The sequence below is a fragment of the Solea senegalensis genome, linkage group LG5, assembly GCF_019176455.1.
Source record: "Solea senegalensis isolate Sse05_10M linkage group LG5, IFAPA_SoseM_1, whole genome shotgun sequence".
Taxonomy (NCBI): domain Eukaryota; kingdom Metazoa; phylum Chordata; class Actinopteri; order Pleuronectiformes; family Soleidae; genus Solea; species Solea senegalensis.
Genome location: NC_058025.1, coordinates 24,709,034 through 24,853,212, shown reverse-complemented (window position 1 = coordinate 24,853,212; position 144,179 = coordinate 24,709,034). Strand labels below are relative to the sequence as shown.

General features: G+C 42.1%; 5 protein-coding genes and 2 non-coding genes across 10 annotated transcripts in view; 5 read left to right on the top strand and 2 right to left on the bottom strand.

The window, feature by feature from the left end:
- Positions 1 to 38,654: 38,654 nt before the first annotated feature.
- LOC122770204 (leucine-rich repeat transmembrane neuronal protein 4) lies at positions 38,655 to 87,449 on the bottom strand. 2 transcript variants are annotated; one of them, XM_044027226.1, is made up of 3 exons: positions 87,073 to 87,449; positions 85,046 to 86,607; positions 38,655 to 39,123 (listed from the first exon to the last, which is right to left on the bottom strand). In XM_044027226.1, the coding sequence occupies exons 1-3, from the start codon at positions 87,101 to 87,103 to the stop codon at positions 38,914 to 38,916; spliced, it is 1,803 nt and encodes a 600-aa protein (XP_043883161.1). In that variant the 5' UTR covers positions 87,104 to 87,449; the 3' UTR covers positions 38,655 to 38,913. The 2 variants fall into 2 exon arrangements, with proteins under 2 accessions (XP_043883161.1, XP_043883162.1); XM_044027227.1 differs by having other exon boundaries at positions 39,067 to 39,123; positions 84,997 to 86,607.
- Positions 87,450 to 90,924: 3,475 nt separating this feature from the next.
- On the top strand, positions 90,925 to 90,996 carry trnaa-cgc. Its single transcript has one exon. It is a non-coding gene; the product is annotated as a tRNA-Ala (tRNA).
- Positions 90,997 to 93,515: 2,519 nt separating this feature from the next.
- Positions 93,516 to 93,587, top strand: trnaa-ugc. The gene has a single exon. It is a non-coding gene; the product is annotated as a tRNA-Ala (tRNA).
- A 1,898-nt stretch (positions 93,588 to 95,485) lies between these two features.
- lrrtm4l2 (leucine rich repeat transmembrane neuronal 4 like 2) lies at positions 95,486 to 98,650 on the top strand. The gene is made up of 2 exons (XM_044027225.1): positions 95,486 to 95,670; positions 96,010 to 98,650. The coding sequence occupies exons 1-2, from the start codon at positions 95,664 to 95,666 to the stop codon at positions 97,629 to 97,631; spliced, it is 1,629 nt and encodes a 542-aa protein (XP_043883160.1). The 5' UTR covers positions 95,486 to 95,663; the 3' UTR covers positions 97,632 to 98,650.
- Positions 98,651 to 119,543: 20,893 nt separating this feature from the next.
- Positions 119,544 to 124,919, top strand: vsig8b (V-set and immunoglobulin domain containing 8b). The gene is made up of 8 exons (XM_044025320.1): positions 119,544 to 119,704; positions 119,953 to 120,032; positions 121,397 to 121,566; positions 121,642 to 121,843; positions 122,057 to 122,209; positions 122,294 to 122,416; positions 122,511 to 122,649; positions 124,065 to 124,919. Exons 2-8 carry the CDS (start codon positions 119,960 to 119,962, stop codon positions 124,279 to 124,281), a joined length of 1,077 nt encoding a protein of 358 aa, XP_043881255.1. The 5' UTR covers positions 119,544 to 119,704; positions 119,953 to 119,959; the 3' UTR covers positions 124,282 to 124,919.
- Positions 124,920 to 127,540: 2,621 nt separating this feature from the next.
- LOC122769926 (taste receptor type 2 member 19) lies at positions 127,541 to 128,714 on the top strand. Its single transcript, XM_044026827.1, has one exon. It carries the CDS (start codon positions 127,541 to 127,543, stop codon positions 128,516 to 128,518), a length of 978 nt encoding a protein of 325 aa, XP_043882762.1. The 3' UTR covers positions 128,519 to 128,714.
- Positions 128,715 to 133,599: 4,885 nt separating this feature from the next.
- Positions 133,600 to 144,179, bottom strand: part of dock5 (dedicator of cytokinesis 5) — a 28,009-nt gene continuing 17,429 nt past the window's right edge. Inside the window, exons 24-51 of one of the 3 annotated variants that reach the window (XM_044026068.1) lie at positions 144,003 to 144,073; positions 143,735 to 143,841; positions 143,431 to 143,567; positions 141,869 to 141,964; positions 141,615 to 141,713; positions 141,171 to 141,341; positions 140,954 to 141,054; positions 140,805 to 140,863; positions 140,386 to 140,540; positions 140,203 to 140,288; positions 139,440 to 139,596; positions 139,301 to 139,341; positions 139,135 to 139,225; positions 138,931 to 139,050; positions 138,555 to 138,644; positions 137,816 to 137,920; positions 137,459 to 137,600; positions 137,218 to 137,299; positions 137,020 to 137,104; positions 136,810 to 136,896; positions 136,525 to 136,701; positions 136,165 to 136,248; positions 135,931 to 136,068; positions 135,606 to 135,778; positions 135,339 to 135,486; positions 134,961 to 135,120; positions 134,720 to 134,838; positions 133,600 to 134,602 (exon numbers count right to left, since the gene is read on the bottom strand). In XM_044026068.1, coding sequence (XP_043882003.1) covers positions 134,501 to 134,602; positions 134,720 to 134,838; positions 134,961 to 135,120; positions 135,339 to 135,486; positions 135,606 to 135,778; positions 135,931 to 136,068; positions 136,165 to 136,248; positions 136,525 to 136,701; positions 136,810 to 136,896; positions 137,020 to 137,104; positions 137,218 to 137,299; positions 137,459 to 137,600; positions 137,816 to 137,920; positions 138,555 to 138,644; positions 138,931 to 139,050; positions 139,135 to 139,225; positions 139,301 to 139,341; positions 139,440 to 139,596; positions 140,203 to 140,288; positions 140,386 to 140,540; positions 140,805 to 140,863; positions 140,954 to 141,054; positions 141,171 to 141,341; positions 141,615 to 141,713; positions 141,869 to 141,964; positions 143,431 to 143,567; positions 143,735 to 143,841; positions 144,003 to 144,073 — 3,183 coding nt within the window. In that variant the 3' untranslated portion in view covers positions 133,600 to 134,500. The remainder of the gene's footprint in view (positions 134,603 to 134,719; positions 134,839 to 134,960; positions 135,121 to 135,338; positions 135,487 to 135,605; positions 135,779 to 135,930; positions 136,069 to 136,164; positions 136,249 to 136,524; positions 136,702 to 136,809; positions 136,897 to 137,019; positions 137,105 to 137,217; positions 137,300 to 137,458; positions 137,601 to 137,815; positions 137,921 to 138,554; positions 138,645 to 138,930; positions 139,051 to 139,134; positions 139,226 to 139,300; positions 139,342 to 139,439; positions 139,597 to 140,202; positions 140,289 to 140,385; positions 140,541 to 140,804; positions 140,864 to 140,953; positions 141,055 to 141,170; positions 141,342 to 141,614; positions 141,714 to 141,868; positions 141,965 to 143,430; positions 143,568 to 143,734; positions 143,842 to 144,002; positions 144,074 to 144,179) is intronic. The other 2 variants (XM_044026070.1, XM_044026069.1) reach the window with 2 other exon arrangements.

Here is a 144,179-nt window from a genome sequence, read left to right as displayed (position 1 = left end):
GATCTAGGTGCATTTAAGTCGTCAAATGCTAGTTTTAAAGATGGATACGATGAAAAGAACTTACCACTAATGCTGCTTCTCATGTACATCTGTCAGACTTTCACTTGAGCTGAGATTTTCTTCATTCCAGAGAGGTCAGTTCTCTCAGCTGCCGCACTCTGACAAGGGGGAGACACATTGATGCATTTGATTAGTCTTATTTCATGTTTCCTACATCCTCTCCTCTTTGAGTAACCAGACATTAGGGTTTTTTAGGTTGCCATAGGTTGTCTCTCCCTATGGTAATAATAACACAACCATGTGCTTCTGAGTTATGTTCTTGACGTTTCCTTCTCCAACACTCATCCTTATGCATCAAGGTGTCCTCTCTACAGCTCTGGCAAATCTTGTGATAAAACACACCTGCTATACCAGGTTGCTATACAACTGAAATCCAGAAATTCATCTTGCGGAGTTCACACTGTGAAATTGTGCAAGAACCTAAATGAAATACGTATCCCTTTATGTAAAAGTTCAGTCCACCAGCTGTTACGACTTACTTCTTCATGTTTACCACAGAACTATGGTTTTAAAAAAAAAAGTTAATATCCAGACACAAGTATAAATATAAATAATCCACACCCAATCCTCTGTAAATACTTAAGCTCCTGTTTATGTCCAACAACGTTTTCCATAATACATGGTGGGGTAAAGAACAATGGTACATCTAATGCTGTCTCCTCTCGCTCACCAGGGCAATGTAAACATCGGGAAATGATTACTTGGAAATAAATAATCGTGTCAACAAATGCAGGAAAACGTAAAGCTCAGAGAGCACACTGCATTATGGGAACTTGGCAGGGGGTTCGCTATGGTATCAGCTTATTGTGTGTGGCTGTACAAACATGATAACAAACAGTAGGAATGTGGAAACTAAACAAAAAGAAGGCTCGTTTTATAACTCTGCTTTTTAACTAGGTGGATTTTGATAAAACATTATCAAAAACGAATAAAATGATCTCTTAACATGTAATTATCCAATACAGAATCCCAGCACTTCATAGCATTTGTATTTAAATAGAGAGAATAGAGAGCAATAGGCTGAAAACAATGACACTAATCTTGTGTGTCTTGTTAGCACTTGTACATTTTGTACTTGCTGCATTCCGACCACTTTTGCTGACAAGGAGGTGCTACTGCTGCTGCTGCTGCTACTGCTGCTGCTGCTGCTGTCACATGGATTGTGCTGCACTCCACCATACAGCAGCTATTAGCACACTGCCTTAGCCCTGCAGAAATGTTTCAGCTCTTATCAGGCAGTAATGAGCAGAGGGAGCTGGAGGTACACAGGGTCATATCTCTGCTGCTGGTCCACTTGCCATCAATAATACATACTCAAGAGATCTGTCTGACATTAAAAGCAGGCATATTTTCAGTTTTTCCTTACACATCACAAATGAATAGTCATGCTGTGTGTAAAGCTCTATTAAATATAGCTGGGTTTTCAGTATGGTGGTTATAAGTTATGTGCTCATTATGCAGCTTTAAAATAGGTGCATTTAAGCATAAACTATTAATGCATAAACTATTAATTACTGGTACTGGTTGCTGCACAGGTTCACTGCTGGCAATTTGAGGGGATTTTCTAATTTACTTTGCCACAGAAAAGAATTGTGCAGAAAGATAGGGCAACAAACACGACATGCAGGACGTGCATGACTTTACTTCTACGTACACGGCTTCCCAAGTCATAACCAAGATCTCACAAGTTCCATTTGAAGGCAGGAATAGCTGAGGACGAGTTCCCGTCAATGGGCGGGCCTCATCCTGCCGACCCAAGCAGTCAAACTACTGTACTTAAGAATTATTACGTACAGTACAGCAGTCAGCCGCCCCCTGTATTTCACACAAGATAAAGAAACGATGGACGAAAGCGCAACATTTCCAAAATATTTCCAACATAATGAGTAAAATGTTGTTTTCAATATCAATATCAACTCTAACCAACAGTGGAGGTGGTGTGCTGCATCAGAAACCGTCAGTGATTTCATTTTGCACTAATTAAAAATCTGATAACCAAGCTTGTGTGTTAACAGAAGGTGTAAACAGGGTGAGAGTTCATTATCAGTTGATTAGGTTTCAGACTAATGAAACCCACATTCTAGGTCTCTGATGTACTCAATAAATTACTTGAAGCTAATGAGTCAAATTTCAATTATAACCTAAACTACACATTTGTGTAAAGCGTAAATGTGCTTTAATAGAATGAGCATAGAGAGATATTTAGATGTGGGTTGTGTGAGTGCTTCTGCAGGTGGAGCAGGTCTTTGGTCATTCTGTCGTCGACTCCTCTATTCTGCATCCTGAAGTGTCCTTGAATGTCTAATTACCACTGCTGCATACATGTTCTGCCATGTGAATGTGACTTTGAGTGGTTATCATACAAATGCAGTCCAGACGCAGTTCTTCCAATCCATTTCTCACACGCATCCCAAGAACGAGGCAATTTGAAGAGTCGGGGGACGATACAAACAAAACTATCTACATGAAAACTAATTATCTCTTATCCTGCACTCACACATGCCCATCACTTCATAGTTCAGAAGGTGAGTGTAACTGACAGCGCTACAGTGACTGTCATGGCTATCTAAACATAGCAAAGCGCTGCTAAAGCTTATGCTAAAGGCTTATGTTACCCCTCGACTACTCCGTTCATCAAAGGATTGTCGTCTGGCGGTGCCAAGTCAATCAACTCTCTTTTCATGTGTCGTTCCACGCTGGTGGAATGACCTCCCGAGCGCTACCAGTACAGGGGCGTCCCTGTTTATCTTCAAGAAACTCTGAAGACCCAGCTCTTGCAAGAGCATCTTCTGTCCTAGCAATTACCATACCCCCTCCCCTGCACGATCTCCTTCTGCACACTTACTCTATCAGTCCACTGGTCCTATCTAGTGCAGTTCTTTCCAAGACTTCTATGTAGCTTATTCCTCTTTTGTAAGTCGCTTTGGATAAAAGCGTCTGCTCAATGCTTAAAGCAATGATAAAAGTTGCACAGCCAGCAGGAGATGATTCCAGTGCAGTCAAGAGGAGACAAGAAATGAGAAATGAGATGTTATGGCCCATACAACTCATAAATTCTCTTCTCCTTCTTCTTCTAATAAAACCCGACAGGCTGTACACTGAGGTTGTATGCCGCCCTCAAGTAGGACAAACACAGGTTTAACAAGGTAAAATAAACCTGGTTATGCTTCTTTTTCTCCTACAAATGTAAATTCTTCTGAATTAAACCCTGTTTACATTATATAAAGAATGATTTATTACATAGTAAGTTCATGTCATGAGTAAATGATCAAAAACAAACCTTAAAAGTTATCATATCATAATTATATCTTCTTTTTGTATTGTAAATATTTTAGATTTTATTTAGCTTTTTTTGCATCTGTGTTTGGTTTACAATTATCCAGGCTCTGCCAAGCCTAGTGTCGCGTTGTTGAAATAAAGGTTTACAAAAACAAATTGTTCTGCTGCTGGAAACAGAACAGAAACAGAAAGGAAATGATTGGGCCATCATTTCTGTTCTGTGAAAGATTCACTGATGCACAGCAGTGCATTAACAGCCATCTCATGTCAGTGGGTTTTTTTTTGCAAACCATTGCATTTTAATCCTTTTTATTTCTACCATTAGTCATGGAAAACTGCTCTAGTGCCCCTGCACTGGTCCTTTGATATGACTATGACTGCAGGATACATCCACTGTATAAATAGATTAATAGAACAATAGATGAAGGATAGAAGCCACAGGAAGTTTTCTTAGTTGGGGGGGAAATATGTTCATTTCCACCTGACTCTCGTCTCCTCATCTCAGTTTGCATTCAAACATCAACATCACATTTCTGCTGTGATTCAAGCAGTATATATGGACTATATGCATTTTTCTGATATTAGGGCTCTGTTGTATAGCCACACTGACACACTGTGTTGTTTACTTCCATATAAAATTTTGTGAAAGCACATTATAGGCTAAATTGCAAGCACATTTTCCAGCAGTAAATATGTGGATTAAGGATTTATTTTCCTCGGCACATGAAAAGTGACTAAAACATCACACGCAACCCTGAATGTATTAGGCTTATACGTGTGAAAAGAATAATAAAATATCTCCACCATTAAGGTATTGTTGTTATGTGTGGATTATGCAGATGCAACCGCACAGAGCATATAAATTAAACAAAACGCAGACCATCCATTTATCTGATCATTCTGGGAACAGACGGAAACTGAAAGTCGGTTTATCTTTGTGTTAACAACATATGGACCTGATATCTGCAGGTGTTTGCTCACATCAGTCTGTTTGTCTCATAGATACAAATTCTAGATCTGGCAAATCAACCACAGTCCGCTTATCATCCTGAGTCACGACGGTCTACCAAGACTTTCATGATTTATTATTATTCCTTTTACAAGATGGCTCACACAGCCACCACTTAACCTTTTTTGTGCATGTTGTAATGACACATTTTGGAGCCAAGACATTTTACACTACGCAGTGCCACGTGAACCACTATTAATGAGTGAACACGGCCAAAAATGAGCACATTGCACACATGTATATGCATACCAAGATAATGCACAAATAATTCATTTCAATAGTTGATACTGGATCATTAAAAAAAAGAACAGGAATGTGTTTTTTAACTTCTCTGTCTCTATGTCAGCTTTCTTCAATAAATTAGTCCTAGAGTTACTAGAAGTGGTAAGATGAGGACAACAGAACGGCAACACGATGGGTTAACTGGATTAAAGTGCAAAATAGAAGAGAAGTTCTGCAGTAAGTTTGCCCTGCAGGTGTGGCAGGCGGGTTTTTAGATCAATATAGTCAGCAGACATCCATAAGAACAACAAAGTTTATCTGCACCTGAGTAACCCGTGAAACACTGAAGGGAGAGTAAGTAAATAAGCTTTCTAAGTATAGTGAAGTAAGTATGGGGACAGAGAAGCTGCTGGTTCTACTGTTGCGACTATATACGGTATATCTGAACAAAGGATTTCAAATACCAAGGTCACGAGTTAACACATTAGAACTTGAGCAGCACTGGATCTAAACTCACGCTGCTTTTCTCTATGAACTTGTTGTAGAGAGAAAGGGATTGCCAAACTTTATTGTCCAGCCTTGTCCAACAGCAAGAAAAAGCAGAACATTTATTCTTATGACATCGTAGATTTAAGCAAATGCGTATTTTATGAGACAAGTGGGTTTTCATAATGTGTCAATATGACTGCTGTGATCACTTTCTGCAATGCGGTGCCACAACACCACTATAAGTTGAATAAACACATCCTTAACAAATTTTTGTAAAGTGATGGCTGATTTATCGGGCAGAAATATTATTATACACATTAGTAAAAGCTACTCTAATGTGTCATTGATGGCAGATGACAGCAGATTTCACAATAACTGCCAGAGCATGGTGCTAATCCCCATTTAATTTAAAATTTAAAGTGTTTGCTTGTATAATGTATTCTTTAGGGGTTGTGTATCTGGCAGAGTGTTTGTCAGCTGGGAATGATGTGTTGAAATTATCATGGAGTGTGTGGATGTGTTATTTACAGCTTTGTAATTTCCTGGCATGCATTTCCTGCCGAGATTGGGTTTCCATGCAAAAAAATGTGCCTGTGTGAACAGAACACTGCAGTCTTCAGGGCTAATATGCCGTTCTTCCTCCATACAACAACGCCCCCACCACACGCTACCCAAAACAACGCTCAACCCTGAGCTGCACTTATACAAATGTCTTCACACAAAAACAGCGAAAACAAGGCATGTAAATGGAAGAATAGAGAGGAAAGCTCAAGCAGCTTCAAAAAGAAATACCTGTGATGTGGACACATGGCCTTATGGCAAGCAGCTCCAGAAACATATACTGAAGGGCCTTGATGTAAGAGCTGATTAAACTATGATGGCCTGATCTGCATTTTAAGTGTCCTACATGCATTACTCCAAGGATTTTGAAGCCAAAATGATTTTATAGCATAACAAAGAAATAATCAAATAAATGTACATCCATTATACATGATTTAGGGGTCTAAAATAAACTACTTTAAAATTGCACTAAAAGATTACATTACTGTGTCATGTCATTATAATTGGTTTTGCCTGAAAATTACTGAAAATCAGAAAACATTCTTAATGTGTGACTGACGCTGCAGTTTTAAAGAGATAAAGCTAATTCGGTCCCAGGGCCTGATCCTGCCCACAGACTGGTTTCATCCAGCCTGCAACATCCTCAAGTAGAGTGTCTTATTAGGTTACTGCAAGTGCAGACTTAAAATGTAATTTTCCTACTGCTGTAAAGCGTGTCAAGTTACAACGCTGGACTTTCATTTTAAAGCAATCACGGTATACGCAATGAAATTACCAAAAAAACAAGTTTAAAAAAAAGTTTCTTAACTTTTGTTTTCAACCTTCATGTATGATCCAGGCTGCGTTGGATACGGAGAGCCTGCTTGGAGACGGAGAAGCGCACAGCGCTCGACATCCACGTAAAACGGAACATTAGCTTACTACTCTCTGGCCGCCTCGCAAGACAGCATGTGAAACAAACTGCAAAGTTTGCTAGGCCAAAAAGAACGCTAATCTCGCGATAAAAAATTGACGCGTTCAAGACGCGTTGACAGTACTAATATAATCAAAGCTTGGATTAAAAACGTGGATCGTTCTATTTTCTGTGTGTTCAGTTGATGTCTTTCCTGTTTGTTTGCGTCGATTACGTTTGCCGCGAAATGACAGATCGACAGTGACGTAGCGATCGCCTCCCGCGTAAAAGACAGAAAGGGGTTTGATGACGAAACTAAGCGTCTACAGCAGATGTAGTGGAACAGCACAGGGATGATCCAGAGACCCGAACAGGAACGGAGCTGTGAGAGAAACCGCGGGGCGGCTTTCTCAGCTCCATGAAACCGAGCTGAATCGAGTTTGTTTGAATCCACCGCAAATGTTTCTCACATAAAACAACTCAAGGACATCTTTATCCAGCTTCCACCCACAGATCTGCCTGCACCCTCCTTGTCTCACCACACTCTGCCTGTAATTTATTTAATACACTGCAAAAATCATTTATCATTTTAAAAGAGTGACAGCAGCAGCAGCAGTAAAGGCTACAAGATTCTTCACACTAATAAAATACACACACACACACACACACGTACATCTCCTGTTGTGCTATTTTAAAAAGCAGTGAGGGTTAAATAAACATCGGGGAGTTTCACTACGCTGCCATGGCAACTCCATCAAGGGCAATCTCTATCAGGAATGGTTTCAAAATGACTGAGGATGTGTCAAGCTCCTCACAGTTTGCCCGTGACAGCACCGCATTTGTTGGGTGTCGAACTTTGATACCGCCCCCACCCCGCGCGGTTCACATTTAGTGGAAGTTTCTTGTGTACAAATGTAACAAAAATCCATTTCTCTCTCTCTATCAACGCTCGTGCCGCTCCCATTGTCCTTATGTCAGGATGACACAGCGTCTCACCTGTGCAATTTCAAGTTGACCCATTGGATATCATTACGGGTGGCCCGACAACCGTGAAAGTGTCAGAGAATAATTGATGCCGTGGAGTGGGTGTTCCTGAAGCGATACATCACCCGATCGCGGGCTAACTTACATTTTTTATGATCGCGCATCACAGGATATCATAAAGCAGCGGCATTCAAATTAAGCCCAAGCCGGAGAGAGCCTTTCTTTTTTTAATAATTACAAAAAAGCAGGTGTATTGGATTTGAAAAGACAAGAAATCTTGACATGTTTATCTCCCAGACTCTTTTGTTTCAGCTTTTTTTCCCCCTCACACCAGTTTAATCACAACTTCTAAGTGGATGTTTATGGTTCTAAATGTCATCTCTTGTTGCAGTCCTCTGGTACAGGGTTTTTATTCTGCTGCGCCAGCGTTCCCAGGACTGCCATTAAATAGAGCTGAGCCGCTGGAAATTGTCTCCTCATTCTGCTGATGAACTAATTGTACTCGTATGCTGTAATAACATCATTAAAATGTAATACACTTGGGGTCATTACTTCACATTTGATATAGTTCTGTGTTGCAGGACAACGGAAAGAAAAAAGAAAGTGCTTCATCTCCGGCGGTGTTTACGCTTCTCGCGTAAGAAAATAAAGAGAATAAAGAGTACAAATAGACGTGTGTGTGTGTGTGTGTGTGTGTGGAGGACGTGTTCTGCACACGTGTCCACACCGAATATCCGCGCTGAGAAAAAAACTCCAGTAACAAGTTGTAGAAGTAGATAAGCATTAATCTCTAAATTGTGCAGTGGAATGGACACATCCAGCTGTTAGACGTGAGCGATACGGCGCTGTCATCTCAGGCTTTGATGAGGGATCTTTCATTTTGTTGGCCACTAATGGGAATTCTCCCAGTGTCACTAAAGGCCTCATTTCAATTCCTGCTTTTAATTCATCACATCATTTCTCCAGGGCCCGGGATAATGACAAGTTTGAGGGATTTGAAATTCTAATTCCATTCATCTATCGGAGTTTATCCTGCAAAGTGAAACTGGGAGGGTCGCGCGCACACACCTGCGCGTACGTTCACCGAATGACAACGTCCACAAAACTCGCAGAGTAGAGTTTTATTTTGCCACCGCAGACGCCCTGTCGTTAAGAAGCATCCACTGATGTACTGGGCCTTTAGGAAAAAGCAGCACAGCTGGAGCACGGCAATTGCGCTTGTAATAAAGTCTCCGCATTTTAACGCGGCGTAGCGTTAGCAACGGGAGCAGCTTTCAAAGCCTAACGGATTCAGACACGCAAAGACTTTGGTTCTTACTTTACATAATTAGGGGAGATGCAATAACACAATGACCTTGGAGGAGCCCACCTGGATAACGAGCGATCAAACAGCTCCATCCATTCGTACTCGGAGAGTCTCGGCTCCTGCAGCTCCCTGATGAAACTGAAACAGGCTGTTACCTTGAAGATGGAGCTCATTAACTCTTTCAGACAGTTACACTCCCTCTTTATAAGTGTGTGTGTGTGTGTGTGTGTGTGTTAACACTATTCTATCAAAGTGGCCACGCTTTGCATGATTCCAATGTTTGCCAAGTCCCTTTTTTTTTATTTAATGCCGGCTACAGCTACAGACCTGGCTAGATAACCAGTGGTCAGTGGTGCGCGCGTTTAATGTCGCCATAACTCTTTGACATCTATTTCCAGCCATATACTCTTTATCATGTGTCATTCTATTTCATCAATTCATCATCGCCTTTATCCTTTGAGGCCTCTGAGTTTTCCAACCAGCGCTTTTAATTAGTACTTGATGCTCTAGTTCAGGGGTGTCAAACTCATTTTTGTTCAGGGGCCACATACAGCACAATTTGATCTCAAGGGGGCCGGACCAGTAGAAATAGCAAAATAATAGAATAATAACCTATGAACAACAAGAACCCCTTTGTTTTTTCTCCTTTTGTTTTACATTTAATGAAGGATAATTTTACAAAACATGAAATTTCTTGAGAAATATAAGTGCAATTTCAACAATATCGTGCCTAAATTTACTATTTACACAGCACACTGGATCTATAAAGGCACAAACATTTAGTCACGGGTATCTGGAGCATTTGACATTATGTTTAGATTAGTGTGAAATTTTAACAAATTCATCCTGTGGGCCGGATTGGACCCTCTGGCGGGCCGGTTCTGGCCCCCGGGCCGCATGTTTGACACCCCTGCCCTAGTTTATCTATTTACGATACAATTTCACACACAGGTGTCAGCGGAGTCAGCAGGAAGCCAGTGTTTCACCTTTTCTGCATTTGCCCACACTCTCTCATGCGACCTGGCAGCTAAGTTGTTCAAGAAGTAGTACACGAGTGGAGCGACTCCGCAATCTTTCCACATAACCAGTGGCAGCTGTGGCGGGTTCCCGCCCCGAGGCACTGCAGCTCCTCAGGAATCACTGATTTAAACCTCAAGAGGGGCCTCATTCTGTCACTGTCTACAGTCGAGATCTGGGATCGTCTGTCCGTACTGGGAGAGTGATTCCTCCTCTGCGGGGCTCCTTTGTAATTCCTCCATATTTTCCCCCCCCCGGTTTAAAGTTGTTTTGCCCACAAAAGGCAAATAAAATGTATGTCACGGCAATAAAGAGACACTGTATTTACTGACGAGGGTAAAGACTATGCACATACCGAGCAATACTTCATGCGTTTCAGAGGGCGGAAACACGAAGACCCATTTAAATCAAATTCAGTTTTACCGCAATTCATTTAGAGGCCCTTATCAGTTGAATTATGCTGTTTTCCTGCTCTGGGAATCCAGGTGCAATCACTGAAGGGGGTGGAAGTGAATCTGTTTCTTAATTTATTTATGTAAACTTGGCCTCCCTCCAGTTTCAGCAGATGATTTCATTTGTCTAAGCAGAGTGCCTGATATAACAGGATTACAATCTGCCTGTTGGAAGATTGTCTGTGGACCTCTGTTGTTCTGAAGACTGGAGCAGGTCTATTAGCCCGTGATGCATTATGGCATTACTTTATGCCGATTTCTGCCATATTATTAAGCACACGTGATATCATGTATGCGGGCCTGAGCCTGATCAGTAAAGGAGCAGCAACTCTATACATGACGGTGCAGAAACAATACGGTAATCATTTAGCAATAGGTTTACGTTATATTATATTATTCTCAAAGTAATATAAGGGTTTACCAACACTGCCTTCACACTGCAAAAAAAAAAAAAATGAATACAAGATATGTTTTGCTCGTAAGTGAAAATTCTCTTGGTAAGATTTCTTGAAATAAGACATTATATTTAAGCCTTACAAGATAAGGGTGACTCATTTTTTTAGCTATATTTGACTAGTTTTGTGATGTTTTGTGTCTCATAATAAGCCTGTGATGCTCAAAAATAGTATTTTCCCCTCACAAGTAGCATCTTTTATCCGTCATCCTCTTTGTTTCAAGTGTATTTAACTCATTTTTAGTTCTATAGTTGTGACACTGGTTTAGATTTAAGTCCAACACCTACTTGAAATGAGATTAGAAACTAGAAAGTTGGCATTCCTGACTCAGATTTGTCATCTCAATTCAAGTTAAGTCTATTCAGATTTGTCATCTCAATTCAAGTTAAGTCTATTTCTTGAAGTCGAAAGGAGACAATTCGTCTTTTACAAATAACACGGCAGCTCAGAAACCTTCTGACGTGTCAAAAAAAAGCTAGTTTCATCTGAGATGTGACTCAAAACAAGACTGTTCCACTCCTTTATCTCACTTAAATCTTACTCTTTAATTAAGTTCGGTGAGATATTTTGACTAGGCATTAGAAAAATATACTAGTTTTTGCAGTGTAAAATATTTATTTCACGATAAATAACATGACATTCTTAACTTTCCTTTGTTATTACCAAGCGGTTACTTTGTGATTATGATAGAAATAACAAAAATAACAATTAGAAATGAATGCAAAGAGTAATGTTCAATCATTTGTCACTGGTAGAGAATATTCACTCAAAAAAGCCTCGGCCGTTTAAAGTTGAGTCAAAGTAATCACCAGCTGCTCACATTCATAACTGAAAGCAGGATTTTGCTTTTTAGAAATGATTCCTCATCCCAACCTGGCGTCTTGGGCTCCACCCACAAAAATCGCACCACCACTGTGCACAGCACCCGGCGTGTGCTGCACCGCGCCTCGCCATATTAACACCATCTGTCTCTTTTGCTCTCGCTACAGCCAGCACGGAAATAAGGTTCAGCAGAGACATCGCGGTCTCATCAGAGGCACAAACTCCAGTCACATGAAAGGTCCCCTGGAGACGCGCGGCCGCTTCAGGAATATCCTGGAGGCCGGATCATAAGGAAAACTTCCCCTCCCACCAGGGACACATCCACAGAGGGCACCGACGGCTGCAATATGAATATAAGATGAACCCTAATCTGTCATTTAATTAGTCGTCCTCAAGTGAGTTTAACTGCTTCAGCCCCTCGTTGCAGCGTTATTGGTGTCGTCGTAAAAATGAAATCCAAAAAATGAATAAATGCAAAGCTTATTTGCCTTTTTATTCTCACTATAAAAGAGCTGATTATCATACAACCCCCAGTGTGCCGTGCTTCTTCATTTTTTCTTTTAGCAACAGACCTGAGCGGTAGAACGAAGTTTGAAAATCATATGGATATTTTTTTTTAAATGCAGAGTCTTCGTCATGAGGTAGAGCAGTGTGTCGCTGCTCTACCTCAACCTCCTTATATTTGTCGCTGCTGCCTAATACACACACTGATAAGCACGTAATGTCCTCCTCTAATTGTTCAGATCGTAAGTAGTGCATTGATTCGGATCAGCTCCTCCCAAAGACTGTACATAAAACATTGATGGAGTCTTGAAGCCAACGCACAGTTAACAATATAGTGAAAAGCCACCAGGGGCTGACAAAAAGAACTCCCTTTGAATAGAAGTCTATGGGAAAATGAGCCGCTTCCCACTTGGTTTACAAAGTCAGTAAAGTATCATTAACCCTTTAAACATAGTATATAGAAATAAGGTGTCTTATTTTTGCTTATTTATATAGACAATCTGATGAAAAAATATAAATATATATAAACACACCTGAGCAAAAAATGGGAAATTTGGAAGTTGGCTTGTTTTTACGAACAAAAACAAAAGAAAAAAACTGTCTATTTTGTGCACAATTACTTGCCCTTCTAAAAAGGCCACATAAAATGACTCATAACTTTGACTCAACAACACATGAGACGCATTTTTTAAAGCCTGAATACGTGACCTACAAACACACAACCCCAGGATGTCCATATAAGGAGTTGTGTATTATTCCCACGGCAATTTATGTTTATAGTTTGTTAAACGCAGTTGCACCCGAGGGAATAATACGCAACTCCTTATATGGACATCCTGGGGGTGTGTCTTTATAGGTCACATATTCACATATTTAAAAAATGTGTTATGATTCCTTTTATATGACATTTTTATTAAAGGAGCAATAATTGTGCAGGAGTCACAGAATGAGACTGTTTTTCTTTTGCAAGTTTCACAAATTCAATCCAATTTTAAACATTTGTAGTCATTTTTGCTCAGTTGTGTTTATGTAGTTGGTGAAAATGTTTTTTTTTTTCATCAGATCGTGCATAAGACACTCTATATTGCACGTTTGTACAGTCCCTGACAAAAGTCTTGTCGCCTGGGTACAAGTTGACCTTAAGTGCCCCTTAAATATATGTCTAATCAATTTTTTTTTACAAGAAATGGCTAATTTTAATCCCAACAGTTTTTGAAGTAATGTTTTGGTGCCAAATGAAACTTCTGAAAAGCATTCTAACGTTCACAGCTTGGTAAAGCCCACTGAGTCAGTTTTTGCAAAGACAAAAGTCTTGTCGCCTTGTCATATGATGCACCCAATCCTAGATTACAGCCTCTCCTGTGATCAATAATTGATCAATCAATTAGCGGGTGTGTATAAAAAGAACCCCATCACACCAGACATTCACTTCAACTGCAACTTGACCTCTGACAACATGCCTAAGATTCACCCTGAGACCAAAGCGTTGATTATCAAGAGGCTGAAGACCAGATCCACTGCTGAGGTGGCTGACACCTTCAATGTGTCTCAGCGTCAAATACAAAGTGTAAGAAAAAGATTAGAAAAGACTGGAGATGTTTTTGACAAGCCCAGGTCCGGCAGACCCTGCAAGACAACTGCTCAAAAATCCAAGGCCAGCCCCTTTTCCACTGCAGCAGAGCTTCACCAGGCCTGGTCACCTCAAGTCCCCATGTCAACCAGAACAGTTCGTAGAATTCTGTCTCGAAATGGCCTCTGTGCCCAGAAACCAGCACTAAACAAAAGGCAATTAAAAAAACGTGTGGCATTTGCCAAGGCCCACAGCCTGCTAAAAGGATGGACGCTGGAAAAGTGGCAGAAGGTGGATTTCTCAGATGAATCTTCGGTTGAATTACATCACAGCCGCCGTAAATATTGCAGGAGACCTAGTAGAGCCCGCATAGATCCGAGATTCACCCAGAAAACAGTTAAGTTTGGTGGTGGAAAAATCATGGTCTGGGGTTACATCCAGTAAAGGGGTGTGTGAGAGATTTGCAGGGTGGAAGGCAATATCAATAGCCTAAAATTTCAAGAAGTATTAGCTCCCTCTTACATTCCCAAACATAAAAGGGGTCAAATTTTGCAGCAGGATGGTGCTCCATCGCATACTTCCACCTCTACGTCAAAGTTCCTCAAGGCGATGAAGATCAAGGTGCTCCAGGACTGGCCAGCCCAGTCACCAGACATGAACATCATTGAGCATGTCTGGGGTAGAATGAAAGAGGAAGCATGGAAGACAATACCAAAGAATCTTGATGAACTCTGGGAGGCATGTAAGACTGCTTTCTTTGCTATTCCTGATGACTTGTATGAATCATTATCGAACCGCATGGATGCAGTCCTTCAAGCTCATGGAAGTCATACAAGATATTAAATATGGATCTCACAGCACCACTGCTTAATTTGCTGATGTTATGCAGCATATTTTTGTATTTGAAGTAAATTATTTGTTACATTTTCACATTACTCTCTGTAGGCGACAAAACTTTTGTCTTGCCAAAATCTGACCTTTCTGTGTTCATTAAATGATCAATCTTTCTTCAGTGAAGCAAATTTATTTTAGTATATTGAACATGATTTGGGAGGGTTTTAGCTTTCATATGAGCCATTTCTAAAACCAATGGATTCATTTAAAGGTAGGTTATGAGCTGTTTTTTCTACAAAATGGATAAGTGACAAGACTTTTGTCAGGCACTGTATAGCCTGTGTATATACTGCATGTTTGAACATGGAAAAGAGCAGCTGAAATGCTCTGTTTTCTATTAATCGTTTGTTGTACGGTGATGCTGATTGACAGCTAAGATGTGTTGGATTTATTCGTTTGTTATTTCTCTCGAGTCTCGAGGAAGTGCGAGTATTTTCGTGTCACGCTTCAGCCTCGCCGAGACGGGGCGTGACAGGCGTTCGTCAAAAGAACGCGTCACATGTGTAAGTTATGTTCACAATCAGAAGAACGTGATAAAATATGGTACATATGGGTGGACATCAGCGTGATTGACAGCTGCTGGCATCATTGGACAGACGGTTCCGCTTTCCTGTATGTATTCTTTATTGTTCTTGAATCATCATCATTCTGAGAGTGCCGTTTGCACGTATGTCAGTAGAAAGCGTTGTGTTTATTCACTTGAACGGTTTTCAAACACTGAAACCTTTATTTTTTTTTTTTATCCCCAGCTATTTTTGACTTCAGCTCACACTCTGTAGCTGAGCGCCACCCAAACCCTTGAACAAATACACAGGTCAAAGAACATCTAGAAGGATCTGGCATATTCCTTTCTGTTAAAATTAAGCACTGCTGTCAGCGGCGACACGCCGCACAGAGCCGTGCGTGAGTGAGTGCGCGGGGAAGCAAAGGAGACGGGGAATCTGCATTTTATTCTCCAGGCTGCCTTTTTATGAAACACAAGCTCGGAAAGTGAAGCAGGACAAAACCCCGCAGTGCATCGAGGGGGAAAATATCTCGCAGACAAAACATGATAAATGCACTGTGAGCGGCAATGAGGTGTAAATAGAGGAAAACTGCTCATGAGTGCTCTTTTCTAAATAGACTACGGGGTCATTTGCTATTTTATGTTTCATCGCTGTCTGGACCCAGAACACATCATTGAAAGTTAGTTCTGTTTCGTCCCGGCGGACACAAATCCTGGACGACACGGCGGATCCATCCGTCGCTGATTAGCACCAGTGATGCAAAGAGATGACTATTTGTTCTCTGACTTTAAGGCCTGACAACCCACACACACCAGCCTGGCTCTACTCTCTCTCTCTCTGCTGTCTGATGTTTCTAAGAACCCACACTGACAGCTCCCCGAGCGCCGCGCCGCCGAGGAGGATGTCACATAACGCTGTCAGTTAATGTGATCATTTGGCGCGTGCGTGGCAGTGGCGGCTTTTCAATTAATACAGCCCAAATGGCAAAAATGATCAATTAGCGTTAATGTATTCCACTCTGTGATTAATGGCGTGTAAGTGGATGAGAGGGGAGTCATTCATCTGCCGCGTTTACCTATAATGACCTAAAGTTGCTGTGTACAGTCAGTCGTCTCAATGGGATGTTTTAGCAGGAGTTGGAAACTAAAATATACTAATCAGGTAATAGTTATGTTACTTTGGTGACTTTTTAACTTGGGTACAAGTTAAATTACAGGTCTGAAAAATCTACTCAAATAAAAGTAATTAGTCGCTCATTTAAAATGTACCCAGAGGAAAAGTAACTTAAAGGTCCAGTGTGTAAGATTTCATTGCAATGGAATAGAACCCCAATGTATGAGTTACTATTTTTATGACTTTTTTTACCTTAACTGCCGTGGGAATAATACACAACTCCTTATATGGACATCCTGGGGGTAAAATTAAACTGTATTTCTTTTGCTTTTGTCCATAAAAATGAGCCAAGTGAACGTTTAACGGTACTGTATTTCCAGATTTCACATTTGTAGTACTATTTTTATGACTATTTTAACTAAATAGACAACTCCTTATATGGACATCCTGTGGGCGTGTGTGTTTATAGGTCACATATTCAGGCTTTTCTTTTCCCGTCTTCTTGTGGAGTTGTTGAGTCAACGTTATGATTCCTTTTTGATCACATTTTTAGTCATAAAGTAGCAATCATTGTGCATAGTTGGTGAAAATGAATTTGTTTTTGTCAGATTGTCTAGATTGTGCTGAAAAAAAGGATATAAGACAATCTATGTTGCACATTTGTATAGCCTCTGTATATGCTGTATATATAGGGCTGCAACAAGTAGTCAATTATTAAAATAATTGGCAACTAATTTAATAATCGATTAGTTAGGGTCTACGTTATGACACGTACAGTTGCCACCCCCCAATGTGGGGCAGTAAGCGTCATTAGAGATGTCCGGTCAAACAAAAGAAGAGTTTAAAGTCTTACTCGAGGTCAGACGAGAGCGAGCCGGGCACAGGGAACAAGATGGGTCGAAGGAGTCATGACGCAGACGTGGAGGGGGGGGGACAAAGGGAGGAGGGCATATTTAAAGGAGCATGAAGTGGTGAACGCCAGGTGCAGACAATCAGGGAATCAACGGGACCAGACAAGACAGATGAAGTGCAGACAGGAAGACGGAAAAACCCTTCACCAAAATAAAACCAGGAGTTAATTTATCACGTATCCATCAACTAAAGGGTATTTCTGTACTTTTTAACATAGTAATGGTAGATGTTGCTGAATCTTATTCACTGAAACTTTCATTATTTTTAGATAAGAGAAGAGGGTGTATATATATATATATATATATATATATATATATATATATATATATATATACATATATATATATATATACATATATATACATATATATATCTATGTTTCGTTACTTTCTGGCTCTGGGTGTCAGTGATGCTCACTTCCCAACAGCTTCAGACATCACGGCATTTATAAGACAAGAGGTTATATTACTTCTTTTTTTTAGGGCAGACAATACAATACTCACTGTCAGAAAGGGGGTTGGACCAGATCTATTGATATTGATAGAAATAGAAGAATGGAAATCAAGTTGGATGCTGAACTTGAAACGTTTCTGCAAGATTGGACCCATGCCATCGACAAAGGTCCAGTTTTCTTTTTCTTATCTTTTTTATTGCATTATTGATCAATAATTCTATAATAAGCTTTCATCTTAAGGCAAACCCTGGTAACGTGAGCGTGAGAACAAATCCTCAGCACCTGCTCTGGTCTGTGATGAGCGGCTTTAACCGCTCATCCATCGGCCACTTCACAGAGAGAGGCATCCAAGTCCGTCTGGTGGAAAGATTGCTACTTCGGCGACAGTTGCCAAAGCTGCAAAGAAACTTCCAAATAAAAAAAGGGAAAAGAGAACGATTTTAAAACAGAGTTGGAAAAGACAGAACTGCCCCCCCACCCCCACACACACACATGCACACACAATCCCCAGCTGTTGCCAAACCATGGCAACCAGAGTGTGTGGTGTTTATAAGACTCAAGCTAGGTAATCCTCAAACTGTCTGCTTCTAAGACCAGTCTTCGAGTCTGCCAGTCTGAGTCAGATGAGACGGCGCTTAACAGGATTGCCTTGGAAACACAATATTAATTTTAGTCCTCAAAAACTGGACAGCTACACATCATGCAGCTTCGCTTCGGGGCGATGCACTGCTGCTGTCAAGCACGCTCTCCCTCCTCTCTGCTCTCCCTGTCTACCAAGTAGAGTTCTTCACAGAAGGAGAATAACTCAATAAAATAAGAGACTCTCCTTGAGCATTAGTTCCAGATGTTTGGTGTCAGATGTTTAAACGTGTGTGTTTGTGTGTGCGCGCGCGGGAGATTTATCCGCCAGCGCGCTTGAACGAAAGCCAGCAGCAGGTGCGAGATTAGGATTCCTTGGTTTTTTTGTGAGGCGAGCAGATGTGGCGCCGTTAATGCGTTACCAGATACACACACACAAGCTGCTGTTTTGTCGCTTTCTTATCATCGATCTAATCATGTCTCCCCCCGCCCCCCCAACGAGAAATCAGGCAGCAAGGAAGACGACGTCGTTGAGACGGAGCGACGGCAAAGACAACTCGTGAGTATTTCTATGAAAGGAAACGATATTACTGACATGGTGAACCTGTTGGTGCATCCGGCAAAAGTGAAGCAATATCAGCATTTATTTGGTTTCTCGTCGCCCGCTGAATTACAACAATTTATCGCTCTCTCTGTGCTGTTTTTTTTAAGCAATATTGTTGGTTCTTATCTAAACTGCTATACTCTATTTACGTCGTGCCAAAAATATTGCCAGTGTCGTCCGGTGCAGGGCAGGTACTTGCAGGACCAGTATATGCGAGACGGTGCAATAAAGTAAATCAAATAAAGCAATAAAAGCGCTAGGACGCTAAAATGCTACGTCGATTTGAGGGCAACCTCAGAAATAGGGGATAACTGGATTTGTCGGGGACGTATTGCTCATAAAAAATATTGATTGTGGCAACTTGGTAAAAATGTATATGCATATAATAAAAGCGTTAGCATGCTAAAATGCTATGTCGATTTGTGGATTTGTCTGGGACGATATTGCTCAGAAAAAATATTGATTGTGGCAACTTAGTAAAAATGTATATACATATATACATATATATATAATAAAAGCGTTAGCATGCTAAAATGCTACATAGATTTGTGAGCAACCTCAGAAATAGGGGATAACTGGATTTGTCGGGGACGGTATTGCTCATAAAAAATATTGATTGTGGCAACTTGGTAAAAATGTATATACATTTATATATAATAAAAGCGTTAGCATGCTAAAATGCTATGTCGATTTGTGGGCAACTTCAGAAATAGGGGATAACTGGATTTGTCGGGGACGGTATTGCTCATAAAAAATATTGATTGTGGCAACTTGGTAAAAATGTATATACATATATATATATATATATATATATATACATATATAGATAGATAATAAAAGCGTTAGCATGCTAAAATGCTACATAGATTTGTGAGCAACCTCAGAAATAGGGGATAACTGGATTTGTCGGGGACGGTATTGCTCATAAAAAATATTGATTGTGGCAACTTAGTAAAAATTAATATATGTATATACATATATAATTGTACCATTTGATGTCTGTGCTTGAACTTTTACGAAGCAGTGCTGGGATTTCAGAAGATTATTAGAGAAGCTTTCAGTAGCTTTATTTAATGAAACAGTACAAAGTGGAACAGTGAATCATTATTCTGGTTAGGGACCAGCTCTTCACTATCTGCTGCTTTAAGTGCCATTAAGTTGTTCATAATATTGCTAGAAAAAGGCTGATTGGTGCCTCCTCTCAGACAGATTCCCTCTCAGCTCGCAGAGGTCTAGGCTCAATGTTCTGGTCATTAGTTCAAGACCATTGACTTAATCATCTCACCTGGGAAGGACAGGTAATGGTTCCTGTCGGCGCAATTATGGCGACTCTCACAAACAGCTATTCGTTCTTGTGATGTACATACCTGCTGAATTCCTCTGACCTGTGGAGCTAAGTGCTGCGTGACATCTGGCACAGACCGGCAGCAAAGTCACCGAGCGCCGCCACATTACTTCCACTATTTTGTCAAGTCTAAGCAAACACACACGCGTCTTCAATCATTCCTTTGGAAGTCAACCACGTGGACAAACTCCAGTTGGTGTAATTCGCGTAATTCCTGTCAGTCTTTGCTTAAATGGACAGTGTCCATTTTGTCCATGTACTAAAATCTTTGTCTTTTCCATTTTAATAATCTGTTTTTGTGTGTGTTTTTAGTAATTGTAGGTTTGGTGTGTTTGAGTGCTCATTGATTGTTCCGACGCTGACATAATGGCATACAATAAATGTGGAAACTTTAACGACATGGGTGCAAATTATTGGTTGGTTGTCACCGGGATGCAGGAAAGACGCTTCCTCTGAACCTGCCGGTTCGGGTGCGGTGAGGTGAGACCTGGAGTGGGGTGAAGAGTCTGTGGTTGGGGGCACTGCGTTCGTCATCTTGTGTCACTCACAGTGCCGTGTGAGTGAGAGGGGGCGTGGCAAGAGTGGCGAAAAGTGATGTATTGAACGATATCTTTTGCATTACTTATCCGAGCAACGTCAAACTCGGCACTGCGCTTCCTCGTGCCCGTAGCAAGACACCTGTCAAGTTTGAAATCAATCGGACCGTCGGTTCAAGAGATATGCGAACAAAACACACACACACACAAAGACACACACACAGACAGACGTTCCTGGAATTTATAGACAGATGTGGTTTCGAGGGAGTCTGTGTGATATTGATTAGTGTCAAAGCTTCAAAGTACAATTTGAAGCTCTTAATTCTTCTCCTTAGTGTTCAGCAATCACGCTTACCAGAATGCAATCACATGATTGTTTTGTTAATTTGATTTGATTTCTTTTTTTATTTCGCTCTGCACCGTTTGTCCGTCACATGGCGGCAGCGCCCATCGAGACGACCTGCCGGAGTTCAGACTGAGCATGAGAAGGAGGAAGAAAGGCGATCTAAGTGTCTTTGAAAGCGTCGGACGCGGCAGCAGCTCTGGAGTTTACCGAGAAAATATCCAGCGAGCAGCAGAGTTCTCTGGGTAAATGTCGATGCCAGAGGTCAGAGCAGAACGACCAGACTGGCTCTAAATGGCAGAAAAGCAACAGTCGCACAGCTCCAGTGAAAGTGTGTAGAACAACATCTCACAATATCTCAAACCCTTAAGCAGATGGTTGACGGCAGCAGACGAGCTCACAGGGTGCAATCATTAGGCGTGTGTGTGGTCAGTGGGTGTGTGTCCGCATCTTCAAGTAGACAAAATGTGTGTTAATACGTGGTAAATGACTGTAGACACAGGTCGGAATTCAAATAATTAACAGTTATTGTAAATGACATCCCACGATAAGAAGAGCATCAGCAAATGCTGTCATCAAGCCGCACTGTTTGAAGACAAAGGGATGTGCAGGTTTATATAATAATAAAAGAAAATGACTATTCATAGCACATGAAAGGGACAAATATAGAACTCTCATGATGCAGTCGGGGTTGAAAGGAGGAATATGTTTTCCACATAATCTCTGTTAACTGTTCTTATTAATGTCATTGTGGATGATTGTTGGTCACACCTGCAATAAACAATTTATAGGCCCACAGCACTTCTTTTTTTTTTAACTCCCCCCTTCCCCCCGGCACGACAACACAATTACAAAGATATCCGGGAGAGTTTTGTGACATTTCACAGGTAAGTGTTGGTCTTTTTCTTCTGAAGCCATTCAAAGGTCACGCCTCGCGATAAAGACATTATTCTCGCTTGAAAGACATCAAAACAAAAGGTGAAGAAATCAGGAGATAAAGTCTGTCTTGTCGCTTGAATCCTTTGCCACTCTGAGTGGGCGGCGGACATGCGGCGCACTCCTAAAGCGGTGCACTCGCAACCCAGCCGCCGACGAGAGCCGCCTAAAATCTGCTCAGAAGTGGGATTTAAACTGGTTGCAGTGTAAGGATCGCGGGATAGTTTGTGCTTTCACCAACACGAGGAGTTCGAAGATCGACTCCCCCCCCAAATGGAATGCTTTGGATTTGATTGATTTCCAACTTGATCCAACTCTGCACCTGCACTCAACCACCTCCATCAAGTTGGCAGGAATGCAACGAGAGAGCTATTGATTTTTTGTAGCCCCCGAAATCACTTTAGACGAGGATATACACTCTGCTCTCACTGTACCAAAAATAATTTTATCTCTCCAAAATGGTTTCCTATATTCTCAATTTCGCAAAAACCCATTTAATTCGGGGGGGGAAACATTACTGTAGGAGGAAATTGAACATAGGAGTCAATGAAGCCCAAAGATATAGAGCCAACATTTACAGTGTGTGGAGCCACTGTGCAAACCCACTGTGCTCACGTGTAGCTGCTATAATAGGTTTCAGTGGACATTCATAAAGAACTAAAAATAAAGGATGAGTGGGTCACACCATATCAGCGCTGCTTTAATAGATATTAGATTAGATAATAGACGCTGGTCCACGCCGCAGTGTAAAGTGTGAAAAGTCTAGTCTAATAAAATGGAGCCTAAAAGGTCGTAGATTATCCTTCAAAATCTGAAAGATTACATCACACGATGTAAGTTTCAACGAGCTTCTTTCTGCAGTCCAACATACGACGCCGGGCATCCGCTCTTTATGTCAAAGTCACCTTTCGTGTCACTGCGTCGTGGAAAGCTGCCCCCGATGATGTGCTGCCAGGTATTAAGCATGTTTAATCTCACTTAATCTCCCCCGAGTTTCATCCAACCTTCCATTTTCCAAGGAGTTAAAACTTTGGGATTTTAAATTCACATTTGCGATTTTCATCTTTAATTCCTTCCTTGTCCCCCGGGGGGGGCAATATCAAGCAATTATTTTCTTTTAATGTTTATGGATTTACGGTACGATACGGGGGCAGATGAACTGGCCTGTACGCGGGAACATACTTTGCTTCAATTCTAAAAAATTTGCATCTCTTGCAAAAATTTGGAGGGGAAAAGATAACTGGATTAGCTGTTAAATGAGATTAGAATAATCCCAGTAATTTCCCCACGTTTTGTGTGGAGCCCCATGCCTGGCTACAGTGTCACCCCAAGACTCAACACCGGAGTCGGAGCGGATTGAATCTGACATAAGTCAACATTAGACTGCTGCTATCGCTGCGCTAAACGGTGCTGTGTGCACAAGCTTCAAACGCGACCGATTACATCAGACGATTCAATGATAATTTCCCTTTAAGGGTATATAAAATAAGTCTAAAAGAAATAACTTTCTTGCTGGCTTCAGCACAGAGTGAAGCCATTTCTACACAGTAACGCTGACCCAACATTTCCCTCTCAAGTCTCCTTCTTTTATCTGCCTCTACCTTTATCTTCACCCATAAGTGCTGTAACATGGGCCACAGCACAGTCTGAGAGGTAGGCACATAAGCCATGGGTGGAGAACGCTGTGAGTCTCGGTCTCGGATCCAATTGAAAAACTGGATGTGACTCTGGCGGAGGAGCACAGTTTGAAGTTGGTGGGGGGAGAGAAACCAAAAAACATAAAGGTTTGCGTAGTAACTCGATGCAGCCTCCAGGTATTTGGAATGTCCACGCTGGAAACTTCTCCATCATGTGATGCTGATGAATCTTAAGAGCGTCGCTGGCTCAATTAAGTGAAGGATTTCCATAATGTCACGGCGCGTCAATGGAAAGAAAGGAAACGGATTTTTGTGTGTGTTATTTGCATTGTGCTGTATAATGTGACGGAGAACTGGTGCAATGTTGTTCTGCTCTGAAGCTATTTGAATTCCTGCTGTGCATAATTATGATGGATGTGAATAGGTCTAGGTGGCAGTGGAGGCGGTGAATCTGTGTGTGTGTGTGTGTGTGTGTGTGTGTGTCCACAGAGCCTGGCGGTAGCTGATGAGCTGTTACTCGGGGCAGACAGACAAATGCAGAGATTGTGTGGGTGATCTATGGAGCTGACAGGTGTGAGAGGGTGTTGTGCGGCACGTTGTGCGAACGTTTTTAACAGATAATGGGTAATACAATGTAACAGCGCTCGGGAGCGGCCGCCAATTTAGATTTTCTGCCTCTGACGGAAAGTAATACATTTCTCATCATTCATATCTTGACCTACGTGGACAAAGACTTAATAAATGGGATGTTTTTCTACATTTTCTTTTGTGCGTTAAGAGGAGACGGTGCCAATTTCTTCTACTATTCTACACGCGTTGATTGTTCTTTAGTCAATATACTGTATGATAGTATTATTATGGATGAAGAATTCGAGGTAACACTTTAGATTAGGGAACACATTAATTAGTAGCTTAATAGCATGCAGATTAGTAACATATTGGCTCTTAATTAGCCATTATTAAGTACTTATTAATGCCTTATTCTGCATGGCCTTATTACACAACCAATAAGCCATTAACTAAGAGTTGTCCGTCAATAACTTCAGACTTATCTGATTATTATTATTAATAATCTCAATATGGTTTGCTTAGTATGGACTTTATAAGGAGGCAACTTTAGATTAGTTGGTTAATAAGTGTTGGTTAATCAAGATGTCACTTTAATATGTGGAACATAGTCTAAGTAACAAATTTAGACTTATTTGGACACTATTAACACTTAAGTAGTTTTGTGTTTTGTTATGTAAGAACAGACCATAATTACTACTATTCTTGTGATACTACCACCTTATAAAGTCCATCCTAAGCAAAGCATATACAACTTCCTCACGTACCACTAATAAGCAATAATTCTGAGGTTATTGAGGGAAAATGCTTAGTTAATGGCTTACTGGTTGTATAATTAGGCCATGTGGAATAAGGCACTAATAAATACTTAATAATGACTAATTAAGAGCCAATATGTTACTAATTTGCATGCTAATAAGCAACTAATTAACTGTTTCATCATCAAAAGTGTGACCTAGAAATTTTCATATGTAATAAAACATTTATTTAGTTAGTATTACTTGTACATCCATTTCAAAGCCCTAACACAGTGTTTACGTGAAATATCCGACCAGTAGTAAAGTAAAAAGACCTTAAAAGAGTAAAACAAACGCACTTAAAACAGAGTGCATTGTTTCCCCCTTTGAATTCTAATAAAGCAGAAGTGTAATCATATGTTAGGCTGTCACTTAAAGCTGTCCTGAGTCATTATCACCAACACACGCTCCCATGGGTGGAAATGAAGCTGACATCTGGTGGAGATCAATTTGCACCGTGAAACTAGGAAACATATCTGAGGCTACAATAACGACGTCTGACACCAAATATGAGAAGAAGAATCACCGTTCACTTCCAACTTGCATGTCCTTTCATCATTCACTTCTCCATTTCACTAAATGACAAGACTCGTGCGGCGTGTGTGTGTGTGTGTGTGTGTGTGAGGGTTCGTGCAGGAATCCCAGTGTCTATGTTCCCGTGTCACACACTGTGTGCGTATTCGAGGGCTGCTCTTGATGTAATTTGTCATTTTTGGGCACGGATGCACCAGTCAACAGTCTCCAGCGCCGCTCTAATATGGGGGGATATTTGTGGCTGCTGTGAGGCAAACAATTTAATAAATCAGTCCATTGCGGTGCTCGCGCTGCCCCTGGGCTTTACACACAAACAACATGCTCCAGCGGCGAAAGTCTCTGAAAGACAGATGAAAAAAACAACTATTAAAATCTCTTTAAGGGGCGTTTGTTTTCTATTCTACTGTACAATTGCAGCAGTTTTGCTCCAGGGATGATGCTGGAGAAATATCTGTTATATCATAGGGAATAAATATCAATAAAGCCACAGACGTTTGTCCTGAGATGATTGTAATTGATGAGTCTGGTCGACACAATCGAAAGAACAGGACGGAGATTGGCCGTTGATTCATTACATAAATAAATAAGTGTAAAACGAATGAGGTGAAAATTAGCTTCATATATCCTGAGAAGAAATAAAGATGAGATTGGGACTCAGCCCACACACAGTGTACGGTGTTTAACACATTCAGGCTAATGACACCTTATTAAAAGAATGATTGTAGTGTGTAAATACAGAAGAACATTTGGGGACTAAATACACTCAGAGTTGCTTTATTTCCAAATGTTTTCATGACGAACTTTGCTCTGCTCGCATTGCGTTCACACGCGACAGTGAAATGATATCGCAATTACCCGGAATGTGCACAAAGATATTTTTTTTAAAAAGGACAGAGGCACTACAGAGACCAGCTTAAAATGATAATGATCTCAGGAACATGAGTGGTGTGCAGGCCGCCCAGATCCCTCTAATGAATTCTCCTCCTGCCAGGTGTTGGTGTGTCAGCGAAAGATATAACTCATCAGTGAAACTCTTGTCAATTACAAAGAGGCTGTGGCACTGAAGGTCCTCTGCCCGACACTCATCAATTCAGACTCTAATAGCAGCAGAACCCCCTTCTTCTTTTCCCCGGGTTTAGTCTTTTAATTAATTTCTGGTCAAATACGTCTGATCAGAGGCGATCCTTCTATCGCCGTGTAACTCGAAGTTTTTGATTAGATCTGCCATGAAACAGGAGATTTCCAGTCAAGTGGAAAAGTAGGAGGGTTTGGGGGGGCGGGGGGAGGGGGTGTTGTGCTGGATTTCCACAAGCCACGAGCTGCCTTCTGCCAGGGAGATGTAAATCATTGTAGCAAGCTGAAATTGATGGAGCATCCTCTGGTTTTATTCTTGGCTCTCGAGATCACCCTGAATGCCTCATCCAGTACATACAGTCACTCGGAGATGGATTACAGGCAAAACTGAGAGGTGTGACGCTAAGAAATTCTACATCAAAGCTATCAATCATATTGATCCCACACCGATTTAGTGTCCTCTTATAGGGCCGATGCATGAACCGCACCCGTGGACGCCGCCAAACACGAGGCCCGTGTCCGCTTTGGATCCCCCGTCGAGTTAATTGAGCCCATGTCCCAGGATGCGTGATGAGAAGCGCTAACATTAGCCGCTTCCTGCATGCAGCTCATTGGGATGCAAGGGCAGTGCTGGCAGAGTAAACTGCGCCTTGGCAGAGACGCTGAGCAGTGGTGGTGCCGGTGCTGGTGCTGCTGCTGCTGCTGCTGCTGCTGCAGGGACATGACAGCTACAGTCTTCCCAGCCATAAATTCCCCCCACACTCTGCAGGGCACGCAGCCACACCTATGTATTAAATTCGGAGACGGCTAAATCCAGTCTGTCCCGTCGCGGCGTGTCAGTGGGTGAACTTGGACATTTGTGCTGTTTCATCAACGGCCTATTATTTATTCTGGGCGGTGTTCTTTTCCTTTTTTTTTTCAAACGCTTGGGAGAGATGAGAGCGGGTGAGAGTCACTCAGTCACCATAGAGTGTGAAACCAATTATGCCATCTCCTTCACTTGTCCCAGGGAAAATCAAAGCAGTGTGCTCCCAGCCACATACAGCGCTGTTCTAACCAGCGACAGATCAAGGGTAAGCATGTATCATGCTCGTGCATATTTATTTTATTTTTTTTTACCAACAAAAACAACATAATCAATCACGGACTAATTTCTGAAGTGTACTTAATTGTTCTTGTTTGCCTGTTGATATCAACCACTTGCTGCTGCGTAGGAGGACAGGAGGTAAATAGCTTTGTTCAGCAGCTTGCTCCTCGCATCGTGCTTCCCGGCTCAGTGTGGTATGACTTTGATTGCCTACTTGCAATTTACCCAGCAACTGCAAAGCTCTCTGTCTTTGCCACATCTCATACAGACCTCTTCTTGGAACTCAATGGATTGCCTAGCAACCTTTTTCCCCTCAGCACAAATGCCAGTCTATGTACTGAGCAGTACCTGGTGACCAGGATAATTATTCTGCAAGGTGGATGAACATGTGAATGCAGATTGTTATTGTATTCCCCGTCGACACAGACGGCGCAGAGGTTTTAGAAGCTGTAAAGCAGGGGTGTCAAACTCAGGGGCCACATACAGCACAATTTGACCTCAAGTGGGCCGAACAAGAACTCCTTGCTTTTTTTCTCCTTTGTTTTACATTTAATGAAGGATATTTTTACAAAAACGTGAAATTTCTTGAGAAATATAAGTGCAATTTCAACAATACCGTGCCTAAATGTACTATTTACACATCACACTGGATCTAAAAAGGCACAAACATTTAGTCACAGGTATATGGAAGAGATTTAGATTGTAATCATACTGTGAAATTTTAACAAATTCATCCTGTGGGCCGGATTGGACCCTCTGGCGGGCCGGTTCTGGCCCCCGGGCCGTATGTTTGACCCCCCTGCTGTAAAGTATGAAAGCTTCCACAGATTTAAATCCCAACTGTTTATTTTTATCATTTAAAAAAAACGGAAGAAAGATCTAAATTAAAATAGTATTTGATGTCACCACACGCACGCAGCAGGCGGATTATTCCAAACATCTTGGTGAACTCACCACAGATCTTAAATCCTTTCGTCTCTCTGTGTAATCACACAAACACTTGATGAGGTTGAGATCAGGTGTGGGGCCAAACCATCACTGTCTAAATCCACAACTGTGTTTGTATTTGGAAAAAGATGCAGAAGCCTCCACCGTGCTTCACTGTGCCCGCAGACAAGGCTTTTCTTTTGGCTTCCATGAAGACCACTTCTGTGCTGGCCGGACGTCTTCGAACAGCACGCAGATGTACCTGGCTCCCACAGGTTTCTGCCAGTTCTGAGCCGATGGCACCGCGAGACGTCTTCCTGTTTCGAAAAGGAAGTAAGCGCGGCGCGCCTTTCATCTGCCACGCTCACTTTCCTTGGCCGACCACAACGTCCACCGTCTCCGTGTTGCCAGTTTCTTTGTGCCACTTCAAAAGAGCTTGAGCTGCACATCTTGAAACCCCAGTCTGTTTTAAAATCTTTGCCTGGCAGAGACCGTGCTGATGTAGGATAACTACCCTGTGCCTTGTTGCTGTCTTCGGTCTTGCCACAGTGTATGCCCTGTGACATTAAAGTGTCCTCCACACCCTCACCTTGGCAGCAGTCGAACTCTTCCTTGCCCAGTTTTAAGCGTCCTATACAGTCGTTTCTATATGAGTTAACGTCTGTTTAAATCTACATATGGAAATGATGATCATTAGCACATGTTTGGTAGAACTTAATCCCACACCTGACTATAGTCCTACAAAATGTCAGACTTTGTGCAAGTGAGCCCAGAAGAATTGATGCTGGTTTGAAGGCAAAAGTTAGTCACACCAAATATTGATTTGATTTGGATTTTTCTTTCACACCTCCCTGAAGGTTTTTACAGCACTCTGTGTGTGTGTACTTGTGAACCAGTAGAACAGGGGACTTCGGTGCCGCACACACACTCACAAACAGGGGACTCCACGTTGAACAGGGGACATTTTTCAGGTCCCCTGTTAGTCATGCTTTAAATCAGGCTAAAATCATGTCTAAGATGCTCTGGTGAATTTTTTTTTTATATTAAGCAAGGCGGGGACTTGCAAGTGTGTGAGTGTTTTTATACTTGTGTACTTGTGAACCAGTTAAACAGGGGACTTTGGTGCCGTTACACACTCACAAACAGGGGACTCCACGTTGAACAGGGGACATTTTTCAGGGTCCCCTGTTAGACATGCTTTAAATCAGGCTAAAATCATGTCTAAGATGCTCTGGTGAATATTTTTTTTAATATTAAGTAAGGTGGGGACTTGCAAGTGTGTGAGTGTTTTTATACTTGTGTACTTGTGAACCAGTTAAACAGGGGACTTTGGTGCCGTTACACACTCGCAAACAGGGGACTCCACGTTGAACAGGGGACATTTTTCCGGTCCCCTGTTAGTCATGCTTTAAATCAGGCTAAAATCATGTCTAAGATGCTCTGGTGAATTTTTTTTTTTTATATTAAGCAAGGCGGGGACTTGCAAGTGTGTGAGTGTTAAAGCCCATAAAGTGAGTATGTGTGTGTACACTTGTACATACACTTTTTTGAGGACCCACATTGAGGAAAATTTGATAGGGCTGTTTATAGGTTAAGACTTGGTTTTAGGGCTAGTTTTAGAATTAGGTTAAGGTTACCCAAAGACAGAAGAACAACAGATATCAGGAGAAAAAAAGGACAATTGTTGACAAAAATGTTGCTGATTGTGGCTGCACTTACAAGCCTAATACTAACATTTTCTTCAAAGTCTCTAAGCAAAGCATCCATCATCTACTGCTTTATCCTCCATGTGAGGGTCACAAGGTTGCTGGTGCCAATCCCAAGGCTGGGTAAACCCTGGATAGAAAGACGAATAACCATTCCCTCACGCGCTTACACGTAAAGGTAATTTAGAGTGTCTAATTAACCTCTGCATGTTTTTGGACTGTGGGAGGAAACCAGAGAAACCAGAGAAGTCTGGACCAGCAAACATTTTTCCTGTGAGGCAACAGTTCCAGCCATGTGCTCCACTGTGTGGCCCTTTCTTAACAAAACATGTAAAATCTTAACAATATGGAAGTACTGAAAAACATCTGAGCCTCCACCAATGCTATGTGTAATATATCGCACATCGCTTATTTGCTCTGCCTGTCTCTAGGCTGTTTAGTAACAACATTAATTCAACTCATTTTCCAGCAATTCAGCAAAAAGAAGCATGTAGAGACAAACGATTAAGCAGGCATCACATATACGACAATGATTATAACAACAAACAGATACTGACAAGGTGGCTATAAAGTGAAACATTCTTCTCCCACCTCTGCTCCTACTACGTCATCATCTATGAGCATACGTGTTAACCCTGGTTCATTATGTTGAAGAAGACCAATCCACACAGCCAGTTCTCTGAGAACAGCGACTCAAATAATAAAAGAGATCTCTGCACAGATCCATGAAGTGCTCTGAATTTATTTTCTCTGCTTTCAAGTGCTTGGAAAATGCTGCATAGATCCAAGTCTGCATTTTAATTTTATTCCTATTTTATCGTTTTAGACCATGGTTCAGTGAAAGGGATAGCCTGTAAAACATAACAGTTTTTTTAAGTAATAAATCAGTCGGTGGTTATTCTTGGGCTTGTATAGATGCCACTGTTTAACTAATCTCAGTGAAAATCCCTTAAACCAGCCAACAAAAAACTGACATTTATGATATTTGGATTAACGGGGAATTTGCACCTCCTGCAACTGTAATCCTGAAGTGACCGTGTGTCTGATGAAGTGAGTGGCAGTCAGGCTTTAATACAAAGCACAAACAGGCACAGTACCAGCTTAACTATGGCTCTGTTTACCATAATTGATTTGTGTTTTCAACACTGGATGTGGCATTGAGGGAGATGGATTCCACAACAATTTAAATAGCAGCAATTGACTATGCATTATGTTGGCTTTCAGGTCTCAGCTGTGAGAGCAGCGACAGTGACTGGAACAGCTGTGGCTACAGCCTGAAAATTCTTAACTCAATTCCATTGTTTATTGAATTTTCTTTTAAAAGGAAGGCGTGCATTTCCTTTCACTGCTGCGACCAAGTGTGCTTTCACTCAAGCATCATCCTGCATTAACTCTGCTTCTGGTGTGTCAACATGCCGCCCAGATTTCCCCAGAAAAATCCACGGAAGCAAAGAAAAGTCTATTGTTGCATGTTGGATTTAGGTATTAAATCTTCATCTGGTCATGCTGACATGTCTAATGTGAACTGCATGGGATCACTGAACAAGTATTACAAAAGGATATAAGGATTTTATTTGACCAGATGAATAAGGGACTAAACAAAAATGATGAGGAGAAAGGAGGTCAGACAAGGGGTGCATCATTGTGATAGTTTGGTTAGACTAATGTTTTAGGCGCTAGACAATATTTTCTGTTGTTCTGGTGCCAAAATGAATTGTCCTTGCAATCATCCTCTGCAATTTAGTTAAAAGCTACATAAATAATCACATCTCAAAGACAAATCCAACATATTTTTACTTGTTTAGATGTCCACTGTCCAAGATTCGGCAATTACAAAGTCATAAATAAAATACATTCTTACAACAGACTACGCATAGATTCCCAGCCAATCACTAGGACAAGAATGTATGCGTCAACTTGTGTGCGCTGACATGAAAGCCACATGTTCTTGTTGCATTCAGGATGGCAGCCATTTATTTTAAGATGACCTGGTTGGCATTTGAGAGGTCTGAGTCTCTTTGAAACCACATCGTGGTATGTGTAGTTCTGTGTTTAAAAAGAAAGATGCAATTAAAGAGCGGTGTTTGAAATGCACACTGTCTGTTTACGTGTTCATTTAGTCATTGGAAGAAAAGCAAGCATCTCATCGCGATTCATCTCGATTAACAAATTTCAAAATGTGAGATTAATTAGTTCATTTTCTAGGGGTGTCAGAAAACCCAAGTAAAAAAAAAGCAATCATTTGCTATTATGGAAATGGCACACTACTCATCAGGCTGCTAAAGTGCTGCTGCTATTTCTCACCAGGATTAGTCTCTTTTCACTCTGTCGTGATCGTCACTTGAGGAAATGTCAAAAGGCCACAGGTGTTGCCACAGATTGGAGAACCTGATGGGGGATAATAGTGTGTTGTCACCCAGGTATCGTGGCTTTTATTTTGATATACGCGGTCCATATGGTGGTGCAGACCACACCGATCGTTTTAGCACAGACTTTAAATGCCACCACAGGGAATTAAAAAGTAACTCGGACGGTTTTGGAGGTTCAGTGTGCAACATTAAGGAGGGTTCAACAGCAGCATTTAATACACTCCCTATAAACATATTTAAAATGTACAATGTCAAAATCATTTGAAACCTTTGTATAGACAAGGCCCTTGCTTTACAGAGGCCACCATCGTACGCGTTACATTTCAACAGCTGCCCGAACAGACAAAGCAGCCAGACTGAGTTTTATTCATCACGTGCGTCGTTACACACATATAACCCACCGTGAAACATGCAAGACTATAATTCAATTCAATTTAATTTGTACAGTGCCAAATCACATAAATTGTCTCAAGGCACTGCACATAGACAAAAAAACAGCAACTCCCTTTTAACAGAAGAAGAAATCTCATCTGCCTAGACAGGTTGGGGTGGAAGGAAAAACTGGGGGACTGAAGAAAGTGACCAGGAGCAGATATAGAACAATTGCATCAAGTTATACGTTTAGACAGGACAGTTCTGAATCAGTGATGACATATTTATAGAACTACAGTCATTTATACAAGCAGCAGCAGAGACTGTTGATAAACATTATACTGATATCAACTTTAACTATACCATAATCACAATGGTGATGATATGATAATAATAATGATAGCCTCGAAACTGGATCTGGATCCTGCAGCCTGCAAGAGAGGACACACAGAGAGAGAGAGAGAGGAATATAAAGGAAATTATATTGAATACTCTAGTATGTATAGACTATAGTCTATACATACATATAATGAAAATCAAAGTCTAAACAACATAATAAATAACAAACAACAGCAAGTAGCAAAAAAACAAAAATGAAAGTGAGCTAAATTAACAAATTATGCACAGGGTGTTTATATCTTTTCTGGTCTGTGAAGGCCACCAGAGTTTTATGACACACAGGGGAATGGGAGGCAGGAGTGGACCTTTATTTATTAAATGACAGCAAATGTTGTTGAACACAGGGATAGGATTTTTCACCTCAGAAGAATCACTGATGGACGTAATGAGACATTGGGACAATTTCAAAAGTGGCCTCCACCTTTGACCCTGACAGGTGTCCGGACGGCATTCGATCGCCTTGTGATGTCAGAGACAGTTTAAAAATAAACCGCTTGCACCGGTGTCATGGTGGGCCTGTGAGATGGGAGAGGTAATCTTAAAGTGTCGAGCAGCAGTCTGACTCCTTAGGGAAATCAAGAGTTTTCACAGCTGCCCTACCCGCCAGCAGTTGCAACACAACTCTAAAAACGACAGGGCACCGTGCGAGAGGATGGAGAGGGACTGAAACTTGGACTCGAGGTCGAAAAACCGCGAATGCACCATGAACTCGTGGGCGAAAAAGGCGAATGGGCGACCACGCCAATGAAACATTGAAACTCACCTTTTAAGGGTTAAGTTAAATATTCCGATTCATTTTGTGTCATGTGAAAATAGAATACGCTTGTTTATTGAAATTTTCTTCATAACAAAATAGTGGAAAATGTATCGTTTTATGAAAAATAATCTATCTTCCAAGTACAGTGTGGTTGAGATGAGACGAGCGTTTATAATCTGTCATCACTGCACTAGTAAACATTAACTTTCTTGATGGAAAATTATGTGAGCCCCTGGATTAATAACTGCTTAAAAAGGCCATATGGAAGATATGCAACTAGAGGTCAAAAACAGGTACTGCAATTAAAATAAAAAATAGTGACTAGCTCCCCTCCTTCCTCCTCAGAGACTTAAAGTTGCCAGATAGTTTGGATCCAATCCCACATGAGCCAAAAGTCTAATCTACAAAGAGCTACATTTATATCCAGAATTTGCCGGCTGGAAATTAAATTTTTCAAAGTGTGGATATAGCGGCTCATCAGTGAAGCCAGTTTTTTTAATTGAACATGTTTCCTTAATCTCTAATCACATAATACGGTTATTTTACAACATAATAAAACACATCTCTCACATACAGCTCCTTTCAACCCCCAGTCGCTGTGGATCAGACCCTGCAGTCATGAGACATTTCGGAGCACAGTTTCTTCAGCTCTGGAGAAATGGTCCATGAAGTGTGTGTGGGATGTTTGTTGTGAACAACGCTCTCAAGGTCGTTCCACAGCATCCCTGTGTGATTACAGTCACCGCTCTGACTGGGGCGGCTCCAAAAATAATTCTTGTCTTTGTTTGAATTAATTCTCCACCGCTTTCCTTTGGAAGTTTATGGTCATTGTCCTCCTGACTCATCCAGAGCATCGCTGTCAGACAACCGCTCTGTCGTTACCGGGTAAAATATTCCTCTCAAATCTCAGCAGTGCTGATCCCTCCACCGTTCTCCACCTTTTGGATGATGTTTCCCTTTTTACAGTTTGTCACACACAGACACACACTGCGCTGCATTTCACCATTTTCACCTTGGTTTCATCAGTTTGCGAACATTTTATTCCGGCAACACTGTGTCAAGGTTCCCCCCGTGACGCACGTGACGAGGCGTTTGTTTGGACAGCAGCTTCTCGGCACCGCTCAGCCCTGGCTTACAAACAAACATCATGATTTGAGTACATTAGACTGAAATGATAGCCCCAGCGATTTTGGTTTAATGCTTTAATCCATTTATATAGATCGTGGACCGGTGAATCAACTCTTTGCAAGTCTTTCAAGGTTTATGCAGACGAACGTCTCGTCACTTCTTTCTAGCAGATGCATCTTGTGAATAATGAAGGACCTTTTAACACTGTCTCTTACAGCTCAAATCTACTTTAATTTATATTTCAATTAGCTAAGAGATTCATATACCGTACTTTTTCCAACCTTCACCTGTGAATGTTATACGATTTATTCAGTACAGGCAATTATTTTTGTGTTATTAGTTTAAAAGACAGCCAAAGGGTACATTTACACTTTCTCTTCTTCTGTGATCTTTTTTTTTTTTTTTTGCCTTTATGAGTTTCAGAAACGCACCGCGCTCTCCGAATCCCACAGAAAGAGAATCACTGGATGAAATCAATAGAACAGAATGAGGGGTGACAGGATTTTAAGCCCACATAATATAAAGTGTTACAATGTCTGGCTTTACTTTGACAGCCCTTAACGGGGAGAAAATAGCTCGGGTCTGCTTTCCAAGAAAGTGCCAACAGCTTGTCAGAGGGACCAATATGTTGTCCAAATAGATGGAATGCCAAGTGAATAACAAACCTAAATAACATCAACTGCCATTACCTTGACTCTCTTCATTTCTGGAAATCAAACTTAAATATGTCAGACCATCATCATCATCCTCTTTAATGTGCGTTGTTCCCACACGTCTCTCTACAAATGTTCCCATGTGTTTTATTTTTTATTAAAGGCATTTGGAATGGCACGGCCCCTCGACGACAAAATAATCTAGCGTCGTGTAAAAATTATCCATCGAACCCTCTGTTTAAGGCAAACTTCAGAAATAACACACTTTGCGATTCTCCTGTTTCTATGAGTCATAGCATTGATTGATTGATTGATTGATCGGAGCAAGTCGTCAGCCTGCTGCCTGCAAACTCGGAGCAGGTCCCCGGTCCGGATCCCGCAACGCGGCGGCGAGAACTGTGTCGTGTGTGCGGTAAATCCTCGGGGAGTGTAAATCTGTCATGTGTCAGAACAATGAGCAGATACAGTACAGTAATCTTTTACATCTGCTTATTTCTTTTCTCACCAGGCACAAAATGTGCGATGACGTTTCGGTGGAAATCTCTTTGTATTTACAATCAGCGCATGAATCCTTTACGATTATGAGGTCAAACACAATCCGCTCTTGGAAAAATTCACATTACACTTGATGTATTATGGATGAAGCTTTGACCATGAAATATTACAGAACATTGTACGTCCCTTGAGGGATATACAAGGAAAATAAATGATGTACTGTACATATATATATATATATATATATGTACAGTACATATATACAGTACAAAAAAAGCACACGTATAATAAATACAGTTTTCAAAGGATTTTAATTTGTCATGTTCAAAAACAGATTGTTCAACAAATAAATGTAAACGCAAAATAAGTAAAAGACACTCAGCAATGTGTTGGACCCGCGTATTTAATGTAGCAATAAAACCAATTATTTTTTTTATTTTATTTATTTTTTTAATTAAAATAAATAGGATTTTAAAGGCTGTACAGCTATCCTAATTGACACTGCGTCGTTCGAGCACAATAAAGGTCCAGTGTGTATAGGTTCTGGGGGTCTAGGAGAATAACATTATATTAATATAATAGTCATAATTCTTTTTTCTCTGATTTATTATCACGTTTTGTATTGTTTGGATTTTTGAACATGAGTATGTGTAATTTTTTGGGATTTGCTGCTGAATGTAAGTACAGTACTGTATCCTCTCTGCGGTCAAAGGTTTGGTGGGAGTTGCTGGAGTGTAGGACCTGTCTCTAAATCCAACAGCAGAACAGGGTCAGGCCAGAGCTGATATATTAGTATGCAGAACAGACTTCCATGCAGTGGGGGAAGTACCTTACAGTGAATGTACTGGAAGTGAAGAGGAGACTAATAAGCTTACAGAACATAACTCACCAATAAAATACTCCTTGGCCTTGGAGGTAAGACTTGGCTGCAGCTAACGCTGGGCATTGTTAACGTCGTATTTTACATTAGAGCAAATAAAAACACAGGCTGAATTAATTCCCAACATTTTTATTGCGTTCGCGGTTTTGAAAATACGGGCGAGGGGCGAAAAAACAACAAGCTACAAACTCTTTTTAATATCGCGTATCGCCCTCACATGTTTGTCAATCACCTGCTCTGATTGGACGATCGCTGCTCAGGGAGCTAGCGGCCAAAATCCCAGCAGTCAAATGATCCAAATTGATCCCATTTTTCGCCTCTCATGGCACACTGTATTGTGTGTGCGAAGAACATCGAGTTGCCGTCTATTCATATTCAGGACCTTGATTAGCTTCTTCTTTTTTCTTTTTCTTTTTTGTACACAAGTAGCTTTCCCGAGTATAAAAGCCCCGTGAGCTGAATATGTTTTACGTCAGATAACGGTCACACACAGTCACAGGAGGAGGAGGGGGAAAAAAAAAAGAAATAATGCAAATTCAAGTTACTGTCTTGATCACTATAAGGCAAAAACCAGACACATCTATATTATACAGTCTTGCCTTGAGTGCTGTGCTCTTCAGTCTCTTCAAGCGCCTCCACAGCCGTCTAAATACAGTAGTAGACGGTTGTTGGGGCTGAAACCACTGATTGTGATGAATGATGGCGTTACTGCTCATTTACCACAGTTTATTTTCCATATATTATAATGTAACATCTTGTAAAAAGCACACACGTGTAGGTATAGGAGTGCACAGTCAGATAGGCAGCTTGAATAACACACTTTCAAAAAAAAAGAAAAGAAAAAAGAAAAGAGAAATCCTTAGCTACAAGAGTAATTTAAATTAAATATCCGTACGTCCCAGTGCACCGAGATCTGCACTCGCTGTTCACTGCTCGGCTTGATAGAATTAATAAAAATGTGATCCACAATCACGAATCCTTAAAGAAATAAAAAGTCACCATGTTTTCATACGTACTGCCAGCGAGATGTATAGCCTGTACATTGTATTTGACAATTAGTGTCCACTTTTTTTCTGACTAATGTCTCTCGTCCTGGGTAATTTCACTTTAGTGGCTCGTTTCTCCAGATGAAAAACGCTATAGGAAGTCGAGTTAGGAGGAGAGGAGAGGTGGAAGGGGGGTGGACTTCCTCCTGACAACATGATCACACAAAAAAACAGCAAATCCTTCATTTGTTCTGCCACTCGTTTGCCGATCATGCTGCTTCCCCCGCTCCGTTTATAGCATTTTGCATTTGATTACTTCACCTGGCGCGACTGAGCGGTGCATGGATTAGGTCAAGTTGAGGGAATACGTTTAATAGGATTAACAAATCATTTAATTATTGTCCTTAATAGTCCTCGAGAGGCAGAGCAGAAGGGCGGCGGATGGGGAGTCATGCTTCTGTTCAGCCTCCGTCTTAATTGAGGACATTGAGGGTCAGGTAGGTCAGAGGCTCACTAATCAGTACCGATGTACCCCCTTTTATTTCCACTGACACGTGTTTTCGTTTTCATTACCCTGGTTTCCAGGATTAATTGTCTCCTTTGCTTCTGTTCCACTCCCAGTTCCCTTCCCACACAGCCGTGTGTTTCATTTTCAATAGGTCGTATAGACGTACAGTATTTTTGGACCCAGTGTGCACAGTTCACTGGTGGAGGGAGTTGGTCTGGGGGCAAGGCAGCACAGGCTCGGAGGGGAGGGCAGCTATTAGGCCTGGGCGGCACCCGGCCGGTGTGGGGCCTCCCAGTGCCTGAGTGTGAGGCTCCATGCCCACGTTGAGCTGCAGCGACAGGTTGTAATCCAGAACCGACCGCTCACACCTGTACAACGCCAGGGCACTCAGCTGCTGTGGAATCTAGACACAAGCACAAAGAAGGAGAAAGAGAAACCAGAAATGAGTCTCGCTAATCTGCCAACGCCTCAGTCTCACTATCAGCTCTCAGATTATTCGGAACGGGCTTGATTTAATTCATGCAGTCGCAGCACAGCTCTGTCATTGATGCAGCCTTGGCCAGTGACACGCCGCGCGCGCCCTGAGACTTGAAATCTGTGGCGGCTCTAACGCCGACTTTTCAACTGGAGTAATTTATATGCAAGTAGAAAGCCTTAAGCAAGAGTGCACACATATTTTCTGCCCTCTTCTAAATGGAGCCCTGACTCCATTTAGAAAGAGAGTGCTTATTACATTACAAGCACTTTGCTGATTCAAAGACCCCTCTTAGTTTTACGCGGTAGTGTGGTCAAAATAATGGCAATTAAACCGGCGTCAAGCTGCACCACAGCCCAACTGACGCAGGTACTGACATCCGTATGCAAATGTAGGAAACCACATGAAATAATAGAAACGTTCGTCACCGTCCATCATTTTTTGGCTGCTTTTTTAACATCACTATGTTTGAACATACCGTTTATACAGAGGCTATAGGAAAGTATAGCAATCTAGACTTTATTTCAGCACAACCTAGGCAAAAAATACAATTTTATAAACACACTGCAGCAAAAAGTACTAAAAATGTTTAAAATCCGATTGAATTTGTGAAATTTGGAAAATATATGCACAATTATTGCTACTTTATATATTTATATCCTCATATCTATAAACTATAAACCTGACCTATAAACACACAGCCCAGGATCTCCATATAAGGAGTTGTGTATTATTCCCATGCCAAATTACCATGGGTCAACAGGCTGTTGTAACAGGGGTTGTGTGCACATAATCTATTGTAAAACATGTCATCCTGGATTAATTTCTTGGATTATTTTTCATCTATATTTTGCTTAAAGCTAATTTGACTCTCATAAACCATTTGTTCTGCACTTGATTGAACTTCAGAATGTCCTAACAGCGAAATGAAGCGAGTAACGAGGTGGTCTGAATCCTGGACGTCTCTGTGCAGAGTTTCGGGGGGCCGAGGCCACAGTGTGGACTGCATGACCTCGGCCAATTATTGGAACAAAAATAAATATGTAAGTGGTGGAGTCAATAAAAAAAAGAAATAATTTGGTTGCTTGGCTGGTTGAAAATCTCTGACCTTTTCAGCACCAACACCTGGTCCTAATGAGGCAGAGCCTGCCAGCACTGGTAAAGAGTAGAGGTAAGATTTTAATTATGGGCTGCCCAGACCTGTGTGCATTCTTGTTTGTGTATCGTTGTGAGGACACTTTAGGTTCTGTCACCTCTTATGAAGTTAGGGTAAGAGTTAGGGTTAGTTGTGATGATTAAAGTTAGGTTAAGTCCTTTGCCTCCTCCGTTTAACTTCTCCACCGCCTGTTTATACAAATCCAAAAGTCATTACTCGTCACCTACGGCAGCTTAAATAAAATACTGTACACTCTCAGCCAACATGTTTATTCATATTGAGACACTTAAATAAACGATACTACAGAGTCGACTGCTTGCTTTTACTGGAGAGCAAGAAAATCAAGTCAGAAACACATATTTCTAGGTTGAGATCATCCCTCTGAAGCCAAATAACCCACTGGAGCTGAAATGGTCAGAACTTTCCTGAATGGTCTTTGCATATTAATATTTGGTCGTGACGATCACGGGGTGGAGAGCAAACCATTTGTTTAATCCGCATAGAAACGCATGAATAAAACATAGCCACGTGTAGGTATTTATTTACCCCCGGGATTACAATGTATTCTGTATTTGTTCCGTTGTTTGTTTTCTGTTCGAGCCTCAGCTCACCTCAGTCAAACACATTCCTGAGTTGATGTTTTCCCACACCGACTAAAAAGTTGGTCTAAGGTAGTGGTTCTCAAACTTTTCCTGTCGGGGCCTTTCCCGGGGCCCCCGTATGGAAGCACGTTTCCGCCAGAAAAAAAAAAAGAGAGATAAAACTTAAGAAAAAATAAATAAAAATCCTCTAAGTAAGTCGAAATAATGAGATAAAAAGTCTAAATGATGAGATAAAAAGTCTAAATGATGAGATAAAAAGTCATAATTATGAGATAAAAAGTCTAAATTATGAGATAAAAAGTCATAATTATGAGATAAAAAGTCATAATTATGAGATAAAAAGTCTAAATGATGAGATAAAAAGTCATAATTATGAGATAAAAAGTCGAAATTATGAGATAAAAAGTTATAATTATGAGATAAAAAGTCATAATTATGAGATAAAAAGTCGAAATTATAAGATAAAGTCGAAATTATGAGATAAAAAAGTCATAATTATGAGATAAAGTCGAAATTATGAGATAAAAGTCATAATTATGAGATTAAAAAGTCAAAATCATGAGATAAAAAATTGAAATTATGAGATAAAAATCTGTAATAATCTGTTATGCAAATAACATTTCTACTGCAGTAATACACATAACCCCAATATTGCTTTGTTAGAAAGCAATTTTCAAATAAAAATATGAAATGTGCAATTATAACTATAATAGTGTCCTTTTTTTAGACAATAAATTTGGATTTCATTTGGATAACAAAGAATACTTTACCAATATCAATAATTTGCTGTGCAAATAACATTTTTACTTTAGTAATACAAATAACCTCAATATTGCTTCATGAGAAAGCAATTTTCAAATAAAAATATGAAACGTGCAATTATAACTATAATAGAGTCATTTTTTTTAAACCAAAATCAATAATTTGCTGTGCAAATAACATTTTTTTTTGTTTTAGCAACACAAATGCTGTCCCCTGCCAATCTTTTGAGACACAAAAAATTGGTGGGGATTTTGGCCGTCGTGAATCCTTGATCCGTTCGGCTGACGTTGGCTTGTTGTTAGTTTTTCCAAAACATTGCACAGTTTTCTTTTTTGCCCCTATCAGAAACAGTAGACTTGGTTGTGGTACGTCACTAAAATTACCAAAAGCTGGTCTAAGGAGCAAAACTGTAATAAACAAATAATGAATTGTCTATTATTCAAATATATGAAGGCATATGTTTTTATTACACCTAATTGATGAAATGCTTTTATTTCTGTGAGCAGTGTTTTCCTCCACTCCAAATACAAAATACATCTGAGGCTTCAGGGCGAGAGCCACTGAAGGTCAATGAATGCGACTATTTTAACATAACATCCATGTTGTTCAGTTGGACAAGACAAACACTTCTAAAATGTCTCGGCGTCATTTGTGGAGGATATCGAGCAGCTGCTCTGGCTTAATGTTAATCACAGTATACAAAAACACCCACTAATGACCAAAATGACTCCGAAATAAAAGCTGTCAAAAGTGGTCGATCAGCTCAACATCTGTTAATAAGTGTGCTGAAATATCCGCGCTGCATTTCAGAGAGCGATTATATTGATTCATGTTCCAATGTGAAATCACAGGTCGATAAATCACGGCGTAGAAAATGAACCGCGTTCCTTTCACAGCGAGGAGCCTTATTTTTATTTTTTTTAACTGTAGCTATTTCTCACCTGCAAGGTAAAACTTAAAAAGCTGCATTTCCGAGGCAGTAAAAACTGGGTCTGTTTCATGTCTTGGCGTAGATTAAATGAAAAGAATAAAAATCTTTCTGGCGAACTAAGCAGAGTGTGCATTCAGGTTTAATCAGGAATATTGAGGAAATGCTGGCTGTTGTGCTCGCCGCTCTTAGAGATGTGAGTCATTGGCGGGTGTAGCTTGGACACCTGCCAACAGTGCTGCTCCAGGCCGAACGCCGCACACTGTCGGATTACGCCTGAGGCATGATCGCCATCTTTCCTCGACTTTAATGGCTCGGGAAGTCTTTTCCAATCTCGCTGTGCACTACACAACCGGACGGATGTGAAATGAATTCAAATCTCTTGATTACAATAGCTTTCTAAGAATAGCCTTGTTTTGTCTTGACAGGTCTAAGTTATTATTCAGTGAGTCAAGGGACACTGGCCAAGGTAGTAAAGTGAGTATCTGGCATCAACCCAGTCTTAACTGTTTAAACTGTACCTCAACCTATTTACCCCAAGGCGAAGAGAAGAGGAAAGACTCCGTGTTCCTGTTACCCATGGAAACAACACCACGATTCCATAATCTTCATTATACATTTATACTCATTTGTGCCTGAGGTTGCATCCACTTTCAATATTATAGTACGCTGCAGCTGCAAAACACAACGTTTCTCATCAAAAAACATGTGACGCAATTATCCTTTGACACAGAAAGTCGGGTTATCACTGATGAATGAATAAATAATTAAGTAAAAATCAAGTCAAAGCGCCCGGGGGTGTGCAAACCTCCACTAATACTGTCAATAAACCCGTCTATCTTGCAAAAATAAAGCTACAGTGTGTAATTATTGATGAAAACACCCACAAAGCTCTCATGTAAACATCTCAGAAGTGGATTTTATGGCTAATAATCAACCTGGAGATTGAACGGGACTTCTCACAAACTTGATTGTCCAATACTGAAAATGCATAGCTCCACCAAATCAAGCACAGAGCAAATCAAGCGTTCCCGAAACCACTGCTTGATTATGTGCCAATCACAGCTGCTGCTGTTTCCTTTATCACGCGGCTCCAAGTTTCCTGGACGCAGTCGAGACACAGCAGATACCGTAGTACTGCATCCACGACCGGTCTATAAATGTTAGCTCCTTGTTTATCCAAACCCACACACAAATAAACATAAAACATTTGAAAACATCATCTCCTTGGTGGGGCTAATGAGAGAAATATATAACACACCTAACAACCGCAGTGGGTAAAATCAATTAGAGTGAACTGGATGCTGAGACAGAAATGTGGTTTATATACACTTCTCTGCCCTCAGCAATACTTTTACTGAAAGCCTGGCCTCGGGTTATATAACAAATGATTGTCTACCATGGTGTTTAACACACACCAAGTCCTTTTGAGATGGTAACATATCACAGATCCACTTATTCCCCTCTCAGTGTGTGCAAACATTTGGATGTTTTTGAAACATCGTGCTTTAGATGAAATTTACCTGAGGGAACAAGCTCCCTCCAGTGCTAAGCTAAATGAATAAAATCAAAGTATTTCTTTAAAACAGAAACAGGACGGGACACCGGATGTAGCACACCAATATTTTCCAATATGTTAGAGGAACTCCACTTTTTTTTTTTTTTTATATATATAAAAGGCATAGTTGTTCAATAAAGCCCTCTTCTGACTCACTCTACAGCACTTAAGTGCACATGTTGAAGAGGACAATGATATAAACTCGCATGACAGAGCACACAGCGGTTAGCTATAGTTCCCGCGCTGTTAGCGTTGGATTGCACATAAAAACATTCACATAGGTGCCCCCCCCCTCCCCGAGTCACACGGCTCCAAATGTATGTCAAGTTGCGGTTAAATGATGCCCAACTAGGTGATAGGCAGCTGCAGCATGCCAGCATGCCTCAGACTGGCACAGGAGGCCCAGGCTCTCATTGGCATATCAACAACACTCTCCACCCCGCGCTGCTGCTCTCTGTCAGCTGGATAATTCACTCAGTGGTCAAACGCTGCAACGGGAGAGAGCACAGACAAGCCTCTATTATCATCATCGCTGTCTAAGCTGCATGGCAAGCGAGCGGCCCGCAAGACAGCCCGCGCCCCGGCGGCTGCTCGACGACACGCACGCTAAACTCGTAAGTGGTCGGCAAACGACATTAAGCGGCGCGCTCTGCTTTTTGTGAGTGCCATACGCGCTAAAAGTTCATATCTGTTTGTTGTTATTGTTGATGCAATAAATGTGCATGAAAAACTATGGTGGATTAATATTTAATAAAGCACACGATGGATAATGTTGACGGCCGACCGTCGCTCTCCTTACAGGGAGGCTCAAGATTTCATCAGCGAGCAAACTGAAAGTTCTCCATTGTCACGCGGCCTGTGCTAGAATTTCAGAAAGATCATCTTCCGCCGGCTTTAATATTCACCATGTAATTATATTTCTATTTGAAAAGCGGTTTGCATTCATCAAAATAACCATAATCCTTCAGATGTGGGGGATTTATCTTCTCCTAATGCTGTTCATCCCATTTTCTGCTCATCAGTGCTGGCAACGCATGCCGAGATTTACTGTTATTTACTGCGTGGACAATTTACAAGTTACTACACAGCCTCTTCCTGACGTATGTTGATATAAGAGGTAACCAAGGAATACAGATGCGTACGTTCATGCAACAGGATGCACATACTGTAAAAAAAAAAAAAAATACATAAATGTGCACTAAAAAGTTTGCTTCGTTCTGCCAGTGTATGGATTTTTTGCTCTAAACTCCCACACATTCATCAGTAATCGCACTCTCTCGCTCCATCTCACCCCGACATACTCATACACATCATGTACTTATACTACTTGTGATGGCATGATGTCACTCTCGGGGTCACGCTTGTTTATTTTGGTCTGTTGACTGCGTGGCAAACACGGCACAGCTTTTCATTTAAAGCTTCATCGGCAGTGAACGTGGCGCAGACGTGTGATGTGTGCCTTCGCACATCACAATAAGACTAAATATAAAATGGCTTTGATGTAATTCCACTAATCTTTCTAACCAGAAGAATGAATCTATATGGTATGGGCTTTTTTTTTTTTCATTCAGTCAGGGAACAAAAGTAATCCAGTTCAATACTGTGCCAGATGTTACACACGCATGTAATATGACATATACAGTGGGGGATTTTAGTATGGTCCATATGAGAGCTACAAGCCAATATTATCTGAAATATGTTTTAAATCTGGTTTACTGTGGAAAATGTAATAATGTCTGTCTGAGAAATCACTTTGCACATGATGTCGTAGTCTTCAAAAACAAGAATCCACAAGGACTGGATTTCCCCAGCTGGGACCTGATGTGTTGGTCCAGAGTCAGTGCCGACATTAATCAAAAGATGTATAACAAGTAAAAAATAAGTGATATATAATAGAAACTGATCCGGTGCTTCTGTTCAGCACTGGCATTCACTATATTCGCAAACACACAAGCGACTGAATCCATCCACGGTGGCTGTTCCCACTTTCCTCTGCAACAACTTTAAATAAACCACAACGGTTGGATTACGTAAAAAAGCAGAGATCTCAAGTGTTAATCTTCAAGTCTCAAGCAAGTCTGAAGTCAACTCGAGTCCCTGCTTTACATGAAGGAAGGTTTTATGAATATAGAAGATATTCATTCAGTCATTTTGACCGGCTCGAGTTTTATCTGCGACAGAAATACTGTATTACTCATACAATATGAGGACTGACTGAATTGTTCATAAAAACAAAAAAAGAGATATAAATAACGTCGATGAAAATAAAAATATATTCAACTACAGAACCTGAGGCCGACATTAAACCATGTGTCACTGTTTAAAGAGACAGGTTTCAGGTTAAGGGAGTTCAAATGTGATAAATCATCACAATTTCATATGTACAATTTATGATAATTGTGCACTTGATTTAAGTTGCGTTATGATGTCATAAACAAATAGCATTGTGGGATAGAGCATTGTGGTGAAAGTAGAGAAAACGCCCGAGGCGCACACGGTAACTGTTTCATTTTTTTTATGTAATTATTAATGAACCTTGAATGAGACAAGAGATTTACATTCGTTTTAAATGTTCTCCCATTGTGCTATGATAGTCAGAGAGTCAGAGATGTACACTTTGGCGATGGTGTCCAAAACGTGCGAAACATTCGATGAACATTGCTACGTCCCCGTACAGTCCAGGAGATGCGGGGAGCAACAATGTAAAAACAAAAACCACAGACAAACAGAACGTAACCGTAGAAAAACACCATTAACTTAAAGTTCCATTAACTGTGGAACGAGCGGAATGGGCGGACCCACAAAGCACACAGCGCACACGCCATGGCACGTAACACACATAAAGAAGACGTCACTGTTGAGTCAGTGTAGCTACACCATGGAAATGCATCTCAAATATTAGGCAAACACTTGTAAATATGTAACTATAGGAGCATAGCCTTTTATCAACGTAAGTCAAGCAAGTCTCAAGTCCTTCAATTTGCGACTTAAAGGAATACTTCACCGATTAGCATTTAGCTTTGTATTACGAGAATAGATGAAGTGTATTTGAAAAATTGTGCTTCCCAATCTCAGTTTCCTCTGAGTTGCCCGCCAGTGACACTTGGGGACGGGACCTCATTCCCGGGAATGTAAACAGTGTCCGCCATCTTTGCTAACAGTTACGCTAACAGGACCAAGTCACAACAAGTCATGTAACACGAGTCCCCCACCTCTAGTAAATAGTCAGTCGCTACAGTTCAACAAGAGTTAATAAAGTGTGTAAGTATTTGCTTCCTCCTGGATGTAATGGTAACGTTTGTCGTTTGCCGTAAGTTCACCTTAGTTTATAAGGGTTAGGGTTCTGGTCTGTTTTCGGACTGCACGCGTAAAGCCGGCGCACGCGGGAAGTGGGATCTCAGGTGCTCAGGTACAGAGTGGATGTGGCTGTCATTAAGCCTTCGTTCTTTTTCTGTAAGAAATCCTTTTCCCCCTCTTCTGAAACGACCCTGTCAAGGATGTTGGGCAGGGATCCATTCAAAGACTGACAGAGTGTGATGCTGGGATCATCTGTATGAAGTGAACTGCAGCGAGTTGAGAGCACAACGGTGTGTTGTGGAAGTCTCTCGACAGGTGGAGAGAACACAAATAAATGACCACTGATTTTACACAATTGCAATTTAGACATCCATACACTAATAGCATTTCCATAGTGAAAATGAGAATTACAGACATTCACTATTATGTTCTTTTGTTAGCACAAATGGTATTTCAATTAGTTTCTCATCACCTCTCTGAATCCCTACAAAGTATGCAATAAGTGGCTATTTTAGCATTTAATATCGAGGCCGCATGTGCAATGCATTTGTGGATATCAGCACTTGCATTGTTTACTGTCACATTTCTGAGGGGTATGATAAGTGAAATTGAATTTTTACTTGACACTAAATGACATGTGGATATTCATAATGACATTTTTACTGCTCACAATGCATTATGGGTATTGAAGGGGGAATCACGGATAATCTGGTGCGGCTTTTCATTATTGATATCCGGCATTTAAATTTTGACTAGCGCCGGCAAATGGGCTGTGGATATCTGAAATGAGAGTTTGGCCAGAGTTATATTGGATGTGGATTTAAAAGTTTAATAGACCCAAATAGCAAACGTCATTTCTTATTTGTTGTGTTATTTGGCAAGCGACATTGTGATTATCGGAAACATTCCTTTTGACTACGAAGAGCGGAATTACAGATACTCAGGCTACTGAATGTTATTATTTTTATTATTACATCTTGTACTTCTTGGGAATGTTTAATCTTTAGTTGTCATTGTTACAAATGGGAATACAGACGAAATGCTATTGTGGATATGTAATGGGTAAAGATAGGATGGCGTCAAACACTCTTGTAACTCATAAGTTTGTGGCCTAAGGAAGAAGGAGAGGAGTTTTACATCATGAAGATAATAACTTTTTATCTTTCTGTTTTTACATTAGTTGAAAAATGTCACTGCAGATTGAGAAAATGATGCAGTAATTATGCTTCCTTGGTCTCTTTAGCTTAAAGGAATACTTCACCGATTTAAATTAAGCTTTGTATTACTAGAATAAAGGTAGTATTTTTGAAGAATTCCCCTGATTTGATAATTATCTTCATTCTTTTCTTTGTTACGTTCCCACCAGTGACACTTAGTCCTGTTAGCCGAACTGTTAGCAAAGATGGCGGACACTGTTTACATTCAGGGGATGAGGTCCCGTTCCCGTGGGTCTAAAAAGTGCGGAATTAGCGTTGCAGTTTCAAGGCGGAAACTGTGGCTGGGAAGCATCATTTTTCAAAAACACTACCCCTATTCTAGTAATACAAAAGTAAATGTAAATCGGTAAAGTATTTCTTTTAATGTCAAAGGATACCAGTGAGGATACGGTGGCTACTTAAGGAGAAAGAGCCCAATTTTACAGCACGTACAGTGAAACTCAAACCCCACCTCCTTGCAGGCTGGGCACTTTCTGGACGTCAACTTCAACAAAGTTGACGTCCAATGAGTTTGTCAAACTTTGCGTGTTGGCTTGTGTTTATTTGCACTCTTTGTTTTTGACATGAACCAATGCCCTAACCCTTCAAAGTCTATAACACAACAGCCCCATGTTCACCACCTGCTCCCTGGGGAATATGCTTCTCCACTTCTCCACTGTTTTGCATTTTTTTGTATCATATGCATGCACCAGATTTTCTTTATATGCAGTGGTTTTGAGACTCACATAGCAGTTAACACCGTGGGTCCACTGCAGAGATCTATATTTGTGCCTGAACACCAGGAGAAATTGGGTGGGCAGTGAACAGTTTTAGAGGCTGTGACTGTGCACCCAATCAACAGTTACACAGAGTGCTGCTATTTCTATTTTTCCATTGGTAAACAATAACTTTTCTGTTTTTATCTACATACTACACCAACATATTGTTATGATTAGTATTGTTATTATTATTAATAACCGTTAGTGCTCAGATCGCTTTTTTATTAGTGATATAAAGTAGCAATAATTGTGCAGAAGTCACAAAATTGGACCGTTTTTCTTTTCTTTTTGTTCATAGAAAGTGAACTTTGAACTGTGCCGAATTCTAAATTTCACAAATTCAATCCGATTTTAAACATTTATGAGTACTTGCTGCTCAGGTGTGTTTATATACTGTAGTTGAAAATAAAAAAAAACATGTTTCATCAGGTTGCCTATAGGTTGTGCTGGAAAAAAAGGATATAAGACACTATATTGCCTCTGCATTTACTGTACTTTTTAACAGTAATGGAAGAAAATCAGCTGAAATGCTCTGTGTTGTAAGGGTTAATATTATAGAGCTTAGAGCAGGGGTTTCAGTGTGGGAATAAAAAAAACAACAGGTCAGAATGGGTGGGCTATATGAACTTCAAAATTATATCACAATGTACCATCATGATATGGCAATAATGACATTTATGGGATAGGGTCAAAATTATATATAGTTCACATAACAAAACATTTATCACGCAAAATTAATCTATAATTATTGAAAACAGAGAAAGTGGCAGGCCACATGAAATCGATTGACAGGCTGCATGTGGCCCACGAGCCGCAAGTTTGAGGAACAGCAGAATCTTGTGATCACCTGCAGAGGCATCACCGATAGTGATGCCTTTGTGCCAGAAGTATTACAGGAACAATGCAGAGCATTAGGCTTTCATAACCTACGAGTTTATTCCTCCTTCGGTTTGTGGCACTACTCGCACAGTATACTGGAAAAAAGCTGATTTACTGATGCTTAAAAGAACTCAGGTAATTCCTTTAATCCCGCCATGAAACCACCTCAGCACTCAGGACGGATGAGACAACATGAGAACCAGTTTGGCTACTGATGTATGACTGCTGAAGAATTACCGTGGTCACATTTTTGTGATAGAGAAGTGACCTCCTCTAACAGAGTCGGCTGAACTGCATTAATCCACCGGGTAAGAGATGGGAAGGAATCTATACATTCTGTATTTCAGGGGAGTTGACAGATCAGACACTGTGCTGAACCGTCTCTTTTATACATTTCACAGAGTAGGACCCAGGATGCTGTCGTGCCATTTCTCTATCCACCATGGTTCAGGCTTTTCACTCCTGTCCAGTTTCCATGGTGATAACTCCAAAGAATGGGCTGTATGTCTAACTCTTGACACTGTGGAAGATTGCACATGTGCGTGTGTGTGCGTGGGTGTGAGTGCGCCACGTGATGTTTTACGTGCTCCGTCATTATGTGTATACCCCTGCCCCTCCCCTTTAGTTTCTCCTCTGATATTAAATCTTTAAGGACACGCACACACACAAAAAATGAAAAATAAAAATACATCCAATCAGATTCATCTTCCCTCAAAAGGGGCCTGGAGGACAGACATCTGTTAAAGTGCTCAAGTCTCAAACAGCCGCCGAACTTGAACAGACTTGTCCAATATTGGTGTTGCTGAAAATGTGAGGTGACAAGAGGATGAACTGCGGCCAGCTGTCGGCCTCCTGTGATATTTCCGCCTGAAGAACGCGGTGCACTCGGAGGATCCAGCAGATATTACGGATCAAGGGCTTGGCAAAGCTTCATCAGCGGTGACGGCATGTGAATATTGTCCAAGGCTAATATACAAACGAAGCAAAATGGCACGTGCAGTGCCGTGATGTGGTAGTCGCTTCATGGAGCCAATGCGCTTTCTTGTCATTCTCTTCCCTGTCAAACAAAAAGGGGCTGATGTTGATGAAACTGTGTTGCCCCACTTTAGTTAGTCCCAAACTGTCATCTCCATGGAACTGAAGTGCAAGATTAATAGTCGGAGTTTTCGTTTGGTGTCACCGGCGGTGCTCGCGCTTCCCTGCAGACCCGGTGAACAGGGCGACACGTGAGGCTTTCTTACATGGGTGAATATGCTTCAGCGTTCACACTCGGGTTAAACCGTCTTCCCTCCCTTAACATGTGAGGTCACGCGACGGAGCAGAAAGACACAACCACAATCACTTATCAAATGTCGTATGCAAAGGGACATACATCTATATTTCTCATGTAGTAAAAACAAAATGTGTATGATCAACGTCTCAATTATCGTCATCATTTATCATACAGTACCAGTCGTGAATTGATGCCAGGTTATACAGTACGAAAGCTGCTTCAGCCTCCGGATCAATTAAGAGCCATGAATCACAACTTAGAGTTCAACCACAAATAGACATTTTATTTCTGTTAATGTCACCTGAACACTTAGCGCTGTCCCTCTTTGCGCCTTAAAAGCCTTTCACTTTCCACCTAAAAGCCTTTGTTGTGCAGCAGGCGGACGTCACTGCTTTAATTCTCGTTTCACAACTAACAGCTCAGACGTGGACACGTGTACGTGGTGCTTTAAAAAAAATAAAAACAAAACTGGGTATGAAGCTGCTGGTTGTACCTAAACGTCACTGTTTTAAGGAAACAGGACAAACATGACGTTAGAGAAGCATACACCAAATCCAGACATGCAGACAGGATCACTGCCACGAACCCTAGCGAACTACACACACTAAACAATTATGTACATTATCAGACGATCGTAATCAAGATCAAGATCATTTCAGAAGATTGACCCTCGTCCTATTACCTGTGACCCCTTTGTCCACTGCCATAAAAGACATGACCTTTTCAACGCTCACAGGTTAATTCAACATTTACAGTATTAATGACCTGAGCTTTTTGTCACAAACTTTTTTTAACCATGAATATAATGTTTATTATTACTATTACGTGTCTTCTCTCATATTGCTATTGTGTATGCGTATGTAATAAGCCCATTTTCCACTGTGGTGCCAGCTCGACTCGACTCGGCACGGCACGGCACAGCGCGGTTTAGGTTGGTTCTCTAGGGTGACCGTCAGGGGCAAACGCACCGCAACGACCCAAAACACATGCAGGAGGAGAAACGAGCTGCATATTCACAAACGCTGCGGATTCAAAAACACAAACGAAATCACACGCAGAAGCGAAAACGCAAAATATGCAGGACAGAAAACACACACAAACCCCAAAACACTAGCAAGTCCCAAAATACCTGCAAGTCCCAAAACATCGGCAAGTCCTGCTGGTGTTTTGAGACTTGCCGTTGTTTTGGGACTTGGTGGTGTTTTGGGACTTGCAGGTGTTTTGGGACTTGCCGGTGTTTTGGGACTTGCCGGCGTTTTGGGACTTGCCGGCGTTTTGGGACTTGCCATGTGAATATGCAGCTCATTTCTCCTCCTACATGTGTTTTGAGTCGTTGCAGTGCGTTTGCCCCTGTCGGCCACCGTAGTTTCCCACTACAAAATAGTTCCTCCTCAATGTGGGCGCAACGACCCAAAACACATGCAGGAGGAAAAACAAGCTGCATATTCACAAAGCTACGGATTCAAAAACACAAACGAAATCACACGCAGAAGCGAAAACGCACGCAAACCCCAAAATATGCAGGACAGAAAACACACACAAACCCCAAAACACCATCAAGTCCCACTACAAAATAGTTCCTCCTCAAAGTGGGCGGAGTCATCTCTGCACGGTAGACTTGTAGTCAAGACCGCCAAAACCGAGACCAAGACAATACCAAGACCAAGTTGAGAGCAGAAAAAAAAAACAGACTAGTGTTGAAGTTACACCATAACATGTATAAATTGAAGAACAGCAGCATACTGGGTTTCAGCCGCAGTTTACATTCAATACATATTAACTATGACAGCTGTTACTGCACTATTAGAGGCTTGAGATTCTGTTGAGGTCTGACATGACTGGTCCAAACTTACTTATGTATATATATATATAAATACTTCATTTGTAGATGAAATTGTAACATCAAATTGAAGATACACAACTATGAACTTGAAATTGCACCACGTCCCATTGTAGTAGCCAAATTCGCTTGCAACCTCACCAGAGCAGGTACTAAAAAAAGCACCAGGTACCAAGTACTATGCTAGTGGAAACACAAAATAACCGTGCTGTGCCGAGGCGAGGCAATTCGAGCCGATGGAAACACTCCATTATATATGCTCCCATGCCTGTGGTGGAATATAAAGTCAATATGGAAATTTGGAGAGAGACAAAAAAAACTAATTTGAAAAACCGAAAGAAAGGATGGAGGATTCAGGTTTTGAATACAAAGTCAGAATTTGCAAACAATGCCTCTTTGGGAAAGTTGCTGTATTGTTTTGAAAAGGCTGCAGGACAGAGGCGATCTTAAGAATGACCAATCACTGTGTGCTGCTGCCTTATCACTGTCAAGCCCTGTGGTCATTTTAGCATTTTTTAGAATATTATTCTCTTCGCCCGAGAGTGAAGCTGAGCACATCGTGCAAACAGGTCATGTTTTATTGACAGTTTGTTCTTCTGTGTACATACACACCGCCACATTTGAGCACCGAAGCACCGCCGCTGCATGTTGCGTCTTGTTATGCGTCGTGGTATTTGTTGCATCTCTGGATCCAGAGCCTGTTTCCATTAATGTGCCTTCTCTCTCTTGCATGTGCTCGGTTCAGGCGCACGTCTTCCACCTTATTGGCATTCAGGTGCTCACGTGTCAATCAAATAGCGACATCTTCTTTTTTTTTTTTTTCCGTGCACTGTTAACGTAGATGCTATGGTATCCTCTGTGGTTGCTGCTATTTTCAGCCTTTCTTCACTGCTGGTACTAACTGCAGAGTATTTATTACCAACAAACTGCTGGCAACATAAAATGCATCATTCCCTGTATGCCAGAAGATGTCTTATGGGAAAGACCTCACAGACAGTGGGTGTTTAAAACGGGGACATAACTGTCTTCCTGTCGTGACAACACTTTGAATCACTGCTGTGCAACAATATGTCAGCCAATAATTTGGAGTACAGCAAAACATGTTTTTTTATACAAAAAGTGTGACAGATATTTTTTTTTATTTTTTTACTTAAAAGAGTAATTGTGCTGCCGAGGATGTGGGAGTTATATTAAATGTGCAGTTCTGCGAAATGAGCTTTTCCATCAGGATGTTGCCAACAGGTAGACAAACACAGTTCCAATCACAGGGAACAGAAGCCGGGAGAACAGCGAGTGTGTTCACCGCTGAGAAATCTCTCCCCCCAGCCCCGTCTGCTTCACTTCTCTAGCCTCTCCGTCTCCCTCCATTTCTTTTCTTCCTCTGTCTAACTAGCACTTCTGCGGCCACATCAGCGTGATGGTCCACTTTATTAAGATGAATGGATCCCATCCGGCGTGACGTCTGCCTTCATTCCGCCGCCGGAACACTCCCCCATGTGTGCAGTAGACTTTAAGGTGCTCAGCTGTCTGACAACATCTCCCTGGAGGTCACCTTGGGGATGTAAGTTCACAGTCCCAGTGCAGACGTTCTGTTGTCCTGACAAAACTGCTGCAGCATGACTCAGTTATATGCTGTCTGTCTGCTGAACATGGTGCAATATACACCCAGCACAATGTTTCGGTAATAAATCACATAAGTATAATGGAAAAAAAGTAGAGAAGATGAAGGGAACGGGAGTGTGTGTGTTTTGGAGCGAGACCACAAACCCTTCTCCAAATCAAGCGAGGATTGAAGATAGTAATTGTAACTGATTACAAGATGTAATGGTTCGGCGTGATTATTTACTGATGATCACGGCGGGGAATAAACGGCGAAGCGGATTAAGGGGCCGACTATTAATCTGCAACGCTGGGCAATCACTTTAATTGGGGAACTTCCACTGCTGCTCAGGTTTGACTTTCAGCCGTGTTCTGCGGGGCGAGGGGAGGGCTGGCGGGATGTGTCCGTTAAATCGTCAAAGTCAACGCTGCGTTGATCATTTTGTCCGGATTAAAATCAGATCGGAGTCCAGAGAAGAATATCATATTATCACCCAGATGACGGATGAGCAAAAGTTGGCGGCTATAGTTGCATTTCGAACCTAACGAGAGAGAAAAAGAGACGTGTGACTTGGTTTCAGACCAAAATAGAATAACAGTACGTTTTATTGTACCGGAGCAACATTTAAACTCACTCCAAATGTTGCTAACCACAACATAATGAGGCACTAATATGTTTTTGTTGTGTTTACAGCTTGTTGTTCCATTCCCAAGTGGTCAAAAATATTCCATTTGTGCTGCGATATAAAAAAAAAACAATGTCCTTGAGTTAACTGTTCATTCACTTCCTCGATTGATGAAACATAATTGAGGCGCGGTGGGAATGTCCCACGCTCGCCCCTCCCCCTTCGCTCTGTTGTAATGATAACAGCGATTTGGACTCCTGTAACTTCTTTAAGACTTAAAGTCTGACATTGTTAACTTCTTTTTTTTTTTTTTAAACGCCGCATCTCCCTCGTGTGAGGATCTGAGAGGAGCAAAAATGTTTTCATTTTTCATCCACTGATATTGCTGCGCGGCGCGTAATGAGCATTAAAGTCTCACAGGGCTGCCAGTGTGGCTATAGACTTCAGGGCTTTTTAGCGTGATGAAAACTGGCACAACAGAGCACTTTCATTAGCCAGTGTCTAAATTCTATGTGCATTCTCTATTAATTACAGGATTGTTGTAAAGATCATGGAGTGGGGAGGAAGTGAAGAGCATAAGCAGCTCTTTATCGTATCTATGCATAACAATGAGGCGCTCTCTTTTAAACAGCAGTTAAAACTAAAATATTTGAAACAACAAACGAGAGCAGGCCAAATTATAATAAAAGGACGGGGATGGACGTCCATTTTTCCCACTTTCAAACTCAGGGCTCCTTCTCTTCCACTCTCGTTACCAACTGTCACACACAGCTGACATTAGTATTCTGATAAAGCCTCCTTCAAGCAGTGTTCGGTGCCAGCCACTTAATTTGTCGTTTATTGCTCCATGACAACTGAAGTAATTGAACCTCTTGCCCATGGATGAGATCTGCCAGCCTTGTGGCCATTTCCTCTCATTCCGGGAGAGATGGAGCAACAGGACCTTAGTGCAAATCAGGGCACAGATCTCCTTTTATTGGGCAATGAGATGGTGCAGCATGCAGGCCACAGGGGCCCGTGAGATGTTTATTACACGCCTCGGAGTCAGAACCCCCCCAACAAACGCGAACTGAACTCCAGATCAAAGAGGAAATGACAGAGTTTTAGCAGATATTAAAATGAAGGAGCAATAACTAATAAATGTTTTTGCTGGAGTAAATCATTCGAGGAAATCTTATAACAGACGATGGAGCCACCGACCGGTATGAGTTGAAGTGATAATCGAAAACATTATCCACCAGGATATGAATGGGATTGGGTTTTGGATTAAGATAAAGCGTAAAGGTTAATCCTTGATGCCGTTTACAGTGTGTTATATTAGTTATTGGTGACCAGCACACAAAAAAAACCTGGTGTAGAATAGGGATGCGGCGAAATGAAAATTGTTGGCCGAAAAGCCGAGAGAAATGATCATGCCAAATCTGTACCGTTGTTTTTCGGAATCAAATTTCAAAGAACGAATCAATGAATAAGAATCCATGAAAAATATTTAGGAGGATCTCATCGAGCATATCAGACAATGAGGGTGCAACGCAGCCCGGATCAGCTTTACCCCAACGTGCGTCATCACAACGACTTGTTTGCGGTGGCTGAATTTTGGGTGCATGTCTACTACCGGATAATGACAAATATTGACACAGCATGAATTAAGGAGCCTATTGATTTTTGGAACGGCTGACCTTTGTTGAGTCCCGGTCCGGGCCTTTCTATGTAGATTTGGCCTGCTCTCCCTGTGTGTGAGTGTTAATTGAACACTCTAAATTGCCTATAGATGTGAGTGTGTGAGTTCATCTCTATATGTTGGACTGACGGACTGATATTCCGTCGCCTTCTCGACACACTGCTGACAGATGCACACTCCCTCTCCCCTCTGAAGAGTTCACCGTTGTCTTCGTTTGTGTTGTCATGCGTCCTGAGCGCGCAAATTATCGCTGAAGAAGGGTTAACATCGAAGACAGCAGATGGAAAGCAAATGCATTAAGAGTGGATTTAAATCTAATTGACTAAATTACTTGCGGGAGGTGGTTTGAGACTCATTACAGACAGAATATTTCACTCTTCCACTCACCAGTTTAAGTTCATGTCAAATTAAAATTTCCATTTCATGCCAGTTATTGTCTTTGTTTTGTTTGACTACATGCAGTCGCGCACAGGCGGCGCATCAGACCTCGTCAATAAAAAAAAAAAAAACAGTGAATAGAAAACCTGAGATTACTGTGAACCAGATTCTGTCGTCGGCAGAATCACCACACAAATGATTCTCGATTTTTGAGTCTCATTTCCAGGTTGTATTAGAATCAAGGTTCTCTGTTCTGAAACACATTCTGTGCATTTCTCTCTTAGAGGATGATTTGGCAGTATCTGGATATAAAGTAATATAAGTTATGAACATGTTATATGTATATATAAACATGTGCTATGATGCAATTGAGGAAAATACTTTTTTATCATTAAATTCAAATCAATTGCATATGATTTTGATACATTCCCAAACATTACAGCTCTTTGTTTAATATATTCATTTACAAAATTAGAATTCAAGTCAAATCTACGGTGGTCAACGCACTGCAACGGCCCAACAAACAAGCAGGAGGAGAAACAAGGTGCATGTTCACAAACGCTGCGGATTCAAAAAACACACACAGAAGCAAAAACACACACAAACCCCAAAATACGCAGGACAGAAAACGCCAGCAAGTGCCAAAACATTTGCGTTTGCCCCTCTCGGCCAACAGAAACGACAATGGAAGTGTACTCAAAAACAGAAGTGCTCGGGTCTGTGGGTGCGCTTGTTTTCGTGCAGCTCTACGACCAGCTTTTACAATGGCGTTTTGGGACTTGCTGGCGTTTTGCCAGCATTTTGGGACGTGCCAGTGCTTTGGGACTTGCCAGCATTTTGGGACGTGCCAGTGTTTTGGGACTTGCCGACATATTGGGACTTGCCGACATATTGGGACTTGCCGGCATATTGGGACGGACTTGTCGGCGGTTTGGGGCGGGGCCGTTTGGGCGCGCTGGTGTTTTGGGCGGCCGGGCGTTTTGGGACTTTTGCGCTTTGGCGACCTGTGACTTGCTGGCGTTTTGGGACCTGCCGGTGTTTTGAGACTTGCCGGTGTTTTGAGACTTGCCAGTGTTTTGGGACTTGCCAGCATTTTGGGACGTGCCAGTGTTTTGGGACTTGCCGACATATTGGGACTTGCCGGCATATTGGGACTTGTCTGTGTTTTGGGACGTGCCGGTGTTTTGGGACTTGCCGGTGTTTTGGGACTTGCTGGTGTTTTGGGGTTTGTGTGTGTTTTCTGTCCTGCATATTTTGGGGTTTGCGTGCGTTTCCGCTTCTGCGTGTGATTTCGTTTCGTGAATATGCAGCTCGTTTCTCCTCCTGCATGTGTTGTGGGTCGTTGCAGTGCGTCGGCCACCGTACAAATCTGATGCTAAACTTCAACCAAATATTTCATAAAAGACCAGATAATCCTATCTTTTACTACGTTACACGCACATAACAACTTTTTGACACTGTGGATATAAATTCTGACTCACTGATAAATATGATAAAAACAGAAAAAATGCCTCAGCTCCTTTGCCCAACATTGCAAAAAACTTTGCAAAACCTCTCTAACTAACAACAACATTTATATTACAATTCCCCCAATGACACAGACTGCATCAGAGCCAAAGAAATAGCCAAACAAAAAAAATGCTATTGACACAGTTTTGTGTCAGCTCAGCGAGCAAGCTTTCCAGTTAATAGAATATCAAAATAAAACAGAATTTCATAGCATCCATCATCCACTTTCTGATTTTTGTAATGTCTTAAGTGCTTCAGCCAAGTGATTTGGAGTCGAGATAAAGATTAAACAAAAACGCTTTGTGGGAGAACGAAACAAGTCTAACAAGAGTTTGTTTTTACGAGTGTTTTAAAGGATGTCTGCAGCATCTGTTGCTGATGCTGAGACAGCGGCCTGTCCACCAAAGGGACACGTATTCACAGATGCTTAATAGTACAACCAAGTGTTGGCTGTACCGGGCTTGTGTTTCCATCCATACACCAAAATGCTGCATGAACGCCTGACTTTGGTTCATCTGTGCAGGAAAAGAGACACTTTACACATTAGGGCTATCACTTTTTCAAGTTTGAACAAATATTGCGCGTTATTCCTTTGACTGTATTCAGATATTCTATTATTATTATTCATTATACACTTAGAATTAGTCGCGCGAGGTTGTTCACTCATTGGGCTGCAGGAACGTGATGCGTCTTCTGCTGCTTCACTCGAGTGGAGCTAACAGCCGAAATAAGAGGTGAGTCAGAGTCAGTTTGTTCTTGACTCTCTCATCTGCGATGTAAAACCCACAATACTTCCACACTCCACTTATCAGGCGCTTTGGTGTGGTGATTGCTCAGGGGGATGGTTCAGTGCTCGCTTGTGTCCTTCATTTTCGCTGCAAAACTTTAGATTAAGAAGTTAACCCCTCCCATGGTTCTGAGCATCACAGAGCATTACATCACTATTTTATTTTTTCTCCTGTTGGATTCAAAGTTAATCTGAGTCAAGCTGCACTCATCCTCTGCCGTACCACACAGAAATTACCTCAGATGGTGTCATAGGCTTCTCGGTTATATGTTTTGAACTCCGTCCCCGTCCCCAGTCAGCCTTACTTTAAATGCTAACGCGCAGTGGGGAGAAGTTTAATTTCCCAAAGCAGATGTTTCGATCAGTGGCGCTATTAGCACATATGTGAGAGAACAAATCATGTATATCGCTTTAGGATGCATCATTAGAGATATCAGCAATGCGTTTTTCCCTTCAAGCCATCGAGTCATCAGATATCCATCAAGAGAGTAGATCCCTCCAAGACCCCATCATTTCCCCCAGTTAACCGTTACTTTCATTCGCCCTGTGTGCAAAACCAAAAGGTGGATGGTGGCATTAGAGGAAAGGTCATGAGAGTCACTAAAAAACAATATTTTGGACGATAAAAAAGTGTCTTTAGCAACAGCTTTTGAGTGCGAGACTGAAAAGGACAAAGCTCCCACTGCTGGAGGAATCGTGACATAAATCATTGAAGCTGTTTTGGGCAGAGACTATTGAATGTGTGGAGGCGGTCGTTAAAAAAATGATGCTCAACACATCACGCGGGGGAAAATTCTTCTGAATGCTTTGAATTATGGAGCAAAGTACGCACAGCGAATGACAGCACGAGAACTTATTATGAACAGCTGGAAAAATCCTACTCTTCCAGATGTAATGATAATAAAAAAATAACAAGAAGAGGAAGATGTTTGTAAGAAAGTGGGATGTGGTTGGCAGCAAATACGATTGAATAAACTGTGGGTATAGAAATACTACATAATAATAATAGTACATATTATTTGTAAGTGCCTTTCTAACACTCAAGGTCGCTTTACGTGTTAAATAATACATCAAACAAAAGATGAAATAGAAAGGACAAGATCAACACAGTTGATGGAGGTAAAACTAGGACGGCACGCAGTAACGATAGGGCCCTCACGTCCCCATGCAAGCAAGTTCACCCATTTACGTAGGATTCAAATCGCCAAACTGGACGCCAGGAGGGAGGGCACTTCCTGTTTCATGGCGACTGGTTGTAATTCGCCTGTTTTTTGAATCCGCAAAACCTTTCGACAACTTTTTTGCCGTTGATGTGTCTCGTACAAATTTCTGTGATTCAAAATGGCAGACTTCCTGTTGAGTTGAGGCCATGATTATGCTAAACTTTTTTGTTCGTCTTGGTCTATGACATCTTCTCACCAAGTTTCAGGAAATTCGGTTAAACGCAATGTATGCTGAAGTTAAGAGGGCACTTCCTGTTTTCGACAGCTTTTTTGCCTTTGATGTGTCTCGTTACAAGTTGCCGTGTTGTTTTAGTCGGTGCGACAAACGCGCTCGGACAAGTTCGCTCATTTATGTAGGGTGCAAAATCGCCAAAATGGACGCCAAAATTAAAAAAGGCTGACTTCCTGTTGAGTTGAGGCCACGGTTATGCTCAACTTTTTGTTCGTCTTGGTCTATGACATCTTCCCACCAAGTTTCGGGAAATTCGGTGAAACTCAACGTATGCCGAAGTTAAGAGGGCACTTCCTGTTTCGTGGCGAATGGTCGTAATTCGCCAAAACGCTGAGAGCTGCCGTGGCCACGCCGTGTTTTGAATCCGCAAAACCTTTCGACAACTTTTTTGCCTTTGATGTGTCTCGTTACAAGTTGCCGTGTTTTTAGTCGGTATGACTATGTGCTAATTTAAGTAGGGCGCAAAATCGCCAAAATGGAACGGCAAAATTCAAAATGGCCGACTTCCCGTTGAGTTGAGGCCACGGTTATGCTCAACTTTTTGTTCGTCTTGGTCTGTGACATCTTCCCACCAAGTTTCGGGAAATTCGGTGAAACTCAACGTATGCCGGTTAAGAGGGCGCTTCCTGTTTCGTGGCGAATGGTCGAAATTCGCCAAAACGCTGAGAGCTGCCGTGGCCACGCCGTGTTTTGAATCCGCAAAACCTTTCGACAACTATTTTGCCTTTGATGTGTCTCGTTACAAGTTGCCGTGTTTTTAGTCGGTATGACTTAAGACTAATTTAAGTAGGGCGCAAAATGGAACGGCAAAATTCAAAATGGCCGACTTCCCGTTGAGTTGAGGCCATGGTTTTGCTCGACTTTTTTGTTCATCTTGGTCTATGACATCTTCCCACCAAGTTTCAGGAAATTCTTGGAACTCAATTTTGCCTCTGTTTTCACCTTATGGGAGAGCTTTAGAGCCCTTGAGCAATGCACGGGTCTGGGAACTATGCACATTTTCACCAGATCTGACCTCCATGCAAAGTTTCAAGCGTTTTTATGCACATTAACTCCTTCAAAAATGACTTAAAAGCCATAGATCAGTTTTATATTGAGCTTCTATAGACCAGCCATGAATGCTAACAGGGAGGCAGTAATGTGGAGATATGATAGTGAAAAAATACACTGCAGCAGTGTTCCATTCACTAAAATCTAAACCTGAACACAGTGGTTATACAACTCGACTCCCTCCCACTGAAAAGATAAATAGCGATACATGTGAACAAGCTTCTTTGAAAAGAACAAAACGCTCAAACACAAACGGATTCCCCTTCTTCATCGATTACTATATCATCAAGTATGAGCCACGTCAGTCATCAAGGACTCGTGTGAAACATGTCCCGCATTCTTGTCATCTTTCTACTCTCAAAAAAAAAAACATTCAAACTTCAATGCTCAGCTCTGGCACAGATCTCAGGCTTTAGTCACTCGGCGTATCGCTGCATCCTTGATATCAGTCACTTCAGAAAGACTAATTAGCTCCGTGTTCTTGGCTACAGCGTCGTCAGTACAACGCGGGCGAACCGACTCATCTTTTCTCATGTCACGGGATCCCAGACTGAACCTTGTCCCACGTCAAAATCACTCAGCGCTCACTCGAGTCGTAACAGCATCACAACGGCGGAGATGTGCGGAGGCAAGGCTAATTCCATTTGATGCCGCATTTGTCAAAGCAAGATAATTATCTTTGTTTGGGGTCGACGGTGAAACATTTTTGTGTCAGCGGCGTAATTTCCAGCAGCAGCGCAGTCACCAGGGCACGAGGTGGAGCTCGTTATCTTAGACACATGAAAGTTGTGTCAACACTCATTTGATTTTTCTCTCCCTCAGTGCTGGTGTGTGTCTGAGCATAAATACTGGTCCTGTTTAGTCGCGATTTCCCTCGTTTGTTTATTGATTTTCAGCAATTTTGAGCAAACACGCGAGCATGTCACATAAAAAGATAAAAGAAAAAGAACTCGAAACAAAGGACTTAAAAAGAGAGAGGAACATACATCCATTGGTGGTAAAAAAAAAACAGATGTACACAATTCATCATTTAGTTACAAAGACCAGCTGTTCCCAAACTGAGGAACATTGCGGCCCAATTTAATTTCGGAAAATTGTCTGCAGCGCACCATTTCCTGGAGGGGGTTTCAGTTGGTCTGTGTCACACTTGACAGCAAACAGCTGATCATTGTGCCTGACTCTATGAAACACATGTCCAATAAATAAGACATGTGTTTTTCTTCATGACCTTAATAACCTTGGTGCCAATTTACTTTAAGTATCAGTGTACTGTATATAAACGTCCCATATTTCCATGTAAAAAAATCGCATTTTAAAGAAAGAATTGAAATATGTTTCCTATTAAATTTCCCATTAAATTGTTTTTATTATTATTATTACTAGTGCTGTAAGTTAAGCGTGTTATTAGCGGCGCGAGAAACATTAACGTTCTTTTTGGCCTAGCAAACACCGCACCGGATCTAGCTAGACCGGAAACAAAACAACAGTTACACTGCTAGCCGGCTAACGTTGCGTTTTGAGCGGATGGCGAGCGATGTGCGCTTCTCTACGTATCCAACGCGGCCTGGATCGCTTGTCATCCAAGTAATGAAGTACGCAGTGTTACCAACCGAGCTGGCAGACCCCCGCACCATAGTAAGGAGACCACCGAAGACCGCTAGCTCCTTTAGCTCGGATTAGCCCGTTACGGAAACAACACATTAAACCACGGTACTCCGTCTGCGTTGGAGAATATTGTCTCAATAAAAAAAAAAAACATTTGCACAAAGCAAGCAGTTCCACTTTTCTATGTTGATAAGAGCATTAAAATGAGAAAAAAATAACGGGACAAAAAGAAATCGAGGGACATTTGAATAGATAAACATGTGCGATTTAACTATGTTTGACAGCACTAGTTATTACGACCTCGTGCAGCCCAACTTCAGCACCGGCGTTATCATGTAAAAGATGAGCTTAGTGTGTGTAAGGTGCACCGCCAGGGACTTGTCTCTGAGAGGGAGTAAGTGTGGACAGCTATTTGTCTCCCTCAATACACTTCAAGCCGCTGCCTCCGCTCGGCTGTCATTTCTCCGTGTTCTCCGTTTCCTGTTAGTGGGACGATATACAAACATGTGGGGGCTGAGACTGTATCCTTAGCTCGCCTGTTCTGTGCAGACCAACTGGGACACGAGTTCTCACTTGTTTACAACAAGACAACAACACCGCCAGCTGTGTGTGAAGGCTAACGTGTTTTTTTTTTTTCCCATTTGCTTTCCCTTCTATTTATTTTTTAAAAAACCTAGCGGGGTCTGCATGGGTGTGATTTCACTTTCTTGACCAAAATGTGGACACCGCGGGAGCTGATGGACACTACTGCTAGTCATCTTGCCTCATTAGACAGAGCAAACATTTCAGTTCAGTATCTACACAGCGAGCGCGACGAAAGCCTGGTTACAAGGATTCTGTGCATGATTTAAATGAATATAATGCTCATAAATTCAGTCACATGTGTACATGTTGTGCTGTTTTGCCCATATTATCTTCACACTTGTTGTCAAAAGTACATTTCTGTCCTTTTTTACCGTCCAACGAGGCAGCTCGGCTCTCCGAAGGTGCGGTTTGGAACGGCACAGCTTGACCTGACTTGGCACCGCCGGCGCGGTTGTGTGGGCTGCATATGTAAATCACGTGGCTGTTTACATCACCTATGTAAATAGTGTGACTCGATACCCGGGGAGACACGGCGTAGCGCGCCAATTAATTCCACAAAGGAAAAAATTAATTCAACGCAGCAAACAAAGAGCAAACAATGGAGGACATCCAGCATTCTCTAGTGATTCTTTTTGGCACGTGTGGCTGTTTATCACAAACTTTGAGAGAAGGCTGCAGGCTGCACGGGACAACGCCGCCGTCGCACGCAACATGATGGAGACCTGCAAAAACTGCACCGAACTGTACTGCTCGGTGGAAGCGGGGCTCAATACGCTTGGCTTGGACCGGGCTACCTCTCCACAATGAGCAAAAAACATCTGTTTTCATTGTACTGCATTGTAAATCCTATCCATGTCCAATGGCTGGAGCCTGTCCCAGTGTGCACTGAGTGGAAAGAGAGGAGGAAAACAGGCTTCTCGTCCACGTGCATGCGCGCACACAGACACACACACGCGCGGACACACGCCTGACTCACTGTTTGTGTGGGTGTGTTGAGCATCTATGATGAGAGCCATGGAACGCAGGTATATTCACGCTTTTACATATACACTGTGACAGGTTCATCAGTGAAAACAAGAAGCACTGTATGCTGATATTCATCACGATAGCCATTTGCATAATGAGGACAACCCCCTCTGTACCGTACCACTGTTTAACAGCCGCATGTCACAGGTCAGAGAGGAGAGTGCGCGGGGGGGGGGTTTGCAAAGTACCAGCCTGTTTGTTCTGCTGCTGAGTTTCTTTCAGACGAGATCAGGCGCCGAATCAAACGCACGTAAGAGACAAAGAAAAACCTGAAAAATACCTGAAGACACTCTTACACTGTCAATGTTAAACTAAAACACACGACTTAAATACGCAAGGGAAGGCGGGTTAACGAGACACTGGCGCGGCTAATGGGGGTGGGGCAGACGATCAGCACAGGTGAGGAAGACACAGGCGTGAAGTACACCCGCTGTAACCTCTGCAACGGTTTCTCAATCCCTGCTCCAAACACAGCTGACTCAGGTGTGTTAGAGCAAGAAAACGTCCAAAACAGGCAGGGAACAGTGGGTCTACCGTACACAAACAACATGTATAAACCATAACCAGATTATATAAATAATCCACTTAATTTGGACCTCATAAAAATTCAAGTTTTTTTTTTTGCATTAAAAATGCATTCAATTTAAGTTACTTGTAACTAGTGCTGTCAAGAGATTTAAAAAAAATAAGCAATTAATTAATAATTATGATCTGTTATTAATGTCTTTTTTAAACACACCTAAAAAATTACTTAGAAAAGCACTCAACTTGAGGTATTTTCATTTAAATTCATTATTACATTATTGTGGCAGATCAAAAGATTGATATATAACAAAAAAAAGTGGCTTTCTAAAGTCATTTATTGTTTTAACAAACATTCCACTTGGCTCGCTAGGTTGCTAACGTCTTCGCCGCTAACGTTAGCTGTTGCTGCGCTTGCGACTGGGTGCTTTGCGTTGACGTGCTAGGCTAAACTTGAGCTGCGTCGGTGGTAAGCTAACGCCTTCTTACACAGACGGCATATCACATGTAATTAATTCATCGTAATTAACGCAATCATTTGACACCACCTACTTTTAACAGCAGCAGTGATGGTTCTTCCAGGTGGTGTTTTTCCTTTTTTACCCCTGCATCACCTGTGCATAAATTGTGACGTGACGGACGTAGCACAAACGAAGCCTCAGGGAACGACAACAACCCAGCAAAAATGTTCCCACCGTTCCTATTTTGCATCTTTAACGTCTTTAATTCTTGATGAACGAAACGAATCATATTGAGCACAGTTCCAGGTTTTAAAAAAGTAAGGATTGCAACGTTAAAAAAAGGCCAACAGGGAAAATGAATATGCATTGCAGCATTGTACTGATGCATGTCTGGCAAACAGTGAGCAGAAGAAGCTGATTAAAAACCTGAATGTGAATGTCAATTAAGTTCATTCCCACTGGTTTAAACTTGGCATTACACAGGGTTTTTTAGATTACGGTAAAAAAACATTAGACTTTTCACTTGATTTAGAGTTAATGAATGGTGTCAATCCATTAGTTTCAATGTCAATTTTGCTCATTTTTTGCTGGTCTTGGACAAAATCCACTATGATTTCCACATGTCACCTGCTGTCAAAGCTGCTAAAGGTGGAGAAAAACACATCTACTGTACAGTATGTAACGAAGGAAAGATTATTATTATTATCTTTTACAATTTCAATAGGAAAAAAATGCAGCACAACAATAAATACATAATACAGATTCAACCAGATTCAAGCAGCTACAAAACAGGGTCTTAGCAAAAGAGTCAGTATTTGACGCTGATCTCTCTTTTTTATCTATTCACAGCAAATAATTACTCGGAGATGGATAATACTAGAATTAAAAGTTTGTTCTCACAAAATGAGTTTCTCTTGCGAAACCTAGAAATGCTTTCAAAGTTGAGTCGATATCGACTTCAGGGGAATAACTGCGCCGCAAAGCAAAGCTGTAAATTCATGGGGTTGATCTTTGTTCCAGCCCCCGGCGACGAGGGCGCAAAAATGTTGTCATTACTGACACAAGCAGCCAAATGAGATTCCTGCACAGAGTGGCTGGGCCCACTTTGCATAATAGGGTGGGAAGTTCAATAATGTGAGCGTATATCAGCGTCCTGCTGCTTCTGCTCAGCCATGTTTAGAGGAACAGCTTAAGCTTCTTTTATTTTTTCTTACTCGTTCATTTTAAGAACTTGATAACTTGCACCACTGATTCCTGTAAATAGAACCCTTCGTCGTTGGCCTCCATATGAGCGGGAGTTAATGGAAGTCATTTTGGAACGCCAGGAAGTTGACTTTTAGGAATTTCTTTACTCCAGTGTGTCAGTCTGGTGGAGTCAGAGTATTTCTTGTTTATTGTGTTGCAGAATTACAGAAAATAACACACTGATTGTATTCCCACTGCAGCCTCCATCATGTTACTATGAAAACATGGCCCGCAACCTTCCTTTAAACACATTTATTTTTAATTTACAGTTGCCCACATTAGTATTATTTGATTTTAGATTCATGTTGCATCATGAGTGCGTTAGGATTGTGAGATACACGCCGTTCCGTATTAAAAGCAGCACTTTTACTTTGAAATTCTGTGTAATATCTTCACGGAAGTCATGGAAGTTTTTTTTTACCTCTAGACCGGCCCCCTCTTGACCAGACTAGATGCGCCCCCAGGTCATTTGAGGTTGACACCCCATCAGCCAATTATCACAACAATAAACCGTATAGATGTTAAAACGTCATGCATTTAATATTTCGTTTATAGATTATTTTGAAGGAAAATCAGACAGATCATTGTTGGTTGTTTTGTATTATTTGTTATCATTCAACAGTCCTATTTTATCAGATGGAGGGGGAAAAAAAAAGAAGCTAAATTTTCGGGATCGCATGCATCCGCCGTAGAAAAACCTATATCGGTCGACCTCCAGCCGTTATAATTAAGTGAGAGTGGCGAAGAAAGAGAACTGAGAATTCTCTCCACTCAGCATTCTTCCAGCACATTAACAGGAACATGATGAGGTGTCAGCGCACCATTTTGTCAATGCGGCGGCTGCTTTAGGGCCCTCGACGCCGGCGCCCGGTGTCTGCCGTTCCAAATGTCACCGCATTAGAGAATAAGCGGGCGCGTAACTGACAAATAGAACACGTTCAAAGGCGGATTTGTCATTTTCATAATGACAAAAAAACAACAAAAAACACACAGTTGCTTTTCTCAATCCGGCATCGACTGTACTGTAATTACCACCGCGTTGCTTCACACAAACCTTTTAGTAATGAATGCTACAGTGTGATGTGTGTGTGGGCTGGTCCTGTGTGCATGAATGAGCTGCGGAGAGGAGTCTCAGCGTGCACGGCTCCTGCAGTCTGTGAATCACTGTGACTTGCGGTTTGACATGATACAGAGATTCCGCAGCCTTGTTTTTCCGCTCACTTCAGACGCATGAAGCTCCCTCAGTTGTGTTTTCGGAGATATTTTCCAAAAACAATGCGTCCTCGTGACGGAACGGCGCGTGAAATATAACGCTCCGCAGGGAAAAGAGCCTCCGTGTTTGATTCCTTAACATCTTTAACAAGACATTACAGCCTGGAATAAATTGAGTTTGCCGAGCTCTGACAGTGGACCACAAAATTAACTTTGAGACAAAGAAGAAAAGGGAGCAAAGGGCTGAGAAGCTAATGCATTTGAGAACAGTCTGTGCAAAACAGTTGAAAAAAAAAAAAAAGGGCCTGAAACTGCATGTTAAGTGAAAATAAACTACTACTGGAGCATAATAAGTAGAAGACCTCGCCATTTTGCCACGGCAGGAAGCTCACACCTCTGCACTCTCTGGAAATGGGGATTGACTGAAATCCAAGAGTCACCAAAAAACAGGAAGGATTCAGTCATGTCAAACATGCATGGGTTTCAGGATCAATACCGAGTCCTGATCTCCAATTGATGAAATGCCTCTGCACCCGACTCCGGGGATAATCTCAGCCACTGATTTATCTGTGGCCGAGGGGATGCTCTGCAGAACATGCTCCATTTCTTTGTTCTCTCGCGTTCAGATCTACGCGACACACATCGTGTGTCACATACTGTAGTTTGTAATTTGGAGAGCTTGTCGTCAGAAAAAAGGCATCATATCCATGTCGCTAGCTGACCACGGGGATAAGCTGCGTGTATAACCTTATAAACTTTTGATTTCTTAGGAAAGCTTGAAACAGGGCGGCCTCTATTGCTTTGTTTCTCAATTATTATACTGCAGTTAATATAGAAAGGTCACGTTTTTTAGATTATTATAGAGTGTGCGGTTGTGAGTCATCAGGTGAGGAAAATCCCCCAACTACACACTGTTTCCACATGTGTCTCTGTATTAATGGAGCATCTCTGTGGTGAGAGGCTCTGTTTCGCTGCAAAGGAGACACGATGTCTCTTCCCTGATGCTAAAAACCTTTTTGTTGGATTGCGAGGTAAAGCAGTTTTCTATGGAGAGTGTATGCATACATATATATATACATACATACATATATACTGTACATACATATATACACACATATATACACACACATGTATGTATACACATATATACATACGTATACATACATATATACACATATACATATATATATACACATACATATATACACACATGTATGTATACACATATATACATATACATACGTATACATACATATATACACATATACATATATACACACACACAAATATATATATACACATACATATATACACACATATATACGTGTATATACATATACACATATACATGCACATATATGTACACATATACACACACATATATACATATATACATATACACATACATGCACATATATGTACACATATATACACATATACACACACACATGTACATATATACACATACACACACACATATATACACACACACATATACACATACATGTATATATACACACATATGCATACATATATGTACATACATACACATATATGTACATACATACATACACATATATGTACATATATACACATTATACACATATACATATACCTACATATATACGTATACATGTATTTATTTACTTATTTAATGATACGATTGTGGTAAAATAGTGGTAGTGGCGCGCGTGAGATATTATCACCTTGACAAGATGATTAGGTCCATGCCTCGTCCACATGATCTGCACGTGACAGTAACTAAAAAAAAAATCAAATAGAAAAACAGCAGGGTTGGAAAAAACATGACTTTTATGTGATGTCACATGCTGTTTGCGTCGCGGCAGCCCTTTAGGTTACTCCCCCATAAAAAAAAAAAAAAAGGCTCATTTCATGTCACCTTCACGGTCTACACTGCAGACAAAGGCCCTTTGTCGGGCACGCAGACTTTATCAGAAGACGCCGGCCCTAAACGAAGACGCTGCTATGGTCACAGTTTGTGTGAACGTGTGGAATCTGACTCACAATTGTTGTGTCATCTCGAGCATCACATCAGCAAATGATGGGTAAAGCAATGTATTTAGTCGGGTTGTTTTTTTTTTTATATTCAGTGTGTGGTGCTTTTTAAAGCAAGATAAATACATTCTGTATACAGTGTTAGCCGAGGTTATTGTAGTTAACGAAAACTAAGGAAATTACTTTTTAATAAAATGTGCGTCTTTGTAAATTTATTTCAAATATAATCATTTTGAGTTCATGTGAAAGGTTGCGTTGTTATTCATATATCAAACATTTTTAATTTGGTTTTGTTTACAATGCGAAACACAAATGCAAGTTAAACACAACATCCGTAATTTAATATTATTATTTATGTTGTTATGTTCATGTCTGTTTGATTTTTACCCGGCGACCTCAGCAGTATGATGCTCCTTTTCTTGTAGACAGACGGTTGTTCTTTTGTCCTAATACATTTTTAAAATGACCTATTTTGTTGAGGTTTTTATGCCGCAATACTTGCTCCTGGCCAATACTCCGTATTACAAACTGAAACTAATAAAAACTAAATTAAAACATCAGCATTTACAACGAATGAAAAGTAATAAAAACTAACAAACCCGCTTTGAAAACGTATTAAAACTAACAAAACTATTCTGGATTATACACAACTCCAAATCAGCAAATTGACGTAGTTTTCTACAAATGGATAATAACTTATGTGATTTTTTTTTTTTTAGCTATGATGGGAAAAAAAATGAACGTTTGTGCTCAATTCAAACCCACGGCACTAAATTGACCAAATCAAGCCAGAAATCGTAGTATTTGCACAGCGAGTTATTTTATGTATTTGAGCAAACCAATTACAGATAAACAACTTTTTTTTCCCCCAGCAGCTACAGGCTGTTGGTAATGACGTCTTCACAGCTGCCGAAACAGTCTTCACTAATTTGTACAACGAGGAGCAGTTCACACTGGTCCTTAAATGACATAATTGGCTTTTTGTTGTGTACAACAATGTCTAAACTCATAATTGCTTCTCCGTGAGGCATTAAATGCTACACCCCCTTGAATTAACTTGTATGCTACGGCGCTTCCAGAAACCCCCTCAGGTCATCTCGGACATGTTCGCTCAATGTTCCTAGAATCACAAGCAAGATTTGATGCTCTCCACCCAAGGAGCGCGCTTCCCGAATCCGTAAACGGCTCGGCTCATTTACATCAGGGCCAGAGCTCTGTTGTTTTGCCGAGGCCTCTCGATGTGTACGGCATATCATTTCTCTTGCTTTTGTTTTCATTCTTCAAACGTCCTTTTAATGCGTTTGCCTCAAGTGTCTTTGCCGCGTCGATGTCTCTTAACGTCAGATTTCTAATGCATTTCCTTCCGTCTGTAAAGCATTTGAATCGCCCTGTGACTAAGTGGCACTGTATGAATACACTCGCCAAGCCGTGTCTTGATTGCGGAGGATAATGGCAGGAAAAATTAGCTCGCCCGCATCAGATTCCCCCTGCTCTCTCGTGCTTTTATTCCTGTTGCTATAATTTTGTGCAAAGTGTCCTGCACTTAAATCCCTACACATTTGAATAATATAACGTCCTGTACGCCATATTCTGTGGCAGAGAGCATAAACAAATGTGTTGGTGGCAGCTCTCAAAACTGCAGGTTAACCTGGTTTGTTTTTCTAACTGAGAGAACGTGGTTGGAAGAGGATGTCGGTGAGGAAATAAAAAAATAAATAAATAAACACATGGCAGTGAAGTATGGGGTGCGGTACCTGGGGAAAGGAGATTCGAGGGGGAAGGAAAGCCTGAAATTGGCTGAGGTCTGTTAAAATTCTGCTCAGTCAGAGCACACACTCCATATTGTTTTTCTTTTCTGTGAATGACCGAATAAACCATCAACTGTCGCTTGCCCTGCGTGAAGTGAAATTTCACATTAATACTCGAGTCGATGCCGCTCCAGCGCAAAACAGGAAAAAAATAAAATAAATAAATAAATAAATAAAAACCCAGCCCGCCGACTGATCACAGTACATTACACGCCTTTCTAGATAGGCCAAGTAAAAATATTCTGCTGGAACTAATGGTTGACCCATTTGTTTGATGTGAAAGAAATGCATTGGCAGACGGAGTGAAAACAGAAAGATGAATCCCTCGCCTCCCTCCTCCCACCTGTGCACAATACGTGTCACAACGGATTATACGGCGACAAACGAAATCTCTACCGCACGCGCAGAGTTCGCACAGTCGCAGGATTCCGTCGCCGAGATTAAGCGCTTGATAGATTTTGGCAAATGAAGTTTTTTTCCCCAGTTCAGTTTTTAACTGAAATCACGACGCGGGCTTCCACGGATTCGGATGTTTCCTCCGCGGCGTCACAAGAATATGACACTTTTATGATGTTTGGAGGAATTACGGTGACATTTGGTGCAGTCACTCCCTGCAGCACTAATTAATGAATGGATTCCACTTTAAATAGCATAAATCAGGTCAGATATCAGATAATGAGCACGGCGAACAACAGACACGGCGATTACGGCGGCGAAACATCAGCGGGTTAGAGTTTAAGTGATCTCAAGTATTCTCAAATTCTGGGTCGGGACCCACAGAGGGGTCGTGGGAGATTTGTGTTGGGTCCCCAAACACATTTGCATAATTTCCCCCAACCTTTGGTTCACATGTAAGAGAATATGTCTTAAATGTCGTTACAAATTAATTAGTTGCTCTTATTAAATTTGCTCTTATTATGATTTATATAGTAATTTAGGTCATAATCATTTAAAGATACATCTTTAAACAACACGTTAAGTTAGGGAAAACCTGTTATATACAGTATGTATGTTCATTTGAACTCATACAATGTGTAGGTTAATGCTCTGGCGTTGTTGTTGTTGTTTAATCTTTACCACCAACTAGTGGACAGAAGTGGAACACCTTATCGTGGCTGTGGGCTGTCGCAGTACATATGAGTGGACGCCAGTGGGATTGACAGCTGGTTTCACCCAACAGGTGACGAACGTGAACTTCCACCGGTCAAGTCACAAATCTCTAGGGATGGACAGCGGTATCGGTCCGATACTGGTCTAAATCGCTGGATCGGATATCGCACAGATACTAATGTAGAATACCGATACCGTCCAAAAAATCCTTTACATCGCATGCTTCTCTATGAGTGAAGAAATGGGAATAATGGAATAAATCGGAATAATATCGGTATCGGGACATCCCTTAAAATTAGAGTTGTTCTGATACCAGTATCGGAACAAAGCCTCCAATACTGCCAAAAATGCTGGTATCGGTATCAGCAAGTACTGCAGTCCAGGCACCCATCCGATACCACAATACTGTACTATTTAAAGATTTAAATGCCTTTTTATTTTAGTACATAATGGCTGCACTTGAAATTGTTTTTTATAATTATTCCTATATTTATTTAAGTTGCTGTTGCACTACTGTTTTTTTTTATACTGTTCTATTTAAAAATAAGTATAACAATAAATAGGTTCCATTTGCTGTATTCATTCATGTTTTACAAAGGGTTTAACCTGAGCAAGGCCTTACCACAATGATAATCATCACACGCAGGCATAGTATGAATTCTTTTTTAACACATTGGTATCGGTATCGGCCGATACCGACAGCACGAGTATCGGAATCGGTATTGGAACATCTCTACTACAAATCTCAATGCTTTGAGTTTGTTTTTCAAAAGAATACTGCGTCCACTCTCTATATAAGGGTCTATGCTGGTGGCAAATATTTGTCTAAGTTTGAGAAAATGCTAATGTGATTCAACGGAAGACGTTTGCTGTCACTACTCGGTGCTAGAAATGTCTCAGCTTATGGTTATTTTGGGGGGAAATCTCTTCCCACACATGCAGCCGCCTGACAAGTGTTCCACGGGAACTTATGAAGAAGTTGGGAGAGATTGCCGCATCATTTTCAGATTCTCACTCTCACTGTTTTGTCCCATCGGACCGATTGAGGCGCCGCCGCGTCGTCGCGATGAAGAGGTTTTAGTTTCCGCGGGAAATTCCGGCATTATTCCCGCGGACTCGACATCACATCAAAATGCTCCCCGCAGGAAACGGAGAACAGAAAGTGTTCTGTTGTTTTACAGAGGAAGGAGTGTCACACAACATAACGTGTCAGTCGACAATTCATTATCTTGTGCGTATCACTGTTGACTTATTTTGCAGCAACACTGTGGGCAGAATTATGGCATCTCGGTTGAATTAACTTAATTACCCTTAATAAATGAAATCATGATAAAAACGGAGGGCTAAATAGGCAGCAAGTGCTTCAAGGTGACATGAAAAAAAACAAAGTGCCTGATAAGCTGTCAAATGTCTTTAAAGCAGCAATACCAGAAGGAATCCAGGCCATTATGATTACAGACGCGGTAATAATAGCACACCAGATATGGGACTCAGATTTCTGAGGATGTATTAAATAGTTCTTTTGTCCCTCCAATCAAACTCACAACTGAGAACTCAATGGGAAACCCACCTCACTGAGGACGGTGATTTTTCACGTTTGCAACCCCAATCTCCCCGCATCAGTTACTGGATTCCTGCTCTTCCCCTAAACGCCTTTTGACAACCTTCTGAGACTGAGGGTGAGCTCTCCCTGCATTCAGCTGTATGTTGTGACAGGCAGATTACAGCAACTCTGATAGCATATAGTGAGAGTAGCCGAGTCACACCCCTCACTCAAACCGCGGCGTATCACAAGGTTACATTGCATTGTGATGTATCGAGGCTGCAGTCGGCGGAGAAATTGGTTTTCTGTGCCTCTTCTATAATGCATTTCACTTTTATGATAGATTGTTGAATGCCAGCGCAAAATTGTGTGCCAATCTTTTTTAGTGTCTGACATGAAACCGAGATGTTCACCTCTGCACAGCCGGGGGGGGGAAACGTTGCGGTGCACGAGACGCACGCACTTTCAAAAGTGCAGGATCGGCCCAGAATGGCAGAGTATTTAACGTCGTTCCTCTTATAATGGGTATACATTGAGATTTCAGGTTGTCAAAATGAAAGATCACTTAAGAGAATGAGGCAATATCTCTCGAACCACCGGTTTAGTTGTTGAAGCATATGCTGGTGTCATAGTATGGGGGAGGGGGAGATGTTTCGCTGCTCAGAAGACGGGACAATAAACGAGATTGGCCAAACTACTAAGGCCTTACATGCTCATGGATGAACCCTCCTTCATACCTTCCTTATTCAATTTAGAAATTAGGATGCAAATACAATACTGGAGCAGAGCGTAGGTGAAGAGTAGGACTAATGAGAAACAACAATCACTGCACGACACTCCGCTGACTGCCGCTTCCCTGGCAATTTTCACCCCACATGATTAAAACACCCAGAAAGGGGGAGGGAGGAGGAAGGAGAAGCCGAGTGAGTCAAAGCTCTACTCGCACTGCCGTGACACGACATGAGATTTATGCGAGGTGGAATTACTTCTCTGTTCTCACGCCCCGAACTAGAAAGACGACCGGTACCTGCTGATAAGGAACGCGGTTTCCTCTGATGACGGTGCAGAATGCATGTGCTCGAATTCAGCCATTATTTATCATTCATTTAGTGACACACTTTAACAACCAGCCCATGTTCACACCAGTTTAAGAGGAACCAGCGTGGGAGGACGTCACTCAGGTGGACGTAAACACAACACTGGCACTTTTTCCTCCATACTTCCCCGACTTCCCACTGACGCCGTCACGGTTTGAGGGGAAGAAGCAACTATTTTTCGGTTTGGGAAGCGGTGCAGAGCCCCCGCCGGTGTGTTAAAGGGCCGCGTGTGTCATCACGAGCGCTGCAGCTATGATCGTAATAAACGCTCTCCTCTGGAGATAAACCCCATTGACTGGTGAGAAGTAAACGCACCACACTTCCAACCTGTTCCTCTCCTCCGAGCGCCATGTACCACCGCTCTGTTGCGTCCCTCAGCGCCGCCCGACAGACGCACAAGGTTCCCCCCATCTGTGACTAAAAGGGACTCGGCGGGCTTTCAATTGACTCCGGCGTAAAACCCACTGCCGGTGGCGCATTTAGACGCTCGGAGCCGAGGGTCAGGGATTCTGGAAAGGACTTAAGTTAACGTTAGGCCAGTAAGGACTGAGGTCAGGGTGAGGATAAATACCCAGGGTCAGGTTTAGTGATTCAGTGTTGGCTCACAGTCAGACAGGCTTTTATTTTATTAATATCATCAGCATTTCCGTGACCAATAATAAATCATAGATAATTATAAACAACAGGGTGTACACATGCCCCGTCAGTGACAGCTTAGCGCCGGCTCGACGCTCACAGTGACGTTAAAGTGTGGAAGCGCTCTCAGGGCAGCCGCTCGGAGCGTCTAAATGCACCACCCTGGTGCAGCTCCAGGGACGCGATAGAGCGGTGGTGTGCGGCGCTCTCGGAACGGGAACAGGTTGACATTTCCCCCGGGGTTAGTCGGGTTAACATCGGCGTATCACACTGGCACGTGTGTCATCAGAGAGAGTTTCTCTGCAGCCAGACTAATGACAGGGTGACGGCTTTTATCATTTGCTGTTAACAACTAAGCAGCTATCACTGTATCATGTAAAACTCACCACCACAACCAACCTCCCCTGTTAGAAATAATCTGTAAACTAGTTCCACTTTGTAATGTGAGGCTAATAGAAATGATTATCATCAAAAAAGGAAAATCTCTGATCGCTGCACAAATGGCTGATTTTTTTGGCTGATTCTTTCATTTCCAAACCGGCTTTGAACACAACAGAGACAAGACGGCGTTTAATACGGCGTTAAATATTCATCATGGTTTACATTTGGCTCCAGGAGGGTAGGGCCACTGGAGATTGTGCGACGGGGGGAAAGGAGGAATTAGTTCGATTTATCTCTGTGGTCATATTCATTTAATTCCAAATGAGTTTGGGTAAAAATAGGCCGTTGGATAAATTCCATTTCATAATTTCCAGAGTTCTTGCCTGAACCTCAAATCACACAGTACAGTCCCAACATGGACTGACTCACCTGATTTATTTGTAACAGAAGTTAATTTGATCTTGGGCTTAAGTGAAGGACTAGGTTAGATCCTTTATATCAAGTGCATTTCAGTGTTAATGATGTTGTCAATCACTGCTGACCTCAATTTAAAACAGAGGTTTGAAGGTCAACAAAGCCACAACCTTCATTTCTTTTTTCTTCTCGGTGGCAGAATGTTTTCTCAGTGATCTGATTATTTGATTATCACTCGTCCCGGCTTTAGGCCTCTGCGAGTGTCGGTAATGATCATTCACGGACACAAACTGCAGCACGACTTCCCTAAATAAGTCCCGGAGAAAGGAATCCAATACCGTCCGTGTTGAAGTGTGGAGGGATCATCATATTTCCTACCTGTGTCGCATTAAACTGCGAACAGTGTTACTCGTACATCTTAACGTGAACCATAAAATCGTGGAAACATCGACGGGATGAAAGAGGAGATGCTGAGATGGATTATTATGAGGCGACGGAATAAGTCATATTCGATTCAACAAGCTATTTCAGTGTTATTACACAGACTATGTGTTGCCGAACATCGCTGCTGAAGTATGGTTAAATATACTCACACCTCACATCTGTGGAAAAGTCTGAATCATACACATTGTATAGTGTTTGTCTTCCCCCTGGGGTGAGATCTCACCCCACGCACAAAACAGCCTGAGAGGTAGGTCATAGGTCTAATTATGTGTTTGCAAATGACTACCATTGCTGCGTTTTAACACAACATGAAAATACTGCCTTGGCTATAATGAATAGTATTCTGGATGAATTCTATGGAAACATTTTGGTCTCCCCTTTCTAAAAGAGGAAATACGGTTTGGACAGCTCCATATGTTCTGTGTCTGCAGAGCCTCACTACACAGCTTCACCTGCTTATACATTCCATTGCATTCAGTAGCATTGAGTGCTGAAGTGTACATGTGTGAATACTTGCAGTACACGTCCTCCCCCTGGAGCCTCTCATTCGATTTAAAAAAAAAAAAAAGAGCAGTCAGTGTGCACAAGTGTCCGTGTGCATCTGCATAGGACCCTCTTGCGCCGCCACGGACGGGTGATGACTTTTAATTATGTTTTACGACATGACCGCAGAGGGCTCGCTAATGTGGAAAGTATGTCTCCGACGTCACAGCGCCGGACTGGGAAGCCTCTAAAAGATTAGTTTATCTTTCAGCGGCCGTCGGCTCTTGCTACTGATTCAATAACAACAGGTAACAGATGATTGAGTTAGTAATTATTAAATGATACGTATTGTGGTCAGAATGTTAAGGTGAACGATCGATAAAGACGCCTCTATGGTCGAGTGATCTCTTCTGCACTTCTTACATTGTAAACTAATGAGCATACACTCAGATGATATATATATATAGATATATATATATTCCCTGACAATGAGTGCAGAGGCAGTGACACATAAGCCGATGCTGTGGGACAAGGAAATGTACACATGGACTCTTATAAGACATGTGGCTATACTGACGAGCCCATATTGACGGCCTATATACGGTGTCTGACAGGGGCAGATGCACTATAGCGCCCAAAACACACGGAGGAGAACCAAGCTGCATATTCACAAACGCTGCAAATACAAAAACAAACAAAAACGAAAATGCCCGCAAGTCCCAAAATACACACAATCCCCAAAACACACACATTCCCCAAAACACCGGCAAGTCCCAAAACACCGGCAAGTCCCAAAACACACAAAATCTCCAAAGCACCTGCAAGTCCCAAAACATACACAATCCCCAAAAAGCCAGCAAGTCCCAAAACACACAGAATCCCCAAAATACACACAATCCCCCAAAACACCGGCAAGTCCCAAAACACACACAATCCCCAAAGCACCTGCAAGTCCCAAAACATACACAATCCCCAAAACTCCAGCAAGTCCCAAAACACACACAATCCCAAAACCAGCAAGTCCCAAAATACACACAATCCCAAAACACCAGCAAGTCCCAAAACAAGTCCCAAAACACACAATCCCAAAAACACACATTCCCAAAACACCAGCAAGTCCCAAAACACCAAGTCCCAAGTCCCAAAACACACACAATCCCCAAAGCACCTGCAAGTCCCAAAACATACACAATCCCCAAAACTCCAGCAAGTCCCAAAACACAAACAATCCCCAAAATGCCAGCAAGTCCCAAAACATTTGCATTGCCCCTCTCAGCCGGCAGAAACGACATAGCTGATATAGGGCGATAGGCGGGGTCACACCTTGGACAGTTTACAGTCCATTGCAGGGCCACACACACAGAGACAAACAACCATTCGCTCTCACATTCACACCTGTGGTCAATTTAGAGTGACCAATTAACCTAATCCCCACATTGCATGTTTTTGGACTGTGGGAAGAGGCCGAAAAACGGGGAGAAAACCCACACGCACACCCATGTGAACCCTGGCCTATACTCCACGGTGCACATATTGAAAAGGCTCTGAGAATTAGTGACGTCTAACGGCGAAAGGGCAGATTGTGACAAAAGGAGGGCTTCTCTCCGCTCACCCCTCCCTTTCCAAAGTGCTTCAGGAAACTACCGCGGCCTTCACAGAAAAGAAAGAATGACGTTCTTCCTTTGTGAGCTTCTGCTTTTAAACTCATACTGCACAGTCTGCCTGGTTTGTCGATATAAAAGGCCTGTGCTACAAAACCAAACCATTTCAGCAGTTATACACGTAATATACAAGCATACTTATACTTATAGATATACATGATACACAGATATCTCTATCAACATATACATACATATATATATATACATACACACATACACATATACATATATACATACATACATATATACACACATACATATATACACACACATACGTATAAAGATTTATATAAACATAAAGATTTTTATATATATATATATATAAATCTTTATGTTTATATATATATATATATACATAAAGATTTCTATATATATATAAATCTTTATGTATATATATATATACACACACACACACACACACACACACACACACACACACATCTAGATATATATATATATCTAGATATAGTAGGTATATATACACATACATACATACACACACACACACACACACACACGGTAAGACCATACACGATTTATAATAAAAAAAAAAAAATCAGCCAAAAAAACAAAAACATAACATTTTCGAATTTGAACTTATATTATCAAACATTCTTTTCCTTGCTATTGTATTGTTGAAGAGTATGGAATTGATTAAAGTAGAATTAAAAGCTTTTAGAAACAACCACATTTCAATTAAGGTCAAAATTAAAACATAAGCGTCTATTTTGGGTTCATATATTTGTACATCTCAGTTCAAGGGTCCAGCGCTTCTTTTAAACAACTTAATCATAATTCATACCACTGAGCCTGTTGCTGTCAATATTACTTTATTAGTTAAAGATGCATTTTAAACTAAAGTAAATAAATAGAATCCTCCTCCAGTTCATCACTCAAGTAGCTCAAATCAGTTTAATATGCTTGATCATACACAGAAATCTATTACAGGGATTAAAATTAAAACGATGATGTGGTCCAGTATAATAACAGTGTAGCAGCCATGTTACAGCTTTGCTGCCGTGGAGTTTGAATCAAGTTGACCAAAAGTCATTTTTCACAAAATCATCCTGCATGATAAAAGCTTAGAAGTCCACTATACTGTGGAGCGATGCATCACTGCCACGTGGGCCCACACTTACAGGCATTTCCAATTCCACCAAACAAAGAGGACAGCCAAGAAAAAAAAATTTGAATTAATGGCAAAAAGTTCAAACTTTTCTCTGGAACAACCGGCAACAAAAAAATGATGAGTAATTTGTCATGGCCGCGCCGTCATTAACACTGTATTTAAGTTGAGTCAGTATTTGGTGTCTCAAAGTAAAACCAACACAACCTTTGTAGACACTGTTGGATTGCGGTGTGCTTAGCCTTTATTTGGCAAGTGAATGACAAATACTGGAAGCTGTCAAAGTGCCTTCACATGATGGAGCCCTGCCTTCTGTGCATTTACGCGCAGATGAAGAGCAAGCTGCCGTCTTGGCAAGTGGAAGCCCTATATTTTGATCACTCGTGGTGACTTGGTCCCGACATTCTAAAAGACAGGGCTCATATAAGATGAAATTAAAACAAATATTTGCTGCAGGTTTTACCTCAGGACACCAGTTGCCACAACAAAAACAACTTCTTTCTTTACGGCTTTAAAATCCAGTCCATATAAAAACGTTGATTATTATAAGGTCCAGTCTTTGCTCGGTGACGCGTACCAGCATAGAAAAACCTCTTTATTTTATTTTTTTTTTTAAAAACGTGCCTCAATTCACACTCGTGAGCTCCGTTTGTAGCATCAAAGTCAACCTGCTGAGCTGTGCTGGGGTGGAAATCTATAAAAACAAATTACCTCCCAAGTCTGTAGGTCTGGGCATGTGCAGAAGATAACGGGCTTCATTTACAAAGCCCTTTCACCTAATTGAAAGTGCAGCTAATAGCTTAAGTGCTCGCTATCTGGGATAGCTAAAATAACGTGCAGGGCCTCATCGAGTTAAGAATTTACAATACGCCGACTCCGACTGTGAGGCAAGAGAAATTCCATCTCTCTGATTTCTTTTGTCTCGACTCCCCACCATGTCATTCGACAGAATTTAAAACCCCCTCATGTATATCACAAGAGATTGAGCGACATTGTCCTCAACGCCATCACATGCACAGGACACTTTATATCAGAACACGCTCCTTAAATTGCAAAATGTGTGAGTTTCATAATGATTCTGACTATTTCACTAACATTTAGTTCATATTTAATATAATTTGGGATGAAGAGCCGGTCATTTCCGAGATAAAATAATCATAACTTCACATTATGCCTCACTTGTGTCTTTTCATTTATCTTAAGTAAAAGGCTGAAAGTGTTTTAAAACTAGTTTACACATGATCGTTCTTTAGACACAAAATCAGATCTGACAGACCATAAGTGTTGATGAAGTGGAGTTTTTTTGTGTTTCATTTGTTATTAATAAACCTTTATAGCCTTTGTTTATCACTGAAAATTGGACAAAAAAAAATATCTGCTCCCATTTCTAAAGATTGATTTTGACAGCCTCAGAAAAACAAAACATGTTTTTCCTCCGGCTTTAACAACCTGTGGGTGCTGTATCGGATAACAACGCAGCATCATTTCAATGCGTCAAAACACATACAAACACTGCGATCGTGGCTCTTCTGTGTGTTCGAACACGTGAAGAAAAACGAAGAGGAGGAAAAGGAAAAAAATTCCATTACATTTTTAACAACTCGGGCTGCTCCCCTGAGCTGTGGAGGGCAAGGAATAACAAAGCAGAAGAAGTCTCAGCTCCTTACCTCTGATGGGCTATTAGTTATTCTAGCTAGTGGAAGCCCCATTAGGTCTGCCATTTAATGCTCCCACGCCACGCTCTCGTGAAAGTTACAAGATTGATAAGCCGGCCGTCTCACCTCCAGCTTGTTTGGAGGAAAAAAAAAAAAAAGCTGTGCCAGAGATGATCTGATTTAGCTACCTGTGCAACAGTACTGCAAACAAACAGGACGCGCGCTTGTGCTCGACACTCGCTCGCCCCCCCCGACTTTAAACATATTCTGAAGTGATTTATGGAGTCCACACGGACTACAGGAAATGGGCTGTGTGGCAGCGTGAGATAAAACTTTGTCTCCGAGCTGTGCCGACAGATACAATGAAGAAGAAAGATGTCTCCCGTGCTCCAAAGCATGTCTGGTTAACCTGACAAAAAAAAAAAGGTGCGGCAAAGAATTCCGTGACACAACACAAGATGTCCTGTTAATCACACTTTAACACAGCCACAAAAAATCCCGCTGGACAATGGAAGACAGATGCATGGCATTAGCCGGGGGAAAAAAAGGGGCAAAATAAAAGCCAAACGAATAAGTCTTTCTGTCAAGACTTTGTGTCTCAATCCCCTGACGTACAGGTTTCACCTTTGTTGCCAACTAGTTGTGAGTTTTGACAAAAGCAGTAGTTTGATACTGCAGTCCCACACAAAATCCAGACAGAAATCCACCCCAAATGCATAATTCAGCCCCGTATTTTTTTTTTTTGGCTCCAGGCCTTCAGTCTGTTCTCCAGCCTGCAGTGACTGTTTGAACTTTGTAAATTACACTGATCAGGAAAGATTGGAAGCGTAATACGAGTGCTGCAGGTAGAAGAAGAGAGCGGCGTTCGCGGTCAGAGGCGATTGGAATTATTCACACGTTCAACACGAAAAAAGCAGAACTCACGCGGCTTGTGTCTTTGCTACTACGGCAGCTGGTGTAGCAAACACACAGGATAGGAGAGGACCACCTGCACAGTGACTTGATGTAATACATCCTTATCATTCCCATTCAGGACAGGCGAGGCGTTGGTGAATAGGTATCAGGCTGGCTGATAACACATAAATTCATCAATGGGATTTTTTTTTTTTGTTCCATGAAAAATGAGCCGACTTGTGGGTATAATGCATCTTACTGGACGAAAGTGATGCAGCGAGAGGAGCTTGCGCTGCACTTTCGGCTAATGGGATTCATATTTTAGCGACAAAACTGCACGATTCAGAACAACAGCTTGCGTAATCATATGGAACTGAACAAACCTAGCATATATTGCCAAACAAGTCACCATGCACTGACCTTCACTTCCGTATCGCCCCAAAAGTAACAGACAAGAGCAGACAAGAGCAGAGGAGGAGGGGAGGGGAGTACTTTTCTCCACAGATTGTTAGGGAAATTTACCTCTCATGCCTCGCAGTGGAAATGGATTTTTGGAGGGCAACGGTCATACCTCGCATTCCCTGGAGCCTGAGATGGTGTATGTGTAAGGTCCTGTCCCATTAACCAGCACATCCATAGTCTCTGAGTGTGAAGGCTTGTAGTCCACATAGTACTCTTGCAGTGGCGAATTGAGCGAGCGCTCGGTCTCCCGTGCCTTTTTCTGGCGCTTTTTAACAGCCGAGCGCTGCTGGAGCTGCTTGATGCTGCTGGGATAGCGCTTCCATGAGACGTAGATGACCAGGAGAATAATGGCCACGGATAAGAGGAGGGCCACGCTACCAGCTATGATCTTATGGAAGGACACATACTCCGTGTCCGGCAAGGGGACGGTGGGTGCCACCGCTGAGGTCGGAGTTGGGGAGACGGTCCTGTTCCAGATCAGCTTCGTATCCATATCCACCACAGGCTTTGTGGGGAGAGGCAGCAGCAGCTCCGGCTGAAACGTAGTCGTCGTCAGGGGTGATTTTGTGGAGGAGACGGGCGACGGCGTTGCAGTGCAGATGTTATACGACTCCACGACATCAGTCACTTTCTCTCCCTGCGCCTCCTTAGGGCCGGCACAAATCATAGTCGACTCCTTGTTACCCTTGAAGGCCTTAAGCCAAGCCACCAGAGGACATATGTTGGGGTTACAGTACCACAAATTACCAGCCAGACTGATGGTGGTGAGGGAGATCCAAGCCTCCGCCGTCTGCTGAGACACATTGCTGAGTTTGTTCGAGTCCAGATTAAGTGTCTGGAGATTTGGGAGGCATTGGAATGTACTTGGGTCCAGCACTTGGAGGTCATTCCCCGATAGATCCAGCTTTTGCAAGGAGGTCCACATCCACGGCAGGCCCTGGGTCAGCACTTTGATACGGTTCCACTGCAAATAGAGCGCCCTCAGGTTCGTCAGGCGGGGGAAATGAGCAAAGTTGATCTTCGAGAACTGGTTGTGCTCCAAATGAAGCTCGATGAGCTTCAGAAGGCCGGCAAAAGCGTTGCGCGTGAGGCTCCGTAGCCTGTTGTAGCCGATGTCCAGGAACTCCAGGTTACGACAGTCGAGGAAAACTCGCATCGGAATGGTTTTTAAGGAGTTTGACCTCAAGTGTAAACTGAGCAGTTTCCGTAGACCGAGGAACTGATACGGCTGGAGGACCTGCAGTTTATTGTAGGACAGGTCAAGGTTGCGCAAATTGGGAATGTCATGGAAAGTATTGTTTTCCAGCTTTGTGATCTTATTGGAGCTCAGAATTAATTCTTTGAGCCTCCGTATCCCATGGAACGCCTGTCCGTCCACGGCGTTGATGTAATTATGGTCGAGGTAGAGCCAAACGAGTTGACTCAGCCCCGCGAACTGGTGGCTTCGCAGGTTCGCCAGGCTGTTGTAACGCAGGGAGAGGCCCTGCGTGCTCACAGACACGTTGCTCGGCACGTCGCGGAAGGCGTTGGACTCGCAGTAGATTATCTTCCCGTCGCATCTGCAGCTCTGGGGACAGGGGCGCTCGCGGATGCCGCTCGGCGGCGGCGCGGCGAGCAGCCAGGCGGGCACCACCGCTGTGAATACGAGCCATGTGAAGAGCACAGGAAGTCCTGCAGATGCACAGAAAAGTGACACATGTGAGAGGTGTGCAAAACACACAAAAACTGTAAACAATTCAATGAAACCAAGGAACTATTACTGTCACTATACTGCAAACTGATGCACTTGAGAAGAGAGAGAGGGTTGTTTGCAGCTACTTCATTTGCATCCTTGTGTTCATCTCTCCCTCTCACACACACACGCGCGCGCGCGCGCACGCACATCCATTATCACAGTCAAATACATGTCAGAGAATTTACAGAAGATTGCAGAAATGTGATTGAGAACCCTGTGCATCAGGTTTAAATCTGTCAAACACTTCAACGCAAAGGCTCCTTCACAGCCCAGTGTCTGCAGTAATCATTTATAAACCACAGGAGGGAGAGAGAGAGAGAGAGAGAAAAAAAACTGAATAGTAACTGGAGAACGATGGAGAAGACTTTGCGCAGATTCCTCACACAGCACAGTCTACATACCCATGTTTGCGCGGTGTCTGCTCCTCCTCATGTTTACGGCTCTCTGTTGTCCCGAGTCCTCATGTTAGACGAAATCGGCGTTCAGTCCAGGGAGCCGGACGCGGACCCAGGTCGCCCGTCTGGCACGGGAAATGTACTCTCTTTGCGCCGCGGCCGCAAGTTCCCGTTGCGCACAGCCGCGCACCTGTCGGAGATGAGAGCGACTCCAGGAGGTGCGCATCAACCTCTGCCTGTAGCTTCCCACGGTACCGCACAACATGAGACTGGCCGAGAAAATGCGTGACTGACTTCCTCCTCCTCCTCCACACAGTCCACAGAGGACGCACGCACTCACTCTGGTGTCTTGAAGAAGGACATTGTTGCGCGCGCGTGTGTTCGCGGAGGCTGTGCAAACCTTTTTTAATTAAAAAAAACACCGAGTCACCAATTGTTGAATCTTTGTTTAGTGGCAGCTGAGAAACTAGAAACCGATCGCGTGGAGAGATTTGAAACTGTCGTCCGACGCCGACAAGTTGGATGAATCCTTGTTTTAGATGTGGACAGTGGGTGGAAGAGGCGCAGTCTGCTGCGGATTAGACCCGCTGACCGTGGCATCAAGAATAAATCAGTTGTGTAGCAACAGGAATGATGTTGGTGTAGAATTACTCTGAGCTCACTGCTGCTCGTTTGAGGACCTGAGGTGCCCTCTCCTGGTCAACGAGGGACTCTCAGCGGCCTCCACTAAAGTAGCCTGTATTGTCCTCGGGTACAGAGCCTGAATATCAATTAAAGCAGAGGCATGGGACGACTGTTTGCTCTGCATTTCAATATTTGTGAAGACACACTGCCATTTTCAGAATGATGCCAAGACATGCCGCTCTCTCTCTCTCTATCTCTCTGCAGGATTCATGTTTGACTTTTATTACCTTAAGTTTGTTCACCAGAACACATTATTACCACAATCAGAAGCACTACCTTATCTGATTTAGTTAGACAAGTCATTACTATGATAATTCTTAATTCTAATATTACTGTTTTTACTGGAATATTAACATAAGAAATTCGTGAAATGCAAAACTTCAAATACGAGATAATGAGGGCACGGTAGCATAAAATGGAAAATAAAGTAAAACTCCCCCCATAATTAACTTTATTAAGTTGTTTAATTCCATGGGCATCAATTATCCACACAATGTATCATTATTATAATGTTGTATTAAATGTATTTGTCACTGTAGCAGACAATCAACACGGACATCACTAATGACTCCTGTGCAGATCCCTGCTGATTGTGCTGACCTGTGATGGAAAGGTCAGCTTGTTAGGCTGAAGTTTGTGTTACTATAAAACACACACACTGTCCTCTGCAGGACAATAATACAGACCAAATCAAACCTAATTTGCATTTTGCAATATTATAGAAAGAGAAGAGGAAACACAACAACTTCCCTTTAACCTGAAGAAATCTCTGACAGAACCAGACCCAAAGATCGTCAGTCATCTGCCTCGGCCGGTTGGGGTGAAAGGAAAAAAAAGGATGGAAGGGGGTCTAGATGGAAGAGACCAGTTGTAGGGGCGGTCGTATGAAGTACCGACTCGTTATTCAGCAGTCGCATGAATCAAAAATGAACTTCAGTGATCCACAGATTTGATCTGGCAAAGGTTTTCTGTCGGATGCCCTCCGTAATGCAACCCCAGCCCCATTTGTCTGACCTTGGGAGCGGCTCTAGGCGAACACTGCATGTGCCCCCCAGTGGCTAGGTTGTTGTTGTTATTATTATAGCATCAGGTCTGGATCTGGTTCCTGCAGCCCTGGAGCCGCATGTACCTGCAGAATGAGCGACAGCGTGAGAGACAGAGAGAGCGGACACAATTAGTGTCATGTCTAAATGTGATGTGCAATACAATTCAACACTTTCTTGTATATAAACAGGTTTACAGTGTCCACTTTATTCAGCTTAAATGTCACAAAATAACGAATGCTCAGATAACGCTTCTCAAGTCACTGATGCACGCTGACACTGATGTGTGCTCCGAGTAAACAAAGGCTGCTCTCAAGGCCTCGTAATGAGACTTTGAGTCAGGGTCAAAATCATCACTTCTAATGAGTCCCCGTGCCTCTGTACTTAATGAGTAGCGTAATTAACGGGTAATGGATGTTAATGAACATTTGAGCTCAAACTGCAGATAGTTTATGTCAAAGAAATCAGTGGCAGGAGGAAAAATAAAGCTGCCGCATCTTTTACCTCGGTGGCAGACACTGATTTAATTCATGCTGTCAGATAATTACCCCACTGGGGTTGAAGGACAAGGCACAAATCTACGCCTCCTCTTATTTCTCACACACACACACACAGGTTTGCACAGCACTGTAGTGAATTGCAGTGAGGGTGACAGCGGTGAGAAGCTGCATGAGGACACTCAGAAACTGTTGTTCCATACAGACTCAATGATTGTGTTTGTCTGCACCTGGGTAAACAGTTCACAGGAAATGTGGGGCAGACTTTTGAGATTATATTTTTGGAAAATAAAAGCCAATTTAGACGCTATTATTCATACCTGAAACAAGTAAATAGAGAATTTTTCCTTCTTTCTACAATCATCTGCTTCCTCACCAGTGCACCCCACCCCACTGGTCCCTCACTGCTGGGTTGAAATGGGCAAAATTCCCCCACTTGAAAGGTCTGTTTCACTCATTGATCGCACTTTTTCTCTCTTTCTTTTATTTTGAAACTTCCCGCCGTGGTCAACTGGTCAGGTGAAAAACCCTTTAAACACACAAACGTCACTTCTAGTGCATGTCCAGTAAAAATGCATCACACGCATATAGTTTCAAAGCATTTAAACGTAAATAAATACCTTTTCAAAGTAAAAGCCTAACAATTACATAATTAAACAAACAGATAAAGGTTTTAAAGGCAAGTGTACTCAGATGTGTTACATTTAAATTAACAAACATTTGCAACTAACACAAAATGGCATACTACAACATGAATAAAAACCCATTCACACCCCTGAAACCAGGCAAAAGCTCACCGGCTGCTTTTTCCTTGTTTGAACGAGCCTTATTTTGCACATTGTGGGTTTTGGATCCTCAGTCGTTGCCAGCTCTCAGTCACTTTGCAACTGTTTGCTCTCCCACTGCTGCTCCCACTGTGACTCCACGACCAGGTGATTAGCGGATCACCCTCAGCTGGTGCACTCAGCTGGAAGGGGTGTGGCCAGGAGGAAACATTTCCTGTTTAACGGGAACAAATGAATTAAAAAGTTGCCATTACTATTGTTTTATTTTAACCTCAATAAAACACAATACGTCTTTTCTTCATCTACTGTTTCTAATGATCATTTACTATGATGATATTATCTTATTTAGTTTGTTGTTTGTAGTCATTGTTTTACTTTTAACTTCCCTTCCAAACCCTGACCTTCACTCCATCCTTACCTAAACCTGAGTCTTTAACTCGCCTGGATCTACAGCCTAATGAGTGCTACATTTACATTCACATACCAGAAAATGTCCTAATGTGGAATTTACACACATTTAAACACACACATGCACATATGAATACCTAATAATAATAATAATAAGCGTAATTCTAGTAATCATGCATCTGCATAACCGTTTTTTGGTGTTTAAAACAGGTGTGTTTTCTTTAACAAGAATGTAGCCCTGAGGTTCACCTGTTTGTGTGTGTGTGTGCATTATATGGTTATGGTTATATAAAAAAAAATAGATGCATTTATTCAACTCTTATTTAAATTGAATTGAATTCATTCTAAATACCACCATCGCCATCATGCGTTTATTCTGTGAAAAAGGATTTCACTATACTTTTATCCATTGGTTGTATCAGACAAGACAATGAAACAGGAGGGGATGTAGCTCAGTGGTAGAGCGTGTGCTTCGCATGTACAAGGTCCTGGGTTCAATCCCCAGCATCTCCATCTCTTCATTTACCTGCGACTTAGTAATTCACCCAGTAAATTGTGCACTATACTAGCGTGTAATAAGCAGAGGACACATTTACTAATTAGTATGTGTGCAAAAAAAAGCCAATCATAAATAATGATGATGTTTTGTGATTCGCTAACTCATTAATTAATGATTGTCACGTAAGAATGAAATCCACGGGATAAGAGAACGGCGCTCTGTTGTCACAAAAGCGCGGACCATAAACAACTCACGCCACCATATGCAACTCACCTCACTTTGCAAATAACTCAGTCACCAAATTGCTTCCTATGAAACTTTAATGACTGTCTGTGACTGACTGAGCCCTGAATAATAGAGCGAGTGAAGGACCGGCTTTTTTGCAGCAATAATGAATCCCACTGAAACAGGATGGAGGGGATGTATAAATAGTAAAATAATTAGGGCAAAGAGAGACTTTAAACAGCACTGAAGCAGGTTGTATTTACTCTGACCCTAGGCTTCTCAACTTTAATTACCCTGAAAATTGCGCACACATAGAACCCCAGCAGCAGGTTCATATTTCTGAGATAGATGACTGGTCCCCAAACATCTGGCACTTTATACCCCATTGTTGCTGTGACTCAAAAGAGAAAAGAAAATCCCTGCATATCTTTGTTTTTGGAAATACGGCCTGTATATTGCTTCAGCTTTGATTATCGTACAGTTGCGCCTCAGCTTAAAAAAAATAAATAAATAAGATGGACCAAAGTCAAAGCCCTGAGGAGCCTCTGAGGAGAAATTTCATGATTGAAAAGGTTATTTATGTTCTCTTCTATTTCAGGTTACTTTTTTCCTCGGACGTCAATAACTATGTATCCAATCTCATTATCATTGTCTGAAACAGGGAGGGAGGTGCTAAAATATTCAGGTCGTTAATGAGAGAATTAATCACATTTAAATTTAAAAAACACTATTGTTTTATAGGTTAACCCACGGACGATGAAGGCACCAAGCCTTTATGTGGTAGTTCATCTTTTCATGCATTCTCATGAATAAGAAAAAAACACTTCTGCTCGTCTATGCAAAGTCCACGAGGACCAGTTCATAACGCTTTAAAGAAATGATAATGGACTCCGGCATTTAAAACCAGGGTCAAAGAAACAATACCATATATTTTCCTGCAGCACTGAACAGTTATTGCGTTCACGTCACATTAGATTATAAGGTGTCTTAAGTGGTGCATTTACACGCTTTTACATATTCATTTAAAGTGGGAAGTGTAAATAATCACTAGAACATGTCACAACTTTGCTGATAGTAACTGTTAATTCAATTTAAATAACATCTCGTGTTAAATCAGCTTCGACTGAGATAAATAATCTCCATCTGCAGTGGCGATACTGTGTTGAGTATCCACAGTGTTAGCACAAGAACATTCAGTTTTTCAGCCACCTGTACACTCACCGTTTAACTTTGATTCTATCGGTTAAATGATATGTTTATGTTCTAAAAGTCCTGACATAAAACACACATCACAGTGGAAAGGTTTTTAAAAAAACATCCCACCCATCTCACGACAAAGGCCACTGGGATTAATTTCCAGTGTAGACATCTCAAATATGATGAAAGGACGTTTAAGGAAACGCTGCTCTTTGCTTACAACACACTCGAGAGACGCGTCCGCACCTCATCGGTCTGACAGACAATTTTCTAAAATAGGAGCTCATTGAGGAAAGGTCAGGAAAAGATGTGGATGGATAAATCTAACGATCCATCGTTCGTCCGATCTGTGTGCATGAATATGACAGCAGACCAAGCCTGTACTGTGCATGTATGCGTCCAGTATTTTTTGTATGACCTCTGTGATTTTCAAGGACGGTACCAAGTCTTCTAGGCAAGGAATGAAGGAGGTGGGCGACATCATTTGCAACAAACGGCGTCTTTTTAGGGTCTGGACGCTGGACGGGTTAGGGTTAGTGATGCTCAACTTGTCTCTTCGGAATTCCCCACAGGTGTTCATTGGATTGGATTCAGATCAGGAGAAAAACTTGGCCTCTGATTCACTTTGTTGGTGCAGCTATATGACACAAAGTGAGAGTGGGGAAGAAAAAGCTGCGGCCTGAGCACGTAGCCTTGAGGTTCACCTGTGCGTGTGTTTTTAAGCATTATATAGGGTCGTGCTTACAAATGGTAGCATAATGTACTTCACTAAGCCTGCGAATGTAATTTCAAGCTTTTATGTTTATATTATCTCAACTGAAAGAAAGAATAGATGCATTTATTCAACTCTAAGTGTATTTAAATACCACATCACTGTCATTCATCTCTTCTGTATGGAACTATTTGGACTATTGCTCCAAACTACAATTACCTTTAAAGAAATAAAAGCACATGCATTATTATCTGTTTCACATTTATGCGGTTGTTGTAATTGTGTTGAAGACGCACTTTCACATTCCACTCAGTTTAATTGAGTTTCAAAGCATATTTATGGTATTGAGGGGGCACCTTGAATCACCGCTGATATTGACTGGTTAAGATAGAGGCAGGAGGGGATGTAGCTCAGTGGTAGAGCGTGTGCTTTGCATGTACAAGGTCCTGGGTTCAATCCCCAGTATCTCCACTTCTTATAGACATTCCAAGAAGAAAGGAATTGGGCCTTCGCCGGAAGTTTGCTATGTTAAATAGAGAGGGAAAAAAATCCAGTAGTGGCCTGTGTGTTCAATCATCTCGCTTCGTACGACAACCTTTTTTGGAGTGTGGACGCTGGATGGAAAGTGATGCTCAACTTGTCTCTTCACATCGCCGCAGAAATACGTGGCCACTGAATCCCTTTTCACCCTGTTCTTCTTCAGAAACGCAACAGCGGCCTCAGTGTTTTGGATCATTGTCCTGTTGGAGAAGCGCACAACGGCCAAGGGCACGCAGCGATCACAGCATCTTCTCTTTCAAAGCAGTGCATTCATGATGCCGTCAGTGAAATGTAGCTCTGCTGTATATAAAGTGTCATAATCTCCTGCTGTAGATTTCACAAAACCCAGTGAGTGTGGCCATTGATTTTTCTTGATGGCTCAACTTCTTGTGCTTAAGTGTTATCAAATTCCACTGCTCAGTATTCTCTGTGTCTCTGGCAGTTAGAAGATAGTGGCTGGCACCTAACTACGGTTGATTACACTGTCATTAGTAGCCGTCACTCCTGACGCCGTCATTGTTGCCACACTTTATGCCGTCGCCCAACCAAACTCATTGATGAGCACATTCTGTTTGACATCCGCTCGTAAGGTGTGCCACCACAAGTCACAGAGGCGTTATCTGAAGGAGAAAGGCTCATTTTTGCACCTCCTGGACGAGGCTTCATGAATATATTTCCTCTTAGAGGAGGCCGCGCAAGCATCACCAGAAATCTTGTTAGACCACAGTCCAAACCAAATATTGATATCACTTCATTAGTCCATATCTTAATAACCATGTGTGATCTGGGTGCTGATTTCTCTCTTATCTGTGTGGCCTGGTGTCAGGAAAATCTTAAATGAGCAGGACATTGCACTGAGTGTACACAAGGGGTTGCTGTGAGCACACAAAACAACTCAGGCTCGCCGGTGCTGAAGTCTTCCTCACACTGTTGTTCCCAAAGTGAGAAACATCAGCTCATGAGTATGAGATGTTGACAGAAATCGCATGTTTTTCTTTGCTTTCATCCCCTCCCTGCTCCCCACATCTGTCCGTTATCTTCCCACCTCAGAGTTACAGGCCAGGTCATTTGAATACCAATAACCGTCCTGTTGCCACCTCTTTAGAAGCATCTCCAGACACCAAGAGGCGTTAACTGTTTATCTATATGCTCACCACTCCCCGCGACCCAGGAGGAACGGATGGATGCCTCACACTTAAGCTGTTACCATAATTATCATTTCAAGAAGCTGCAGAGCATAAAAAACACTGATGAGCCAACTTCCTGTTGTTTTGTGGCTATGACGTGTCCTCAATTACCCATTGATCAGCTTTTTTTATCACACACACATATACATATATATATATATATACATACATATACACACATGTATATGTGTGCGTGTATATACATTAAAAATATTAAATACATAAAAAATATACATTAAATATAAATATATATTTAATGTATACACACACACAAATGTGTATATATACATTAAAAAATATTAATATTAAATGTACATATATATCACTATAAAATCAATAAAATCTAAAACCGATTGCACATTTATAAGGTGTGTGTGTGTGTGTGTGTTTTAATGACGCCTCCTCGGAAAAAAAAGCAAAGGAGACATGAGAGAATAAGGGAGAGAGAACTAGGGGACACTAGAAGCGAGAGGGGGGGGGAGATAGAGTGAGAGAGAGAGGGAGAGACTGTGAGGAGTGCAGAATTGTGCATCAGTCTGTCTGTGCTCAAATGGGTTATTGCGCACACACCAGGCTGAACTATAGCGGCGACTCTGAAGTGCGTGAACGCGTCCTGTTTGCGCGCGTCAGTGGCGCTTCGGACCGCTGCGGAAAACTTACCTCTTTTTCCTCTTTCTGCTCAAATTGAAGACACACGAGTGATGCTCAGTGTGCGGCTCGAATCCGGAGCCGCGTGAACTGCGATTTTTTTTTTTCTTCTCTTCTGAGAGCAGTTTCATTTGCTCTTTATCTGTTTGTTGCTGAGGATTATCCCCCAGTAATGATGGGTAAGTCATCATGCTCGCTATTGACACGGCTTCTCCCTCTTGATGCATGCTTCTCAATCCCTCACTCATCTGCTTTGTTTGACCAGTGTATTGAATTGAATGAGATTGTTGTGTCCGTCCACATTTTTTTTCTTTGTGCCTGAATGTGCTCACACATCCATATGATAAAAGTAGACTCCGCCATCAATTCCTCATGAAGCAGATCAAGATGTTTCAGACATCAGAGACGCTCCTCGCGATCATCCGAAGCTTCACCATCGCACCTTTACTTATTGAAACACCACTGAGCTCATGTTTTCTAAATCCAAGTCATTTCCTTTGATTGCATGTGCCCAACAGGTTCTGTGATGGTGGACTGGAGGTTATCATGTCTCCTCCTGCAGACAGCTGCTCTGCTGCTGCTCAGCAAGGGGGAGAGAATGTGCCCCACGAGTTGTCGCTGTGAAGGAAAGATTGCTTATTGCGAGTCCGGCATCTTCCAAGACATCCCCGAGAACCTCACCACAGGATGCCAGGGTCTGTCTCTGCGGTACAACAACCTGCTGGTCCTTTTGCCATACCAGTTCGCTCACCTCAATCAGCTCATTTGGCTTTACCTGGACCACAACGCCATCAACGCAGTGGACGCTTTAGCCTTCCATGGTGTACGGAGGCTCAAGGAACTCATCCTCAGCTCCAACAAAATAAGCTACCTGCACAACAACACGTTCAGCGCCGTACCAAACCTGCGAAATTTGGACTTGTCCTACAATCAACTGCAGTTACTGCAACCGGGACATTTTTACGGTCTGCGCAAGCTGCAAAATCTCCACCTCCGATCAAATGGACTGAAACAAATCTTCACTCAAACGTTCCTGGAATGCCGCAGCCTGGAGTTTCTGGACTTGGGTTACAATCGCTTGCGCAGCCTCATGCGTACGACGTTCTTGGGCCTGTTCAAGTTGAAGGAACTTCATTTGGAGCACAACCAATTTTCCAGGGTGAATTTCTTTATTTTCCCGCGCCTTACCAACCTCCAAGCGCTTTATTTGCAGTGGAACCGCATACGGTCCATCAACCTCGGCGTCCCGTGGACCTGGCACAAACTACAGAAATTGGACCTGTCGGGGAACGAGATCCAAACGCTGGACCCATCTGTTTTTCGGTGCATGCCAAACTTACAAATACTCAATCTTGAGTCAAACAAGCTGAGCACTGTGCCGGAGGAGGTGGTGGCGGCGTGGAGCACGCTGACCACCGTCAGCTTGGCTGGTAACGCCTGGGACTGCAGCCGAAGTATCTGCCCCCTCATGGCGTGGCTCAAAACCTTCAGAGACGCCAAAGACATTAGCATGATATGCAGCGGTCCCAAGTCGGTGCAGGGAGAACGAGTCATGGACGTGGTGAAAAACTACTCCACCTGTCTGGAGATTCCGGGCGTGTTTACAACCACGGCTCTGATCAGTTTGACCTCAGCCCTAGTTCTGAACATCACAGCTTTCCACGTTCCCTCCAGCGTTACAGACCTGACACGTACAGAGTCCCCCGCACAGATATTAATCCCCTCACCCGTACGCCCTAGTGGGACAGCGAGGAAGACGACAGAGTCCACAACCGTGACCTCTATATCTCCCATTCCCTCTGAGTCTCCCACATCCTTTACCCCGGAGCTACAGTTTGAACATATGGCTTTCCATAAAATCATTGCAGGCAGTGTAGCCCTGTTCCTGTCAGTGGCATTGATCCTTCTGGTTATTTACGTCTCGTGGAGGCGCTACCCCAACACCATGAGGCAGCTGCAGCAGCACTCGGTCAACCACAAGCGCAGGAAAAAGGTTCGAAAGCAGGAGCAGGATCTCAACTCTCAGTTGCAGGAGTACTATCTCAGCTACCATTCAAACGCGGAGACTATGGACTCGCTGGTGAGCGAGGCGAGGCCTTGCACATGCACCGTGTCAGGATCCATAGAATGCGAGGTCTGACCCGCCCACTCCACCTGAAGTGTGCAAACGTGCAGGAAAATGGCTTTTCTAAGAGATGAAGTGGTTTTTATCTCTCGTGTGAGATTGCACGCCGAAGGAGATACATGGGAGCATAGAACGATATAATTGTGCGCGCGGAGGAGACGACTGGAACGAAAGAGATACGGTGTATTTGGAGGGAGCTAATTATCGCCCTGACTGACACAGGAACAGTGGCAGGGTGAGCCAAGTCAGCTGTGTGCAATTTCACATAACCACTGGACCTCTGTTACAGTAGAAGTCAGCTCTGTAGAGAGACTGGTCGTATTCTTAGTCACCCTCTATCACAGAAAAGATGAACCAAGAAGCCACTTTTACTTGCTTGTTTTTAGTACGTAGCATTTAGGATTTATTGTGTGTGTGTGTGTGTGTGTATCTTTGAGTGTGGTATATGAGTGTGTGATTGAGGATGAACCGGTTTACTGACGTCTGGGTGAAAGAGATAAAGTGTAACGGATCCGATTTGTCTAGTTGGCAAAACAGACGTAGCACTTACACAACCGATGGGTTAACAATCACAGCGAGGATCCTGTCCGGAGGTCTTTTGCATGCATTCATTGACCTTCCCTCAAAGATGCTCCTCTCATCTGTAAAATGATAAAGTTCCTAATCAGAGAATTATGCATCTTTCGGTTTCACTGTATTTAAAAGTCATCTGAAGTCTCATCTCAGGACCGATTCTTTCCAAGTTGTACGAAAATGTGTCGGGGCCGGCGAAGGCCTCGACGTGTCGGAAGGAGTTGACGATGTTGATTTTCGTAAACAAACTTTTGTATTGAATATTCCTATTAATATTATGATCATGCGTTGTTTGTGTAAAGACATAACATGGACACTAGGCATTGTGTGTGGTGATTGTGTAATTAAAAGAATTGCCGATGGGGGGGAAGAAAGAGAATGTGTATGCGTGATGAGATGCACGACACGTTACTATCCATGTTTTGTGTTGCTGATGTTACACACTTCATCGGATTTGCTGCCGGGTGCGAGGGAAGCTGACACATTTTCCATTACACGCCTTGTGTTTTCTGTCCCTCTTCACTCATATCGTCTCCCGGCACGCCAGCGCTCGCAGCACTCGTCGGCTCTGTCTGCTCCACGCACCTCAAACTCAGGGACGTAGGTGCTTTGTCGGTCCCTGGGACAATCGCTGCATCCGAGTAGGTGTAGAAACGAGTTGTTTCGTGATCTCGGTTTCCTCGTAAACAGCCCCTGCTTTTACAGGGAGTGGAGCCAAAGTAGGCGTTGCGGGCCGGAACCATATGAGGACGCTCTGCTTTTGTATCGCCGTGTATTTTATGCCCATTTTTGAAATATTCCTTTTGTGCCGTGAAAGGAAAGGTAGAATAGAGGCGGACTGCTGAGGGACAGTGGGTGTTATAGGTCAAGGCAGATATGCTATTAAGAAGATATCACCCACCTTGGTCTGCTCTCTCCGCAGTCCTCTCCCTCCCCTTCTCTCGGCCTCTTTTTAAATTTCTTCCTGCAGCTTGGCAAGGACACATTGCCAGGAGACGTATGTTTTAAGCCAGGTAGGTGCAGGCAGTGATGGTGGGATTGTGTTAAACAGCTGCAGAAATGGTGCTTTTTGCCTGGGTGCGATTGGTTAAACACAACAATCCAGTGTTTACACCACAGCTGTCTTAGACTTGATGTAAAGGAGACAGATGCCCGTGTCCTCCTCCTCTGTATGTGTGAAGTTTCTGACCAGTCAAAGGTTGTTCAGATAAGGATTTACGATCTCCCTTAACTCTTTATCCCTGAGGCAGCCATGCTGCCATCAGAATTCATATTCATTATTCAGTTTCCAGGACTTACGTATATGACAAATTCGTTTTCAAGGCCAATGGGTAAGTCTGCAAGGACAACACAGTAATAATAACGCGAGTAATAATAAGTAATATGGACACGACAAATGATTAGTTGATCTAATTTAGTCAGATATTGTAATTAGTGTTTGATTTGTCGTATTGTGACTGATGAAAAGCAATTTGTCGTGTTTTGAAATGTTGCACGCGCGCACAAAAAATGCTGAACTCTGCATCTCGTAGATCATTATCGAGGGTATTTCTCTGGATGAAAAATCATGGCCGGGCTCATTATTGACTCGGAACAACAATGCACAAATGGAAGCAAACTCCACAAGAGGAAATCAACAACAAAAAAGGGGTGGGCGGGGGGGGGGAGCTGTAAAAAATATATATAAATAAACAAAAAAACATTAAGCTGTCATGAATGGATTCCAATCAGGACACCAGGAGGCACTCAGCAGATGAAAAACACAGTATTAGTAAAAGTCACGTCTGGAAACATCCGGAACGTACGTTTTCTTTGCTTCCTGTGAACACTCTCTCTGTGTGGGGTAACTTTTTTGATTTATGTCGCACACTGTGGACTTTATTCAGTGGTAATGTGAACAGCACTCTGTTCATTTTTTTGCCCGAAGGTTATGCTGGAGAGGCAACGGTAGACAGCATTGACTTTTATTATCAATACCTCAAATGCCCATTTTCTTTTTTATCTGCTGGCCTGATTTCCATTTATTAGGTGATTTAAAGCAACAACTTAACATTTTCTTTCTTGCCAGGAGATAAAAAGATTGATACCTGCTGTTAAGCTAGAAACAGCGAGCGAGAGAGAGAGAGAGAGAGACAGTGGGGGGAAAAAGAGAAGATCCGTGACTCATTGTTCTGTGTACAGCGGTTGAAAAATATCGGAAAAAATATGTGGTGGTCACTGTTGAATACTTGAGGTTTGATGAGGCAACATGTCAGGTTGTTTCAGTGTCGCTCAGGACAAGATGTGTGCTCCAACAAAACAAGGAAGGGCTACGTGTGTTCACACTTGGTCTCACAAACACCTCCGAATGTGGTGTGCGGGGGACGGCGGTGTCAGGTGTGTCCCGAAGCTGTTTCACATGTGATAAGATCACGCCGGATGAATGTGAACACCAAGCCAGTTCTGTTACCTCGTAGTCATTGTTTCTCATTTCTCTCACTCATCACTGAAGGTCACCGATGCTTGTGTGGAACAATGCTGCTTTTTGTCCTTGTTTTCAAGTGGCTATTCACATGCATGCATTCAATACAATAGAGCTGAGTTGAGCTGAGTTGAGTTGAGTTGAGTTGAGTTGAGTTGAATTGAATTGAATTGAGTTGAGTTGAATTGAGTTGAACTGAGTTGAATCAAATTGAATTGAGTTGAACTGAATTAAATTAAATTAAATTAAATTAAATTAAATTAAATTAAATTAAATTAAATTAAATTAAATTGAATTGAATTTAATTGAAAAACACACTATTGCTTTATCCTCCACATGGTTAAGTTGCGCTTCCACTAGCATAGTACCTGGTACCAGCTACCTGCTCTGGCGAGGTTCCAAGCGAGAACATCAACCGAACAATGCCGAACTGTAGATCAGTTAAAAAGACTTAACAACCCTAAAAATGTGGGTGAATCTCCAACAACTACCAGGGAAATGTCTAAAATCTCAATATTTCTACAGAGGAGTCTGGTGTATTTAGCGAGTGGCGAGAAAAGGGCCAATAGAGACAAACAACCATTCACTCTACACATTCGTGTTCGTCCGAGAACCTGGAGGAAACGCCATGGCCCGTGTTCTGACCTGCAAGGCAACGGCGCTAACCGCGACTCTGCGCTCGGTTATTTCAAGCGGCCAAAGCCTTGGCGCTCCCGAGGCGATCACAGTTGCAAAACAAACAACGACAAAAACACAGAGAAGAAATATCCCTCACGTCGGCTTTGCAGCTCCACGTGAGCGTGCGTGTTTATCCTCTCCTGACTCAGGAGCTTCACCTGGATGATGGAGATTCAAAGCTTATTTCAGAGTCCACAAAGACCGCTTGACCTACTTCTGTGGCCCGGGAAAAAAAAAGAAAAAAAAAAGATGAAAAATTTGCTGCATTCCAAAAAGTTGAGATGTGTTTTTCATCTCGATGCAACAAACACACTGAAGATCGAAGTGAGAGCTTTTTTAGTGACATTATCACATTTTTAAAATCAAATATCTCAAAAGCTTTTGAAATGACTACGAGAGCATGCATCTTTCTTTCTTTCTTTCTTTCTTTCTTTCTTTCTTTCCCCTCCACTGTACATTTAAGCTGACTTGTCAAAATAATGAGTTCCAGGCTGTTAAATCTTCAGCTCAAAATGGAGTCAATGGGGTATGAAGGCATTCAAAGGGAGTTGTCACAGTCCGTCCTCTCTCCTGCGCTCTAAAACTCAAAATCTTTGTTTCTGCACCTTTTGTGCACTGCATATCACCATTCATTTGAATACTAATGTTTTACTGACTCTCAGAGGAGAGATTCTCTCTGCTTCCTGTGTGCTGCCGAGGACAGAGACCAGTGACTTTTTTTTTGTTTTCTGACAAAAACCATTGTTGCAACAAGAGGACAGCCGTCGTTAAGTCTGATGCCACGAATAATTCTTAAATCATTGCTGAGAAAATGGTTTTCTCCTGAGTTATACTATCTTCCTTTCATCTTTCCAGTTCATTACTCACACAACGCTTGAACATTTGACGGAGATTGCTCAGTGAAAGGGAACAAATTCAGACTGAGCTACGTTTTAGGGAAGCAGAATTTCATATTAGCCTGTGAATATGTTCATTGTGTGGTCCTGTCTTTTGGGTGATTTGTGTGTTCCACATATTTGACATCATACAATACTTTTTTTTTTTTTTACGGGTTTCTTTTCTCCTTTGTGACACAGTAGAAATTCAGTAACATCACGAAATCATCCGAAGCATAAACCCAGTTAACAGCTTGACCTTTACCGCCGCAGTTTCACTTCCTTATGACAAAATATGTACTACACTTAGTAATATTTATATAACGCGGAGCTACACGTGCACAGGTTAGGTTACAGCCTCTACATACAACAGTGATGCTACCTCATTGTTTCTTTGATTTATTTCCCCCGACCTTTCAACAGCTTTGCCTCCCACACCAGGGAAATCAACCAAAAAGCAAACAATTAAACGTATAAGATTTATAAGCAGCACGCCAAGTCATGTTGTTGTTCCCTGAGTAATAAAGCATCGCTGTGCTACCTGTAATAAAGACACCACGGCAGTGTCCGCAGAGGATCCATTGTATAGGTAAAAAAAAAGAAAGTTTTTTTCCACTTACTGCAGAAAAACATTCATTGTGAAACACACTCACACAAAACCCAAGCTCCAAAAACAGCCTTGTGATTTGACAGCTCGCTTGCACGGATTCCGAGTGACAGACAAGCCCGATGACTTCACAACCGTGCAACAATAAAGACAGCGGATAGAAAAAAAAAATAATAATAAAACATACGCATAGTGTGCAGGTTTCTCCTCACTGACACTGCTGTTACGTTAAATCAAGCGGAGTGGCTATAAAACGCAGCATGACTGATCATTTGGAAGCGGCTCAAACATTAAATTTAGCTCCACAACAACACGTTCAAAACTGTGGAAAAATGGATGATATTTATAAGTGTTGTGATGCAAACAAACACTGTGTTTAGGAGAAGAGGCGCAAGTATTGCTCTTGTTATGTTTTTTTTTCCTGCTTAGAAGCTCGTTTTGACAGAAGTCCCTCAGGCTCGACGCTGTGAGCCTCTCTGCTATAGCGCATGAATGATGGCGGCATTAGCACGGCAGAGGCACACGATGCCGCGACACTCGGAAGCCGCCTAATAAAGACAGAAAGTACCGAACCCATCTTTATTACCACAGAGACCCTTCATTGAATGTAGTTATGGGGCAGAAAAGAAACTTGGACTTGCACTTGGATCTCTAAGCTTTTGAGGTTTGTACGACAACGTATATTAAGTCGCACTTAGAGTTTACTGGCAGACCAGAGAGCCGTGGCAACATCAGCTGCATCAGTCCGGCATTAAACCCACATTTTCAGAGCAGAAACACACCAATGTTCAACGTTTACAAAAACAACTGTCTTTACATATGTATATATATAAATATATATACATACATATTAGAGCTTCAACTAACGATTATTTTCATATATAATTGATTAATCTGTTGATTATTTTCCCGATTAATCGCTTGGTCCATAAAACATCAGAAAACCTTAAAAAATGTTCAGCAGCGTTCGTCAAACCTGGAAACGATGATGTTCTCAAATGCCTTGTTTTGTCAAAAAAAACTTGTCACAAACTAAAATGATTCACTTTGAATGATTTCTTTGTTATCCGGAGCAAAGAAATGAAGAAAATACTCACATTTAAGAAGCTTAAACATGAAAAAATGCTTTAAACCGATGAATAGATTATCAAAATAGTTGTCAATTAATTTAGTAATGGATTAATAATCGATTATATATATCAAAAGAATCCTCTTTTTGTCCTCAGACTTCTTTTTGGCTCGCGAATCCGAGCTCTGACCCTCGTGAATCCATCTAAATGCACCATTTTGTCCACATTGGCTCAGAGGACAGTAAAACTCTCTCCTGTTGGCAAATCATTTTGGTTTGACAAATGTGTATGATTAAGGTCTGAGGTGTGACAGTCCAAGCACTCGTGATCATCATTCATCACAGCTGTTGTTATCACAGATGCGCCTCTCGGCTTGTTGTCGTCGTCGTCATTGTCAGGTTTTTTGGTTGTAAAAGCACAACCTGTTTGGAACATTGATCTTTTTTAAAAGCTGTTGCTTGCTTAAGTGTCACTTATGTTGATGATGCATGTTTCAGAACATCATGCCCGAGTAAGAAACGCTGTTGTTTTCATGTCTGGTAAACCCTACGATTATTGGCATTTGGATGTGAAACTGACAACGAGTAATGGACCCTTTGCAGAGCAGATATTTGTCATTTATTTAGAACAAACACCAGTGACATTAATTAAGATTCCAGTCCAGGTTTAAGAGAGACACGATCGTGCTAATGTTCCCGTGTCAGGGTGGGTCTCACGAAATACTACATCATTTTGAAAATTGTAAAACTGCATCCATGTCCATGGATTATTCTGTTGTGGTCATTATACTAATGCACAGTGACCTGTGAAATAATCCTGCTCTGTATTTACATGGTGTAATGTATAATAACTCCATGATTTATAGGAATGACAGATGTGAGCTCCTATCAAAAAAAGTAGTAATTAAGCAGTGGCTATAGATGAAGGGAATTTCCTTTTGGTGAAGCCAAGGCCTCCATGGATCTTTCCCCTGACTAGTGAATTATTTTTTTTGATTTCCATTTTAATGTCTTATGAAATATGTAAGTATTTTTATTAAAAAAAAAACACACACTGCTGTAATATTCATGCTGTCATCTCATAAATGTGATAATTTGTGCGGTGATGTGCGATGAGTGTAGTCAGTGACTCGACCTGGTTCCACTTGAACGGTTCCACAACGATACTGTGTGTTGTTATTTTAACAAAAATAACCACAGGATCTACACTCACTGGCCAATTTATTAGGTACATACGGCGGAGTATAAGCGGACTAACTGAGTGTCCAGGTATACATTTTGAGTTACGCTGTACTTTTATAGAACTGAAACGATTCATCGATTACTAAATTAATCGACAACTATTTTGATAATTGATGAATCGGTTTGAAGCTTTTTTCATGATTAAAACGAGATTTCGATTGTTTAAGCTTCTGAAATGTCAATATTTTCTTCATATCTTTGCTCTGGATAACAAAGAAATCATTAAAATTGAATCATTTTGGTTTGTGGACAAAACAAGACATTTGAGAACATCATCATTTCCAGGTTTGACGAACACCAATCAACATTTTTTAAGGTTTATTATGAAAATAATCGTTAGTTGCAGCTCTAAACGAGTAATGTAATTATTGTTTCAATCATGATAACGCCGTTACTGTTACTGCCAAAAAAGTGTGGCACATTACTTGAATTATTAGTTAATTGAAGCTGTTTTTATCCAACTAGATCTCTAAACCGAGAGGAAAAGGTTTTTTTACACCTCTTACTCATGAGGGGAAATGATGATGATTGGCTGAGATAGATTACAATGTCGCTGTTGTTGACACACATCAAACAAACACACATCGACACAAGTGAGTAAACGATCAACAACATGTTGAATGGCGAGCCCGGTAAATGGAAATAATTTATGCGTTAAATGCACATTATGGCCCTGGACAAAGGTGCTTCTCCACGTCGGTGTCAGGCAATTTCCGACCTCGTGAAACATCTTTCAACGTCACACGCTTCCACGAAACAAGTGGCCATTAACGCCGAAGGAGACGAAGACTGTGCCACGCAATCAAATCAAATCAAGCTGGTTTAACAAACACTGTGTACACTGTTTCTGTTAGTAAGTTATAGGTATTAAGTGTCCATTTCATTATAATATTCAGATCTATCATAATTGAACATGCACATGAATTTTAAGATCTGTTAAAGAGGAGGTGGAGGTCGGGTCCAAATTCTTTGAGCACCTAAAATGTACTTGAAAGTAACGCAGTAGTTACTTTCCCTAGTAACTAGTTACTTTTCTAATTTGTGACTCAGTTACTAATTCAGTTAGAAGTAACTAGTAACTGTAACTAATTCCCTTTTTAAAGTAACATTTCCAACACTGTCCGGAGTTTAAAGTCGAGATTAATCTCATCACGGCAAAAAAGAAATTGAAAAATCTTCATGTGTGGCCCTAATACTCCGTCACAGGTGCCCCCTGTTAAACCGACTGTTGATGCAAAAATCTAATCAGCCAATCACAGAACAGCAACTCATTCATTCATACATGTAAACATGGTCTTGGCATCAGAATAAGGAAATCTTGCCAAGTATATTTTTTCTAATTTCTACTCAAAATCACCTGAAGAGTAAGATTTAAGTGAGATAAAGGAGCTTGTTTTGAGTCACATCTCAGATGAAACAAGCTTTTTTTTGACACGTCAGACGGTTTTTAAGTTGCTGTGTTATTTGTGAAAAATGAATGGTCTCATTTCAACTTCAAGAAATAGACTTAACTTGAATTGAGATGACAGATCTGCTTTATTGAAAACGGCAAGGTCATAATGCCCAATTCACAACTCACAATGCACAGCACAGTGTGGCTATTTTTCTTACGCTGACTAATATGAGTCAGGAACGCTAACTTCAAGACATTTTGTCTCAAAATGCCAGTTTCTAATCTAATTTCAAATAGGTGTTGGACTTAAAATTAGAACAGTGTCACAACTATAGAACTAAAAATGAGTTAAATACACTTTGAAATAAACAGGATGACAAAAAGCTGCTATTTTTGAGGGGAAAATACTATTTTTGAGCATCACAAGTTTATTATGAGACACAAAACATCACAATACTAGTAGAATATAGCTAAACATGAGTCACCCTTATCTTGTAAGGCTTAAAATAATGTCTTATTCCGTCTTGTATTCATTTTGTTTTGCTTATTTTTGGAGTTGGCTTTTTTTTTCCGGTGCACGACACAAAAGTAACTCAGAGAGGAGCATCGCTGAAGACACGACAACATCAAATCTGGAAGCACACTGGTGAGTGTATGTAATGACCAAGCTCATATAATGCAGTTAATTAATAACTCAACTTTTCTTTCTTTTTCAAACTTAGAGACAAACATGTTTCTTCCTCTTTGGCTCTCCCAGTGTTTCAATCCTCGGGCCCATTTTCTCCCGGGCGTTAGATATACATCTTAGCGAAATATGCTTAAATTTTTAAACAAGACCAAAGGTTTACAACCGAGCGCACACCTCTGTGAGGCTGGGCTTACAGGCACGGCGCTGCTCTGAGCTATATGCGGATGCCAGTCTGTGCAGTGTTTATTATGTTTATTACCCTGGTTCACGCCGCAGTCCCACTGAGACATGCAGGTATTTGTTCGTAGGTCTGGTGAGCATTTCAATATAGATACAGTATTCTTGGTTCACTCTGAGTGTGTTGTTGAGACACCACCATAAATGACAACTGTGACATTGTATGGGAATCTCATAGGATTCACCCAGTCGTCGTCAAACTGACTGACTGGAACACCTTGCTACCTTATTGCCAAGATATCTAATATGACTTAAATAATTAACTCAAACTGCGGGGAATTGTTCTGTATTTCTTTCTCGACTACACATTGCACAAGAGAAAAGAATGCATTTATTATGAGCAATTTTTGCTGCAGATTTGGAACTGTGCCCATGTTGGCTACTAAATATCACAACAGTGTGGCACAGTATTATGTTTGTGGACCAACAGCACAGCACAGAAGGCTGCATCAGGCTTTATATACACACACACACACAATGCACATCCATCTCACTTTTGCTCTTTTCACTGAGTTTCTTTATAAATCATACAAATGTAGAATATCACGCGGGTTAGGATGAATTATTATCAAAAACGACTGATATTTGAAATGCCCTGTATGGTCAGTGTTGACATGTAACGAAGTACAAATACTCTGTTACTGTACTTAAGTAGAATTTTCACATATCTGTACTTTACTCCACTTCATTTCCTACATAGAATGTGTACTTCGTTACTCGTTACAACAAAATAAAAGTTGAGTTGGTGACGTAATGCTAGTTGTTTTTAGCCGCGCCAGGTGTTAGCCGCTCACCTGTTAGCCGCAGATTTCGGCTCCAAGTGGGCTTAAAACTCACCAGCGGCTGGTTGTTTACCGGGTCCGACGCCGAGGCTCTGGTCTCCGGGTTTCTGGTCTCCTGTCTCCGGGTTTCTGTTGTAGCCTGCACTCTGGACGCCAGGTTTCAGCTCTGAGCTGTTAGCTGAGCGGCTAACCGGTGAGCTAGCGAGCTCACGCAGATAAACCGCAGATTTCTCCAAGTTGAATTAAAACACAGTGTGACGTTAGACGCTCCACAGACTCCAAAAACTCCAAAAGTTTCAAAAATACAAGCAGACACAGGGAGGTTGAGAGAGAGAGAGAGTTTGTCAACATTCATGACAGAAGGTTCATTTGAATGTTGTCTGAAGTTGTTAGCCTGTACCTATAATTATGCTTTTATTGTTGAGAAGCCACAATAAATGTCATATTTTACTTCTAATACTTAAGAACATTTTATATCAGAAGATTACTTGTGATACTTAAGTAAAGTAAATGTCAGGTACTTTAAGACTTTCACTCAAGTTATATTCTCAAAGGTGACTTTAACTTCTACCAAAGTCATTTTCTGGTAAGATACTCACCTTTCCTAAGAAAGCCAACATAAATCCAAAGTCTGTACAAAAGTGCAGCAGTTTTATTTAACTTCAGAGAGGACCAATGCCAAAAAAATAACAAACCAAAACTTCTCTCTACAAACTGAGTCTTACCTGTAAAGAGGAAAACAGAAAATAAATGACACAAAAAAGATGAAAAGAAAGACAAAACAAAAATGGCTTCGCTCTCCTATTACTGCTACCTTTTAACTTAAGATGAACAATTTCGATATAGAGACAAACAACCATTCACTTGCACACCTATGGTCAGTTTAGAGTGTCCAATACCAAATCTATCCAATCCAATCCACCTTTATTTATAGAGCACTTTACAGACGACAACAGCTGAAACAAAGTGCTGTACATCAGAGATAAATAAAAGAAATAAAATATAAAAAACGTGTGACCTCATAGACCTAAGAACAAAACAATAAGATACTGTAGAACAACACTACATAAATGTATATATATATATACAGTATATACCCACACACAGAACATGCAAACTCCATGTAGAAAGGCCCCCGGGGTTCGAACCCTGGTCTTCTTGAGTGCTAACCACTACACTAACCGTGTGGCCCGCCCTCGAACCCATCCAATTGAATTTAAATATGGAGAGTGGCATGTACTATTTATTTGCATGAATGATGCATGACGGGCCTGGGCCACATTGTAAGTACTCGTGCACCTGGATAAATGTTTAATGCGACATAAGAAAATATCTATATCAATATTGATAACGTCTTAAATGCCAGATCGGTCGGCTCAGTGAGACGTGCAGATTCAAACCTCGGGACATCTCTGTGAGTCTGCGCCTTCACCAGAGCCTCTGGGCCAAACTTGTGCAGTGTTTCATTAAAACACTTATTAAACATCTTGATGAGGATTGACCTGTGTAAGCGCTCGAGCGCAGTATAGTGCACAGTATACACACTCGGGATATTGAGCTTTTCTACGACGGTGTGTTTCGTAACAGACGAGAGCTCGGGATCCTCTCGAACCCCGGTTGTGTTTATTTAGACGCGTGCAAAATAATTCAATTAAATAAAGAAATAAAGCGGGGTGGTCGCTGGGAGAATGACGTTACAGGCACTGATCACTTGATTAGGCACAGGACACCTAATAAATCAGCAGGAGTGGCAGTCCGCGTGGTGTTCTGCTGCTTCAAGGTTTGTGTACTCACAGAGACGCTCCTGAAAACTTCATTTCATATCATTTTGAACCAGCCTGTCCGTTCTTCTCTGACCTCTGGCATCAACAAAGCATTTCCCTCCCACATAACTGCTGCTCGCTGGTTATTTTCTCTTTTTGTAAACCCTGAAGATATTTCTGGGTGAAAATCCCAGTAGATCCACAGTTTCAGAAATTGTCCGGCCAAAGTCGCTGCGGTTTAAGTGACTTTTTGAGCTATTTTTGAATAGCCTGCATGAGTTGCTACCATTTGATATGGCTTATTAGACACTGCAGCCGAGCAGGTGTACCTAATAAAGTGGCCTCTGAACAAGGACACGCGTTTGAATAAATACACGACGGTATATAACAAGACTCAAGGCCGTGACATTAGAGGAGGGGAAAACATCTTTGTTGTGAGTAAACTAAAGTATGTTTACTTGACACTGAACATAAAGTAAAGCTGAAAAGACGCGGTGTAATCGTCTGTGAGATGCGTCGTGAATGGATGAGTGGCGTGTGTGTGACGGGGAAATGGTGCAGAAAGCAAATGGAGCGTGTGTGTGTGTGTGTGTGTCTTCTTTACAGCTGAACGACACGCTGAGCCCAGGTGTTTCCAGCCAGCACACAAGCCCCCAGGTAACCTGCCATCAAAAATCGAAACCACAATCCCGAGGACATTTCAGTCATTTTTGAAACATTTGGGTGTAATATTCTGAACAAACTCCAGCCCGTGTGTAATGTCGTCTTTTCACCATTCATCCGAACAATGGAGACAGGAATGCACAAACCCATAATCCCTCATCCCTAATCCCTCCGAACTGTGTGATATTCAACACCTGTGTGTCCACAGTGCAGTGAAGCTGGAGATTTTCTGTCTGAAATTCAGCTTGGCAAAAAAAAAACAAAATATAGATATAGAGAGAAATATTTTTTTGTGTGAGATATTTCATGATTTACGCTCATTTTTTCCCTTGAAGGCTCAGACTGGCAGCTCAGCTCAGCTCAGACAACTCAACGTCACTGAGTCATGTTGTGTTTGTGTAATTCTTTGTGTGAGTGTCAGCATATGGCCATGATCTCATGATCCGTATGTGTACATATTTAATTTTTTATTATTCTTAGACTGTGTTTCAGTTCTTCTTGATTGTATTTCTATTAGTAGAATAGAAAACAAGGTCACCTTTATACTCTAGGCTCCACCCAATACCACACCTGCTCGTGATCAAACTATCAACTACTTTTCTGCATGGGTGAGAGCAGAGAGTTCATCAGCCATGAGGCACAAATACTAAATAATACACACAAATAGAGATTTTCTTTGTTTGCTTTAAAGCTGTAATGTGTGAGTTTAACATGGAATTGGATTTGTGTCCAAATTTCCAAACAACACTTTTTTTTTACAAATGATGTTTAATGACTTTTGACACACACAAAAAATCTGAGAATCCAAGTTCCAACGAGAAATGGAACACACCAATATGCAAACCTGAAATTCAAAAATGAATTAAATGTCACGCAGTGGCCGGATGACTCCGCCCACGTTAAGTAGCTCCTTTTTGTGTGTGGTGGAGATGCAACCTAGACCGTGGCGTCCCGAGGCGAGGCGAGGCGAGGCGGGACCATAGATGGAAAAGGGCCATTAGATTGTGGTTAGATTTTTTTGATCTTGTTTTCCCCTCCTTCACAGCAGGTTACCTGGAGGGCGGAGCTTGTGTGATTGCTTTGGTTGGAAACACCTGGGCTCAGTGTGTCCTCCAGCTAAATGTCTTCCCTTTCTCTCTCACACACACACACACACAGCTCCACAGTACAGCTCTATTTGCTTTCTGCACCATTTCCATGTCACACGCGACTCGTCCATTCAGTCTCATTCATGACTGATTACACAACATCTTTTCAGTTTAGCGGTCGGTCACACATTCAGACGCCGTATTCAAAGTTTCAAGATCTCCTCCTGAGCCGTAGCAGGAGATGGTGATACACAGCTAAAGGTGCATTTTTAAAGGCAGGGTTTCTCGGTCCCATTCCCCTGCATGTTTTAGATGCTCCCCTGCTCCAAAACACCTCATTCAGATGAACGAGTCATTACAAGGCTTGAGCAGCAAACACGCAGGGCAGTGGGATTGAGAAACTCTGCCTATAAACTTAGACATTTTAATGCGATGTGTTCATTTTCAATTTCATAAATGATTTCTTTTTCTTTTTCAGGTCAAGAGCAGAAGTAGCAGGGTTTGTTGTGCCGGCGTAGCGTGGGAGTTGTTGTCTTTACCAGCGTTGCCATTACTGCAAGCCGGCGCCTTGTGAGGATTGCTGCAGAGTTAATTATTCAGGAGGTTTAGGTGCTAAGTTTCTGTTCCTGCAAAACAACAGGACCAGGTGATTAAATCCAGGAAAAACAATAGTTTCACAGTAAATATCACTGATTCTGCGCTGGATACAGACACCGCAGCGTGTTTCTCTGATGATTGCAATGATTGCGTCGTTAATCAGGACAAAATCGCCAATACCTAAATAGCGTGTCGTCAACATTTGGCTCAAAACTGGGGGACGCAAACTGCGACGAGCAGCTGATATGAAAGGACAGATTTCTTTCCGTTTGAAAATTAGGGCCAATTAGCATCTACTTTGGTCATGAGACAGAATTTCAAAGTAAAAGAGCTTGCTTCGATATAAAATTGTGTATACTTCACAATAAAAACCTATTTATGATAAATAGATGGAAAATTTAGCAAATAAGGATAACTCTTATTAAAACAGCTTAAATATATGTCATTTAATGTTGAGTGTAACACATTTAATAAAGCAATAATTACAACCGAATGTCTTATTATTATTATAAGAAATATTGCTATTTCATTTTGTGGTGGGCGGGCCACATGTAATCGATTGGAGGGCCGCATGTGGCCCGCGGGCCGCCAGTTTGACACCCATGCTGTAGATCGAGTCATTTTTTAACTTGGAAATGTTACATATTACATATTATACCTGAAAGGTCACAGCGAGGATTAGTTTGGGGCTTTTGTGTGAGTAAATAATACACAACATAGCAAAGATAGCACCTTTTGTTTGAACCCACCCTTTTTTCATGAGAGCGAAAGTATTGGAACATGTGAGTGACAGGTGTGTTGTGTTGTGTTGTGTGGCCCAGGTGTGTCCTATCACATTGTTTATTCAATAGATAGCATTGAACGTCTGCACTCAGTTCCAGAGCTGTCAATGGGTGAAAAACAAGAGAGAAGATGGGAAGTGGCCAGTGCAACCGTTTGGAATGTCCTGCAGAAGAAAGAGACCACTAAGCAACAGATGTCCAACAGGTAGACATCAGCAGTTGATGACCAAGAACATTGTGAGAGCTGGAAAGAAAGAGCCTAAAACAACTGTGAGTGACAACAGCAACAACCTCCAGAGACGTGAAGGTATCGCAGAAAGACCAGAAGATGCGAAACCACTCATTAGCAAGAAGAACAGGAAGTCCGGGCTGGGAGACAAGCCTCAAACAAGTCCACAGACACATTTTCAGTCTGCCAATTTAAAGGCGATTGCGGGGGATCCTTCATCGTGCAGCAAGACGGCGAGCCCCAACACACAAAGGAGTTCCCCGGGGGGGGGCGAGAAGTGGAAGGTTTTTGGACCGGCCAAGTCAATCTCCACATTTAAACCCTGTAGAGCTGCGTTTGACCCCTCGCTGACTGTAATCAATTCCATTGTAAGTCGCTTTGGATAAAAGCGTCTGCTAAATGACATGTAATATGTAATGTAATATGAAAGAGGCGCCGGAAGGGAGCAAAGACTAAGTTAAAGATTGTCTTTCCTGTCCTTGTTTGAAGAATTAGTGTCACCTACTGGTGAGACGCCAGATTGTAATAAAATAAGAACTCCGCCCCTTTTACCCCACTCCAGGAAACTACAGCGGCGGAAGGCCGGACGTCTTCGTAAGGAAGGACGTTGTTTTGGCCTTTGTTGACGTCGCAAGATTCATGTGTTCCTGCTGATCTAAAATGATCTAAAATACATACAAAAGTCATACCAAAGGCTCTGTAAACCAAAAATTACACATTTTTACGACATACTTACATAATATAATACAAAAAAATCAAAGAATTTGCAACTAAATATGAAGTCTTTCTGTTCCACATGGACTCAAACAGTCATCAGTCATCATCTAACCGCTTTATCCTCCACCAGAGGGTCGCGGGGGGCCAATCTCAGCTACATCGGGCGATAGGCGGGGTACACCCTGGACAGTTCGCCAGTCCATCGCAGGGCCACACACAGATAGAGACAAACAACCATTCACTCTCACACTCACTCCTACGGTCAATTTAGAGTGTCCAATTTACTTAATCCCCACATTGCATGTTTTTGGACTGTGGGAGGAAGCCGGAGAACCCGGAGAGAACCCACGCACACACGAGGAGAACATTCAAACTCCATGCAGAAAGGCCCTCGTTCCAAGAGAGCACTGTGTGGTGCAGAACTGTAGTAAATCTGCTTGTTAAGAACAACAGTGGCTGGAGAGTCCTCCCCCAAAACATGCATCACAAATATGAGCACGCGAGTAATTGCTTTTGCAGCGCGAGCGTCGCACTTTTATTGCCACGCGTCCGCACAATAGCGCAAGTCGTGTTTATTAATTTGCCGCCGTGGCAGAGAAAGAGGACAAACGGCATCAAAAGGATCTCCACAAAATGCCATTATTCTTCAAAGTGTTGTGTTGTTTTTCGAGCGTGGCCGAGCATGTATGAAGAGGGACTTCAGTTTCGCCAGACATCATTTTCTTCTCCAAGTGGGCGCGTGCGTCTTTCTTAGAGACTCAGGACTGAGGAGATAGCGTTTTCAGTCTTTTTCCTGCATTTACATAGCGTAATGACCATTCTAATTGCTTTCCGCTACACGTCACCCACACACACACACACACACAGGGCACTTGCTCTATCCACTGAGTGCTTCACGAACACAAACACCCTTGTGCACACGTGAGCTGGAGTTCAGCACAAGGACACGGCAAAGCAGTGGAGCTGCGGTTTAAACAATTAACCCTCTGATCAAAGACCGTGACACCACCGCTGCCCAACCGGTGAACCAGATTTCAAACACTTTTTCCCCTTCCTCGTGTTTTCTGAAGTAGCGTAATCAGCATTAAATGACATCATTTTATCCCCAGTGTGCGAGTGGAAAATACGATCCACCATCTGAAGTTCTTTATCAGTGCATACGATATCCATCCCACTCCCGCAAGCATGGCTTCGGGGACACGTCTCCCCACGGACTCCCTGCGTGTGCCAGACTTCACTGGGGTTTAGCACAAGAAGCACAACTTATTGGATTAGCGCGTCCGACGTCTATGCTCACATTGCCGTAGGACGTGTGTGTGAGAGTGAGTGAGTCGGGGATCTGTGGGTGTGTGTGAGTGGTAACGACACAATAAATTCCTATTTATGTTCCTTTTTTTATGCAAATGACTCCGTGTGGCGCCCGGCGTTTTCATGTTTAGAGGTTGGGAGTTGAAAGCGGGGGCCCGAGGAGCGCCAGGAACGCTGAGCCGCACGTTTTCGCGTGGATTTAACTGCACCTGTTTCCCTTTTCAATCCTCGAGCGTTTTGTCTGCACGGACAGGATAAGGTGCCGGCACGCTGGCACAGAGTCTTGGCAAGGGTGGACCCTGTGCTGATGATATAAGACTATAAAAGTGTGCACATGCACAGATTTACAGTGAAAGTGATTTACTGGCACGAGAGAACACGACGCAGGAACCTGGTTTCAGCCCCAGGTCGTGTGGTAGTTGTATTTCCTCGCCCACAGTTCACCTTAATCACTCTCTTTCTTCGCGTTTCTGTGTCGCTCTTTCAGCGCAAATACAATTGCATTGTTGTTATTATTCCGTCTCGGGCTGCGCTACTTTCAAAATCATTAATCCCAGAGAATAGAGACATAGTTCGCTACCAGTGGGATTTCGTCCCGCTGTGTCCAGCATCGTTCCGGCACACTTTGATGCTTGATGCCCTTTTCTTAGCGGGTTGCATACTGAGATGAAGAATCACGGATGCTGTGAGAGGAATCCCTGCTTTTGCCTCTTTATTATTTATTCCACAGCATTTGCCGGAGCAACTGGAAATGCACTCTGAGAGAGAGAGAGAGAGAGAGAGAGAAGAAGAAATGCTGCCATTTTCACAGAATAAGAAACAAATGGGATGGTGGACAGTGCATCTGTTGTCACTATCGCCCGCGTGTGCGCAACATTTACGACGGGAAGGACATCTGTGAATAACGTGATTATTGTACAGGAGACGGAAAAAAAAAAGGAGTATAGAGCATTTAATTGCAGCGATATCGGAGGGGGTCGGAATACAGTGTGAGGCCCACAGTGTGCTGCCTGTATTCCACTCACGTAGCTCTTTGAAGGGCTGAGTGACTGCCTCCTTCTGCCCAAAGCACCGTCCTAGTCCCGGTGGCGCTCCACCTTAAAAAGATGAATCTACGTGCCTAACTGTCTCCCTGACATTGACGCGCCGTGACTCACGCTGCCGAGCTATTTCGGGGTACTCGCCGGGAAAAGCCCAGCCTTTCCTCAGCTTCTCTCCTCCCTCGCTCTGGTCATTTGTTTGTCTACCACGCTGCGTTGTTTATTTGTAATTTGGACATCTGTCAAGGTTGTCTGTTTGCCAGCCCCCCCACGGTGTAATTAGGCTACTTTAGCCAAATCTGGGAAGGTAGACCGGGTTACAGTAATAAGTCTTGGCGGCAATTTTGGCTTCTTCTCGTGTAATTAAGAACGCAGTGGGCTACAAAATATGGCGTCTGTGAAAGGGAGGCAACAAGTGCAACACAGCGAGGTCAGCTATCCGTCAGCTATCCGGCGCTGTCTGTTTGGTGCCGCCTTTTCCTGTCACGCCGTCTGCTCGCCGGCAGCACCACCACCCGACACACCCGCTATGACGTGTGCAGCAGCGAGTGCAAACACAAGCCGTCACTCAGATTTATCGCCTCCGATCGACTGCGACAGAGGCCAGCGTCTGATCGAAGGTGTGGCCGGAAACCACAGAGTGTGAGGGCGTGAGCCGGGGGGGGCGCTGATTCCAAATGTTGATGCGGATCATGTTTCACTCCGGGCGTCACTGAGGAATTCATTTCCTTAATGAACATTATTGGCGGGATTGCATTAACCCAGCACTTAAGTCTCTCTAATGGCGATCGAGTCAATACCGAATCATTTCCCCCGCTCATGTAACTTTCGTCTTTGTCCTCGTCTCTGAGACGGCAGCCACATGGGGACACTTGATTTAAACCACAGTGGTCAATCACGTGGAGCGGTTAAAGCCCCGAAATCTGAACTCTATCTGAAAACTGAATTTATTTATTCAGGATACACATAATAACAAATTACAGAATTTACACACACAAGACTCTCCTAACCCCAGCTAATCCGGAATAAATCAGAAACATGAATAAGGAGTTTGCCAGCGGATTAAAATGACCAGATTCTTTCAATATTCTAGGAATGCGGAAAAAGAGGTGATCAGTATGTCTTCAATTGTGTTGTGTTCTGTAAGGAATTAAAAATGGTTTTAAGTATGACGGAAAGTTAAAGTAAATGCATTTAAATATGAATAGTGACCAGTGAAAAAAATCTTCTGGCTTAATTGTGTTATGATGCTTTTCTGTACCTGTAGTGTGAACACGTGTGTATGGAAGAGGATTAGGGCCAAAAGGAGTAAAAAATATTTGAGAATTCAGATTTTAAAGTCAGAATTCTGACTTCATTCTCAGAATTCTCACTATAATCTCAGAATTCTGACTTTTTTTTTAGAATACTGATTTTATTCTGTATTCTGACTTTAATCTCAGAATTCTGACTTTATTCTCAGAATTCTGACTTTAATCTCAGAATTCTCACTTTATTCTCTGAGTTAATCCCAGAATTCTGACTTTAATCCCCGAGATCTGACTTTATTCTCAGAATTTCTGACTTTATTCTCAGAATTTCTGACTTTATTCTCAGAATTCTCACTTTAAACTCAGAATTCTCACTTTATTCTCTGAGTTAATCCCAGATTTCTGACTTTATTCTTAGAATTCTCACTTTAAACTCAGAATTCTCACTTTATTCTCTGAGTTAAACCCAGAATTCTGACTTTAATCCCAGAATTTCTGACTTTAATTTTAGAATTCTGACTTTATATTCAGAATTCTCACTTTAATCTCAGAATTATGACTTTAATCTTAGAATTATGACTTTATTCTCAGAATTCTCACTATAATCTCAGAATTCTCACTATAATCTCAGAATTCTCACTTTATTCTCTGAGTTAATCCCAGAATTCTGACTTTAATCCCAGAATTCTGACTTTATTCTCAGAATTTCTGACATTCTCACTTTATTCTCTGAGTTAATCCCAGAATTCTGACTTTATTCTCAGAATTTCTGACTATTCTCAGAATTCTCACTTTCTCAGAATTCTCACTTTATTCTCTGAGTTAATCCCAGATTTCTGACTTTATTCTCAGAATTTCTGACTATTCTCAGAATTCTCACTTTAAACTCAGAATTCTCACTTTAAACTCAGAATTCTCACTTTATTCTCTGAGTTAATCCCAGATTTCTGACTTTATTCTCAGAATTCTCACTTTAAACTCAGAATTCTCACTTTATTCTCTGAGTTAATCCCAGAATTCTGACTTTATTCTCAGAATTTCTGACTTTAAACTCAGAATTCTCACTTTATTCTCTGAGTTAATCCCAGAATTCTGACTTTAATCCCAGAATTCTGACTTTATTCCAGAATTCTGACTTTAAACTCAGAATTCTCACTTTATTCTCTGAGTTAATCCCAGAATTCTGACTTTAATCCCAGAATTCTGATTTTATTCTCTGAGTTAAAGTCAGAACTCAAATATCTTTTTTCTCTGTGGCCCTAATCCTCTTCCGTACATGTAATAAGTGATAAAAAAATACATTATACGTCCAATAAAAAACGCTGTATTTACAGCCCTAACTCTGCAGCAGCTGCAGGAGTTGCATCGGCACTTTGCAGCACCGTTGGTGTTGGTGTATAAATTAAGGCATTATCGACGCACTGTGTGTACTGTGTGTGTACTGTGTGTGTACTGTGTGTGTACTGTGTGTGTACTGTGTGCCTGCGAGCATCAGCAGCAGCAGCTCTGTTTGTTCTTCATGGGTGTGTCAGGAGGGAGTGGTTGGTGAAAATAGCAACAAGTCGTTCAGGAACACATTTACACGTCGAGTAAGTTACACTACTGTTTGTTCGCCGGGCCTTACCGTATACAACTTCAAAACAACACAACAAAAACAATCATTATTTCAAGTGTTGACGCACAACTGCACTCTCTAAATCACATCACACGTGGGTTATGATGGAAGATGTTTGAGTAAAATGAATTTAAAAATTCTTCCTTATTATTATTTTTTTATTATTTTAAACAATAAATCACTGTGTTTCCAATTCACACACAAATGTTTCCTTAATTAGAGCTTATTATTCAGCACTGTGGGAAGTTGTGTATGTTCCAATCTTAAGGAGTGGCCAAGACTGTGCACTATGGACAGAGAGGGTGTGGCCATAGTAACGGCTGCTGGGTTTCACCTGAGAGCATAATAAGCAGGTACTCCAGTCGGGCAGCACTGACGGGCCTGGGAGGCCAAACTTCTGTCAAACTTTGGATTGTTTCTTCAGTTTTAAGGTACGTCACAACTTCCTCCAGAACAAAACACTTCTCTGTCTGCTTGACATTAATATTCAAAATGTTCACTTTCTCTACACTTTTGTTTGGTTTTTTTTCTCCCAGTGTTAGACTTAAAGTAAACAACTACATTACAGCGATAAATGAAAATATGACATTGGATCACATGTTTGGAATTAAGGGGGGTATAAAATGTACTTTGTGAGGCGGTGATCATTCCCGGACGTGACACTTTTATGTGCTCTCAGGGTCATAATGGAGCTGGTGTTCACAACTGTGAGGCTAAAGGTGGCTCTGCTGTTTGTGCTCACGATCCAGCTGAGGACAGGTGAGTGTGAGATCATTTCCCGGGAGTGCATTTTGGCTCGGTAACAAGCGAAGCCAAAGTAAACATTGCATGTGCCATGTCTTTGATGGGGCTTGTTGTCTGTGTGCTTTCATCAGCAACACTTAAATATTCTCAACATGGAGGATAAAGGACTTTAGGACGGGTGTCCCTCGAGCTGTCTGATCAGAGAACCGTGCGACAGAGGGCCCTGACACGCGCTTAATAAATAATGTGTGTGGCGGGCAGGTGCACTGCACAGCATTCAGACCTCTGCTGCTGCTGCTGCTGCTGAGGGTCAAGCTGAGCTGAGTGAATTTGTGAAGTGAGATCTTTAGGAGGCTTTGCAAATTAGTCTTGGGCCTCGATCCAATCTGCCGAGTTTAATATACGGAGAACATAAAAACAAAAGCAAAACTCAAATCAAACGAATGCAGCGGAGTGGAACTAAAACAGCAAACACGCGCAGAAGAACCCGCATCACGTTCCACACACAGAAAAACACCACATTTTGCTCCACCTCATTAGATCAGATCTGATTCCAAACGCTTAAGTGAGCGTGTGTGAAACCTGTTGTCTGAGCCAACGAGGAGGTGCAAAGGATTTGAATTTTTTTGGGGGGGCGGTGGCGGTGGTTGTTGTTGTTTTCTTTTAAACCCGCCGACAACTGAGCCGAGCTGCCTCTCTAAATATCAAACGCTCATTATTCAGATCAGCGTGTTTCACTCGAGGGAGCTTTTCACGAGTTAACCATTTGACTTTCATCGCACCTGCCGCTCACAGCCTTTCATCGACCCCTTTAACGCGCGTGCGCTTTGTCGCCGCGGACTCCCGCGGCGAGCGCGTCTCGTCTTTTAAAATGCTCGTGCTCTATTGAGACGTTCAGCGGCGGTAAATCATGCCGATCTGAAGGAAAAGACCTTTCCTGAGACAATGAATGACATTATTACCCGAGTAAACATGTTTGGTTTTTGCCATTTTCCAACAATCAGCGCAAGAGTTCTTTCCTCCAAATGTCAGGACGACGAGGAGCGATTAAAGGCCTGACTGTCACCTCTCCGACATCTTCATCTCCGCGTTTCCTCCAATTAATAAGCCTGAATTTAAATCCTCAGTTTGACTTGAAAGGCTGATTAGACTCAAATCAGCTCTTGTTGTTCCACGCCGAGACTGTTTATGAGCACAGGCCCAGAGCGTGAATGGCATTAAGTGAGGGAAACATTAATGTGTTTGGGAGAGAAATTAGTCGTCGTTGTTGGTTTTTTTTTTGTGTGTGTGTTGTGAAGATTAGGAAAACCACGGGGAGCGGAAGAGCTGCATATTATGATACGCAGAAAGCTGACCCAAAATGTCTCCGCTTGGTTTAGACGCGAGCGAGGCGATGCAGATCACATCCTCGGGGCCGCAGACCATCCAGAAACCTGTGGGGGTGACGGTCAACCTGGGGTGCACGTACACGCCCAGCCCGCAGGACACGGGACAGCTGGACATCGAGTGGGTCGACCTCAGCCCGGACATGACGCAGAAGGACAAACTGGTGGGTGGACAGTGCGGTGCCGCAGCAAGCCTCAGACGAGGGAGGATTACTGAACGAAGTCTTTTGCGTCCTCAGATCTTATCCTACGCAGGCGGACAGACGCACCAGTACGGCGACGCCAGCGTCTCCAGGAGGATCAAGTTCATCGGGGACCCGAAGCAGGGAGATGCCTCCATCTCTCTCTCAGATCTGAAGATCACAGACACGGCCACATACCAGTGTAAAGTCAAGAAATCACCGGGTGTTGACATGCGGAAAGTCACTCTGGTGGTGATGGGTGAGGAGGAATTCCTTCTTTCCGGTCTGACCTGTTGATTTGCTCTTTCTTTCTTCCCTCAGACAGTCGCTCTCATTCACGAGGAATGTGGACGCTCTCCCGCCCGGCGTTCACACCTTCCTCTGTGAAGCAAGAGACATTGTTCTGCCGTCTCGCACCTTTAAGAGCCAAAGCGCTCGCGCTCTCTTTACCATGTGTTTGTTTCCATTTTAGTTCCCCCGTCGGCGCCAAAGTGTTGGGTTGAAGGTGGCGAGGAAAAAGGCGGCACCGTCTCCCTCCACTGTGAATCCTCGCAAGGATCCAGTCCTCTCTCCTACGTATGGACGAGGGCAACCGGAGGTGTCATACCGCCCACCGCAACCCAAGGTGCCTTGGGCCAAGATCCACGTGCCAAAAAGCAGATCCAGACTTGCATGATGGCGTACTGAATTCTCCCGCTCTCTCTTTTAGACCCACAGTCTGGCGTTCTGTTGATAAAGAACCACACAGACAGCAACGCTGGGCGTTACGTGTGCGAAGCGAAAAACGCCGTCGGCACGGCTCAGTGTAAATATGAGCTGCACGCGTACAACCGTGAGTCTTTTTTTTTTTTTTACATTCCGCACCCGTTTGATGTTTGAACTGCACGTGCAATAAGGTCCTCGTCCCACCGCGTCCTCTCTTCCAGCGACTAATAAGGTGGGTGTGATCGTCGGGGCGGTGATCGGCGCTCTGCTGCTTCTGCTCCTCCTGCTGTTTCTCATCTGGCTCCTGATCTGCTGCTGCCACAAGCGCCGCTACGAGAAAGAGATCTCCAACGAAATACGGTACCGTGACTTCATTCACAATAACAATTTCAATTTACGTTCATTTCGTGGGCACATTTTGAGTTTCCGGGGAGTGAAATGGTCTCCAGCGTATTTTATCGTTTGGATTGTAATGTCTGTTTTAGACTCTAGTTCAGAAAACCTATTGCAATAACAATATTTTTCAAAACAAGTATTGATATGGAGCAATATGCAACTCAAAATAGAGTCTTTGCCTTTAAAAAAAACGTCAATATAACTTCATATTAAGTGGTGGGCCACAGGAAATCACCTGGAGGGCCGCATGTGGTCCGCGGGCCACAGGTTTAACACCTTCTACTCCGGTTAGTTGTCGTCCCGTTCAGACTAACACACCCGGATAACGTGATAGGGAGTCGAGCAACGTCTGCACATATTTGTTCTGTCACACCAGAGTCGGACTTGAGTCGGGATGAGACGATACCACTTTTACCAATATCGCAAACTCGAGTATCTACCGATACCGATATCGGTCTGATAAAGTCATCTTAGACCGTTTCTGAACTACATCGCTGTTAACAACACATTTGTGCCGAGTCATAATAATTCTAATTCATTAGATGTGTTGGATTTTCCATTTTTTTCCGATCCAATCATTTTGACCAGTATCGGATATTGACCGATACCGATTTGCATCCCTCATGGAAACGTACTGAATGTGTACCAGACTCCTCACTTGCCTTCTTATTACATTTATTTTATTTAAAGGAATACTTCACTGATTAGCATTTAGCTTTGTATATAGAATAGGGGTAGTATTTTTGAAAAATTGTGCCCAACAGTGACACTTGGTCCTGTTAGCGTAACTGTTAGCAAAGATGGCGGACACTGTTTACATTCTGGGAATGAGGTCCCGCCCCCCTAAAAAGTGTGGAATTAGCGTTGCAGTTTCAAGCCTCGGACCAAGTGTGAAACTGCAACGCTAATTCCAGGACGGGACGTCATTCCCAGAAGGTAAACAGTGTCCGCCATCTTTGCTAACAGTTACGCTAACGGGACAGTGTCACTGGTGGGCACGTAACAAGGAAAAGAAGGAAGATATTTCTCAACTCAAGCACAATTTTTCAAAAATACTACTCCTCCTTTAACAAAGCTAAATGCTAATCAGTGAAGTATTCCTTTAAACTCGTAACAAAAAAAGAATGAAGATATTTCTTGACTCATGGGAAACTGAGGTTGGGAAGCACACTTTTTCAAAAATACTAGCCTTATTCTAGTAATACAAAGCTAAATGCTAATCGGTGACGTACTCCTTTAACCGGGTAAGTCCCTTTTTACAATGCCAGAAGAGAAATGTCAACAACAAACAATATTAAACAGTTCATAACACTTCAGAATATCGTATCAGCTCATTTGACCTTTTCTGCATCGTTGGTTGGACTCTTTCGCGTCCACAGAGAGGACACCGCGGCCCCGGAGAGCCGCCCCGGCAGCAGGGCCTCCAGCATCCGCTCGGTGCTGGGCTACCGCACGCACCACGGCGTGATCTACAGCTCGGTGAGGAAGCCGCTGCAGAGTGTCATCTACACGGGAGGGAAGAACGGCACGCCAACCGCCACCGGAACCACAGCGGCACCCCTCCAGTACGACCATAAATACGGATACGCGGTGTAGCCGCAGTCAGGACTATGCCGAGTATAAAAAATGAAGAATTCTAGACTTATTGAGATGAGAGTCTTGTAAATAATAATCTTATGTACAGTATGCTTGTGACAAATGGTGCAATACAATATATTTAAATGGAGAACGACCAGGGATAATCTGACCTCAGCCGTTGTGCAAGCGTAGCACAACAGCGCTGTTGTAATTCTTATAATCACAGTCACTTTTTACACAGATGTAACCGTTTTTTTTAAATGTACAAAGTCTTAAAGTCTGTGGTTTTCTTAGTTATTTTAAAGATTCATGACCAAACAGAATAGAACAACATCTCTCAGGATGATGCAGCGCTGTTATCTTTCCCCACCCACCCCAAAAAAAAAACAGGTCAAGCTCAGTTATAAGTGAGTTGTATTTTTGTCCTTTTTTTTATGACATCATATAAAAGCAGTTAAAATATCTCGGCGAGTGGACCGTCATGTGCTAAGATGGTTGATGTTTTCACATCAGGCAGAGAGGAAACAGGATGTTGCCAAAGATGAATTTAAACGCGAAGTGAGCCGCTACTGGCAGACGAAAAGTCAATTTCTCCATGTGATCCTCTTGCGTGAATTTGCCTTTGGGATATTTTTTTGACAGAACAAAACACTGTTTAATTACTGCTGGAGTTCTGTGTGTGTGTGTGTGTGTGTGTGTGTGTGTGTGTGTGTGTTTCTCCCGGTTTGTCGAGTGAATGAGTAATTAGAGGAGCAGTTGTCGTCGCGTCCCCGGCCTGAAGCTTCCACCATCAGCAGGCAGAGTCAGCAGCTCTGTGCCTGCAGTCCCACCTCTCTTCAAAAGAGCCTGTAGTGGCCTGAGACCATCTGAAAACTCCATGTTGAATTCATAAGAGCTGCTAGAAGTGTTTTAAGCTGGTGGGCACCCACTAATTAATTCTGCCCGGGGCTTCCATTCAGGACAGATAACTGTCAAGGTTGGGTATTTTATGTTTCTAGAAGCAGTGTTAACGTTTACAAATGGATTCAAAATAAGGAGCATCTTTATCAGACTTTAAAAGTTTGACTTTTGCTTCATTTGCATGCTGAACTAACCCCCCCCTCCCCCACACACACACACACACGTGTACTTATCCTTCCGTTTGCTCTGTTTGAAAATGTAAATGTTTGTTCTGACCTTTTTTTCTTGAGTTGTTTTTTTTTACATGTTTACATATTTTTTTATAAATTAAGCTGTTCAACATCAAAAGTATAACTGTATAATAAAACAAAAAAAGAAAAATTATGAACCTGAAATCTATTTCTGTGAAACAAACTGTCCTGGCTACAGAAAAAGAATCAAGCCAAACAATTACCAGGGAAATGTCTAAAATGTCAATATTTAACAGAGGAGTCAGGGAAACACCTAAAACATGCAGGACAGTGGCTCCCCAGGACCAGGAGTGAGAAACCCTGTACTATATTGTAGTGGAAAAAACAACCTAAGCCGTGCCGAGGCGAGGCAAGGATTATTAAAAAGTAATTGTAATGCATTATCTATAGTTTCCAGATAACGCACGGATTGAAGGACCAAGACTTCTGATCACAGAGAACAACTCCTAGACGTACGTACACCTCTTTAAAAAGTCAAAGACTCTATTCACTCAGGGGGAAAAAAAGCGTTTCAAAGGTCGAATCCTGCCTTGAAATCTTTGGTTTTGTAGTCCTGTGCAGAAGTGGAAGGATATATATACATATACATATATATACATATACATACACATACATATATACATACATACATATATACACATATATTTATATATATGTATGTATGTGTATACATACACATATGTATATGTGTATATATATTAAATTGTTATAGTTTTATACATATATACATATATCCATATATACATACATATATGTATATATCCATATATACATGTATGTATATGTACATATATGTACATAAACATATATGTATGTATGTATACATATATATATACACATACATACACATGTATGTATGTGTATATATATTAAATTGTTAGTTTTATACATATATATCCATATATACATACATGTATGTATATATCCATATATACATACATGTATGTATATGTACATATATGTACATAAACATATATGTATGTATGTGTATATATACATATATAGTTTTATACATATATACATATATATCCATACATATGTATATATCCATATATTCATGTATGTATATGTACATATATGTACATAAACATATATGTATGTATGTGTATATATACACACACACACACACACACATACATATATATGTATATATATATATAGATATAAAACTATAACATAATTTAAGTTGACATAGTGTCAAAGGTCAGTCTGCAAAGTTCCTCTCCAGAATAAAATGCAGTGATAAGGCGTTGCATTAGCAAAAGCTTGTGAAGGTGATTTAAAGGTGGTTTGCTTTTCTTATCAGGTAAATATAGGTGTTTGTGTGTGGTTTTGGTGCTTGTAAATATGTGACCATGCTGCAGGAATAATTATTTGCATGTGTTATGCTGCACAGGTCCGTGTACAGTAAAGTGACTGGGTGTCCACAGTGGGCGGCGGCATCCTGTCCCAAACCAACGCAAATCCACGTCGGCCACTACCCGTGGTCTGAACCGATGCAAATCACACCTCCTCCTTATATATGAACCCCAGTCCAGAACCATGTTAATCCAAGGACTTCTCCAACCTCGCTGTGTGCATCCTACAGACGGCCGCGGGGTAGACTTAATACCTGGATAAACAAAACAAAGGATTCTTCAGCTCAAGCCAAAGATATTAAGCTGGATATAATACAGTGACGACAGGCGGGCAAGAAGAATGTAAGCGGGAACCTTGAGGAGGATTCAGAGTAATGAGATTCCTCATTTGACCCAAGGGAGCTTTGTTTGAGGTAAAACTCTTCCCCACTGTAACTCCTCTGACCGCCCAAACAGCAGGTTTCCCACTCACCGTGGCAGATGTTATTTGTGCCCGTTCGCTTTTGCTTAATGTTCTTCAAAAGCTCAACGTGTGACTCTTTTTCTCCTCAGAGACAAAGTGTGATTGATTCCACTCTGTGGCAGAAATGAAGAATCTCCTGGTTTGGAGTGTGTGTGCATAATTCCTGGCCTTCCTTTTTTTTTTTTTTTTTTTCAAAGGCGACGAAAACAAAACACTTCACGTCGCCACACACTCGCGGCTTAAAGATCAAATTATCCGCGTACAAATTTGACACCGCCGATGTGTTTGGAGTAAAAGTCGTCATTATGCTGGGAACAAACAAATTGGCGCTGTGGGTGTGTACGGGTGCGTTCGCTGTCACCACGGTTTTCTTCAATACTTGCATCTTCTTAATGAATCTGATGAAATACAAGAAGGAGAAGAAGTGGAGTCCCAGTGAAACCATCATCATGGCTCTGACCGCGGCCAGCGTGCTTCACCAGCTGCTCTGTTACTTCTGGATGACCATGGACGAGGTGGACGTGGAGTGTCGCGTCGCGCAGACGACCTACGCGGTCCTCCTGGTCATGACCTTGAGCCTCAAGTTCACCATCATGTGGGACACGGGCTTCCTCACCTTCTACTACAGCGTGAAGCTGGTGACCACACCCAACGCCTGCTACACGCAGATCCAGACCATCATCCTCAAACATGTGACCATGGTGGCGTTTCTCATCCCCCTGTGTGGCCTGAGCACCTGCATGCCGATGCTCGCGGTGTTCCACGTCGACAACCAGACGAGTGGGAACGTAGACTGCGGCGTCTTGGTGCCGGACACGATCGCGGGCAATATCTACGAAATCATCTACCTGCTCTTGGCTGACGTTCTCCCGGGCGTGCTCATGGCCAAATGCTGCATCTCCATCTCGGTCAACCTGGCGTTGCACCTCCGCCACATGAAGGCCAGCACCAACGGCGCTCACCGCCCAAAGCTGGGCTCTCAGATGAGAGTCATCCAGATGGCTTTGTCCATCGTGTTCATCTACGCCGTCTTCTTCGCGGTGGACATATACGTGAACTACCAGATCGTCGTGAACCACGAGAACGCCATCAACCTCACGTTCCTCTTCACGTCCATATACACGACCGGCACGGCCGTGGTGCTCATCTACGGGAAGAGGACTCAGTGGAAGCTGCTGCTGCACGATTTCAACGTCTTCGTGGACGAATATCCGTGTTTGGCTTGTTTGAAGGTGGCGGAGCAAAAGACCAAACCCAGCACTCCTGTGAAAATAAAAAGCTAAACGGTGAAAAGCAGGAATCAATGCTTATATTGCTGTTTATGTATAATTATACGTATTATTTTCTTACATCAATAATTCAAAAACCTACCTACATTTTGGCATTTGTTTGTCGCCGCCTCTGTTTTCCGTCTTTGTGAACAGAAGCGAGTGCTGATCATTTGTCCGCCGCGTCTCTCATGTGAAACAAACGTCTCTGTCAAGCCAGCGTTTGCCTGCGCAGAGGCGAGAGGCATTTATCCCGTCAAACTGCGGCACGACGAGTAGAATTCACTTCTGAGCGACGCCAGATCCAAACCCTGTCATACTGAGACACACACACACACATGGAGAGAGCGGCGTGGAGAAGATAGGCTTAATCAGCATCGTGCGAACGCGCTTGACAGCGGTTTCAGTGACAAGAAAACATCTGTACGTCCGTTTTGTACGGGTCACTTGACAGGCTTCAGACTTGGCAGGTGACTCGCAAAGCATACTCGTAAACGCAGGGACTGTCTCTCTGCCAGCGGCCGCTCAAACGCACCAAAAACACGTGGAACGGGAGCGGCGCGATGACATTAAACGTACGCGCCGCAGTTTTGACATCCAGATAATGAGGATGTAGAGACGGCGTAAAGTAGACACACTGTAACCACGTGGCCCTCTGAAAATGTTAAAAAAAAATACATGTGAGAGTACCTATAAATAAAACAGGAAAGTATGCACCACCTCAGTTTTTCTTCAGTCAGGTTTCAGGCGGTTTGGGCTTCACAACTGGGGCAGCGTTTGTAACCGGAGGCCTGAAACTACAGCAACAGTCAGGAGAGGAGGGGAGATAAACTGGGAGAATAAATGTGTCATTTTATTATAATTTTGAAATATTCATACTATAATTATATTAAAATCAGCACCTTCTCCTTGTGTGCCTGTTGCCTGGTAGTAACCTCAGGTGTGTGTGTGTGTGTGGGCGTGAAGTCGTGTGTTCCAAAAAAAAGTGAAGTCATCGCCGGCAACCCTACCCTGAGTAAATAGAGGTTTGAAAAAAAATAATAATAATGCAGCAGACGTCTTTGCAATGCTGCGTTAGTTCACGCCCTCTGGCACCACCTAGTGAGGTTCAAAGCAAAGATACAATAGTGCAGCTAATCCCGGGCCACATGGAGGATCAGGATCCCTCCAGCGGCCAAATGGACAAAAATAAGAGCTTTGATGCAGGGGAATTAAGTCATACCAGGCCTCACTGAGGGGGCAGAGTGGTTCAGTATGACTAAATACTGGCCAATATGCATGCAACAGTCTAATGGTTGGAGGAGTGTTCATGTGATTTATAATGCATTAAAACCTAGAAAGGTATTTTCAATAAATGGAAGAAGCAAAAACGTAACAAAGGCCTTTTCAGAAAAAATGGACAAAGAAGAGCGTTAATTATTTGATCAACATATTTCAGAAATGAAGAAATCATTTCACCTTGGGAATTGTCTCAAGCACACACTCACTGTCATTGTTCTGTTGAAACAGACATGGAAGAAACCTTAGAATAGTGTATGAATGAATGTGCATCAATGTCTATCTGCTTTATCTTACACATGAGGGTCGCGGCGCGTTAACTTCACATATTTGCAGACTCTTTTCTTATGAACTGTAGATAAAAGACACTGACATATAGAATACTGTAAATGTGTAAATATTTGGTGATGGGATTAAGTAGTAGTGTATAACTTGAGTTGTAATAACATTGGGGGTGGGAACATGTAAGTTTATACATCTACTGCTTTTCAAACGTGACGAGACGTAATGTAAATGTGGATGTGTTGTCATTGTAAATGTTGCACGTGTTTGAAATAAATAAATATCTATCTATCTATCTATCTAATGAAGTATCTAGCTAGCTGACTAAGTACTTACAGTAGCTAGCTAACTGACTATCGACTTAGCTAGTCAAGTATCTAATAAACTAGTCAAGTATCTAGCTAGCTAGCTAACTGACTATCTAATTAGCTAGTCAAGTATCTAATGAGCTAGTCAAGTATCTAATTAGCTAGTCAAGTATCTAGCTAGCTGAACAAGTATCTAGCTAGCAAGCTAACAGACTATCTACTTAGCTAGTCAAGTATCTAATTAGCTAGTCAAGTATCTAGCTAGCTAGCTAACTGACTATCTAATTAGCTAGTCAAGAATCTAATTAGCTGACTAAGTATCTAGCTAGCAAGCTAACTGACTATCTAATTAGCTAGTCAAGTATCTAATTAGCTGACTAAGTATCTAGCTAGCAAGCTAACTGACTACTTGATCAGCTAGTCAAGTATCTAGCTAGCTGACCATCTATCTATCTATCTATCTATCTATCTATCTATAGATTGTGAAAAATTATTTTCAAACATTGTTGTTTTGCCTGGTTGTTTGTTTCTCTTTATTTTCCCTTCTATTTTCTTTTCTTATTTAGCGTGTTTCTGCACTAACTGACCTGTGAGCTTTGGAAAATTATGAAAAATCTTTTCTTTGTACTTTTAGAAGTTAAATAAATGTTCAAGTGATTCAACGAGGACGACACATTTGGGTTTTCATTGCATTATTATTTTGAGAATGTTTTGTGCTTCACTGGTTGTCGCAGCTGTTTGAGATGAAACAAAGAGGTTTGTATCATTGTCAGGCTTCTACTCAACGATAATCTTTAGAACAGTGGATTAAGGATCAACAATGAGAGAAAGCAGGTCATTTATTTACTTATTTGCTTTTCTCCAGTCTCGTCTATTATTTTTGTTTTAAATGTTGCCATACTGGGCTGATTTCACCCCTTTGCTTAAATTAAACCATCCGCAAAGCTAAGAGTGAATATCTCTCCACTCACTGACATCTGTGATGTGATAAGGAGTCAGGAAACCTTTTTCACCAGCCAAAAATGTTTGGAAGCACAAGTACAGTGTGTTATTGTGCCGTATTTCATGTTTTTATGTGAAATCTTAACGTGGAAAAGTAGCTGCCAGATAAATAAACGCACTGGAGTGAGAAGTTTTTGTAATATTTCCCTGCGTGAAATGTGATGGCTTAACGCAGATATATAAAAACCACTTTAGAATATGAGAGTTTGACGTCTTTGTGTGATGTAATCTGTGTGCAGGGGCATTTCAAGAGACTGCGGGGGCCTTAGGAGGCCCCTAAATTAAACTCACAAAGCAAATGTAAGTAGCATAGGCCTTACTGTAGTATTAGGTGCACTTTCCTGTATGTACCAGATCATAAAATCCAACAGTCTTTCTCATAATTGTCATTAATGTAGATGAATATAATCAGTTGGTATTGGAGTCTCTCCTGCTTTGCCTCCTGTGTTGCAGCGACACAGTGCGTGTGTGTGTGTGTGTGTGTATAATATCTCAATGTACAGTAGATGTGTCACTGTCTTACTGTGAGTTACGCGGAGGCAGGAAAGAGATTTGGAATAAAACTGAGGGGAAGGAAGCCGCGGTGATTGATGTGTTCAGATTCCATACAGCACGGAGTTGTAAACATCTTAAGTATGGGGATTGTTTCCATGGAGACGTTCCAGAGCATCCAGCTAAGGCTGGCAGCCGCAATGTTGCTCTCACTGCGCGGGTGAACATCACTTCAAAAAGTTATTGCTCCCGAGACTCACGGCGGGGTGGGGGGGAGAGCGATATCCTGTACCTCGCTATCTGACAGGAAGGAACAGGTCATTAACAATCCAGATTAGTAAAACCAGCAGCCGTCAAAAAACTCCTATAAACGTCACATTAACTCGTGGCGGAAGACATCCTCCCCAGATAACACCTCTATAACACTGTGAGCTAGACAGCCATCGTTTCCCCCCCAAATGTTTTTAATTTGAAATTGTAATTTCTTCATTCAAATGGATGTCTGCGATTATTCTCTTTCACTGTGCGGACGGGATCAACGTAAACGATGACAAAGATGTCGAACATAATCTGTGAAATAAACCGCACACGCGGGTCTTTCAATACGTCTTTATTTCTGTTCAGTCAACAACCGTTTGTTGATTTAAAAAAAAAATTCATCATAAAAAAGATCATTATATATACTCAATCTCTTGATGCATTGTTTGTCTAATGTTTCTCAGATCCTGTACAAAATTAACTAAGTTAATCCGTTGCATAACAATTAAAAATCTAAAAATAAAACTCAATCTTATCATTAATAAAAAATATATGCATAGATTTGGCACTCTGAAGGCACATGAACTTTTTTTAAAAAAAACTTAAACAGTGCACACTGGTGCAGTTTTGCCAAAATTAGATCCAAACTCGTGTACACACTGTGTGTGCGGAACAGCGGAAACATTAAAATTCAATGAAAAGCAATAACTTAAATTTCAATAATGAAGAATATCCATCAACTCCTGAAATACAAAACTAACGTGAACTTCAAAGACATTTATTCTTACAGCGACTGATGTTCTTTCAAGGTTCTGAATAAAACTCTTGTGACCAGAGTTATACTGCATATGTAGATATATACTTATTTAATGTATGCATGGTAACTATGTAGCTTAGGTTAGCATTAAAACGGGAAACGGCCAAACTGTGTCCGTCCACAGGTAACAACAAAGGTGACTTTTTGACACGTTATTTCCCCTTAGTCTTTATGCTAAGCTAAGCTAATGACGCTTTTCCATTATACAGTTGTAGCACGACTCGGCTTGTTTTTGTTTTCATTAAAAAGGACAGTACCTGGTACCAGGAGCTTTATTTTAGTACCTGCTCTGGCGAGGTTTTTAAGTGAAATGTGACGTCAACAGAGAACAGTGATTGGTCAGAGAGCGTCGACACTGTTAGAGTCATGAGCGCGATGTCCGACACAAGAATCAAAGCGAAACAACGATGCCCAACTGTAGATCAGTTAAAAAGACTCAACAGTCCCGAAAATGTGCGTTAATCTCCAACGTTAAGCAAAGGAAATGTCCAAAATGTCAATATTTAACAGAGGAGTCTGGTGTATTTAGTGAAAGCTGGCGATCGTGACCCGTTCAGTCGTACTTCAGTTCATGCAGGAGGTACTGATCGATTCTGTGCAGCAACTGATTCTAATAATTCAGTTACGTATAGATTTCACGCATCCGTGCTATGACCCAAAGTAATGGAAAAGCGCCATAACCTGCTGCCGTCTCCAGCTCTGTGTGTCGGTATTGATCATGGTGGTACCTCTCTTTTTTTTTTTCCACATCTTTGTAAGGCCCACAATGCACTTCGGCTGAACATGAGCATCAGTGTGACGCAGCCAGGAAGCGTCAGTTACAGTATTTAGTACAAAAGCATAAACTGTGCCACATTCAATAATGCTATCCAGTGTTTCAGAAATCGACATTTCCAAATATCGCGTACATACATTCTGTGCATTGTATTCCCTGCTTTTGATCAAGTTTGAGTATAATGCAGCTTTATCCTGTTCAAAAATGGAATGCCAGTGAACAGCAATGGTAAAAAAATAACAAAGAAAGGTATCCAGTGTCACTCCAATACATAAACATTAAACATTACATGGCAACATTGGTCGTTCCTTTTCCCTGCAAGTCGTAAAAACACTAAAGCAACTTTTCTTTTAAAAAATAAAGCATCTAATTAAGGTTTCACTATCTCTTAAAGAGCACAAGACTATAGTGAACTTGTGCATCCAGATCATCCGTTTTTCTGTGTTTGCATTGTTGTAGAGTGTACAACAATGCAAACACAGAGAAAAAGAAAGGAAACTGATGATATAATGACAATAATTCCACCACATATCCGTCCTTGCAGCTTAAAAAAGGAAGCAGCCGAAACTCGAGGACAAAGAAATACTTGGAACTATCACCAGCTTGCATCAGACAGAACACATTTCTGCTGGAAATCCTGCAAATATAACATCCCACGGACATGGATCCGCATCCGTATACGCTGATGTTTGAATTATCACAAAGCCACAAATGAGACGGCATTTTTTTTTTTTTTTTCCCCCATCACTGCCAACTCTTGTGCTCGAAGGCACTGGTGTGGAGCTTTACTGGGGAGAGTGCTCGTAGGAAGGGAACATCGACTTGCGTGTTTTTGGAGGTGGCGGCGGGGGCTTGCTCTCAATTTTCATCGGCAGCGGAGGAGTAAACTGAGGGGAAGGGGAGACAAAGAGTTCACGTTAGGACTTCAAATAAAGAAATATAAAAACCGGAATATTTTAACATTAAATATGCATTAGTGTCGGTGCTATTTTCAGAAGACGTACCTCAGACGAGAACCTGGGAATGTCACTCTCATGTGGGTGTTTCTTGGGAGGCATGGGTGGAGGGGTCCCTGGAGTGTCAATGGTGCTGGCATCATTGTCACTGAATAGTGATGAATAACCTACCACAGGGGAGGGAAACAAAGGCTGTTCAGACTCCATGCTTCTGTGCGTGTGTGCATTTAATGCATATTTTTAACATGCAGCGGAGTTGGGGGGGGCGGGGGTGTCAGTTGCCACATACTGGAGCTGCGTGGTGTGTGTGGAGTGTGCGGAGAGGCTGGTAGCGGACTAAGAGGGTTGGAGAGGCTGAGCTGGGACGAAACACCCTGGAACAACGAGAGTGTAAGCCGCCTGTCTCCTATTTGCAAACTCTTGGGCCTCTGCTGCTTCTCTGGAGGCAACTGGAGGAACACAAAAAGACAACAGAGATAAAGGCATCCAAGCTATTCACCACAGAAAACACTTGGCAGTGGGATACAATCGTCTCCCAAAACTTGCACGCGACCTATGACATAATCTGAGTGGAAGCACAAGTATATTTAGATGGAGAAGGGAAAAAACGCTTTAGCGCTGCACAAAAATAGCTCTTAAGCTCCTGCTCCTGCACTTAAGGTTGTACCTCGTCAGTGTCTGACTGCCGCTCCAGTAAGACCTGGGATTTGCTCACGCTCCACTCCTTTCTGTTCTTTCGAGCAATCCTGTTGTCCTCCTCCGAGCGGGACAGAACAGAGACCCTGCGATCGCTGGGGTGGGACAACAAGGAACTGCTTGTAAATATTAGAGGTGGACACAAGAGACACAAGAGAGACGTTCAGTCAGAGACGAAAGACAAACATCTGCGGGAGGACGACAAACTCCGGGCAGAGAAAACAAAGCGGGGACTGACTCTTGGGAGGAAATGCAGGAGGGCCCGTCCGAGGAGGCGGAGCCACTGGAGAGGCCCGAGGACGCGTTGGAGAGGGTCGAGACCGTGGACATGCGGCGCAGGGTGGAGGACAGGATGTAGGGCATCACCACTGAACCCACGCGGCTCTTCTTCTTCTCGGCGAGCGAGCACGGCTGGGGACACGCAAACAGGATTAAGTATCATCGGCATCACAACTGCCTCAGGGACGATTGACGGTCCCGCACTAACATCACAGATGCACCACTTTTGAATGAGACGCGTTTGATTGGCAGGCGCTACGTTAAATTGTGCAACGGCAACACACCAAGGTTATGACGCCGTACTGCTTCTCCACTTTTTCTCGAAGGTCTTGGAAACAAGTGACCAGTCGGTTGTGCAAGGGTTTCAGCTGGTCCGTCGCCTTCTCGCCGTGAATGCGAATTCCATCTGCCAAGAGAGGGACCTGGAGGGGGGGGAGGAGAGAGAGAGAGCGGCACTCGAGTGTCGTAAAACGCCTTCTGCTTCGAAGCCAGTGTCAGTGATGGTGAAAGAGTTTTACCTGCAGAGCGATGAGGTGTTTAAGGACCTCGATCCGCCCGTGGTCCTCGGGATGCTCGTGCATGTAGGTGTCGGTGAAGAACGCCTGCATAGACGCGGTGAAACGTGGGGGCAGTGTTTTAATCGCTTTAAATGTGCGTAAACAGGTTTTTACAGCACAACAAAGGCCACAGCGGTTCCCTAAGGAATAAAAGTTTATAGCTCGTAACAGGCCCAAGGCCAGGTAGAAGTCATGAAAGAAATATCGACACACTGCGCCTGGTTTTGATGTAGTGAGTCTAGCGTGGCAGTTTTCCCAAATCACTTACTTCGACCACTCATTTAAGCAAAAATATAAAAACATAAGTATTTTATTTCAGACCTTTTCATAGTTTGAGAAGCCGCCCATGACTGCCGGGTCGACGATGCCGCTGAGCATCATGGACAGCGGGTTGATGGAGAGGGAGCGGTCACACGCTTGCTGCTGCACGAGGTTGCTCAGCTTTTCGTTGGCCATCTCCATTGTTTCCACGGCGTTCGCCAGAGGGCTGATCTCCTCCTGCCCGCGGGGACAATAACAGAGAAGAATAATGTGAAGTAGAGGACTGTTTAAAGTGTGGGACTATAAAAACACAAACAAACCACCAGCACCAAGGCTGCGTCTTACCACCGAGACAGATTTGACTTCAAACCATTTCAGAATCCCCGGAAAGTGATATGCAGTTATGTACGTTGTCCTCTCAATCCACATGGTCTGTAGGACAGAATACCAATGAAACGACGACATTAGATGTCTAAATTAACCTTCAGAGTGAGGTGTGCACCAAAGAGGGGGTTATTCATGTTTAAAAACGTACGGCTTTTTAAAAATACACACCGCAAATTCATTATCTGGGTCCTTTTCACCTTTCCTGAAAGGCCTGGAATACTGGAACTGGTCCACTTCATTGGTTCTGTAATAGCTGCAAGAGGACAGGGAGGAACCTTGATGAGTAAGTGGTTTGACCGGTGACCTCTGAGTCCCAGAGTATCAACAGGAAAATAAATGAGCCTTTAAGTGCGTTCCGTTACACACTTTAATATCTGCTCAGGAACCCCCTTGTCTTTAAACTGCTGCGGCACCGTGAGCACAGGCTTGACAGTAAAGCACTGGATGTCTGTTGTGCTTCAGCTGAGGAAAAGAGCCGGGAACAAGACGAGGTGCACTGAATCAGACTTTCTTTAAATAAAGTTTAAAAGAAACAAAGCCGCTTTTGTGGGGCTGTAGAGTCAGGCCTTGAAATACTGTTGCATTTCATTTGATTATTTAAGGATACACTGTCCGGGGGAGTTGCAGATGTTGTCTGCAGGGGGCGCCGTGCTGGTCATCCTCACTGCATTAGGGAACTGGGAGAGTAGCTTCAAGCTGAAGTCCTCCAACCACTCGTACTCTTTGCCTCGGAAGATGAACATCTTGTTCTGCAGTGGACGACGATTCACAGCAAATCAAGCCATCGTATTTGTGTCTTAGATGTGTCTTTGTGCACATTCTTTCTTTACAACCTTTAACTGCATTATCACATACCGTTCTGAGAAAAACATTCTGAAAAGCCAGCTCATTGCTTGAGCAAGGACACATGAGGGTTTGTCTAAGTCTCTGTTTATTGAAATGCAGCAGGTAATCACTTTCTTACCCGGAGGAAGGAAGGGAATCCAAGGCCATAATATCCTACAGCAAAGTACTCTGGCTGTGGACGCATCGCGTGCATTATATTTTCATAGAACTGGGCTTGTTTTATCTACGACAGAGGGGAAAAGAAGACGGGAAGGTTACAGTGCAGTACACACACACACACACACACACACAGTCTGTCGTAATTAGCCTGTTACTGGTTATGTGATGCCATTTTCATTATAAATTAATTACAATAAGACAAAACATGTTTTTTGTGTCATTTTTGAGAACAGATTATTGGCGCACAGTCCTGAAAAATGAGTTACAAAGACAGACTCTATTAATAGATTTTCCATTACACATTCAAGCTGCACAATATTGATGTAGAAATGAGGTCCAAAAAAAAATAAAAACTAATGACTAATGCTCATTTTTCTCCCCTTCTCTCAGTTGTTTTCAAATCAACTGCACAAAGTTTAGTTCTACTAATTCCAACAGTGTTTATAAGGTAAGATGAGAATAGTTCTATACAGGCATAGTATCATCACTTCCTGTGATGGAAATGATGTACTTCATGAAGAGAAATGTTCAATGTAACAGTCTGATGTAACCGTTGTATTGTTACAGTGAGTCTTCACTTTGTAACCGTGCGTTGCTTTGTGAACGCTCCTCTTGTACAAGATTAAACCCGATCTCCTTCCTCCAGTTCTAAATGAATGCAGAATTATTATTATTATTATTATAACACTTCCTCTTACCAGAAGTTGGCTGAGCTCCATGAAGTCAAACATGTGGCTCTCGTGCATCTTGGCCAGCTGCTTGCACAGCTCAATGGCCTTCTCCCACATCTGACGAGACATGTGTGTGTCACTCAAATACAAACATAAAAAGACAGGACTATGTAACAATATGTAACATTTCTGCATTCAAATATCTAATTAGACTTAAGGTTATAGATGTTGTTACTTTAGCCAGAATGTTTCCAATGCTCTTCAAATCCATGTTTCAATTCGGTAGCGTTTAATGGCATCATCGGCTTTACCCGTATTCGTTATAACCTCCAGGGCAAACTCTCTCAGAAACATGTGGGTGAGAATATATAAAAAGTCAGGTTAGGAGACAGCGATGACTCACCTTGCCTTTGTCCAAATAACAGATGATCTCCTGGAAGAGCCTCTCTTTCAGCTCCTGCTGAGTCCACACGTGATCCCCGTCTCGCGGGATCAGGTGAGGTGCGCAGGGTTTTTCAGACCACTGGAGGAGCAGGTTAATGCAATGTTTAATATAAAACAGGCGGATACTGACATGGTGACGGGAGCTCTGGTTAAACAACGTTACCTCCAGTAATTCAGCGTGTAGCAGCAGAGTGTAGGACGCCTCTGTGTAGTTCTCGCAGTCCAGGTGCAAATCTCGCAGCTTGTACAAGTACCTGGTTACACAAGTACGTCAGTTAGATACGAGTCGTCACTTGGGTCCAAAAACCCTACGTCTATGTCTCGCTCACCGGATGTAAATGTCTTCCCTCTTCTTCTCCTTGTAGAAGTTCTGCGGGGAAAACAAACATTTGGTAAAAAAGCGATCAGGTAACTGCTTAATGTACGTGAACCAATAGTTTTTAACCCGTTGAGTCTCGCGGCGCGTACCAGCACGTTGACGGTGCAGCTCATTCTGTGCTCCGGACTTTCATCGTGTGTGATGGTGCGGTATGCAAGAAGATTTTCCAGCAGGCTGCTCAGCAGCAGAGCCAGCTCCTCTCCCGACTGGGACAGGTATCTGTGACGTCTGCAGTGCTCCAGTAACCTGCACATACACACAAATATGTCCTTCACAGACTAGTCTTGAGCTGTAATGGCCTATTTCTAGTTTATCAGTCTCCAAAAGCCAGCCGTTCCTCCTGAGGGGCACACTAAATCTGTTTTTTTGCTGTTGCCTGAGATTGTGCATTATTGCCTCAAGTGTTTTCGGCTGATCAGAGGTTGTTTACAATTCTAAAAAACCTTCCCGTCCTTCCTGCTCCTTGATGCAAACAAAAGTATGCATTCTTTGAGTAATCCTGTGTGAATTTCCTGCCTTGTTTAGAGCTGCAACTAACGATTATTTTCATACTCGATTAATTATTTGGCCCATGAAATATCAGAAAATGTTGAGCGGTGTTCGTCAAACCTGGAAATGATGATGTTCTCAAATGCATTGTTTTGTCCACAAACCAAAATTATTCACTTGTTATCCAGAGCAAAGAAATGAGGAAAATATTCACATTTAAGAAGCTTAAACAATCTTGTTTTAATCATGAAAAAAAGCTTCAAACCGATTCATCAATGATCAAAATAGTTATAATCGTTTAAGCTCTAGACTTCTACAAAAAAAAAAAGAATATTTCGTGACTGATGTGATCATTCATCTTACGTTTTCTCCAGCAGGACTTTGTATTGCTCGTCCCCTCGACCTCCCTCTACCGCTTGATCCAATTTTGTTATCAGTTCGTTCTCAAACTGCAAAGGGCAGGATAAAAAACCAAATAAATAAACAAGTAAAAACCACACACCGGCACGAACACAAATGTCACACAGTCGCCGGATCTCGTCTCACCGTTTCAAAAGTTCGTCCGGGGCTGAAGTTGTGCTCGCACTGCATCATATCAAAAAAGATTGGGATGGTGGCTTTCCTCAGTTCAGGCTGCGGCACCAGCGTGGCCTCCAGGATGGGCCCGACCATGGCTGGGATGAACTTCATTTTGTGAGGCCCTGAGGGACAACGCACCATTATCATAAAGAAATAACATGGTGTGATCTGGGAAAGCAATAAGCTGCATCTTCATTTTTCAACAAACAAAATCTAATATCGTAGTAAACAAAACAACTATTCATGGTGAAACCACATAGTAAAAAAACAAAAACAAACCCCACACTGTTTTGTTATTCCACTTGCAGCACTGGCAGTTCCATGAATAAACAAATCCACAAACTTTATGATAATAGCAGCATTATCAGATGATGCAAAACACTCACCGAGATTGTACCACATGTCTCTGATCTTAAACCCGACGGCCTTCCGCATGTCTCCATATCTGTGGCAGATTTAAATCAAAGAGCTGCTCAATAAAAACCTCTCGCTAACCGTTTCAAGCAGTTTTCTGATGAACTACGAGTTATCGCACTTGTTCAGTATCTTGTTCCGTTTCTCCTGAGAGAAGGATTCCAGCTGGAGAGTCTTGTGGGTGAGGAAAGCCACGGTTAAATGAAAGTAGTTATTCCAAAGCTGCAAGGGAAGCGGGGTGGGTAAAATATTAATGCCATAATTACCGTTTCACAACCCTTTTGAGTTTGTGTTGAATAAAAAAAAAAAAACGTAGAATACAAAAGAGGCACACGCACCTGTAGTTCAAAATGTGCCTGGTCCAAGAAATACATGTTGAGGACATCAGAGTACTGATTGATGGCCCTCAGGAAGACCTGCATCTGCACCAGGTTCATGATCATCCAGTCTATGGGGAAGACATTTCCCATGAGGTCCTTAAACATGATGAATGTTTCCATGAGGAAGTCCTGCGGGGCAAAAAGAAGGAGCTTTATCGCCAGTGCGCTTTAAAGAAATCAGAGAGAGCCGAGCTTTAACCAAACCAAGCAAATCCACAGCAGTGCGGCTACACTTAATGCCCTCGCCGCTTAATGGAGACCTTCTGACATCCTCGTCACGTACGATCCATTGCACGAAACGTCTATAATCAATATTCTCTTAAGGAGCACTAAGCGACTTGGGTGGTTTAATGTCTGTTATTGATGAGATTCTTTCAGAGGAGGACGGAGGATAACACTTACGATGATATCCTGTCTCGTCTTGAAGGTGCCGATGTAGTGGGCGTAATGCATGTCATCCATTTGCTGCAGCACGGCCGTCATGCATGCCAGATAGTGGCCCTGTCATGAGGGTAGTCCACTATTAGTCATTGTGAAATAACCCCCTTCAAAGAAAAACACTGCACTCCCAAAGCACGTTACGTCCCATTAGTGTATTATCACAGTTATCGGCTGTTTATATCAGCGTCGTCAATATAAACAAACAAGAGTCTTACAATGAGAGGTGAGGATCTGTCCATGCTGATGACGGTGCGATTGACCCTGCGAAGAAGCCGCTCCATTATCAGCTGCACGTGTCCTCTGGTCGGACCCTGTGAAGACGGCACCGTTTAAAACTCACATGAAATTCACTTTACTTGTAGCACGGGCTTTACTTGCCAAGGTCGCCCATAAATAATGCATGTGAAATGAATAGAATTGCCTTTGTACAGCTGTACACCGCACTGAAAAACGATATGTGTGATATATGCGGCGTGAACATGGAAAGGAAATCAATACTGCTATTTAGATCGTTTGACAAGTTTGTAACAAGTCATATATATTTTTTGGGGTTATGAAATAGAAATTCAAGACGAAAACAGTTCTAATAAAGAGGTTCGTGCATGAATAGTCTCGATAGCCTTAGAATCAAATGGGAAACAGACCGAGATGATGCCGGTGGATGCTGCTTTTTCTGGGTGCCACCTAAGCATAATGGCCTTCTGCTCTTTGTTGGCTAGGAGGCTTATCCTGTTTAAATGGAAAGATGCTCTCTCTCTCCCTCCCCCCCCTCCCCCAACATATGGGCAATAGATTCGGGAGGTTATGAGTCATGTTCATTAGATACACTGTAGAAAATTTGATGTCATTTGGAACATTACATTACATGTCATTTAGCAGACTTACAAAAGTGCATTTAAACATTTGGGTACAAATAAGAGCTAGAAGTAAGTAAGAGCTTCAAGTAGAACAAACTATGAAGTGCTAGTCATAAGTGCGATGTACAATTTTTTTTTTTTTTTTTTGTCGTCTTAGTCGAGGTAGAGTCGGAAGAAATGTGTTTTTAGTCGGCGTCGGAAGATGTGGAGGCTTTCAGCTGTCCGGATGTCGATGGGGAGATCGTTCCACCATTTGGGAGCGAGGACAGTGAACAGTCTCGAGTTCTGCGAGTGCCTCTGCGATCCTCTCAGTGAGGGGGCAGCGAGAATTTTGGTAAGTTGAAGACCAGTCGAGCTGCTGCATTCTGGATGAGTTGCAGAGGTCGTATGGCGCATGCAGGAAGACCAGCCAGGAGGCTGCAGTAATCCAAGCGTGAGATGACAAGAACCATTTATTTGCTTTGTAGAAGGCGTGGCAGCTACTAACATATCTCTGTAACCCAATTGTGTGCGTATACCTTGTTGCTGTTTTTAAATTATTACTATTATTATTTATTTATATTGACATTTTCTTTTATTTACCTAGATATTTTAATTATATATGTATGAGTCTGCAGAGGGACGTATGGACATTTGCTGGGGGTCCAGTACCTGTGGGTGGGGGGCATTGGATCTAGATTTGACTGTTCCATGTGTGGATTTTATATTTTTTCCTTGTTATGTTTGAAAAATAAAAGATTGACCTTGATAAAAAAAGAGGTTAAGGCTGGTGGACATCCACTCAAATGTCATTAGTTACCTGAAAAATCCCATCACCTCTGAAACACTGAGGCCAGGTAGCAGTGGTGCCATGTTTATTTACGTATCTAAATGAACCACGTAACATGTCATGCTACGCGTCTGAATGTCAGACTCCTCACCACATCGTTGCGGTCCAGGTTGTCCAGCACCGTACTCAGCAGTTGGATGCAAGCCTCGTGGTCAGGCTTACTGGAGTGGTCGTCCAGCTGCCCGCTCAGCTGATCGGTGACAAGCGGCAGCAGCACATCCCGACAATCTGTGGCAACAGTAACGGGAGAAAGAAGAAATCAGTTGGGATCGAATGCAACGTTCTCTTTCAACGGATCCCATCTGACAGACGTGTATATGCAGGTGTGAGGTTGTGTTTCCTTCGTCTTGTGTGAAATGTCACTCTGTGGGTTTGTGAGCCTCGAGGACTCCTACCTGGCTGCCGGAAAAGGTCACTCTCCACCATTTTACACATGCAGCCCAGCTTCTGACGCACGAGCTGAGAGTCGGGAATGCTCTCGATGAACTTCGCGAGGAGAACGCTGACGAGGAAATGAGAAGAAAAGACAGTCTTCAAACTGTTCACAAGTAGCACGGTCATTTTACAGAGCATAACATAACCTTTTACTCCAAAATAAGGTTGATTATAAGCACCGGCACAAGTAATTATCATTTAAAAACACAAAACCTCGGGGAAAGTTACCTGAGCTCCACGGGATCAAACACAGTCTGAGTGTCATTAATGATGCTGGGGAGGTATTTCAATATTGCCCCCTGAAAAAAAACAAAAAACAAAAGCAGACAATCAGCTCTTACACGGCTGGAACGTGAGGATATTTATTTATCTTCTTGTAAACAAGCTCTTAACACATTATTTCCT

Coding starts and splice junctions, on each gene's coding strand:
- LOC122770204 (XM_044027226.1), bottom strand. CDS start 87,103: ATGAGGAGGAGCAGACACCGCGCAAACATGG. Junction 86,608..87,072: donor CAGACACCGCGCAAACATGG/GTATGTAGACTG, acceptor GTGCATCTGCAG/GACTTCCTGTGCTCTTCACA. Junction 39,124..85,045: donor CAGGCTCCAGGGAATGCGAG/GTATGACCGTTG, acceptor GCTTGTGTCTAG/ATTCCACAGCAGCTGAGTGC.
- vsig8b (XM_044025320.1), top strand. CDS start 119,960: ATGGAGCTGGTGTTCACAACTGTGAGGCTAAAGGTGGCTCTGCTGTTT. Junction 122,417..122,510: donor TGAGCTGCACGCGTACAACC/GTGAGTCTTTTT, acceptor CCTCTCTTCCAG/CGACTAATAAGGTGGGTGTG. Junction 122,650..124,064: donor GAGATCTCCAACGAAATACG/GTACCGTGACTT, acceptor TCGCGTCCACAG/AGAGGACACCGCGGCCCCGG.
- LOC122769926 (XM_044026827.1), top strand. CDS start 127,541: ATGCTGGGAACAAACAAATTGGCGCTGTGGGTGTGTACGGGTGCGTTC.